At 35.5% G+C, this 144179-nt stretch overlaps 14 protein-coding genes across 18 annotated transcripts in view; 7 read left to right on the plus strand and 7 right to left on the minus strand.

The window, feature by feature from the left end:
• Positions 1 to 453: 453 nt before the first annotated feature.
• On the minus strand, positions 454 to 22857 carry LOC115453440 (cytochrome P450 4d2). Its single transcript, XM_037441363.1, has 11 exons — positions 22566 to 22857; positions 14306 to 14412; positions 11923 to 12013; positions 9602 to 9787; positions 8646 to 8715; positions 7892 to 8088; positions 7406 to 7515; positions 6912 to 7042; positions 4690 to 4790; positions 3256 to 3435; positions 454 to 1932 (listed from the first exon to the last, which is right to left on the minus strand). Exons 1-11 carry the CDS (start codon positions 22717 to 22719, stop codon positions 1772 to 1774), a joined length of 1488 nt encoding a protein of 495 aa, XP_037297260.1. The 5' UTR covers positions 22720 to 22857; the 3' UTR covers positions 454 to 1771.
• A 15779-nt stretch (positions 22858 to 38636) lies between these two features.
• LOC115454016 (probable DNA-directed RNA polymerases I and III subunit RPAC2) lies at positions 38637 to 40035 on the plus strand. The gene is made up of 3 exons (XM_030182758.2): positions 38637 to 38841; positions 39157 to 39257; positions 39402 to 40035. Exons 1-3 carry the CDS (start codon positions 38827 to 38829, stop codon positions 39586 to 39588), a joined length of 303 nt encoding a protein of 100 aa, XP_030038618.1. The 5' UTR covers positions 38637 to 38826; the 3' UTR covers positions 39589 to 40035.
• A 1054-nt stretch (positions 40036 to 41089) lies between these two features.
• LOC115455355 (40S ribosomal protein S2) lies at positions 41090 to 42655 on the minus strand. The gene is made up of 3 exons (XM_037441408.1): positions 42444 to 42655; positions 41589 to 42108; positions 41090 to 41398 (listed from the first exon to the last, which is right to left on the minus strand). Exons 2-3 carry the CDS (start codon positions 42105 to 42107, stop codon positions 41132 to 41134), a joined length of 786 nt encoding a protein of 261 aa, XP_037297305.1. The 5' UTR covers position 42108; positions 42444 to 42655; the 3' UTR covers positions 41090 to 41131.
• A 1269-nt stretch (positions 42656 to 43924) lies between these two features.
• LOC115453114 (N(4)-(Beta-N-acetylglucosaminyl)-L-asparaginase) lies at positions 43925 to 47677 on the minus strand. Its single transcript, XM_037441404.1, has 6 exons — positions 47403 to 47677; positions 47043 to 47196; positions 45318 to 45546; positions 44753 to 44943; positions 44256 to 44363; positions 43925 to 44183 (listed from the first exon to the last, which is right to left on the minus strand). The coding sequence occupies exons 1-6, from the start codon at positions 47521 to 47523 to the stop codon at positions 43955 to 43957; spliced, it is 1032 nt and encodes a 343-aa protein (XP_037297301.1). The 5' UTR covers positions 47524 to 47677; the 3' UTR covers positions 43925 to 43954.
• Positions 47678 to 47912: 235 nt separating this feature from the next.
• Positions 47913 to 51003, plus strand: LOC115453112 (adenosine deaminase-like protein). Its single transcript, XM_030181755.2, has 7 exons — positions 47913 to 48081; positions 48158 to 48306; positions 48785 to 48973; positions 49181 to 49400; positions 49690 to 49846; positions 50307 to 50407; positions 50791 to 51003. The coding sequence occupies exons 1-7, from the start codon at positions 48043 to 48045 to the stop codon at positions 50977 to 50979; spliced, it is 1044 nt and encodes a 347-aa protein (XP_030037615.2). The 5' UTR covers positions 47913 to 48042; the 3' UTR covers positions 50980 to 51003.
• Positions 51004 to 51395: 392 nt separating this feature from the next.
• On the plus strand, positions 51396 to 52705 carry LOC115453117 (mitochondrial import inner membrane translocase subunit Tim8). The gene is made up of 2 exons (XM_030181762.2): positions 51396 to 51811; positions 51905 to 52705. Exons 1-2 carry the CDS (start codon positions 51713 to 51715, stop codon positions 52076 to 52078), a joined length of 273 nt encoding a protein of 90 aa, XP_030037622.1. The 5' UTR covers positions 51396 to 51712; the 3' UTR covers positions 52079 to 52705.
• LOC115453115 (RNA transcription, translation and transport factor protein) lies at positions 52702 to 55399 on the minus strand. Its single transcript, XM_030181761.2, has 4 exons — positions 55198 to 55399; positions 54897 to 55121; positions 53987 to 54073; positions 52702 to 53475 (listed from the first exon to the last, which is right to left on the minus strand). Exons 1-4 carry the CDS (start codon positions 55265 to 55267, stop codon positions 53177 to 53179), a joined length of 681 nt encoding a protein of 226 aa, XP_030037621.1. The 5' UTR covers positions 55268 to 55399; the 3' UTR covers positions 52702 to 53176.
• A 933-nt stretch (positions 55400 to 56332) lies between these two features.
• Positions 56333 to 60079, plus strand: LOC115453111 (dehydrodolichyl diphosphate synthase complex subunit DHDDS). Of its 2 annotated transcripts, none has more exons than XM_037441406.1 (5): positions 56333 to 57075; positions 57797 to 57930; positions 58930 to 59117; positions 59194 to 59369; positions 59643 to 60079. In XM_037441406.1, exons 1-5 carry the CDS (start codon positions 56884 to 56886, stop codon positions 59838 to 59840), a joined length of 888 nt encoding a protein of 295 aa, XP_037297303.1. In that variant the 5' UTR covers positions 56333 to 56883; the 3' UTR covers positions 59841 to 60079. The 2 variants fall into 2 exon arrangements, with proteins under 2 accessions (XP_037297303.1, XP_037297304.1); XM_037441407.1 differs by having other exon boundaries at positions 56335 to 57075; positions 58969 to 59117.
• On the minus strand, positions 59978 to 63167 carry LOC115453113 (protein FAM50 homolog). The gene is made up of 6 exons (XM_037441405.1): positions 62537 to 63167; positions 62219 to 62323; positions 61350 to 61554; positions 61121 to 61275; positions 60561 to 60673; positions 59978 to 60192 (listed from the first exon to the last, which is right to left on the minus strand). The coding sequence occupies exons 1-6, from the start codon at positions 62879 to 62881 to the stop codon at positions 60093 to 60095; spliced, it is 1023 nt and encodes a 340-aa protein (XP_037297302.1). The 5' UTR covers positions 62882 to 63167; the 3' UTR covers positions 59978 to 60092.
• Positions 63168 to 63762: 595 nt separating this feature from the next.
• On the plus strand, positions 63763 to 78026 carry LOC115453108 (gem-associated protein 5). 2 transcript variants are annotated; one of them, XM_037441579.1, is made up of 18 exons: positions 63763 to 64064; positions 64485 to 64644; positions 65671 to 65887; positions 66202 to 66829; positions 69057 to 69242; positions 69704 to 69940; positions 70342 to 70528; positions 70897 to 71059; positions 71326 to 71485; positions 72299 to 72438; positions 72569 to 72693; positions 73118 to 73292; positions 73479 to 73820; positions 74406 to 74553; positions 75086 to 75165; positions 75383 to 75515; positions 75895 to 75981; positions 76698 to 78026. In XM_037441579.1, the coding sequence occupies exons 1-18, from the start codon at positions 63868 to 63870 to the stop codon at positions 76996 to 76998; spliced, it is 3666 nt and encodes a 1221-aa protein (XP_037297476.1). In that variant the 5' UTR covers positions 63763 to 63867; the 3' UTR covers positions 76999 to 78026. The 2 variants fall into 2 exon arrangements, with proteins under 2 accessions (XP_037297476.1, XP_037297477.1); XM_037441580.1 differs by having other exon boundaries at positions 72572 to 72693.
• LOC115453106 (kinesin-related protein 4) lies at positions 78017 to 109934 on the minus strand. The gene is made up of 27 exons (XM_037441578.1): positions 109630 to 109934; positions 109278 to 109512; positions 105755 to 105911; positions 97233 to 97307; positions 96286 to 96494; positions 95096 to 95221; positions 94639 to 94804; positions 93749 to 93951; positions 91278 to 91423; positions 90943 to 91002; positions 90757 to 90869; positions 90460 to 90627; positions 90184 to 90331; positions 84720 to 89964; positions 84461 to 84635; positions 83946 to 84078; positions 83749 to 83860; positions 83629 to 83659; positions 82934 to 83051; positions 82570 to 82784; positions 81978 to 82074; positions 81209 to 81383; positions 80793 to 80958; positions 80309 to 80447; positions 79985 to 80073; positions 79760 to 79873; positions 78017 to 79559 (listed from the first exon to the last, which is right to left on the minus strand). Exons 1-27 carry the CDS (start codon positions 109778 to 109780, stop codon positions 79428 to 79430), a joined length of 8898 nt encoding a protein of 2965 aa, XP_037297475.1. The 5' UTR covers positions 109781 to 109934; the 3' UTR covers positions 78017 to 79427.
• A 701-nt stretch (positions 109935 to 110635) lies between these two features.
• On the plus strand, positions 110636 to 114322 carry LOC115454244 (protein MAK16 homolog A). Its single transcript, XM_030182988.2, has 8 exons — positions 110636 to 110786; positions 110858 to 110904; positions 110988 to 111131; positions 111387 to 111569; positions 112127 to 112256; positions 112904 to 113113; positions 113472 to 113543; positions 114205 to 114322. The coding sequence occupies exons 1-8, from the start codon at positions 110772 to 110774 to the stop codon at positions 114304 to 114306; spliced, it is 903 nt and encodes a 300-aa protein (XP_030038848.1). The 5' UTR covers positions 110636 to 110771; the 3' UTR covers positions 114307 to 114322.
• A 6366-nt stretch (positions 114323 to 120688) lies between these two features.
• LOC119190227 lies at positions 120689 to 123739 on the plus strand. The gene is made up of 2 exons (XM_037441596.1): positions 120689 to 120857; positions 123472 to 123739. Exons 1-2 carry the CDS (start codon positions 120752 to 120754, stop codon positions 123630 to 123632), a joined length of 267 nt encoding a protein of 88 aa, XP_037297493.1. The 5' UTR covers positions 120689 to 120751; the 3' UTR covers positions 123633 to 123739.
• Positions 123740 to 142047: 18308 nt separating this feature from the next.
• Positions 142048 to 144179, minus strand: part of LOC115451968 — a 4403-nt gene continuing 2271 nt past the window's right edge. The window contains exons 3-6 of one of the 3 annotated variants that reach the window (XM_030180395.2): positions 144157 to 144179; positions 143307 to 143417; positions 142794 to 142955; positions 142048 to 142257 (exon numbers count right to left, since the gene is read on the minus strand). The exon at positions 144157 to 144179 is cut by the window's right edge and continues 112 nt beyond it. In XM_030180395.2, coding sequence (XP_030036255.1) covers positions 142133 to 142257; positions 142794 to 142955; positions 143307 to 143417; positions 144157 to 144179 — 421 coding nt within the window. In that variant the 3' untranslated portion in view covers positions 142048 to 142132. Of the gene's footprint in view, positions 142258 to 142793; positions 142956 to 143306; positions 143442 to 144156 lie in introns of all 3 variants that reach the window. The other 2 variants (XM_030180394.2, XM_030180396.2) reach the window with 2 other exon arrangements.

Here is a 144179-nt window from a genome sequence, read left to right on the forward strand (position 1 = left end):
CAAACGAATCCAATCAACAGGGGTATTTGTTAGCCAAATGTTTGCCGAATTCTCTCGGCTCTAATGTAACAGGGCACTACTTAAGTGCCTGTTACTGCCCTGAGAAATGGCCGACATGACCGATCTCAAGAGGACAATAAATTACTTAGAGCCTACCGCGTGGTGGGTATTTTGAATTAAACAATGCTGTATTCTCCGAGCCGGAGGACAGAGATTGTGGGCCTACGCTGAGGTGAATAGAGGTGCATCGAATGATAATAGTAATAAATCTTGATAATAATACATATTATATACAAAGTTTATATTATAGTTATTTTATCAGTCGAAGCGTTGAATATCCGTTATAAATTATGTGAATAAAGTCATTTCATTTTGGAGGGCCACCAAAAACCCTGCCTTAGATATATTCGTTCTTACATTCTTAATCTATAAAAAATGAAATAATAGGACAGATTAAACAAAAAATACTTTTATTATACACATTTCATTGAATTACGTATATCGCCTAAATCTACTACCAATTAACATATTTCTGTACCAATAAAATTATAATTAAAATATATCGTTAATTTTAATTTTGCATAAACATAAATATGACATCACACTATAAAATAAAGTATGTTCGTAAACTATGGTACCTACGAGTTGCAAATGTCGCCGTGCCTACACAATAATAAAATGCATTCCATATATTTTATTACCTGCAATATAGGTAATTATTGAACCTGCTTAATATTTATTATAAAAGCACTGTACTCGCAGTATATATTTGACGACCAAAAGATTATTTGTCATGATCGTCAGCATCTAATTCCATGTGACGAACCGGTTGATGCAATTTAGAAGCATGGGCGCCGGCAGAGGGTGCAAGTAGGTGCACGAGCACCCACCTGCCCAGAAATAAATCACAAAAAATATAAGTCATTCAATAAATCTGTACTATCGATCATAGAGGTTTTTTACGATAAAGCATTTTCAATAACCCGCGCGATTTGAATTTGTAAAAAAAAACTTTATGTTATAATGTAACCTACGTACTATATATGTTATAATATAGTACGTAGGTGCAGAAAAAAAATGTTTAGAATATAAGTTTAAGTCATTAAGGTCAAGGGGCCATATTCTGTCTACAGAGGCATATCCGTGTTTTGGCAATGACGAGCGTTGTAATCGAAGGACAGCTTTGATGGCCGCATAACATTAATTAATAAAAAAAACTACGTTATTCTCCTGTTGGCAAAATTATGGACTTCCTTATTTGTTAACCAACGATTGATTAGAAAGTCGCAATGCCACTCACCGGAAAATGCCAGTTAGCCAAGTTTTTACCGCTTTAGTGTTAGTAGGTATCATTGCAAAAGCATGCAACGAAATTAAACAGTTTTGATTCTAGAAATTAGATTTATATTGTATTATAAATAATTATGTGTTATAGTTCAATTTTGATACTTTATTACCTAATTATTTACCTTAACTAATATTCTATGAAAGGTTATATTCTGTGGCCTGTTTTTGAACATTTTAATCACCTGACATAGTATGGAAATGCGAAAGACAATTTAGACCCATATTTTGATAAATAAAACAGTATTTCCTTTTATTTGAAAATTCTTCCGTTTATAGTACCTCACTTAATTAGTAGTGAATTGAAGAATACAAAACCTTTAAACCTAAGTATATACAGTGCTTTTTTCTTCTTATATGTGGCTAATAGCAAAGATTTTTAACTCTGGATATGCAAAATGAACTCCTCTCGTTTTTATGGCTGTAATTAGTTTTCAGCTCTGGGCAAAATACGAATGCACACTCCGTTCTTGGAGCGCAGTATGAGGTCTGCGGTCAACATCGGTTCATGATCTACTGGCAGCAACTTGTATTTTCTGACTATCGCCGATATGGTCACCTTCATTTCCATCATGGCAAATTTTTGACCTGCAACAGAAGAATCATTTAAAATATTATAAAAAACAAAACATATACTACCATTTGCTTGTGATAGGATATTTATATCTGCCCGGATGACCACAGGTTGTAAAATCCGCCATAGTAGCCTAAGGTCGAGTTCCAGCATCAGCCTGGGCCCTTATTCTGGGCCCTTATTCTGTATGATAGTGTAAACGCGTAACGCGGCCGTGTCATGTTATCTTCGAGAAATGTGTGTGGAATGGTATTCTGTAAGCCAAATTTCTATAGTCCTAAACATGATGCGTTGTGTTACGTGCTTGTTACGCACTGTTAAAATAACGTGCGGGATAGAGAATAAGGCCCCTGTATGTACAGTTTCAATTGTATCGACCGGCGAGGGAAAACCATCTCGTCATTCAAGTATATACGAACCCACTTCGCTTACGTTCAGGACTAGTGAGGTCAATTAACCGTGACCGAGAAATATATAACTAAATGTGAAGAGATCGACCTGAATCACTACTTATAACTAGGCCACCTGGTAACCTATCGGGTGTTTTATAGATAAAAAAATATATCATTATTTTTCTTAAGTCTTCATTTAGTCAAGATAATAAACCATTCCAATCCCATAGACTGATTACCCTAAAAAAACTTTAAGCCCTGTTTCACAACTTCTAAGTAATTGCTACTCGTCATATAAATGTATAAGCCGATCAAATACAAAATCTATACTCTAATCTATGTTCCTAAATAAATTCTAACAAAAGGAGTACTATCTACATTAGCTTTAATACTATGACTGTTAAATAAAACTTAAATTAAAGTCATGAAACAGGCTCTTAATAAATAAATTACATTGAACACTACTAATTATATTCTTTAAATCACAAAAAATACTTATTCAAATTTATTCCTTATGTAATATGATTTATTTAATGATAAACGTTACCTACGTCGGAATTTAAAGCAATTAATAAGCAAACTGCATTAATTGTATTTGTTATCTTTTTCATTTATTATGATTTAACAACTTCCGAGCTGTTTTTTCAATTGCCAAATAATCCTAAAATAAAACTCAATATAAATAATTAAAAACTTGGAGTTATATCGATATAAAATAGATTAATATTTTGACTTCTCTATTCAGCCAGGTTACAATTATTTCACTATACAATTTTATTAGACAGTATAAAAACTAAGTCCTTATTCAAACCATACATTCAGAACAATATTATGAGACATGTTTGGTTTCTTATACTACTATAATATACCACCAGATTATTTGCATAGATATTAGGTATTAAGATAGCTTAAAAGATATCTTAACCCGGTCATAATAAGACTCACCGATGCAGTTTCTAGGGCCTGCGCTGAACGGGATCCAACTGAAAGGGCTGCCGGTGGAATTAGTACTGAAACGCTCCGGTCTGAACTCCAGAGGATCTTCAAACAATTCAGGATTCCGGTGCATGTGGAATATGCTTACCATCGGCGAATCTCCCTTACATAGATTTATACCTGCTATACCTAGAATATATAAGGTATTATATGTATTATACGAATAAAAATGTTCTTGTGAGGGTATTTGCGACGTATCTTATACTTTTTGCTATAAAAGCAACGAGCGTTTAACAGATCGTTTGCTACTTTATTTTCAATATAAATTGTCTTTTTTTTATATAAGCTAATTTAATTAAGTAATAATTAAATATTCTCATGTACCTTGACTTATCATAAGTGGAACTATGTTCGCCTACGTGATGAATAAAGCATTTTTATTTTATTTTTTTTATTTTTACTCATTTACTCTCATACCGGTCGGTTGTTTGGTAATATCTTTGTGAAAGTCTTATAGTAGATTTTTTATTTAAATCAAAACCTCTTCTATTCCTTGCAGTATTCTAAACAAAGTATTCCATAATTTCAATCAGATTGTTTTAAACTTTTACGAGAGGTTAGTATGTGTGGGTTTTTCTAACATCAAATTTTCTAACACAACTGTCGAATCTCGACACTATAGAGGTTGAGGTCAAACGGCCAGTAATAACTAAACCAAATACAATCTGAAACCGGCTTGAAATAATGTTGACCCTGTATTAAAGGCAGGCCAGCATAATTCTGGCGACTGTTAAACCTAACATAGATCTTATGACGTAATATGTTAATACCGAATTGAACAAAAAAAATTGTTAAAACAGTAATATTGCTTTGAAACCCGCTTACGGATAATTATGATTTAGAAGTCGACCACGTCTAAATGTCAGTCAGTATACAAGTAGATATATATTTGAATAAAGTTACGTAATTAATATTATTTATTTATTTATTTATAACCTTGATAGAGTTTTTCTCTTTGGTATAATATTGATTATACCAAAGATAAAAACTCTATCAAGGTGTTCGGCACTAATTAGCGAACCTGCATTTGTTAATTAGTTACAACACACTACATCTTCTATTTTATACGTAACAGAACAACTAACACATTGAAATAAAATTATTTTTCGGACCCCGCGACCCTGAAGGCTGCAAAGTCTTCGAAACGTCGAAGAAAATTATAATATAAAAAAACCGCGATAATTTCATAAAAATAGTTTAATTTCAATGTCTAAGATTCGCGTAAGCACAAGAAATCATTGTTTGATTAATTCAAATATAAAAAAAAAATTTAAGCTTTTCTTCTTATAATTTACTACCGTGGGGCACGGCTGGTATGGTAAAGGAAAGTATTCAGCGAAATTTAAAATATCAAGAATTTTTATTTAAAAAGACTGTACTTACTTACGTCCCTCGTCATTCTTCTTTCAATTAATGGCACTGGCGGATAAAGCCTCATTGACTCCTTAAGTACCAAATCTAAATATTTCATTTGGTGTAGATTTCTGAAAATATATTAAAAATTATTATGCTACAATCGGAAATGCAGGCCGTTTTCGACATGTCCGTCTGGAAATCTTTGGGGGAGGCCTATTCAGCAGTAAACTTTATGTGGCTGATGATGATTTATTGTCATATGCTACAGAGCAGATTATGCACTTGTCCTACCGCCGACGATGAACAAGGAGCAAGTAGGGGTAGAAACTAGAAACAAACAAGCATTGAAAAGCGCGTATATAGTTGGATAATTTTGTTACTGAGCTATAGTGAGTGTAGTGAACAATGGGATGCATCGCTACATATGAGTTTCTAGGTAAGTGATCTGATCGCCAAGTCAGCAAAACTCAGCAAGTATCATCTTTGACAGCTCTTGTCGCTGTGACAAACTAGTGTATATATCTCTTTTATTCACACGAGATCTGCATCTATTTTACGTGTCTTTAGCTAGAAAACAGTCGACAGAGGGCCTACCATCATCTTTTATCGAGCGACTCAGTATTGATTCAGTTCAATATAGGTTCCTAAACTGAATCGGGTTATTTCGTACCATCATGTCATTAACTCACTATCGCATTTGAGTCGGAACTCGGTGGATGAGTGAATGAAATTTGTCGCTGGTCTGTTCGCTACACAACAAATTAAAAAGGGATAGCCCTATACGCACTGTATAAGTGTGTTTCCCTTGTTCAATACTTCGAGTTCTGCGTTCCGAAACCTTAGTTAGTTATTTCCCGAAAAGTTACTGTTTATTTTGTTAAAAGCAAATAAATTAAAAATGACTAATATATACGAACTGTTAATAAATTAATTGAAAGGCGGGTATTAACTCGTTAAAAACTTAATTTAATACCTTGATTTAGGTGAAAATATTTTATCGTTTGTATTATTATAAAACTAAATTTACATTTCTGTTTCGAGTTAAAAACGCACCTCTCGCTTTTGACAAAAGTGTCGAGTTGCGCGGTTATTGTTTATGTTTTAAATTCTTGTAGTGTTAAACTGTGTTGTGATTAAAGTTTTTTACATTTGTGTTGTGTAATAAATAATGGCGTAAGTATGCGTGCAAGTTCCAATGCATTTTTGACTAATTATTAAACTGTGGAACAATAAACAATTCTAAAGATATATAACTTTAAGAAATAAAGTGATTTAAGTGCACTTTGTTTTGTAATTTACAGTGAGTTGTCCCGTCGAAAAGTTAATTATACTCAATATGAGAAATTATGGGAAATTTTATTTCAAAATAAATCATTGGTAACGGGATACAACAAAACTTCCCAAGCTAGAGAATTTTCGAGTGTTTTTGTCCGAACGCAAGTCACAAGTGGCCACTTATACATTCTAGGAGCACACACGCTGCAACACTATTACATTTTAAAATCGATATTGCTAATTTTTTGTGTTTGATAACAAATAAGACCAATCCAGGCACAAAAATATTAACTTGTTTTGAATCGCTTATTTTGACAGATAGCCGACTCAGTTTAGGTTCAATTGTACATAATGGTACGACACAGAACGAATGATAGTAGATTCCGATTCAATATTGAACTTGATTAGGCGGTGACGTACATCGGTCGTGTTTGACGACATCATGGTACGAAATAGCGAACCAGTTCAGTTTAGGTCCTGAACTGAGTCGGAATAAGAGATGATGGTAGGCCCACAGTACGTCGCTTCCTCGCCGGCGGTAAAACAAGTTGATTTAAGCTCTAATGTTTAGATAGACGTACGCAGTGTTTTGTGTTTGGTGGAGTAGCGGTCACGTCGTTTACTATATAAAGGCAAGGGGACTTACTCATCTTAAATTATTTTATCGTGTCAGTCAACAATTAATACATGGTAATTAATAAAAAAAATAGAGTTATCAGAACGTTCTTTCGCATTGTCTATGAAATAATGTAATATGAAATAACAGCGGACTGAAACTGACCTTGGGAACATCATTATTTATGCGCTAAGTTTATTCCGTTCGTCCGTTTTCCAGCCACACTTCCATGAATATTAAATCATGAATACACGTTGTAAAGTTAAACAGAATATGCTTTTATATGTATTTTAGAAATTTAACGCGAAGAAAAATGACCTTTTCGTAAAAATATTGTTAGCAAAACGAAAAATCTCACTGGTAAGTAGGGTCCACGTCCGCATCGCCTAAGATGTCCATTTGTTCTTCGTAAACCTTCTCTTGAACTTCTTCATGTTTTGCAATACAAAACAGACTGTACACTATTCCTGATGTCGTAGTATCATGACCCTGAAAACATATCTTATCCTTACTAATTATTAAAAGTCCCCCGCCACGTTTGTCTATCTATCTGAACGCGATAAACTCAAATCTACCGAACGGTTTTCGCTGAAAAATCTATTAAAGATGATTTGAAGGGCTGGAACCCTTCCCGGGGTCGCAATTATGATATAAACCTATCATACACTAATTTTATCACGAGACAATATATAAGGAAATTTTTATCCTAGAGAAACTCTTTACGCGGGCAAAGCCGTGAACAAAAGCTAGTTCATAAATTAAATTTGTTTCGCTTGCCACCATAATTAACATCACGAGCAATTGAAAAGCTTTGACCGGTCTCACTTTTAATCACCATTTTGATATTCATACCTCGAACATGAATGTGTCGACTTCTTCCCTAATTTTCTTATTATCAATCCTTTGACCATCAATTTCGGCTAGTAACAATAAATCCAAAAAGGCATATCTGTTTTTAATTCCTAAAAATACATTACAATGAATTAATTTACAGTTGATAAAATAAATTTAAACTAAATCAGATTATTGTTTAAATAATTAAAAAACAGTATTTTTAGTATTCTTATTCTTATTCTATCATGCTTTTTATTAATATTATAAATGCGAAAGATTGTAAAAATATTTGTGTTTTTGATAGAAGTAGATGCAGTACACACTAAAAGAATTTCAATTAAATTTGGCAGACGTACAATATGATTCTGTGAGAAATATATAATTTTTTCATATGATTCTTTAACTAGATGGCGCTGGCGTCGTCGTACAGACAAAAGTAAAGGTTCGAGCAACACCTAGTAAGGAATGAATTGCTAATATTGATCTTTGAAATAAATAACTAACCGAGTTCGCTGCTGTCCTTCAGGCTTGTCATATTCATCTTCTCCAACTCCTGCCGCCTGGCTTCAATCACTTTTTCTGATTGGCCGTGCACTATTTTCAATGCCTTATCCATCTTACTTTTGTACGGCGACAAATTGAATATAAAGTCTGTTCCGAATATCGGAACTTGCATTCTTAGCGCTACGATTTGTGATAAACTAAAAAAAATAAAACAGATGTATTCTTGTAACCAGTTTTAAAATGTCAATTATATAATTTTTGTTTCTTGATAAGCTATGACATAATATAACTGGTTTAAATAGTATAAATTATGCAGATCGGAAGTCAAAAACATATATTATAAAGCCAATGAGTCTGTATAAATTTATATAAATGTAGAATTTCAACTTATTTATAGTATAAGTACGTGACGGTAAACTGCTTGATCGCACCTTTCAAGAAGAAGATACGTACAAAACCTACACACAAAGAAGTTAATTTCCTTTATATTTGAAATGATGATATAGATGATATAGATTGATGAGGTGTTAAAACGCGCCATAGTGGCCCACGTAAGTGTGTAGCGTTCCTAGATCAGCCTGTACTCGTATATAACCGGTTGCATCAGGCCGGCACAATTGTGTCGACTGTCTAGGGGTAATCATTTCTTGTCAGTCGACATTCTATTGGATCCCACTCCACTTACCATCAGGTGCAGTGACGTCACTGTGCCGTGCACATACAAAAGAAATGAGGTAATTATTTAGTTACATACATTTCAATCGATTTAACATACGCAGACTCGCTGTTTTTCTGCGCGTCGACCGATACACCCATGATGGATTCTGTAAAACAAAACAATGCTTATATCGAATAGGAATCGTTTAATACAAGATTTTTATTTAATATTAATTTCCTCGCACACACAAAAATTAAAAACAAATATCGTGCTGCAATTATTGATGACTACAAAATTAATTGACATGCTTGCAATAATACTGCAGTTTATTTTAAACTAAATGTAAAATATATTTAGCTCTATTTTCGTATCTCAACAAATTCGTCTAAAACTGAATACATAAGATACTTGAAATTTGTAAAGAATTTCAAAGTTATTCGTGAACTTGGCCTGCGTTACGAAAGATATTGATTAACCATTCAGTGAAAGTTATAAAGCAACTGCACAAATACAGCGACCTATTGCATTCGAAACAGTGGAATGCGGTTTAATGTATTTTGAACTTATTTGACTAAATAACGTAGGTATTTGTAATAAATTCCCAGTTCAAACAGTTATATTTGTATAACAAAAGTGCTGTTGTATCTCATTGTTTATATAATAATAATATCAGCCCTATATTAAATACTACTGTCCCACTGCTGGGCACGGGCCTCCTCGACTACTGAGAGGGATTAGGCCATAGTCCACCACGCTGACCTAGTGCGGATTGACAGATTTCACACACCCTCTAAACTCCCATAGAGAACTTCTCAGATATGCAGGTTTCCTCACGATGTTTTCCTTCAACGTTAAAGAAAGCGATAATTCACAAAGAATACATACATAATTTAAGAAAAGTCAGAGATGTGTGTCCTTGGCATTTGGACCTGCGGACATTTGCCTCGACAATCCGTTCCACATCCAATGAGGCTATCGCCGCATTTTTTGCCACAGTTCAAAAAATATATTGTTATACATCTTATTCCTGCTATCGTTATCATTTTGCTTACCAGTAACGTTGTCTAATGCAGCCAAAGCCACAATTGGGAAAATATTAACCGAGTTGCCGTCTGCGATTTCACGAAGTTTGTGTTTGAATATCTGCGCGTTTTTGCAGAATACTGGTAAGAAATGCTGCAGTATATTGAAGTGAAAAGCAGGCGTCAAGAATTTGCGGTGAATTCGCCATCTTTCCCCTAAAACAAAAGACAATATAATTACATTTAATAGTTAAAATAAATCCAACAAATCTTATGTCCTATATTTAAATAATTTAAATATATAATAATAACAGCCCTGTATTGCATACTTGCCCACTGCTGAGCACGGGCCTCCTCTACTACTGAGAGGGATTAGGCCTTAGTCCACCACGCTGGCCTAATGCGGATTGGTAGACTTCACACACCTTCGAAATTCCTATAAAGAACTTATCAGATGTGCAGGTTTCCTCACGATGTTTTCCTTCACCGTTAAAGCGAACGATAGATTCACAAAGAATACACACATGATTTTTTTAGAAAAGTCATAGGTGTGTGCCCTTGGGATTTGAACCTGCGAACATTCGTCTCGGCAGTCCGTTCCACACCCAACTAGGCTATCGCCGCTTAATAATTTAAATATAATAAATAAAATACTGGTTACACAGTAAAGTATATAAAAACTTATAAATAATATAATCGTTTATAAAACTCGTGACATTATTTTTTTATTACACCCCACAACGGCACTAGCCGTTCTAAGATTATATACAGCAGACATTGGGAAGATTCTCACAAAAAAAATTGCGTTTACGCGATGTTTAATCTACCGTTATAAAGCAAAACATCAATGTAAAATACTTCATATCTTTTTCATATCGTAATTTGCACGTTTTTAATGCACATATTAGCATATTATTTGTGAATGTGTTACTTTTATATTAATTTCTAAGGACGCTGTGTCACTTTTTGCACACTGACATTTCAGATAAAACGACTTATTACCAATGAGTAATAATTTTGGTGCACAAATTTGGTCCTAATGTACGATCTATAACTAACTATACTGTTTAACGTCTTTGGTTAGGGATTAAAACAACATAGGCTCATAATATTTGCACATCACGATCATCGCGTTTAATGTCCACATCCTCATGTCTATTATAAAAACTAAGCGCGTCCGTAGCTGTCTCTTGATATCTGTCGTGCATTATCTATGGCCGTAACCTTCATATTTAATATAAAACTCGCAACTTAAGCTCATGCCTAAGTCGTGAGTCATTAGAACAGGTATAACAAAGTATAAAGGCCGCCAAACCACAGTCCATAATCACAGTGGACATTAAAATATATTTTATGAGCAGACAATTATTTTTAATAATCAACTGTTTCGTGTATGCAGTTCAGGTATTATTTTTAAAAACAATGTTGAAGTCTTCATAAGTCATATTGAATGCTATATATCGATCTCCTATAGTAGATGTTTTCAGAAGTGTTCACGGCACAGACAAGGACCCGAATTCTAAATTAGAGCAGCAAACTAACGCCGCTGTACATGATAGGTGGAGTCTAGTAGAAATAGAGTGTCAACTGACGAGGATGATGAAACCTCGCCAGTCGACAAAATTATGCCGTCTTATTTGAAAACGGTTATATACAAGCTGATCGCGGATCACGACACACTTACGTGGGCCACTATGGCGAGTTTTGCACATTGTGTACAATCAACGGTGCTCGCAATGTGGGATCTAAATATATTTCTCGCTTAGCGAGTTGAAATACAGGGCTGTATGAATCAATGAATCTCATCTTTGAGAGGGATCTCAAGTAGATATTTAATGTATTGAACTATTAAAAAACAAAACTCAGCTCTCAAAATTCGTCATATGCTGTGACTTGAGCTCATTTCAAATGTTGTTGATTACTGTTCATTAAAAAGCAACCTTAAGATGCTGACTTTAATTTGACAAAGTCTCAGCTGATATTCCAGAGCGAAACTGCTGCATCAATTAATACGGGTGAAAGGCAATTTATTTCCTACGCCCTTACTCCCGTCCAAAAAGACTGATATGCTGGATGAGACATATTGCTGATTCAGAATTACACGGTCCTATGTTAATGCTTGCTAATGTTGGAAAAATTAGATAACTAAATTTCATATTGGTAAAAATTACAAAGGACATTCATTCATGGCTCCTCCTTTATTTATATTTCGGAATCATTGAATATTTTTTTTGAAAAAGGTATAAAATCATGTGATTTATAATTCAATTTGTGCTAAAAATATACATATAAAACCTAGTAACAGTGAACCAATGATATCTCTATAAAAAATAAAGTAAGAATATGATTACCGGTCGCCGTGAGAAGTCCTTCGCCTAGCCAATCTAGTAAGTAGATGTAGGATCTGCCTTTCGTTATTAATTCTGAGCTTGACACTAGTGGCTGAAAAGTAGAAAAAAATTAAAAGATCAGTCATATTAAATGGAATTATCTATTGATACTATTTTCATAATGACTAGATAAAATTGATTCGTTAAACAAATAATAACTTGTTTGAATATAAAAGTGAAAAAAATTACTATGTTTGACTGCCTCGATACAACTGCTGAGGTCTCAGATTCGATCCCCGGTCGGCTAAAGTTATATTGGATTTTATTAATATTATATTTTGTCTGGAATCTGGATTTTGTGCCCGATATGGCGATAGGCTCGCCCCTATCACGTCATAGGACGCAATACACACGGCGTATTGTGTGCACTAGTTTCGTCTTTGCTTAGGTACCCTTCGGGGATATAAAGCATGAGTGTGTATGTATATAAATTAAACTACCTTATCGTACGACTGATACTCAATGTTTGTTGTTTATTTTTTTTAATCGTGATGAACTTTAACCTTTGGACCATCAAATATTTTAGATACGTGTAAAAACAAAACAACTAAATATTTATGCCGAAAAATATATGTACTTATTATACTTGGCATGTATAAGGTTTTAGGATAAAACGTCCACTGCCTGAAATCTTGATATAAAATATACTTCGTAAACGAAATACCAAATTAAAAAAATATATAAAGATGTAAATAAAGAAAATGGTCACGATGAATATGATATCCGAAAATAATATTACAAATTCATAATAATGAAACGAAGAAAGTCAATCAACTAGTAACTGAGATAAAACTACATATTCCAAAGTACAACTTCTATTCTAACAAATGTATACTTAGATGATAACATTCATTATAAACAACTTAATCTATACCTACTAGAAGTTATAAATATATATTACATATTATGTAATATTTATTTCTGGTAATATAGCTTGTTTTTATAATTATATGTTTAAATAAATATATGTATATAACGTAGTACGTAATTACCATAACAATAGATTTTTTGTAAATATAATGTATATTAAGCATCAATGACGTAACAATAATCAGGTTTTAAAACGGATACGACAAAGACATTACACTTGTTGCTATTTTAGTTACTATACTACATTCGCTGTTGCGAAATGTCCGTATAACCCGCTTGCTGCCGGCTTTCTTTTATGTAGAATTTATGTAAAATATAATAATCAATAAAACTGCGACAGCCTAGTTGGGTGTGGAACGGACTGCCAAGACGAATGTCCGCAGGTTCAAATCCCAAGGGCACATACCTCTGACTTTTCTAAGAAAAAACATGTTTGTATTCTTTGTGAATTTATCGTTCGCTTTAACGGTGAAGCAAAACATCGTGAAACTCTCAGCAGAAGAAGAGGCCCGTGCTCAGCAGTGGGCAAGTATATAATACAGGGCTGATATTATTATTATTCTTATATTATAATTATCAATAGAACAATATCAAGACCATGGTCATGTATAGTACCTGTGTGTTGGTTCATCTTCAAAAAATTTAACCCTTCAAAACTGTAGTATAATCGAACTAGAATATCAACAAACGGGTAGCAAGAGGAGGACCCTACCTCAATGTTTATCTTAACCTCTCTCTTTTGAAGTCGTTTAAAAAAATCTTTACGTCCCACTAATAATATGTCTGAACTTGAAAGCGAGTCAAAATGAAACATTATAGCTGACACTTATTTTTTACCTTTAAAATATAACTGACAGTGAGTTTTTCATTATGTATAGGATAATTTATACTGTGAATACAATTATCGACCGTAATTAGTTTAAATACTTTATAAACTAAATACAATCAAACATTTATTTTGAAAATTCTAAGTAGATCCATGATAGTCCGAAATATAGATTGGACTATTTCTATTTAATTTCTACTTATTGGACTAGTTCAATGCTTTATAAATCTATAGCACTAAAATGTTACCGACCGTTATATAGCAAAATGTATATAAAACTCGAGCCTAGCGTCTAATTAGCCGTATAAAGAACCTAAATTAGCAAAACAGTTTTACAATTTTGGAATATTTAAGCAGTAAAATATAGACTAATATTAATCATCTTATGTATCGTAGTTGTAAGTAATGATCATTTCTGAAGAAGACATATGTATATGGCTTTATAATAGGATTTAGAAAAATCCTAACTCCTCTGTAGGGTAGAATGTTTAGTCTAGAAAAAAAATCCATGGTGGTGAAAAAATTACCAATATTTCAATAGGAATTTCAATCATGACGTAACATTAATTATAATACGGCAAGAAATTAAAATTAACAAATATGGATTGGATAATTTTATCCACAATGCACTAAAACCAAAAATCATACCTCGACATATTTTGGATGGCTCAGAATGACATGAGCATGCATTAAAAAATGAACTCTAAACGCATCTCCGTATTTTTCCCACAAACGTGTCAGAAGAATCAGAAAATCTGAAACAAAAACATATCGTTAATCATGGCATATCAGAAAAGTTAAAAAACTATCCGAAATAGAAACCAGTGGCAATTTGCTCAAAGGAAACCCGACATAACATAAGTAATGCTCATAAGCAATAATGCAGTCTGTAAATTAATAATGAGGTTTTATATAAATTACGAAAGGGAAGCTGACAAGAATCCAGTTACATAGACCCTCCGACTGATAGAAACATTCATCCACATTTGTTACCCTAAAAGGTTTTTGTAGAAACAATAATCCAGATCTGTTACCCTTAAAGGTTTTTGTGCTGCCGGCATACACATGTTGGCCATTTAAATATTGAATGACCATTGATCAACTATACAAAACTGTACTGCACGCCCATAATATAAAATTTCACTTGAATTTTGAAGCCATTTGCTTATACAAAATGTCATGACTAACAAACGTGTACTGGTACTTGGTTTAATAAAGAGGAAAACCTTAAATGTTTTTACCTATTTATAATATTTGTAGATATTTCAAGTTGTGTAGAACTGCATTATACTGCAACATAAAATGTTGCCCCAATACGAAAAAAATAATATTTGCCATCTACATTATTATTATTCTTTTTATTTAAAAAGTTATTTTTACATTTTTACACATCTACATCAATGCATATAAATATATCTTAAGCCCTGCGATGCCGAGGCCCAAGACCTAAGCCACAGGTTAGGGATTCAATGTGCGGAGTCTCCTCACAATGTGTGATAGGTCCAGCATCTTCTGCATCTAGCTCTCGACTCAAGGACCAATTGAGAACTTCTGGATTAGATGATCAAGATCTCCATATTGATCATCTAACTTTTATTAAACAAGCTTAAATAACACAACTTTTTATCGAATAAGAATGCGACCGCCCTCATCTGACAAGATGGCGCCAAAGAAAAAATCTTTATTCAATTAATTATGAATTATTCTCGTAACAAAGAAGTAACTTTCTTTAACTGAATTGATTATTTTAACAATTCAACTATATCTATTATATCTATACATGTATAAGCTATTGTGAAATAATCAACTATAGATTAATTTAACAAATTTTAACAATCGTTACTTTGAATGTATTTTTATTATGATAGAAAAATTAAATTTGAACAGCAATTTGTCGTGATTATGTATAATCGTGTGCAATTTGATAACGTCTGCGCAACGATTAAATGCAGCATAACATTATCAAACATAATATAATTATATTGACATAATCATAACACAAAGTTCATATAAGTATTACTAAATGGAACATTGACTTCTTTATTTAAATTCTAAGGGCCTTACTAATTAACGCTATTTACGTCTTTTATAGTTACATAATTTTTTGTCTCGCTTCTTTTAACGGTAAATCTCATTCAACATGAAAAGACAAAACACTGGATAACTCTTACAAATGTTAACGTATACTAATAAATGTTGCGATATGTATTATGTTTGGTGAATTGCAAGATGGAGCCTCACTTTGGCGTGTTCAAATAAATAATTGTAGTTCAGTTATACTAACACGCACACACACGCCTTTTATCTCTAGAAGGGTAGGCAGAGGCGCAGCTCGTACTTACACTTTCTGCCGTATATATTCCATTCGATTACGTAATAGGCGGCGAGCCCATCCCTATATCGGGCACTAATTCCAGACTCCAGGCTTATATTGTAGAAAAATCCTATATGACTTTACCCGACCAGGAGATCGAACCCGCGACCTCAGCACTACCGTCGTCGTACCGCATACAACTATACCACCGAGACAGTCAATTCTACTAAATGATATGAGTTTACTCAGGTGTTCATTAATCGTTCCACCATTCTTATATTATGTAGCGATTAGCGACGGATGATGAAATCGTAGAAAAAAAGAACCATCATTATGTCTTGCAAGTTGACAGTTATGGTTGTAGCGCCGCAACCAGCGATGGTTGCGGCGCCTCTAAATAGTCTAGTAAATTGAACGAGAGACTTGTACCATATAAAACCCAATATACCATACACTTAACCATTTTCCAAGGCTATGATTGAAACTATCTCACAGATTTAATGACCAGATTATTAAAATTATCGAATTTTACCCTTTTAAAACGAATTAATATATTTTTGAACATTTATTAACTAATAGGGAGCTATATAACTCCTGCTATACACCAATCCGCACTAGGCCAGCACGGTGGACTAAGGCCTAATCCCTCTCAGTGGTAGAGGAGGCCCATACCCAGCAATGGAACAGTATATAATACAGGGCTGATATAATTAAGTATATTATTATATTAATCCTGACTGCTTGAGGGTACTTATTATTTCGGGAATAGGAGTTAAGGAAGATGGCGTCGCTGGAAAAAGTGAGTTTTCAATACAACTTAAATGCCATAAAGAATTTTGAATTACAAAGCAGTGCATAACGTTCCACTGAGTTCGTCACCTATCCTGCCACCCATGGCCCTTGAAACCAAAATACAACACTTATGAATACAATTACGAATCATGTATTTACATGACACTATCAGAAATAATAGATGAGGTACGCTGCACACGGAAATCGCTTGTTTAATCTAATAGACTTAAACACTAGTTATGGTAGATACTAAATTTATTCCTCAGATATTAATAAAAAGTCTACAACCGGACCTCCGACACATGGTCAAAAAAAGGTCAAAGGATAATAATACGTTAGGCATTGGCCGTCATTTTATTTTTACAAGACAAAATTGTTTATCAATTTAAACTATAAAGCTTGCAAGAACACCGTACTATCCTCATTACTCCCACAAAATTGCTTAGGTTGATCGTAATATGTATTATACCATAATTTTTCAGCTCGATTAGTGTTAATTAATCATATTTTGTTAGCGTTAAGCTTGCAACAATAATTTAATTTATTTATCGTGCAGAATGTAAAGACTAGATTGCTTTTTTATAATAAAAATATTTTAAACACACGTCGTTATTACATTGAAAACAAGTTTTAGCAGTTAACAACATCATAAATGCAAGTTTGTAAAGATGTTTAGTGGTTTGAATATTTAGCAGAAGATAACGCAAAAACCGTTGAACGGATTTGGATATAATTTGACTACATTTTATTCCAGTAAGGAACAGACTGGGAAACGTCTTACACACGAGAGGAGCCGCGTGCATAACCTTGTATAGATATTATAATTATTTTACTGTTCCTTTAGAAAATAATTCGAGTATGTGAGGCTATCATACCTACTCCTATGAAACAAACTCAAGATGCTCGCTCCATCAAAATGGCGCGCTAACCGTATTTTTAGAAATTCTGTACTCGAAATTTACATACTATAAGTAGATATAAATTACATATCACATTTCTACAATATGATTTTTTTTATAATGTGTTTTTTTTATTTATTTATTTACTTATCGGAAGGCTTACAGACTAATAACTATGTAATAACTATAAAAAATAACTTAATTTGCTACAAGTCTCCACCTATAAATTTATAACATATTGTGTTAATTTCACTTTAAAAATGTCACTAAAATCCTTGATTCCGTGCATCTCCTAAAATACACATCATTTCAATTTGCAACCAACCTTATTTAATAGGCAATTTAATAAGGCATATTTTGGTAGTATAATAATTTTAAAGATCCATATAAGTATATTTTTTATAAATTATTCGTGTATCTGTATATTTCTGCCATATATGCGCCGAAAATGTATGGAACGAATTCTCAAGGTCGTTTGCTTGGAAAGGATCTTAATAATAAAAAATATAATACTTATAATTTTACATTGATTGCTTTTTATTGTTATGACTACAACTGACGACAGATATTAAATATCACGTAATTATCTCGGCAGTGTGAATGCATCATTATCTGACACTATTTAACAGCATCCGTATCGCAGTATCTGAGCAATTTGTTATGAATCCAGCGGACAAAAATCAATCGCTTGGATCATTGTGATTCGCAATTATTTTATTTTCATTGTTTTTAATGACGCGACGAGCTTGCCGTTCACCTGATGGTAAGCGGTACGACAACCCATAAACAGGAGAAACACCATCCAACACCTTGAATCACAAAGTATTGTTTGGTATACTTACCACTACGTTCGCTATCCTGAGACATGAGATGTTAAGTCTTATTATGTCCCGTAGTTACACTGACTACAATGTCCTTCAAACCGGTACAACAGTGACTACACACTGCTGCTTGGCGGCAGAAATAGACATTACGGTGGTACCTACCCAGGCGGACTCTCACATATGAGAGACCTACCAACAGTAAAAGTCTAGTACTTCCTGGAATCACACAGATAATTTATAATATACTAGTTGACCCGACAGACGTAGTCCCGTCTTAACTATGAATTTGCAGCGCGCATTCTGTCAATCGCTGACAGTTATTTCAAACAATTGACAGTTATATAAAATTAATATTTTCGTTAAGTTTTCATAAATTTTCTAATATTCCACGCAATTTTTTTTATTTTTTCTTTCATACGAACCTTCGCCTGACAATAATAAAAACAACAAAAAAAAATAGTGAAATCGGTCCAGCCGTTCACGCGTGATTGCGTGACCAAGGGAAATAGGGCTTCATTTTTATATAAATAGATTACTGGGGGTCAGAACCATGTGTTTAAATATTAAATATATTTTATTGGACACCATCAATAGTTGTTTAATAGATGTCACTAATTATATAGAACTGATGTAGGTGGTAGACTGCCTTGGAGGGCTAGTTGAACTGCGTGCGCGGTACCTAAGTAATTATGCTATTAAGTGCACATTAAGACTGTTATCAGGAATGAGACAATAAGACCCTCAGACTTGATTCACAACTTCTGAGTAAAGGCCACTATCACACAAATGTATAAATAAAAACTACTTTTTTATTTGCTCTTTACTTACGTAAATGATTATAAAATGTACCTAGTACGTATCTACTATCATCATCATAAGCTGTTTAATACGATAGCATGAAATAAAATTTACTTCTGACATTAAAACAGGTCATAACTGATTTATTAGTATTAATATGTTTGTTATTTACTCCAAAAAATACATAAATAATAACTTCTAATAAAATCATAATATAAATTTAAAACATCTAACCATTTTCAATAAACGATCCCAATCGGTTTTTTCGATCCATCTCCAAAAATTGACCACTTAGAACAAAGATTTTTTACATGATTCATCATCATCAGCCGCAGGATGTCCACTGCTGAACATGGGCCTCCCCCAAAGATTTCCAGATGGACCTATTGTAAGCGGCCCGCATCCAGCGGCATGCTGTGAGTTTTATGAGGTCACCTGTCCACCTCGTAGGTGGACGTCCGACGCTGCGTTTGCCAGTTCGTGGCCTCCACTCTAGAACCTTCTTGCCCCATCGGCCATCAGTTCTACGAGCTATGTGCCCTGCCCACTGCCAATTCAGCTTGCTAATCCGATGGGCTATGTCGGTGACTTTCGTTCTCCTATGGATCTCCTATATCTCCTGTTTACATGCTTACAAATTAGTTATTTTGATTAGCTTAATCTCGGAATCGGATTTAAGATTGAAATTGAGATTATATAATTAAAACGGCGGTAAATCAAATAAAAAATATGACTACCATATCTAAAATTTCATCCGTGTTTTGAAATAAACAGTCCAAAAGTTATGAAACATTCTATTCCACGCCTTATTAACTCTATTAATTCACTAAAGTAGTACAGCATTTTGCTTAACGTGTTGTGTATTGTGGTTATAGGTTTACCTAAGCTAAAACATGCGGACAACTTAGACGGCTTTCGTCCTTCATATCACAGTTACGTAATGTAAAGTAATATTTAAGTCAAGAACTGCTCATGTGCGGTTAATACAACAACGATACGTGATTTAAAAATAATAGCGTTAATCAGCACTGTAGTAAGTACTGGTTAAGGTGTATTGCAGTAAGAAACTTAATGAGGGTTCCCATTGTTGGCAAAATAAGTAAGTATATTTAAGTTGTTGTTGTAGGTAAATGTTACCTTTATGTTATACTAGCTTTTGCCTGCGCCTGCGCACGTGTGAAAAGATTATCCGGGATAAAAATTAGCCTACAGTAAATACTCAGGAGTAATGTATCCTATTAGTGAAAAAAATCTAGTAAATCGGTTTACTATTATTTTATATTGCACGAACAATAAATAAATCGTCATTTCTTCTTTCCAGACAAAAAAAAACAAAGAAAAGAATTAAAACAAATAACGTGCCGAAAACTATACCTAGTTATGGGTAACATTTTGGCAGTTGCAAAAATGCTAAAAATATGAGCACTTTACAAAAAACACTACCCATCTTATCTTACATTTCCAATAAGTATCGTAACTAAAACTCATTTATGAAAAGGTTTTACAGCATTTTTATATCATTAAGACAACAATTATAATTCTATAAATAAAAAATATAGTTTGATCCACAACAACCGAGCAACATTTTATTTATAGCAGCTATCAAAATAATAACATCTTTTACATAAAACCACTAAACTACACTATTGGCAAAACTGTTTGTAACTGTTACTAATTCAAATCAAATCAAATTTATTTTACATAATACATGGTATTAATTATGATGTTAAATATCTTACATGTGCAACATGTTTCACCGTTTCAACGGTATGCAAAAAAAAAATATACGTACTTATAATTAGAGAACGTAGTTACGCAATTTACCTATTATTCGTAGTTTATCGCGTTCTTTAATGGTGAAGAAAAACATCGTATGGAGACCTGTATGCCTGTATTATCTTTACCTCTACTAGCGTGCCAAAAATCATCCATTAATAACGAATATCTTCCCCAAAATCTAGGTTTTACTTTCAGATTTTTTTAATCACTTTCTATCGTGCGAGTACGGCCTGAGCCTATGGTAATTGAAGAGAATACATACATACATACATAACATCACGCATTTATCCCCGAAGGGGTATGCAGAGGCGCAACTAGGGCACCCACTTTTCGCCAGCTATGTTCCGTCCCATGATGTGATAGGGGGCGAGCCTATCGCCATATCGGGCACAAATTCCAGACTCCGGGCTGATACTGAGCAGAAAAACCCAAATATCACTTTGCCCGACCCGGGATTCGAACCCAGGACCTCAGAGCGCTATTGTACCGGACATGCAATACAACTACGCCACCGAGGCATTGAAGAGAATTCAATTAATAATTAACTTCCAACTAATTTCCACCTGGATTAATACATTTTTATACGTAAGTGCTTCCAAGGAATTATTGTAAACGGCTTTTCCCGTATAGGGGAGTTAATTATGAACAGGCTTTTTATTTGATGAAGGGGACTCGTATCACGCTATTATCCTGGAAGGAGTAGGCAGAGGTGCTACCACGCACCCTCTTTTCACCTCTTTTCAATAATAGAAAAAAATATGTTTGTTTTCTACAGTTATTATTAGTTATATGTATAAATGGTCTATCATGCTATTTATATCTATTTTCTTTTAGGTATAGTTTACTCATACAAATCACATTAATTTCTATACATAATATTATTATATTATATCTAATAGGTTTTCGGTATTTTATTATATATTTGAATGGTCATACAACCGGTATTTCTTTTATACAGAGTGGTTGACATTGAATTTAGTTTTAGTTTAGTTGGATCTCTGATAGTGTATTTATTATTTTGACACACTTTTTCAAACAACTCAGAATGTTTTTTGACAAATATACCAATTTCTAATATATATATATATTGAAGTTAGAGTGAGCAGTTTTAATTTTCTGAACAGTGGTTTGCATGAATCTAGTGGTGCGACCCCGCATTTAATAATCTAATTGTCGTCACAATTAAAGTTTACTTTTACAACATGTGCATAAATAATTTATAGTACTGTTTATATTCAAATAGATAACCTTGGGTAGCTAGCTACATTTATGAAATGCCTAACGCACATTTTGATAATTCTTCATAAATGGTAGACTACTTTTCTGGCCTATCAGCGCCAGTTTTTCATTCATCTTCCTAATAAAATAATCAATCGAATTATTTAAAATTTTATCGAAACTTAATACAAACGATCTACATAAGTCATACATCTGTCGTATTTTATTTATTTATATTATTGATATTTATTTGCGAGTGATAAATCAAATTATTTATATCATACCTGAAGATTGCTCCATAAACATAAGAGCATTTCCTAATATTGGCAATGGTGTCGGTCCTGGAACATTGAATCTCTTACACTGGCCCAACAACTTGATCCACGATATTATAAATATCACAACCACTAGAATACAAAGCAAAGCTACGAAAATCATTTTGAACACATTCAAGTCACAAACGACCACGTGCGACGATGATTATAATCAAAATGACGCCTTGTAATCTCTTTGACTCTTATACGCGAAATGGAATGACGTGGGAATAAAAATAATCTGTAAACCCCTAATAAATTACATTGGTAGGTATAAATAAATCATTAAAATAAAATTGCTATCAGATTGATTTGCTATAATTTACTTAATCCATGCGTTTATAGTCGCGAAAAAATTTAGTGCTTTTATTTTAATGTCAAACATTCGAATAAATTCTAATAAAGATCACAACCCTATTATAGAAACGATCTAAATTATATACATTTAAAATCGTAGATTTGTTTTTCACATAAGATAGAAATCTTTATAAATAAATTGTATTTTGTGCAACAAGTCTTTGATATTCAACTAAATTGTTGTTAATGAGTCTGTTTTATGAACTATTGGCCCGTTGCTTAACAACTTATGTTCATAATTATACCTTTTATTTAATGCTAAATGGAATTCTTTTATTATGAATAAAAATGGAATTGATTAATAATTAAGGATGTAATAAAAATATAGACCGGTTCCGTGAAGACAGTCTCCCCCGAACAACGGCGCGATAGTCGTATTTTCAAAAGCTATCTATGAGAAATTTATTATTTACTAACTTTTGCTCACGATCTGTCCATTTCAACCCGAAAAGTTCTTTCGGGATGAAATGGAGTCTATGCTTTAAGATAAACTTCTAGCAATATGACGATAAAAATGCATTAACTTCCATGTAGTAGTTTTTGCGTGATACGTGTATAAACATACAGACAAATAAAAAATATAAAATATGTTGTTTTGGTTCTGGTGTTCCAATAAAAACCATATTAGTTTTCCTTCAATATCTATAATATAAGGGCAATGTACGGTGTGTTTCAAATTCATGACATGCATAGATATTTAAAAAAAATATTCATTATATTTCTATATCTTTTCTTTGGTTGTATAATATTTTTAATGTGATTTTCATAATGAATATGCCTCTAAAATTTTTGATTCTGTGCATCTCCTAAAGTGTATATAATTTTTATTCCAAGAGTAGCTCAAGGCCGTTTGCTCGAGGAAAGGCCTTAAGCCGAACAAGAAAAACTGGTTTTTCAAACAGCGTATCTGTTATTCGTTGTTAGGATTTATTATACTTCCAATTACGAATCAATACTTAAATATTGCAACAATACTTACATCTTACACATCGGAAGTACCATTGTTGTTAGTTCTCTTTTTTTTTCATATTAAATTTCATAAGAATTTGACAATTATAATCTTCTTTACAAACCATACTTTTTAGTAAAAATAATAATTATATTATAATCATTCATACGAAAAAGGAATTAACGTTCTTTTCAAACGCATGAAAATGCTTATAAACATTTTTTTAAATAACAATCGTGTATCTGAACTTTATTGAGATAAAAACCAGCCTCTGTAATAATCTAAACCTGGGCTACCGGTATGCCATATTTTATCTAAAAGCGTTCAGCAGTTTCTGGTTCTAACAAACGTTTAAATATCTTCACCAACTTTCGCGTTTATCTTATTAGTAAGTACGTATTATTACATTATATCCGTTTAAATAACTGCAGAATGATTGCCGCTAATTTATTAATCACTGTACTGCCGTCATAAAACCGAAACAACTGACAAATAGATGCTAAAGTGGGAAGTAATGCATAATTTATCCAATGAGTATTTCGTTTAAAATCGAAACAATTGGAATTTATAATTTCCATCATTTACAATTTCAATATTCAATACTTACCTACCCTGTAGAATTCCGATTTCAGAAATCTTTTACAGCAATGTAGCTAGGTAACCAACTGGAAAGGCTTCGGTGTGTTCGATTCGAGGTCCCGAAGTCATTTTAAAATGCTGATGGAAACAATCATGGAGTTTTTGTCAGTCAAATTCCGACTTACCCCGTCTACCTTATTAAACGCGACGAGGATTCAAGAGAATATTCCCTATGCAAAAAAAAAGGTAACCTACTGCCCAGGTGCAAAAAATGCAAGTGTGTGTAACCCGAGCAGTATCGGACGACTTGACCTGTCAGGGTCCGCTGGACTGCACCGTCAAGTACTACGCCAGCTACGCCACTGATCATTTATAGATTTTTTAAAACTACATATCTAATAATATAATATAATATCAGCGCTGTATAATATACTGTCCCACTGATGAGCACGGGCTTTCTCTACTATTGGGAAGGATTAGGTCTTAGTCCACCACAATGGTCTGATGAGGTTTGGCCAACGTAACATCTTCAAAAAATTTCACAGAACTTCTGAGGTATGCAGGTTTCCTCACGATGTTTTCCTTCACGTTAAAGCAAGCGATAATTGACAAATAATACATATCACTTTAGAAAAGTCAGAGGTATGCCTTGGGATTTGAACTACACATCTATATTCATTAAATGTATACTTTAAGTTGTGGGTAACAATATTTAAATTTCTATTATGCATTCTTAATAAATCAGTCAGTCGTTTTGAATACTGTAATTATTACTCATAATAAACACAACCAAAACACAAATAGGGATTTACATAAAGATGTTTTGCGTTAATAACTTATCTTATTAACGCAAAATTATCTTATTTAAATCTCATAAATGCTAGTATCGACAGCGAAACTCTACATCGAAGTTGATAGGAATAACAGCAAGCACAAACAAATATATCTTGCCATCGTACAGAAGTATGTTTGAAAACTACTACATATTATATTGTAAACAAATTTTCTTAAGGTCAATGTCATTTTACTATAATAAATAACTAATACTGATGGTAGGTCTCTCGTATGTTAGAGTCCGCCTGGTTAAGTACCACCGCAATGTCTATTTCTACTACCATGCAGCAGTATGAAGTAACTGTTGTGTTCCGATTTTTTGTTTTGTGTTTGGTTGGATGGTGTTTATACTGTTTATGGGCGGTCGTATTGCTACCACCATCAGGCGAATAGCAAGCTTGTCTCGTCATTCAAAGCAATTAAAAAAAAGGACCATAGATTGTTTTAAATGGGATTTCGCAACCAAATTCGTCATAAAAAACTAATAATCAATACAGACTTATATGAAACACTTCTTGTGACAAGTCGTCTCGGTGTGGTTCAATTTTGTAAATAAAATCTATAAAAAAATATTTATGAAGAAAAGATGCCAATTTGTCTATTACGAATTACGATATTTTGACGAATTAAAAGATATTAAACGATGTTGGATGATATTTAAACATTATTTTTGACAGAAATTTTCCTTATTACACATTATTAAAAATAAAATAAATATTTTACTATGTATTTACCTATACGAATGCAATCATTCTCGTGTCAATGTTTAGATAACAATGATTTACAAGTCAATCTTTGTGACCTTCAAGATATCAAAATATCGATAGTAGCAAATTGTCGATATCTTAAATACTTTTTATTCAGCGCCAACTACTGATCAATTGCTAAATGCCAATATTTGCCGTTTATTTTTCTGATGTGTAATGTGTAAAACAGTAATAGCAAACAGTGACGTCACCGAGTGTCATCGGCCACAAAGCTGCGAGAGTATAAAGGGGATAGCGTGATAACCCCACAACCCTACACTTTACCTCACAACAATATATAACTTAAATATAAATAACTGTTTTATTTTTCAACCAATTTTAATGCCGATTTCACAAAAGAATTTCTTTTTCATATTGTTTTCTGTTCATATAAAATAATGTAGGTACAAAATCAAACATAGGAAACTATTATGACTTATACGATAATTTTCATCCCGCATTTTATCCTACACAGGTACGCCTTCATATTCCTATTGTCGTATAATTTATATTTTCGCGCCGCTGCTCATAAATCATGACACCCACGACAACCACGTGACAACCACGACAGTCAATTATAATCACATAAAACGCAAAGCAATCTTACAATAGGGTTATAAACAAGTTTGTTTTACAGATAACCCAGCCAGACCATTTTGACATTCAAACGACTTTTGCGTTTTTACGTGATCAACAAAAACAAAATTTAGCTTCGACTAAAAATAGAAATCATTAAAACGTATATGCCATATAAATGTATTTCATTGTTCATAAAATGTTAATTTAGAATAAATCTTAGAACTGCGTTACACAACCTCATACATATTGTACTAAGCGTTTCGCGTGACTCCACTCACGTGGACGAACTTTCTTGAAATATACGTTACATACATCATGTACTTTTTTTAAAACAGCGGTGATCGCTTAGTTTGGAGTGGAATGGACTGCCGAGACGCATCTCTGCAGGTTTAAAACCCAATAACACACTTTTCTGACTGTTCTAAATTTATGTGTGTATTCTTTGTGAATTATCGCTTGCTTTAATGTTTAAGGAAAACATCATGAGGAAACCTGAAACCAGAGAAGTTCTCAGGATTTTGAGGATATATGAAGTCTGGAAACCCGCACTAGGCCAGCTTGATGGATTAAGACTAATCCCTCTCGAAAGTAGATGATGCATTAGGCAATCTCATAATAATATACCAAATTTCTTATACTCACTTTGTTAAAGTAACGTTAGTATGAACCCCTCAGGAGTTGAAGAAATTGCAAGTCTTAGTATTTACTAACATCTTGACATCACGTGTAGGCATTTTTGGTTTGGCAATTTTTGCACGTTTCCCCGTATTTTTTAATAGTTTTTAATGGAAGGGTGTTGTTTTATAATCTGATTAACTACTTAATTATATTAAGGACCAATTTATATGGTCGCGATTTATTTTATATGTAAGTTAATTATTATATTTCCACTCGACTGAAGTTAACAATTCAACTAAGTGGTCGCTAACAGGTGAAACGACCCTACATAGGCAAAATATTAGGCCGTTGAAACAAAATGTTAAAAGTATGCGAAGCTATTAAAAACGTTTAAGAAATATTCTTGTCTACAGCGACTAAACTGTATTATTACTACTAACAAACCCACAGACACTTAATTTTCAAAGTTATATTTTGTATGTAGCCAAAAAAGCAAGCTTTAAAATAACTGCGAACGCCTCAAGATCATCTCGTCTACAGTATTTAGGATCATTGCCATTTGGGGATAGTTAAGTGAAACCCATACTGCGAAGCGCTCTTAATAAAGCTGCCTACCTCCCATTACCGCGTTTATGCGTCAACCATTCAAGTTTACGACGCACCATCTACTAAATTGAATCCAGTGACACGTAGATTAAGTCTAAATTTAAATAAACAGGCAAACGTCCATTAACGAAACGAAGGTGGCATAACGATGTACATAAATATAGTTGTGCTGCTTTTACGTTTTATTGCATGTAAAATAGTGCAACCATCTATGTTAAACAAGCTTGACCAGTCTATGTTAAAGTGGTTGCTAAATGGCATGTGGTTGTTTTTTTTTATAAGTGCTCGGCAGTGTCCGCACTGTATTATGTCCACAGATTACTTAGAGAATTATGTCAGACCGTTTGCCTACCAACATCATAAATTATCACTTCGAAGTGATTCCATTTTTAAATTCGTGTAATTATTCATTTGGTTTTTAAAACAATTTCACTTGTTTTTATTTGTAAGGTATCCAGATTACCTACCATGCGTCGTCTAGCGATACTCAAGCAATTGCTCAATTGCTCTCTTGCTTCAATGAATCTTCATTGAATGCTCCTGCCATTTGTGTTTTATTGATTTGTGCCCACCTGTAAACCGCTCCACTGCATCGAGTATACGTCGAGTTCAACAATGAACATGATTTTGGGTTCTTCTACCTCTTCTACATAATTAGTTGATAGTTAACAGTGCCGGATGTGTGAAAAAGCCGTGTAAGTTGCAGCCTAGGAGACGCCGCAGTCGCTCCCGGAAAATAGCCAACTGCATACAAGACATGCGGGGCGGCACAAACTGAGTGGGCTAAAATTCGGTACTCATAGCTACTAATCGCAAGCTGCCCGCTGCATGGCACCGACTCACTTCCACTACGCTACCAGCAATCAACACAACGCTAAGTAAATTTTTGGCCAATTCCTTTTTTAATAACCAAAATACATTTCTTTTTTTGTTCTCTAAAAAATAATGTAATTTAAAATGACGCAAAACTCAGTACCTTGTGCTTTATATAAATGAGCGATACATACCCGGCTAAGTATAATTAGCCAAATGTATGAGGGGCGCGGGTGACGGATATATTCCTTTACAATTATTAGTCTAGGACAATTTGTCGCAGTGTTTACTGTGATTGGCCGATATTTAAAAATGCGAATATTGTAAGCTGAGCTAATATTTAGTGGAATTAAGTAAAAAATGGGCCACCAAATGTTAAATCTTGATAGAATTGTCAAAAACCGGGGTTTTGCATGAGATACTACGCTAACTTGAATTAAGCAGTTAAGACTATATTTTCTAAAAGATGCAAGTTTGTTATATACACTACCAACTCACTCTAAATTGTAAAGTGTTGGAGATTGTAACCTTGGTCGTGACTTATTATTTTTTATATGTTCTATTTTTAGAACTAATTGTATTTTGTTTGCCATAGTTACTTCTCTTTAGTCCGAAATAAACACTCATGTCAATAACATCTTTTTACTAACTTTATTTAATTACTAAGAACATATACCATATTTACAACACGTTATCAGCACGAACGCTTAGTTCTTAGATTTTTTCGTTTTTTAGTAAAAATAAAGTTGAATATATTTTTGTGTGACTAGGAAATAGTAATAGTCTGAAAATGTCACATGAATCTGGAGATGTTTCGAGTGTGAAAAATTCCCTGCGTCGATCACATCTTTTCCATTTCCTTGTTTGAGGATAAAAGATGGATATCCGACTTGGAAGTTCAAGATGCGAAATTACCTTATCCATGAGGATTTATGGGAAACAATTAGTGGATACCGAGATGGAGACACAACCCCTGCCTCTACAAAGGTACGCAAAGACGCAAAGGCATTAGCAAAGATATGCTTATCAGTAGAAGGTGCAGCGATAACCCATATAAGATGTGCGAAAACTGCATCTGAGGCATGGACTTGTTTGCAAAAAGCCTTTGAAGATAAGGGAATAGGACGAAGATTATTTTTGGAGCGTAGACTGTACAGGTTGAGTCTATCAGAGTTCAAAAATATTGAACTATATATTAACGCAGTTATGTCAACCGCACAGGATCTTGCGGATATTGATGTAGTCATAGAGGACAAGTCTATTGCTGCAATACTTTTGGGAGGTCTAACTCCAAGGTATGAACCTCTCATTATGGCTTTAGAAAATTGCAATGTAGACGTGACTACAGAGTTGGTGAAAACAAAACTGCTTAATGAAATGTCCAAAGATGTGGCTACATCATTAGACTCTGTCTTTCATGCGAAGAAGAAGCCTAAGTCAATGAAGAAGAATATAGTTTGTTATGAGTGCAAGACACCTGGACATAAGAGACCAGACTGTCCACAGAGAAACAAGAAGGAGAAAGGCAATGCGGTAAATACCAATGATACGATATTTACAAGTCTTAATACTTCTGGAAACCCAAGAAAGGACATAATTTATGTAGATTCAGGTTGTACTAGACACATGACTTCTAGACGGGACTGGTTTCAGAATATCTCGATACAGAATCAAGGTACTGTTACTGTCGCAAATGGAGAACAGATTAAGTGCTGCGGAATTGGAAATATTTCAATAAACACGCCCGAGAACGTGGTCAACAATATTAGTGATGTTGCTTATATACCAGATTTGAAAGCTAGTTTGTTATCTGTATATAAAACTGTTGAAAAGGGTTTTATTTGTGTTTTTGATAAAATGGATGTAACTTTTATAAATCTGATACTTTTAATTTTACAGGTGAATCTGTTGCTCATGCCTCGCCCTGTGGTGGACTGTACGTTTTAGATGGTACTGTAAATGTTTCCGAGACTGTGGCGGATAATTTTTTGACACAAGATGTGCACTCTGGCTGTCAGGATAGTTATCAAATATGGCATAAGAGGTTAGGACATTTGTGTCGTATAGGCATGAACCAACTGAAAAATCACAAGGTAGGTATAAAGTATACAGGAGTAGATAAAACTAGTTGTATCGCTTGCGTGGAAGGTAAACAAGCAAGAAAACCTTTCAAAAGGTTAGCGTTTAATAGGGCTACTTCCCTTTGGAACTGATCCATATGGATTTGATGGGACCGGTGTCTACAACTTCTTTTCAAGGAAATAGATATATGTTGACAATAGTAGACGATTATACGCGAAAAGTGTTTGCTTATTTTATTTCTTCTAAAACAGAAGTCAAAGATATATTTTGTGTGTTTCAATGTTTTGTTGAAAATCAGTTAGATAAAACAATTCAAGCAATTAGGACTGATGGAGGTAAGGAGTTCGTGAATAAAGAGTTTGTTGATTATCTTGCTTCAAAAGGTATTGAACATCAAACAACGACGCCTTATAGTCCTCAGCAAGTTGGAGTAGCGGAACGCACCCATCGTTCGGTTACAGAAAAGGCAAGAACGTTGCTAGCTGAAAGTTCACTACCGAAAGCATTCTGGGAAGATGCATTCCAAGTTGCCATTTACCTTAAGAATAGGTCTCCTCATCGAGCCTTAGGTGGACAAATTCCTTATGACAAATGGTATGGACGAAAAGGTGATCTTAGCCATCTAAAAGTATTTGGTTGTAGAGCTCTAGTCCATATACCTTCGTGTCACAGGAAGAAATTAGATGTCAAGGCACAGGAAGCAATTTTCGTCGGTTATTCTAAAAAATCCAGGCACTTATATTTTTAGGGATCCTGCTAACCCACGAAAAGTTATTATATCCAGAGATGCAACCTTTTTGAAAATTGCTTTACAGCGCTAAAGCAGAAGCAATCTGAGTCTGTCGCACAGTCAGAATCTATATTGTTATTTGATGAGCAAAAGAGATTGAGTCTGAGTTTGATCATGACTGTCAATTCTATGACTGTGATGAGAGTATCAGCCCGGCGGCTGAAGCAACTTTACCAGTAAATCTAGAAAGTGCAAAAGAGTCAGTGACTCTGGAAGAGCGAGAGTCTCTCATTGACTTAAGGCTGCCTAGTGTGGAAGAAGAGACAGCGAATTTGGAACAGGAATCGCACCCTGAGCGCAGATACCCTTCCAGAGACAGAAAACCAACAAATTTTTATAAAGCTTACAATACGTCAATGGTAGATTCTAATGAACCTACGACATATTACGAAGCTACTCATGCCGATGATGCTGATAAGTGGCACCATAATATGGCTGGTGAGTATAGTTCTTTAATGAAACTCCATACATGGAATTTAGTAGATAAGCCTAAAAAAAGGTTATGCCATGTAAATGGATTTACAAAATTAAACTACCAAACTCTATGGTAAAGAACTTATGATATTGGGAATTTTGTTGATGACATAATAGTCTTCTTTAAATCTAATTTGACATTTGACACTGTCAAGAATTTGAATTTTTGAGAAGATTTGTCGAGATATTTTTCATTAAAAGATCTCTGATATATTATATATATATTCTTTCTATATTAGAAAAGTTTAATATGAAGGAGTGTAAGACCGTGGATACTCCATTAGTTTAAAATAATATGGCAAGAAGAACGGATGGTCAAGTCATAAGAATGAAGAACCATTTAAAGGTTTTTGTGACGCAGACTGGGCAAACTGTCCAATCGACAGAAGGTCATACACCGGTTATGTTTACAAGTTAAGTGGAGGTCCAGTATCATGGGAATCCAAGAAGCAACCTACTGTTGCGTTAAGTTCGGCCGAGTCAGAATATATGGCATTAGCGTCTGCCACGAAGGAAGCGTGTTACTTACGTCGGTTTATATACGAGATAACAGGTATACTTTGTTCAGTTAACTTAGCTTCTGACAGCCAAAGTGCCATTAATCTTGTTCGAAATCCTGTACACCACAGCAGGACGAAGCATATAGATACTAGGTTTCACTTTATTAGGAAAAGGTATCTAATAATATTGTTAAGTTAGAATATATAAAAAGTAACGATATGCCTGCTGATGTACTAACGAAGGCCCTCGGACCTCTAGCACACAAACGATGTGTAGTTAACTTAGGTTTAGAAACTTAATTATTTTATTTGTTTTGTTTCTGTCACAACTGCGATTAAGGGCGGCTGTTGGAGATTGTAACCTTGGTCGTGACTTATTATTTTTTATATGTTCTATTTTTAGAACTAATTGTATTTTGTTTGCCATAGTTACTTCTCTTTAGTCCGAAATAAACACTCATGTCAAAAACATCTTTTTACTAACTTTATTTAATTACTAAGAACATATACCATATTTACAACATAAAGTAACAATAAATATGAAAATTTAATGTCATACTAAGCAATACCAAATAAACTACTTACTACATAAAATCATTATGAAAACTACTAACATAAATTTGATATTTTTATCATTGAACGTATACACTACTTACCTACGACAAAAAAACATTATGAAAACTACTTATATAAAAATTACGTTAATTTTATCTTTAAACGCCTCTACTGTAAAGTTGACATTTTCAAGTTGGGTTGGTACTAATTACTGGTTTCGACTAATTGCGAAAAAAGGTAATCATAATACTTGACTACTAGAGCTTCACATCTCGTCCTTCCTCGGATTTACAGCTCTTGGAATTTAATTCGCGATACCTGCATAATGGTTCCATTTGAAAAGTGGCTCGTCTGAAATCCAACAGAACTCAAAGCAAGTGAAACACGTTTAGATGTTTCAAATCCTCCAGTCTGGCGTGCTAATTAGCTCTCTATAGCGCTGCAGCGAAACTCTTTTACGTTTTTTATTGCTTTTTTTCATTAATGGTAAATTACTAGTTTTTATGTATGGATTCTACAACGTTCCACGTTTATTTTTTCTGAAACGAACATATTAGGTAAGTGCTTTAAATTCCATATCTTTAAAGAGCAATAGGTATAAGATCCGTCAGGTCATAGAAAACTGACGTAAAGTAATATATTACTTAACGTCAGTTTTCTGTGAGATAAAATTAAATCTAAACCCTAAAGATCAGTTGCCAGACTTCAAAACACTGTGAGTTCATTCTGCGTAGATCCGACCTTGAACAGCTAAAAAATTTAAATAATATATTGTATAATTGAAAATATAGATAGATGTTGTAACTTTAACTTTCGGATGAACAACACCTCAGTCCGGTCCGTAACCACTAAGGCTGCAAAATCTTCGACACAACGGTGGAAAATTATAATATAAAAAGCCACGATAAAATTCGTAAATTTGATTTATTTCAATGTCCAACATTCGAGTTAACATAAAATATCATTACATAAGTATATTGTTTTGTATATTTTGGATATAAGTACAATAAAATTAAATAATAACTTACAATTAATGTAAAGTAGGTAATTACTAATTTTATTATAACGTGGCGCAAACACAGACTACGTAATCCAAGTTGAGACGGTTACCAAGGGAAATTAAGTAATAACATTTAATTGTTGTTTAAAAATAACAAATACAAACTCAAAAACTTTAATCGTTAAAATTTTTTAAAGTAACAATTTGACTCGTATCTAGCATTATTCGCGAAACCGCAATATAATCAATATGTATGCATTGTTATGTTGGAGTTATGCATTGTTATATTAAAGTTTAAAAATCCATTATAGCTATTACCTAGTACGCATTATGTGATTTAAAATATATCTAAGTTGCGCAAGCTCATTTAATATATGTAACACTATGGAGTACAATGGGGTACTTGAAAATTCAAAAAGACATTTTATCTCAATATCTCTTAGGGGACGTTTCTTAAATTATTAAGTACCTATTTGACAGAGAAGTTCCGCTGCCTCTTGGCAGCACACATCTAATTATGCTATTTATCTTGTATTTAAATTAGAATCATGTTTCGTTTGTTTACGAATTCAAAATTAAGTTGTTCGCCTGCTTTACATAATCAAACGCACAAACACGACGCAGGCCAAATTATATTATTGTCATTAACTAATCTATGTCGTTTACAAAGTTATAAACACACCGAATTAGTAACATCCCTTTAAAAATAATAATATCAGCCCTGTATTATATACAGTCCCACTACTGCACGGGTCTCTTCTACTACTGAGAGGGTTTAGGCATTAGTCTACCACACTGTCCTAATGCAGATTGGTAGACTTCACATACCCTTAAAATTCCCATGGAGAACTTCTCAAGTATGGAGGCTTCCTTACGATATTTTCCTTAACTGTTAATGCAAGCGATAATTCATAAAGAATATACAAATAATTGTATAGAACTAAGAGATGCGTGCCCTCGGGATTTGAATCTGCGGCCATTCCTCTCGGCAGTCCGTTCCACACCCACTATCGCCGCACTTCCCTTCCCTGTCCCGTTAACTCAATTAATAAAGCATAATCATTCTAATTCTTATTTTAAATCCTAAACATTTCTTTGCTTATCAGTCGAAGCCCTTCTATTACATTTCTTATCTGCTCCAATCCATCCAAAGGTTGTCTGTAAGAAATCGAATGTGATAAGGCCGCTAATTGTATTATCTTAATTTTATCTCATGTTTATACATTCATCTTACTTTGATGCACAATAAAGTGTTGATAAATAAATACATTCCTAAACAATTTTAAGAAGTCTACGAAGACGAGTGTACAAGTACCAACATAATTGAGTATTATTGCGAATAATAAGATAAGCATTCAAGCTAAATATAGTTTTCGACGTAATGGGGTAAAATGACGCGCAGAAAGGTTCCGGGAAGCCTTCAACAAAACTCGTTAGTTCACATTCTGTTTCTGCAATTTACCTAGCTAATGACGCATGTATTCTTGCTCTAAAACTTACAAGTAATGCTTACTCTGCAATACACTCCATTATCCCTATCACAAATAGAATGAAAAAATGTGAAAATATGACGCAAACATAGCCTAGCATTCCGCAGATATAGTCTACTACAAAAAATAATATATATTTAAGAGCTACGTTTATTGTTTTTTTAGTATATGTTTAACGGACTACGTACATAAGAGACTATTTATTTTACATAAGTTTGTGACTTTGTTTAATGCAACAAAACTTTTTAATAGAGATTATAAACCATGATTTAGGATATAATAAGTAAACGCTGTCAACTAATAAGTAGTTATTATTTTAATCTGATCTCTACCTCCCATAAACTCGTGGTTCCAAAAAAAACATTTAGACATACTATCGGATTCAAAGGACAAAAATGAGGATTAGGACCGCCGTAATTTTTGGTGTCCGAAAATCGCGCTCATCGTAATAATGCAACGACAAGCTAGTTTTCTGTGCAACAGTGCCAAATGATTATAATACATCTAGTGAACGTATTCTTGCTGTAGGCAACATAATATAGTCTGCCTATAATTTAACTATATCACTTCAAAATAAATTTCACTCTTGAGTAAGTATCTCATTAAATGTCTACAGCATATAATATTTAAAACAAATTCGAGTTTTAAAATTAAGACGCTGCACACCTATGAATTTATTTTCACGAAATACTAGAAATAAAATACCCAATCCCCTTCGTGCTAATTGGAAACGATTCTCTAGAAATCAAAACGATAAGTTCAAAAGAGAAACAAAACCAAATTTTCAGTTTCATGAAAGATTAATCTTTTGCTTAATATACGAAAAAGTAAAATTAATGTGAGTTTAAATATTATATTTTACTTTATCACATTTATAATTACTTACAGGACTTATTATTTTAACTTTATAATAAGTAGGTACTTAATATTCACAATTACATTCTGGCATTACATTATTATTATGGGATTATTACAATATCATGTCGTTTATCCGCAAGTATGATCGGCAAATTGGAAAACACACCAGTAATGGACTATGAATGTAACCACTGGATACAGACAGGCCTACCTACATTTTGGGGCCTTCATATGAAAACATATCTTAAATAATGTACCTATTCAATTACATATTTTTTATCACAGTAATCTAGTTATACCTAAAAACATCTGTTTGCAAGTTTGATACTGAAGCCTGAATGTAATCTCTTAATTAAGTGCGGCCAGGGGGCCTGAATAAATGAAACAACACGCCTGCCGTATATTACTTATATTGCAAACACGAGGTGACGTTCTCCGACATAATGGGCCCCGCAACCCGCAAAGTTTAATTTACGTTAAGAAAGATCACTCGTGGAGCGCCCTCGTCGAGCAATGATGAGATAAATTCTGCTATATTCGTGAGACACAGGTTATAAAGGGAAATTACTTCGCATGTTATAAGCACTTCATTAAATGTGGAGGTGCAGCGCCGTTGACAACTGTGCTTCATAAACTTTATAGCGATACTACATTCCATTTCGCGTTAATATTTTCTCTTGGGCTTGAATAGGAGTAAAATGTTTACAACGCTTTGTAAAATAAAAACTTTCCTATTGTTTGACAAATAAAAGAAAGTCTTTTCAGTGCATTAAAATAAATCACACTAATTATAAAGCCAATCTCAAGTACAGCTCTGGACAATATCGGTATGACAATAAAAAAAATACACCTATATGTTATAACCTTTACTGATAAGACAGCGCCGGTTATGTGTATAGATTTTATTACCATTAATTGAATTTAAAAGCGTAAAATTCGCATTTATCTGTCCGTAGCAGACCTATTAATTTTACTCTTTGGTACAAATTAGCCAGTACGCAAATAGTCACTGAAGCCCCCCCGAGGCAATTCTTCGGGTAGTCATCGCTTAGGTAGTTAGTAAAAGGCTAGTAGGTTAGCTGGGTTAGAGCTTTTATTGTCCTCACCGGTGAGGATCGCGACGCGTTTCTCCCTTATTGCTTATTCAAAAATACATATATACATCATTTTATTTCTTCTTCCCTGCCAGCCCGAGCTGGCTTCTTTGTTTACTAAGTATATTTTTCATTAATTTTATTTTCAATATAAATTGTCTTTGTTTATATAAGTTAATTTAATTAAGTAATAATTAAATATTCTCATATCTCATCCTTGACTTATCATAAGTGCAACTGTGTTCGCCTACGTGATGAATAAAGCATTTTATTTTATTTATTTATTTATTTTATTTTGTGCGCTCAGTCTTCACACCGGATGCACGCCCATGCAAGGGGGAACATTATTCCGCTTAGGTAAGTACCTCTTGGTTGCCAAATACACATTGAGACCTATAAGGGTTCGCGTACATCTCCCCTCTCTCTCCCTTCCCACCATCCTAAGAAAGCTCCTCCTCCTTCCTCTTCTCTTCCTTCCCCCTACCCCCTCCCTTTTTCCTCCCGGGTCCCGTGACCGAACAGCTGCGGGTTGCGAGCGTACCGTCCGCTGGCACCCTCAGTGATAGCGGTAGGGCCCAGCAAATCTTCATTGGCACTGCCGTGGTTGCTAAGCCGGGGGATTGATTGTACACCGTTAGCAGGGTACGCCCGGTGACAACGGCGGCAGGTCCTAAAAAAAAAATACTGTCACTAAAGCCTAAGGTCAAAGAGAATATAACCACCAGAGATAACCACTACGTTAATCTAAGATGAAGCGCCTTCCCAAGATAGATTATACAATTGCCGCCAGTGCCGCTAACTTAGTCGATTTACATAAAACTTGCGGTTTATTTCCCACTTTTAACGGTATTAGTGATCGGTAGTTTTGTTAGTGCATTAGGTTTCAACGGTTAGTGGTAAGGAACACATCAGCCTCCCAAAACATAATACACATTTTGTCACATAATATAGCTATTGTGAGGTTACTGATAGATGGAAAAAAATATACTACTGCGACTTATAAAAAAAAGAAAGGCAAAAGCCGATTTTTACATAAGCGCACTCAATACAAAGCTAGCCGAAAACAGTTTGTGAGGGTTCGCTAAAAAAGCTGGCAACACTGCATGAAGCAAATGTCAAATGTAAAACTAAATATGTCAAATGAATGATTCTAATGTCAAATGTCAATAAGACAACCTTTTCCATCGCCTTTTGTTTACCTAACTTGTTAATCCAAACAATATTATCCACATTTTACAAGAAAAGTATCTTTTACCAAACATTTAATGCACTTAAAATCGACTTATATATAAAAATATTAAAATAAAATGCTGATATCTGAGGTGCGTATATTTGTAATTATTGATTAATATCTGCTAATAAAATGTTCATATTTACTTTAAGACATAAAAAAGCTATTGGTTTACTTATAAAACCCTACGACGGAATATCATTCACTATTTACACAACGTAATAACTCTTCAATTCAATTCAATTTGTAAATTGTGTCTCCAAAACCTCTAAATTTCGTTTTTGCTGATAATAACCTCAAAATACATGCCAAATATTTACTTCTCAGATTATTTAAATTTCATATATCTAGACCAATCTTTATATATTCAAGGTATATCATGTGCACAACATTAAATTCATTCCAGCTTCCAGGTGATGAAGATTCCGGACCCACTTGTCGAACATATGTTTTTCAAAATGAAAGCCACACGCTAGGAAACGCTTTAAAATGCATCATTAATAGATAGTGAGTATCAAACATAATATAATATGTTTTAATGATAGAGATACAAAAGCATGCAGATACTTTTATTTTGCTGATATAAAGCTAAATTAATTATATGAAACATAATTTTTTATAAACTTATTTGGTAATTTTATATTTTTACAGTGAGGATGTTGATTTCTGTGGTTACACCGTCCCACATCCAGCAGAAGCTAAAATGCACTTTAGGATACAGTCAAGAGAGACTCCAGCACTAGAAATATTAAAAAGAGGCCTTAAAGACTTGGAAAAAGTGTGCGATCACACAATGGAATTATTTGAAAAAGAAGTAAAAGATTTTTGTAAAACATAAAAACACATTATATTGTTTAACTTTATATACCAACTTAGTCATTTTGACATTGCATTAATTAATGAAACCACATATTTATCTTCTTAAAAATAACACTACAATAAGTTACTCAAACTATAGAATTAAAATAAAAAGTGTAAGTTTCAAACAAAATAAATATCAATAAAAAATATTTTTTATTTTATACCTCCCCAATATAATTTCTACATTAAGAGAAACCAGTACAGTGGCAAAATCACACTTCAGTCAAAAATATACTCACACACATTACATTCACCCTGAACTACAAAATAGTAAAAAAAGTTAACTGGGGTAAAGGCAATATATGGTTTCATTGAACGAAATGCCAAGATGACCCTGTTTAGTCATATGATAATATGTACTATAATGATGTATCTAAATTAGTTGTCTAGACCTAGTACTATAAATCCTAAAATTAGTAGCATATTCAGAAGTTTCAGTTAAATCTCACTATGTCTAATAATCAAAGATAGGTACTTAGGTATAGAATATTTTCATTTAGAATATTCTATCTTAGAACTTTTCTTATTATACCTTAATTCCAACACTTTAATCCAACAGTAAAAGACAGTGGGAGGATATCCATAGGTCAATTATTTGCTTCAGCTTAATTGATGTAATGTTCCAGTGTTCATTTAAAGGCATTATCTTTGCACAATCTCCAAATATATTTTTTTCAAAGAAAATTAGGATACATATGTACCTGCATGTTTAGAAACCAATAATCTATTAAGGCGATACCTCAAGGTCCATTTTCATACATTTTGTTTCGGCTTTAATCTGGGTAACTAAACATTTAATATGACGAAATTTTAAAGGCAGAAATATCCATGATTATTAATTATTTTTACATTTTTCTTTCAACTGCGAGAACTAATCACTAACTAGACGTGAATTTAAATTCTTTACTTGCCAATACTTGTTTAGTTACCCAGATTAAAGGCGAAACAAAATGTATGAAAATGGACCTTGAGGTATCGCCTTAATCTACTAAGAGTATCAGACATGCAGGCATAAGAAGAAATTTTTAAGTATAAAAAACTAAAACACAGACATTAATCAGTTGTACATAGTTAAAAAACATTGTGAAAAATTGTTAGGATATCTAACAAAGTATAAGATGGGGGTAGATAAAGTCTGGATAATATGCTCTTCAAGAGTGTGTGCATCTGCAATGATTCATACTCATGAATCAATTTTCACTTTTTTGATTATCACACTTTGTTACACACTCATGTAACAAAGTGATAATCAAAAAAGTGAAAACTAGAGCAATAAGTTGTATAAGGAATAGTTTGATAAAAAATATGAATACCATACCTATCAGTAACACTGATTAATATGCAATTTAAAATAAGTATTTTTTGTTACACACATCAGAACGTAACTTATAGATTATGCAAATAGGATTAGGTTGGTGTTGATTCTAAAACAGTTCTCAGCCAATGTTTAGTTATAATACAAATTAATAAATAAAACATTTTTACTCTGAAATGCATTTAATTACCAACATCAAATTGTTTTAAACTTTGAATTCAGAGTAGGGTGACTTTGTGAGTGGAATGTCCCTCCACAAGTCAGGGGTCAAATAGGCATAGGTCTTTGCAATGGCAGCATAAGTAGCCTTGGCGAAGTTTCCAAGTGTGCCAGTGGAGCCACGGGCAGATGTGTAGCAGTCCTGGACACCAGCCATCTGCAACAGCTTCTTAGGGACAGGAGCAGACACAATACCAGTACCACGAGGAGCTGGAATCAACCTCACCGTGACTGAACCACACTTGCCAGTGACCTGCAATAAGACAAATAAATGACCTTAATACAAAATTCGTAAATATTCAATAAGGGTGTAATTTTTAGAACAATTCAGACGCGTTAAAAGCTTCACGGGATATCAGGGGATACCACGAATGAAATGATTATCAGTTTTCATCATAATGAGTTCAACTGTAGGTGTTTTGTAACAAGTAAAACATGGTTACCTTGCAAGGGACGGTGTGAGGCCTGCCGATCTTGTTACCCCAGTAACCTCTACGCACAGGCAGCACAGACAACTTGGCTAGGATTATGGCGCCACGGATGGCGGTCGCCACTTCCTTGCTGCACTTCACGCCGAGACCGATGTGTCCGTTGTTATCACCGATGGCGACGAAAGCCTTGAAACGAGTACGTTGACCGGCACGGGTCTGTTTCTGCACGGGCATGATCTTGAGCACCTCATCGTTAAGAGAGGGACCGAGGAAGAAGTCGATGATCTCGAACTCTTTAATCGGCAACGAGAACAGGTAGATGCTCTCGAGTTTGTCGATTTTCCCCTCACGAACAAGGCGCCCGAGCTTGGTCACTGGAACCCACTCTTTCTGGTCTTCCTTGCCGCGACCGCGACCGCGGCCACGACCGCGTCCACGACCACGTGGGCCGCCGCGTCCCCTGTCGCCGCCACGCGATCCAAAGCCGCCGCGAAAACCGCCACGTCCACCGGCAGGAGCAGCGTCCGCCATTCTGTTACACAAAGATAAGGTTTTTATAAATACAGAAATTAAATGGAATAGAAATGCGAAACATTTAGATTAATCAGACGCGTTAAAGGCCATCACTGTGTACACACTATGGTAGATACCACGAATGAAATGATTGTAAAGTCTCATCATAAAAAAAACCACGTGGTTCGAAATATAATTTTAGGAAAATATTGAATTTAGTGAAATCACCACGTACGTTTCATTATTGAAGACATTCTACTAAATAAACTACTTCTACAATACTTCTACAATAATTTTGAAAAAACACGAGTTATTCAAAGCATCATTTATAAAATTAAATAGAACAGTACTCACGTTGAACGCAGTGAAACAGTCAATTACAAAATGGCCGAAGAAGAGTCGTGAATTGGGTCGATTTCCTTAGCATCCCCTCCAACTAATACAATATTACAATAGAGAAAGAACAGCAATAATAGAATCTCCCTAAGTGTAACCAAGATAAATATATTTCAAATGTTAAAAATGGTGATTTGTAGGTATGGAACGGAATTTTAATAGGACTGCTACACGATACTCGGTAGACAAACTTTTAAAAAAATTGTCTATGGTTGCAACTAATGGGCGTAACAGAAATTTATTTATTATAGATATACAAATATATTGTTCTTTTAATTTGATGTCTTTTTAATATTATTCTGTAACCTTATTTTGAATATCAAGAGGCGTCTACGGTTGTTCAAATTCCTATACAATACAACATCTCATATGTTCACTCAGCCACAAAAGTTGCTGAACTAATAAAAAAATTTGGATTGTTTTTAAACTTTTATGTTCTTATCAAACAATCTTTTTTTTATTAATTAAAAGATTTAAATAAGGAAAGAAAATATTTCGATTGAAGTCAATGTATAGAAGGTCAGTTTGATCAAGTTATAAGTTCAAACTTATCCAAACTTTACGTCTACAAAAATTATGGGTCGATACGTTCTGTTTGAACAAACTTTTGTTTGCGTAAGCTGAAGTTGGTGCCGTATGGATCGGTTTTTAATGTTTTTGGAAAAAAATAACTGCGAGCGCGAGAAATACTTAAATATTGAAAATGTAAAACATCCATTTTTGACATTATTGTCTTTATGCTTAGGTTAATGGGCATTTCACGCTTAAACTAGCCATTGAATTCAAAAAGTTATTAATGAAAAATAATACACTCACTCGCTTTTTGTACCCGAAGGCATAAGCAGAGGCACAACAGAGCGTGCACTTTGCCGTGCGTATTCCAGGCTATAATGTGAATGGGAGAGAGCCTATCGCTATATCGGGCACTAACTCCACACTCCGGATCAATATTGAGTGAAGAAACCCTATATCACTTTGCTTAACCCGCGGATCGAACCTGAAACCTCAACAGTGAAGTTGTACCATAATACAACTACTCCACCGAGGCAGTAAGGACAAAGATGAAAAGAAAATAACCTTTTTTATATGTAAGTATAACATATGGAGTAAGTCGGGGACAAATGGCCACACGGAGGAGACGGGACACACGTGTCTAGCCTTTCCTTTGCTACAGGGAAGTTTATCGGAGGGACTATAAGATAGACTGAGACAGGTTTAAAACCATGTTGACGAAGTTGTGGGCAATGAAAAATAACAAGTCTTTAATAAAATTTAAATATAGCACTGTGGCCTGCGACATAAGCTGCGATTATATCAAATTCAAAACCTTAGCGCGTGTAAAGTTAATACTATTTATTACGTATGTTAAAATATTATATAAAAACATTATATTTCTGTTACCATCGTGCAAAACAGCAAATATGAGAATAAAACGACAATTAAAATAATATATTCAATTTTATTCTAAACTACTTCAAACATTGAACTGTTTCTACTCTAAATGACTCTTTCGTATTATCTTGCACCACAAAGGGGAATGTATCCATGCCATGGCACGCGGCACCATACTGTCCGTCGTTCTTTAGAGCCACCACGGCGCCCATGAAGTCCTCATAATGCGCTGCTATTCTCAGAACTGCTGTACGGGCGGCATCGGTTGGCGTTGCTCCACGTCTCATCTCTTCTACGGCTAGGAAACTGTAAATTAATTGTAATTATTTACTTTAATCACTGTTGATTACTATTACTTGAGGGGCATTTCTGCCTTACCTTGGTAGAAACCGTAACATGACGTCACCGTCGCCCGTTGCCGCAGCACCACCTACCGAATTATCGGCATATGCTCCCGAACCAGGTATGGGAGAATCACCGATTCGCCTATAAGACCAAATAATTCATTGATAGCAGAAGTACACAATTAATTCCAGTGAATTTTATTACGGCCAGCAGTGGCGGATTTAGGTATTTGTGTATCATATAAAATATTGAGGCTTATTTGCATGAGTGTTTGCTCATAATAATATCTTGCACCTTGTGTCCCTTTCAACTTTCTCCTGAATCGATCTATATGATTACAATTACAAAATATATTTAAACTAATCCTTGAGTATCGCGCAAGCATCAGGCAAGTAAAATTGGGAAGATCAAAAAATAAAAAGACGTCAGTATATCCTCCCATAGGGATCTATCCTGTATCCGCATTTGAGCAACAAAGCTTGTTTTGCACTAAAGCTAACATGAGACATTTATGAATGTTAGATAAATACCCAGGTATTTTGAATCGTGCGCCATTAGTGGAAGTGCCTGCCGCGACATCACCGTTACCATCTATCGCCACCATTCCTATCGTGTCATGGTTATATCGATCCACCTTGACATTACTCGCAGGAGACTCACGTCGGAAATTATCCAGAGTACTGTAAGGCCCGCAGTACTTAGACGGATCCGGCTTGACATTCTGGATAAGATAAAACACTCGAGTTTAATCATAAGCACACCTTTGATCTCAATTTAGACACAATATTTGAACACATTAAAAATATTCGCTATCTTTTCATCATATAGTCAAATTATTTTTATTATGTTGTCTAATAAAACTTGGAAAAACATTACTATGCTACAATAAATATTTTTATCAATAAATAGGATACTTAATCAGGTTATCGTATTAATCCCCACGAGATGGCTTCATTGTTTCTTAATTAATTTGAAACTTTATGCATAATATAAAACGTAAACTGATTATATTTAATAGCCCGTTTATATCTATAACCAGATTCTATAATAATGTGACGCCAAAAATCAAATAAAATTTATAATAACAGCATTTACCATCCAAAAGTTTGGCTGGCAGTTATCTTCGTTGTGCCATTTCATCCACATTTGTTTGGACTGCTGTGTGGTAAGTGGTTCTTCTTTGAATCCCATTTGTACAGCGAATTGTGTTGCTAACTCTCCAACAAGAAAAGAATGCTTTGTTCGCTCCATGACATGACGGGCCACAGAAATTGCACTCTTTATTCTACGTAAAGCTCCTACGGCACCTACGTTCATTGTTTTCCTGAAAACATAATATATATATACATATATAAGTACTAAAATAATGTTATTTCCGATGTTTGAAAATGTGTTACATTTTTCAGATAATTAAGTAGGTTGTCGTAATAATAATTTTTACATTCTTGCACAGTGTGTAGAGGCATAAAAGTGGGTAGATAATAGATATATGTAACTATTAAAACTTAATCTGAATTCTATTTTCTACCCTTTCTATTTCCATATTAAAGAATAAGCAAAAGCGATTTGTTAATCCGAGATGAAGAAGAGGGGTGGTTACGTATGTTTCTTTTTTGTTTCAAAGCTGCTGGGATCGAAATAGTCTATATATATAAAAATGAATTGCTGTTCGTTAGTCTCGCTAAAACTCGAGATCGGCTGAACGGATTTATCTTATCTTGGTCTTGAATTATTCGTGGAGGTCTAGGGAAGGTTTAAAAGGTGAGAAAAATTCGAATAATTGCCGGGAAAATCCTCAAAACAGCATTTTTCTATTTCCCATACAAACGTTTTCTAAATAAAATGGAGAGTCAATTTGTAATTTATTACCGCTGCATAAAGTTCAAATTCGCGTGCGCGTTGGAGGATCTAATATCGCGTTCTGAAACTCAACAAAAGTGATATCGCGGACCCGACTAAATTGAACAGTCACAAAATTTAATATATCATTAGTTATTTGGTTGGCTTCACGATATTATTTCTTTTGTTTTACTTTGAAATGCATGTTTTCGTTATGGACAATTTTTGAGCTACTTTTGCATATCTATACTTATAATAAATCTGTAGAGAGGTCAATTCTGTACATGAAATATATTTCCAAAAATAACTGGGGGTGATTAGGGATCGATACTGATGCCAAAAATGCAATTAGTAAAATTTTTGTCTGTCTGTCTGTATAACCGTTATAGAAACAAAAACTACTCGACGGATTTTAACTTAACTTGGTACAATTATTTTTCATACTCCTGAGCTGGTTATAGTATACTTTTCATCACGCTACAATTAATAGGAGCATAGCAGTGATGGAAAATGTTGGGAAAACGGGAGAAGTTACTCCATTTTTTAAGCTTCCGTCATTTCGTGTGCAACCTTAATGGTTAAAAGTTCCTTCGATTTCACCAGGATCCCATCATCAGACCCTGACTGGACAATCGGACCACCTGCATACCACCATAAATTAAAAAAACATCCCGACAAATTGAGCACCTTCTCCATTTTTGAAACCCGAAATCCACGCGGGCGAAGCTGCGGGCGGAAGCTAGTTCTTAAATATAATTAATGACAATTTGTTCAGATGTTTAAAGAGCATCAGCTAATTTCCTATTTTTACAGGTACATACAACCCGACTGAACTGTGATCGGAGACGAAAGCTTTTGAATCAGCTTTTGTTTATTTATTTCCTTTTTAAAAGTTTTTTTGTGTCGGGGGTAATTTCATGTCGTTTTTAATTGCCGCAAGCATATAAAAATATTTTTCTGAACAAGCTGTGTATTTATTACCCATCCATAATGAGTGCATCCAGAGTTGTTTCTCCGTCTTCATCAGGACTTCCACCATAACCGACTGTGCCGTCACACTGCTGTACCTCACAGACAGTCGCACCCTGCTCTATAGCGTCCAAAGCTGTACCACCCTCTTTCAAGACATCCCAGGCTAAAAAAAATAAAAATGCGTCCGTTAGAAAAAAAATAATAAACTACTTACTACATAAATACTTACCTACTTATTATTTATTAATATGTAAACATTAAATGGCTAACTGTATATTTTGACGTGTTGTTACTTAGTCCAAAAATAAAATAAAAAACGATGTATAATTTAAATTTGCTTTTATTCAAAGATGAAGTTTAGATTCTTACCTTTAATAGTAGCATTGTAGAACCACCAAGTTGTAATGGCTATTGGTATGTTTTTATCGTCACATATTGCTTGACCGATTAGAAAAATATTTAACAAACCGATAAAGAATATGTATTTCATTTTAATTTTTAATACCCTACTAAAACCTAAAACACCAAAATAAAACAGTGTCGCGTACGAATGACTATTGTGAAAATAACACTCCCATATTATTATTTACGATAACGAAGTAACTAACTTCATGTCTATGAATACGAATCACATCTTTCGCCCATTGTACGATGCACACTTATGAATGAAGATGGATTGATCTTGAATTGAAGTTTGCAAAAATAAATACAAACTCGTCTCTCTTGTATTTCATATAATATGAATGACTTATTCATGAACCCGTATAAAATGAATTAGGAATTTTGCGTAAAAAATACAAATGAAGTTCCTTTCTTATTGGTGGTTTAAAATAACCAATCCCCTATTTGTTTGATAAATCTTTGTCCTGTGATTTGTCAGTGTAGGTTAATTTAAATATGGCGGTTTTGATTTGACTTATTTTGATGAAAACATTTGTGCGAATTTATTGTGTCCATTATTTGTTGTAGTGTGAGCAAAAATATTTTTGGGAATATTCCATTAACAAATATGGATCTGGAAACTTTTTGCCGTGAACTTCCAAAAGTTGTTAGTGTTCAAAAATTTGAGAATTTTAAAGTCTTGTTTATTTATGCAAATGTGCATAATATGTTGTTGATTCTAGGAATTGCATGCGCATCTCAATGGATCCCTAAGTCGTTCTACAATGCTGCAACTGAAAAGATATCACGCCGACAGCGGACTAGCAGATAAAACGAATGCTTTCTTTGACGAATTTCAAATTGGATCGGGAGATACGAGAAATTTGTCAGAGTATGTAAATGATTTTATTAAGGAATTAAAATTGGGTGTGGTCTAATTATCTATTAATTTACATTCCGTAGCAAGTTCCGACACTTTTATACGTATTAAATATAATTATGAAGTTAGTTTTAAACTTTTATAAACTTTCGGAAATGCATAATCTTTATATGCAAATCCTTTGTTGCACTTGATGTTTTAGGTAACAAAGAAATTACAGTTGTTTACCTTTACATCACTGCTAACCAAAAAATAAACTATTTATGTAACTGTAGTTATAAATATACAAATTAATAATTATTTTATATAAAAATAGTCTAAAAATGTTGCACTATAAGTAAAATAGTATCAGGGGTATACACTAATCATAAGTAGAAACAAAACTGCTGTACAATAGCATAAGATGACAAACTGACCACAATAAATGTAAGCTCATATTCTAAATTCAAAAGTTGATAAGTACAATGTACACATCACTTATTTTTTTTAGTTGTTTCCAAGTATTTGGCATTGCACACAGTCTGACTAGTACTCCAGAGACATTAGCTCTTGCTACTAAGCTGACTCTTCAAGAATTCCAAGATGATGGCTGTTGCTACATAGAACTGCGCAGCACTCCACGCGACACACAGTTTATGGACAAAAGACAATATATTGACACTATTGTAAAGGCTATACAGTGAGTAACAAATTACTATTTTATTTATTGTTTGTCTGTTTGAAATATTGTCATAAATTATTAGACATTTATGGAGCTTTGTATTTCCAAGTTCATGTCTTTCAATTAATAATAAAGATTTTTTTATAGGTATATTGTATTGAGACTTTTTTCTATTAGAACAAAATACATTTTACCACAATAAATATTTATCCTCCCATGTTTTAGAAAATCTTCTATTCACCTGACAATGATTACTAGACTCATAGTCTCCATAAACAGAAATTCTTCACTGAAAGACGCCGAAGATATTTCAACCATTGCAATAGAGTTCCATAAAAAGTACCCAGATATAGTAGTGGGTATTGAATTAAGCGGGGACCCAACTGTTGGGAATTTTAAAGATTTTATTCCTGCACTCTCAAAGGCAAAGAATACTGGCTTGAAGGTATGTAATTATTTGTAATTTTAAGTCTTTTTTTAATTGACTTGTATTTTATGGGTATCTACTCTTATGAAGTTCAAACTAGAAAACTTTAATAAATTTATAGTCACTAAATAATTCTGTTGAAAGCATAAGGCTTAGACGCAGTACATCACTAAATCCATTTCAAACTCCAGCGTTTGAACTGCTGGTTTCTTTACCTGCCTAATAATAAAACATTGCTATTGTAAAGAAATTTGATATTGAAGTCTTTTTAATTAGAATTATAAATAGAACCTTATTCATGTTATAGATAACTCTACACTGCGGTGAAGTGTGTAATCCAAAAGAAGTCCTGGAAATGATTATGTACAAACCAGACCGGATTGGTCATGGTACTTGTATACATCCAAAGTACGGTGGTACAGATGAAGCATGGAAGAAACTTTGTGAATTAAAAATACCTGTAGGTGCGTAATAATAGACAATAACTTATTTTTACACCCATAAATTTAATTATCATTACATCTGAGTGTTTTTAATTGGAGGTTTTAAAACACAAGCACATCACGCATTTATCCCCTTAGAGGTATGCAGAGGCGCAACCAGGGCATCCACTTTTCGCCAAGTATGTTGATGTCGCCCCATGACGATGATGCCCCATGATGGGGGCGAGCCTATCGCCATATCAGGCGCAAATTCCAGAGTCCGAGCTGATACTGAGCAGAAAAACCTAAATATCACTTTTCCCGACCCAGATTCGAACCCAGGATCTTATGGCGCTGACGTACCGCGCATTCAGTATAACTACGCCACTGAGGCAGTCGGAATTTTTAAATCTCAATTTATTAAATTATAATAACTCAAGTCAAGTAACTAGTGTAAGTAATTATTGTTTAGGAAAGCTAAAAAAAATAGTGTATTTTTCAGAGGTGTGCCTGACCAGTAATGTTAACACAAAATCTACTTCAGATTATGAGTCTCATCATTTTAAGGATTTATATGATGCTGATATTCCACTTATTATATGCGTAAGAAGATTTTAATAATATTTTTTAGTTTTTTTTTTATTATGGTGATCTATGTTTATATTTTTATGATAGGCATAGAAAAAAAATATTATATATCTCCTGTCATTGGAGAGGGATATTTGCCAATACTCGCCATGTCCGGCAGATGGGTTGCCGAGCACATTCTTTTGAAGGCCCGTCAGGAAATCTTGAGAGGTCGTAAACTTCATATTACGGCTGATGATAATGATTATAAATATGTATTATACATTTAAATTTATTATCATCTGTCGTATGTCTGTCATCTATAGTACTTATAAGTTAATCGTAGCACATAACCTATAAGAACATACTACAATAGTCATAAAGACTGAATTATTAATCTAAACATTTCTTAATTGCAGACTGACGATAAAGGTGTCTTTGCGACATCATTATCTCAAGAGTATAGACTCTGTGCCGAAACTTTCAAGCTAACTCGATCGCAGCTTTCCAGATTAGCTCTGAATGCCTGCCAATATGTTTTTGCCGATGATTCCAGGAAAAAGCTTAACGATAAATTGCTCAATTTCATTGATAAAAACGAACTTTAGTTATTAAATATTCCTTAAAACGTATTCTTTCTATTAAGTATTTTAAAAAATCCTGCCACCCTTATTTAAAAAAACCATAAACGTCGATTTTCGCCAAACATTGCACCTCTCAAATAATTTAAAAGCTTACATTTGAAGTGCAATCATGGATCGATGAGCTTCCGCCTTCCAGTTTACTTTCAAGGTTAAAGAGGGTAATACGGAGTATTAAATCCCGCCGGGGGTCTAGATCAGACCTTAACTAATCCCTTGGACCTATGACTCAGACCTTCTCTCCGGAAAGGACAATTCAATTAACGTAATAGTTATATTCTCATTGGGACAATAATTTTGTAGGAGGCACATACTACGTATGTATGAACGCCCAAGGTCAGCTATCTGAGGTCAACTATCAGTGTAAACTTTAGTCTTCGATTGAATTGAATTGAAACAGAGTGTTCCATATATCCTTTATGAATTCCATCAATATTCTAGGGTAAACGAACTATTGGCAACAGTACACGTTCGTTTTTTTACACACATATTATAGTAACGAATATAGTAAATTAGAATTAAAAGTATAGTCTGCAGCTCAATCCAAAAAATAAATAAAAAAGTGTGGATGAAATGTATTATGCTAGAAATCGCATGCTGCCTAAAGTTGTGTATATGGAACGTAATAATATTATAACCTTAAAATTTTATTAATTTAATTTGAAAATTTTGTTGCAAGATCTAACGAAAACTTTATAAAATGAGCGATCTTCCAGACTTTTCGAGCCCAAAGGGTGCTGATTCGGAACTCCAAGATTTTCTTTTAGCAGAGAAACAAAAGGCTCAGTTTCATGCACAGGTATTACTTATTCATATAAATGTTACATCAGTTCAATTTGTATTTCTTCATTTATATCGAAAATCGATAAATTTATTTCTATTTATTTTTTAGATCCACGAATTCAATGAATTATGTTGGGACAAGTGCGTGGACAAACCTGGCGCCAAGATAGACTCCCGCACCGAGACTTGTATCACAAACTGCGTTGAGCGGTTTATAGACGTTTCACTTCTCATCACCAATAGATTTGCTCAGATGTTGCAAAAAGGCGGCGAAATGCATTAAACTTGCAGAGAACTATTGCAGAATTAACTAAGGATCTTGAGCGCAAGGTCAAATTTAGTTAGGTTTGTCATTGCTTCTTACCGATATGGTTGCATTTGATATTTGTTAACCCAATATTGTTACGTATTTAAAAAAGAGTTAAATTTGTTTTTCAATGCATTTTAATTTGCTAGCATTTATTCTAATTTAATGTCTGCGATTGATATTTGTGTTAGAAGTGTAGCCTGTCTCAAAATTAAAGCAATTCAGATGGCAAACCCTTGTGTAGATATTAATATTATTTCAAATTATAGGCCACCATAATTGTGGCAACTGCTGAGGGGTAATCATCTCTTATCAGTCAACATTCTATTGGGCCCCACTACATATACCATCAGGGGCAGTGGGATTACTATGCTATACCTGTATAAAAAATACAGGACTCATGAACAGTTGTTAGATACTTTATTGATTGATACATTTAAGACTTTGTTCATAGGTTCTCATAATATCCAAGATTAAAAATATATTAATTAGCTTAGAGTATTACTTTATGTCCAATAAAGTAATAAATGTTGTTGAAAATATGATGTCCACTGGAAATGGAATGTGTGGAAAGTCATGTGAAAATAAAACAAAGTAAATAAATTTTGAGTTTTAATTTTAAATATTATAAATACACTGCAGATCAGTTAATTTAGTACATTGTTGTTAATCACACACTGCATCAAAGATAATGGTAAATATATCTTAACATTCCATGGAATGTTATTAATTAACTTAATCTTATGTTAACACAAGATAGCATATTCTACTGAATACAATAATTGTTCACCCTTAATAAACAGTTTTATATATTGGAAGACAATTATTTGACATGTATAGTTTACATTGTTATTCTTATTTCATTATTGATACACATGGCCTGATTTTTGCACTTTAAAAATGTAGTTTATTTTATATTTGAAGCTTTATTGTCAGGTTAAAATACAGTGTATGATTAACATATAATTATTTTATTTGTTGGGCATCAGTATATTGCCCTCCAAATTAAAATGGCATTTGTTATTTTTAATCAGACTAGGTTAATAAGGATGCCCAACAATAAAGTATGTCATTTTATCTTCCCACGCGGCCGAGTTTGGTGTCTGTGCGAGGATCAGCAGTGACAGTCTGTACTGCTACCAATGCTTCATTGATTTTTGTTTGTAAATTCCTAAGGTCTTGAACAAACAATAGTTTCAACACATCAGAAGGTTGCTGAACAACATTCACTTCTGCTTTGGGAGGGTCAGGATGTGGTGTAGTCTTCAGGATTTTTGACAGAGCTGCAAGTCTCATCTTCGGGTCCAAATGTGGACCTATACCGGCCACTGTACAAACCCGTTCAACTCCTGATTTAAATGCTGGACTTGAAACTGCAAGATCAAGAATAAGTATTTAAGAACTAGTTTAAAAATAAATACTTTTTGTTATGGAAGGAAGTGAATTATAGCAATTAATATTATTGTTGTTTAACATGCTTTACATGATATATATTTTGTTAACTTATGTTTATGTTAACATGGATATTCTTAATCTAGGATATTTTGGTACATCTGATAATTATTGTATGCCATTCATTTATCAATTCTTAAAAAAACTATCAGTAAGATAACTGATAAATAGGTATATTTTTATCATTCATTAATACAGGACTCTTGTGGGTTGCTCATGATTATTTATTTATTACCTTTATCTCATGACTCCACCTGTGTATACGTTCATATCCAATGCCCAATCAAAGAATATGTAAACCAGTGAACCAGTTATTACAAACTGATCAAAGTTACTAACTTCCATGTTCAAAGAATCAAAAATTTCAGCATTATAATAATTGGCTTGTTTAGAACTAGAAAATGTTTCACCATATCGAATTAATGTACTCACAATCAAGGTTGTCCAAGGGATTTGAAGAGACTATGTTGGGGGCAGCTTGTTTCTTCTGCTCTGCCTTGGCATTCTTGTACTTATCAACTGGAATCATGGAAAATCATAAAACCTGTATTATTAATATCAACTAACTCCTGCTCATTGCTTTGTCTATACACAATATAAAGACTTGATATATTATAACTTTCTAATAATAAAAGGACTTTTCACGATATTAGTGTGTTGAAACAAAAAATATTCTTAACTTGATATGCATATAAATTAAAGAGGTTAATTTTAGTGTTATTAGTTTTGTATAGAAGAATCCAATCTAAGTCATATGTTATCTTACTTCTTACTAATATTATATAATATGCAAAAGTTTATAAAATTATTTGTATATTTGTTAAAAGTAAACATAATACAGCTGAACTGATTTGGTAGACATTTCATATATGAATAGACCATATTCTGGAAATACACAGGCTATTTTTTATCCTGCTAATTTTCTCCTATGGAAAAATACTTTTTTAAGTCTGATTTACAAACAGATAGCACTAGGGTCTTTTATAAAGTAAAAAGCTTTGCATGCTCAGCTGCAAGCAAAACCTAGTGTTAATTAATAATCAAAATAACTTATGGTTGCATCATTATTCATTTCAATTATGATAAATTAAGTAAAAAAATAGATCAGTGTTTCCAAAAAAATACTGGTTTTTGTAATGGATATTGTTTATATTTCAATTCAATTTTATTAAATGTGCTTTAAAACATGTTATTTAACACTAGTAGTGCAACAGTAAGATACAATTTTTTTTTCAGTAATTTTAAACATAGTATAAAACTATATCTTTTTTTTAATTTAAGTAAGAGTTGGTCATTTAAATATGTTCCTTTATAATTACTGTAATTTTAATAATTCTCTTACCATTGTCAGCATACTCCAATCTGACGGCGTAGGATAGTAACCAATTAAGCTGTTCGTTCGGAGACCCTTCTGAAGCCGGACTTACGAGATCTCGCTGGTACGTGTCATAAGCTTCCTTCCAACTGTCCGCATCAATGTTCCTTAAACCCTCACGCTCCTCGATCTTGTAATGTCTGATTTTTTGGTCTTCCAGCCACAAAACAACGCTTCTGTACTCTTTTTCATCTATCAAACAGAGCGGAAAAACTATTAAAATTTATGATCATTAAGTAGATAAATTAGGTCAGTAAGTATTTTTTACCTTCACAGTTAAAACTATCCGGGTTGGGATGGCCCAGAGCACTTAATTTCAGCTTAAATATGTTACTCATTGCACAAGTTTTATCGTAAATCCGGCGATTCTAAGATTTCGTCAGTGGTAAATAACCTTAAATGTCCATAGACAAACTACAGCTGACATCTACATCCGAACTGACATAAATTCAATCAAAAATTGTATTTCACAGATTACAAAACTCGAGTTTTTCGACGAAGTAATTTGACTCAAATGCAAGCTTTTGTGGATTTTGTAATTTCTTAGTTTTAGATCCCCTAAATATTATTATTCGACATTGGTGAAATCACCACCAAATCAAATCATGATAAACGGTGGAATCCGTAACATAAAAGAAAAGTATTTTTTCAGATGAAGTGTTGGCACTCGACAGAGGGACGAACTTTTAATAGTTATGAGACAAATATCGATATCTTAAATAACGACATTTACCAGCTTATTGAGTATTTAATAATTATACATTAATATCGGCAATATCACTATCGGTCAATAATAACGCGCATTGGAATAAACTAAAGAAATTTATAGTTTGAAGTTAATATACATAGATACAAAGAATTTCGGCGGTATTCATGCATTTTTAGATCTTTTTTTTTTCAGTAATATAATATTATTATAAATAAAAAAAAATCGTAAATCCGTTCAGGATTCTCAACTCTGTACCAAGTATTAAACCGTTTCCGTATCGTATGAACCCACATATACTTAGTTGTGGGTATGTATAACGACAGGCTGACGCTACACATATTTTTTCATGTAGTAAGTAGTTAATAGTAAAACCTTTGTTCGGCAACTTTTTATCTAACAAAATTCGTGTATTTATAGTTTTAAAATTGTACGTATATAGTAATTTGTGACTTAAAACTGTAGTACATATCATTACGTATACTCGAGTTTTTACGATGTAATAAACTCTTATTGACTAATATCAATATAGATCTCATAATAAAGACTTTACCCGTCATAACTATCACACAGACCACCTTGGGTCTCACATTATTACTGTTATAAATATATAAATATCGATAATTATTAAACACCCCCAGTGACAGCACACTGTAATGCATAAAATCGGCAATCGCTCGCTTGACATAATATTTTGACTCAAGTTTTGACTTTTGACACAAGCTTATGGATCCGGTTTCCTTTTATATTATTATGTTATTCCAAATGTTATTCTCTTTGGAATGCGAAATTAAATTTTGTAATTGAAAATAAAAATAAAAAAAATTGTTTAGAATGATTTTCTTATAAACTTTATATTTATCGTAGTGAATATTGATATGATTACTAAAATAAAAACTTTCTGTTCATGAAACAATTCTTTACTGATTTAATTACATTGTGACGTGTATTTTGCTGATAAAGTGTTAGATCTTGTAGTTTTTATAGAAACTATCTTACTTCAATTTTTATAAATTAAATACATTAATCTTAAGTCTATGGATAAATAAAAGTGGTCAAGGTTAATAACTGTAAACGCACCTACCTAACATACACTTAAGATAAGTGCGGTCATTATGCTGTAATGTATTTATTCAATTACCTAGTTTTCCACTTTTGGTTATGCTAAGTGTAGTGGGTTGTGAACAACTCAGTACTTTAAAATAATTAAGTGTGTTGAGTATTCAGTTAAGAAAAAAATAAAATAAAATGTCTTCTTGGGTAAATGAAAATTCGGTATCATTCTTCCAATTGTTTTGTATAAAAGTTATTAAAACTGGTCGGATACCGCAACATATTGCATTTATAATGGATGGGAACAGGCGGTATGCGAAGAAAGCAAGTGTTGATAAAAAAACTGGTCATTACAGAGGGTTTGATAAACTTTCAGAGACACTTAAGGTCAGTATAAATATATAATTTAATTTGTATGTATTTTTAGAAATAAAGTTACTTTATTATGTTAATTTCATATTTTTTAAATATATTTTCCAATTCATAACTTAAAAGGTGCAATTGCAATGTGTTTTCTTCAGAATCATATGGTTGACAAATTGCTGACTAACTACTACAAGGTCTTGTGTTCATGTTTATTTATATTAGAATAATGAGATTTTTTTTATGTTGATAAAAATTAGAAAAGATAACTATTCATTGTTGTCCCTTTATTTCTCTTTGTTTTTTTGGAACCTTGTAACAGTGAAATGTGACAAATTATTGGAAAAATGTTCAATAGATTTTTATAAGTTTTTACCATAACTTTTGTTAAACAATTTTTAAAAGTGCATGTTGACATTTTGGGATTTGAATGAACTGTTGAAATAATGGTCCACAGGTTCGAAACCCAAGCTACACACATCTGGTCTTTTGTACTCACATCTGTATTGTTTATCAATTATTGTTTACTTTAATAGAGTAGGAAAAATCATGAATCAAACTACATACCTAAGAATTTTCAATAGGATTTTGGAAGGTATGCGAAGTCTGGATCAGGGCTGCATGGCGGAATAAGCCCTAAAAACCTCCACTATGGTAGAGGAGGCCCATGTCCAGCAGTGGGCAGTAATACAAGCCTGGTTATATTATATTAATATAAGTATTTACAAACCATTATATTTCACAGTGGTGTCTTGATCTGGGCATTCCAGAAGTAACCGTATATGCATTTAGCATTGAAAACTTCAAGAGAGGTGAAGATGAAGTTGAAGCCCTCATGGATCTAGCCAGAGACAAATTCCAAAGACTTTTAGAGGAAATGTATGTATGCAGATGATTATTCATGCTTTGGAATGGATGAAGTGTTTTCAGACTACATTTATTCTGTAACTTTGCTACATAATAGATTTTTTTAACATTGCACAACTAAATTAATAAAGAGGCCATACTACTGTATAGTTAAAATGAATACTCAAATTAAGATTTCTGTTACATAAAAGACAGGCCAATTCAGAAAAGTTGAGTTTTGGGAGTGTGAGATTAATTTGTATTATCACCAACAGAGTCAGTGTACAAATACTTACATAAGCAATATCATTTTCTGAACTGCAGCTAGGTACATCTATTGTAGCCTGAAATCACTTAAACAAGCTTGCTTTACGCTTTTGAGTTTTTAAAATTATATTAATAATTATTGAAGCTTTATTATATACCTTTGCATTGCTTTCATTTTTATACATGCACAAATGGTGAGATTAGCAAGTGTGAAATTTTTTCACTTGTATGATTTTAATTTGTTACCAGATTTCACAGGGTCTACATTATCACACTACACTTGGTATGGAATTACAATTGGTACCAGGTAGCACTTGATTAAAATACTATAGCACTAGCATTTAACTGTATATGGATTTAATGCTGTATTGAAAAAGATATTTATAGGCTCACCTCTTATTAAATGCGAGCTAACATAGCTGATGAAATATGGGTATGTTACAACTCTGCTTACCTCTTAAAAAGGAAAAGGCATGATTTTATCATGAAAAAGGTCGACATGTCTTTAAATGTGAAATATTACCATTTATTAAGACAAGGTTGCCTTTCTACAATTTTTGTAAATAACATTTCCAATGATATTTGAAATTGTTTTTTATAAAAAATCCACTATAGATCTTAGTTCCTAGTATGGAATAGATTGAGAAATCATTTATCACAATTATAAAATTGTATATCCACTACACCATGTTTATATTTTTATGCTCTATCTGTATGTCTTGTTTGTGAACTGTTTTGCTGATGCTTCATTTCAATTTTCTGTAGGTTTGAGAGGATCCAACAATTTTTCTACTTATTTAACAGTGATCAAATAAGGGACTGGGGAGTAAGGGTACATGTTGCCGGGCGACTGTCGCTGCTGCCATCGGATCTAAGATCGCTTGTCTCAGAAGTCATGCTGGCTACGAAAAATAACAACAAGTTAAGACTTAATATTGCGTATGCCTACACAGGTAATATAGTTAATAAATACAACTTATATTCATTAACAATTAAATGATTTTATTTGTTAATTATTATTTATCGTAGGTCGAGATGAAATCAGCAGAGCCGCGTCGCATATAATTGATGGCGTGAAGAACAATGAAATAACAGCAGATGACATTGATGATGAACTCATCTCCCAGTCTATGGAACTTGGCGAAGCTGAACTGCTTGTAAGAACTTCAGGGGAAGTCCGATTGTCCGACTTCATGCTTTGGCAGGTGAGATGGAGCTGTTCAATGATCTAATCACAGTTGATGCAGATATGTAGTGATTGTCACAAATATATTTTGTTTTGGCACTTTGACACATCTGCGGTCATTACACTCATAATGCCAAGTTCACCAATTTTAAAAGTTTTTAAAAAATATTTTTACTCTGGCTCTAAAACGACATTCCTTAGCCATTTAAACATGGACGTACCTAATTATTTGTGCAAGGACAAATTGGAATCTTTATCAACATAAATAAAATATATAACATTTCTTTTTCAGTTGTCAGACACAGTTCTATATTTCACTGATGTTCTTTGGCCGGAATTCAGCATTTGGAACTTATTGGCAGCAATAATACACTTCCAAAGGCATGCGCCACCCATCAAACCAGATAAGGAATTGGATTCCAGGAAAGAAACATTTTTGGAACACTTAGAAAACAAGAGATGGCAAGAGCTTGCTAAAAATGTTAGTTGATGCCCAAGTTTTTTTTTAAATGTAAATTATAGTTTCCATTATTTCATTTATTATAATTTATACTGTAGATAGTTATCAACTGTTTCAATTACACAAAAAGGCAACAAAGGGTATTATACTTTATAAATAATAACAAGTTATTTAAATTTGTATATTTAACTTAATGGTATGTAACATTTATTGCATAGTTTACTAAATTAGTCTATTTCCATTGCTTAATAAATTAATTATATTCTCAATATTGTTTTTTATTTACTTTCCCTTAATGGTATATTTGGAATAAGTCTTAGTTGGGTCATATGGTTCCCATCTAGACGCTGGGAAGATATGCTTGTTTCTTTCATACCAAGATCTGAAAACAGTAAGAAGTTTATACTAAGTATTTATAAAAATAATGCTGGCATACTTAAGCACTTGTCTCACCGCCGGCGAGGAAGCGACTTATGACTATTTTCTTGCTCAAGAAACAAAATAGATCTAGATCTCGTGTGAACAAAAGATAGTTATAAATAGTGGATTGTTGAACGTTTAAAATGCTGGTGAGAACTCTGTTGTTGGTTTGGCGATCAGAACATTCGCCGACAACTCCCACAGAGTTAAAACACGTACACATTACACAATATACACGCGCTCTTAGATACTGGTAAGTCTTTTCTTTCTAGCTCTACTCGCGTTCATCGTCAGCGATGGGACAGATGTGTTAACTAGAGTATAACGTACCTTAATAAAACTTTGCCTGCATGTGAATCTTGTTTCTCTTGTGTTGCATCATTGACTAGCCTAACATCATCAGATGCGTCGAATTGAAATAATGGACCACTTTTGCCCCTGGCCTGGAAATTAAAAGCTTTTACTAAAGGCAATATAAAATATATTAAAAGGAATTAACAAGGTGTTTATTTATTATTAACAGGAACACAGTTTTTAAGATAATGAAAAATGGCCTGTATCTTGTAGGGCGTTTTGATGATCGAAAATATTTATAATTGAATTTTTGAAGAAAAGCTTATCTTTTACATATAAATTATTATTAACAAGACAATGCTCGTGGCTACACCCGCGTTTATGATCATTCGTAGGAAAAAATTTGCCTTTAGAACTCAGGGGTAATATAGCTTACTGTTAAGAATGAATTTTCAAAATAGGTTAAGTAGTTTTCGAATTTCATGCAATGTGCCTGAGGTTATCAATCTGGATAATTGTGATAATATGTATGAATGTGGTCCATATAATCAAGTCTCCATTGTGCTTATAAGTTGGATGTATTATAAATGACTTACCTTAGTAACAATAAAATCATAAAATGTGTAATGGTGTGGCAGTATTAAATCTTCTTTCACATACATTAACTGATCTGCAGATACCGTCTTTAACTCACTGAATTCGGGCCTGAGAGTGTCTAGACATCTTTGCAGGAATTGGTATATTGAGTTTCCTGAAAGCAATGTTATGTAATAATTTGCCAGTAAACCAAGAAGGTACCATTTTATCAATTGTCTTGTATCATACCTTTCTTCAAGGTGACATTCCTCCTATGGCCAGAGCCATCCCAGTAACTGAAAGTGACAGTGATAGGTTCGTCCTTCAGGCTGGCTTGTGTCATCACCCACTCCAATCTTAGTTCCTCACGTAGCTTTAGATCTGCCTCCTCCCTCTCTCTATCTGGCAGGAAAGATGTGTCTACATCAGGATTTTTCCTAATCTTTTTTAAGACCTGTAATTTCCAATGAACGGTTAAGGTGCATTCAGATAAGTGATAAGATCGTATAACAGAAAAATACCACAAAACAAAGGCAATTTTTTTTAAGTTACATAAAGGTTGACACCATTTCTTTTTGCCTCACCCATATACTGCAGCTGATGCTACGACCAAGAACATATAACATATGTGCAGTGAAACAAATAAAGTGAATTTTGCTCATTTTGACACTGAACAGGACTCCTACTTATTTTGTAGACTTTATCACACAAATTTTAGAAGCACTATAAGAAAGAAGTCCAAACTCATCTTGTGAATATCCATCTTTTCTAAGGGTTTTAATTTCTGTGAAGATATTGTCACCTAATTTTAAGATAGCACAGATGGAATCTAAAGATTATAAATTATCACTTATAGTAGCTTTAATAATAACTAGTTTGAAGAATAAAATGTAGGTATTACTTGAATATTTCATGTGAAAAAAATATTTTCAAACCCTCTCTCAACTCATTGAGCAACCAACAGAGCCTAGCCAAATGCATCCTCATCCTCCTTAAAAAAAATTTGATTGAAGTATTTTTTAACAAGTTTCAAATTTTCAAAATCTATTGATGCATATTAAAATGCAGAAATTAATTATGGAAATCATTCACATATGAAATAAATCATCAACACTTACAGGTTCTTCTTTATCTCTCCAATTTGACATCTCTGGTTTTTCATCACTAGATTCAGCATCTTCATCTTCTTCATCGTCATTTAAGTCAAATGAAAGGGCCTGAATCTGAAATTATCCAGGGTTATTTTATTGGTTTTAATTTATATTGTTGTGTGATATGTTAATATTTGAAAAATATCTTGTTGATTTTAATTCAATTTAATTTGTATGGAATATATGCATATAACATAATAGGTAAAATTTCAGCCATTTTCATAAATGAAATTTCCAATGATAAACCCAATAAACCCTACATTAAATAAAATAATAAGTTTGTACCTGCCGTTTCTGTTTATTTTTCTGTGCTTGTTTTGCCTCAATTTCTTTCTGTCTCTCTTTTTCTTTCTCTGCTTTTTTCTGTGCTAATTTTTTTTCCCTCTCACGAACTATATGCTCCTGTTTGGCTTTCATTTCATCCAGTGTTACTAAACCGATGGTGGAGCTCTTTAATTGTTGTTCCACTGCATCGTAATGTGTGGCGAATTTATTTTCAATGTTGTGAATCTTGAGATCTTCTTCTATTTTCTTTTTTCGAAGTTCTATTTCCTGTTGAGCCTTTTCTCTCTTTTTCATAAGATGCATGGCTCTGCCAGCCTCTGATGCAGCTCCTTTGTAGTGAGCCATGGCTAGGGTCTTGATTTACCAGAGAAATAAGTTCCGACTACTTTAGAGGGACCAAGGTACAATCTATGTAACAAGATCCTTTGTATCTATTTTATTAGTTCTTCCAGATACTTGTCAAGGATAGGCTGTTGCACTTTACCTGCACTCTATTTTTTTTAAATCTCAGCAGCTAAATAGCAGAACTAGACTAAATAGTACTGAGCACTACATAACTTTCCAGAAATTGGCAGAATAATATCAACAAATTTCAAAACCACAGATAACACAGTTATGACAGTCTTTGTTTTATTCAATATGTCAATACTCGAAAAGTTGGCGATGAACCTTTTGGTTTATTTACTGTTGCCATGTATTTTTATTTAGAGTTGTACGGACTTTATTTCCTTTGCTTTCCTTTCATCCAATTCTTTGGACTTGTTAAAAAAAATCAGTGTATAATGACAGGCGAGGATACTGACTGAATAATGATTATTTGCATCGTTGCAAATTTGTAGGGATTTCTACAAATTCATTGGGTCTTGATATTTTGGCGGGGATCTGGATATTTCATTGATTGACATAATGTCATAAGTCTGGATGGATCAAAACCACCCTTAACCTATCCCGGTTCGGTCAACTGTCGTGACGTCATTCGTGTCATGTCCTTAGATCTTATGCATTCATAAAAACGCGCGATTCTCAATATCTTATTTATGAAATAGTCCAAATCTGGGGCCTTTGCGTTTGATAAGCTGACTTTGTATTTTGTCGTGAAGTAACGAAAAACTTGTAGCCCGCAGATTTTTGTACCCAAATTCCCCAAATTTGACTTTGATTATTAGGGAATTTGATAAAACGGTATTGGCATCCCTGATAATTTCATTGCGCGCGGTTGTTTCCAGAGCCGGAATAAATAAAAAAAAAAAACATTGCGCGGACGGGTTGAGTGCTATTCTCCCGTTGCCGGTATTTTAATTTTTAACTTCGGGTGTTGTGATTTGGAAATCATGGAAACTATATTGTTACCATCACCGAACTGGTTTCACGTTGCAATACTAGCGGTTAGTAAGGATGGGTGGGTCGTATATGGAGGACCAAATAAAAGTCTTTGTGTTTTGGAACCTCTACAAAAGAATAAGGATTTAACAATAGATGATGACCAATGTTACAAAGCTCACGTTGTCCTCAAAGCGCATCCAGAGAAGTAAGAACATTTGTATAGTTTTGAGTACATATTTCATTCTATGCTGCAAATGAAATTTTCAGCCATAGTTTTCGTTCGATAATTATTTTTTTTATAATGCTCCGTTTGCACCTGGGTAGTTGCTTGCACCGCGCATGGCAGATGAGAACTTAACAAATATATTTTTTGTTTTCGAAGGTGTGCAATGGATTTTAATTTATATAATAATGTTTTATTCTGTGATGAGTTAAACCAAGTGGAACCGAAAATCGAATAATACGGCCACAGAAACAAGTAGTTTTCGGTGAAATTCACGCCTCTGTCATTCAAGTAACTCTCCCTGTGTAAAGCAGTCATACATTTTCACCTTGCATATATTATATGCAAGTTACCCTTCAGTTATCTGTTTTCAGTGCCTAACTATAGTTATTTTATATGCAGGATTGTCAGTGTAGATATATCTCCTGACTGGGCCCGGAAAAGATGTTTTATTGCTGGCAGTACAGATGGAAGTGTCAAACAATGGGCTCTAGAAGGTTCAGGCAAGGATATCAAAGTCAAGCCTGTACAGAGCCATGATTTTCACTATCTTGAGAAGGAGGTACTACATATTTAATCAGACAGTCTCAGTGCCTGGCTGATATGTAATTTGTGCACCATTTTAGTTATATAGTATAAATAAATAAGATTTTCAACACAATTATTTAAAAAGATATAAATCTAAATAATATTATAATTAGTCAAAAATGGTTTCGGGGATGTTGCGGAAGCAGAATTTTTGTCATTCCCTACACAAACATTTTTTTATGATGTATTTAAAAATCCCATTTTGAAGTCAGTTGAAAAAGCACAGTAACATGATTCATACTACCAGAGCGACTATGGAAAAAGTGAGAAGCATTTTTGCTGGCAAAGTGTAATATTTTGTATAATTATATTTCCAATCTAGTGATATACTTCAACCCACATGATCACCAGGCTCTTTTTGGGATTTTTTTTCAAAGGTTTCCTAAATTTTCGCACATAAAAATACTACTTAAAAGGAAAACTATTCTAGAATTGAAATTTGAGGATTCTCCCCAGTGCTTCGCAAAGTAAATTTAGTTAATAAGCCATTCATATTGCAGTAGTGTTATATTGTTATACGGATAAATTTATTGAATACAGGCCTTTTCATATCATAAGATCATAATTAAACTATTTACCACAATATTCATAATAAAAAAATAGTGCATTTAATAAATATAATGTATTTTCAGGGCCTAGTCTTATATGCAGTGATTTATACTGCATAAATAAAAAAAAATATGTCTACATCTGCAAAAGTCTGCATTCATTAATGCAGATTCAAATACGAATGTCGCAATTAGTTCGAAAGTTCCGCAATTCCTGTAAATATCCGCAACATCCCTAGTTTGTACAGAAGTCTGGGTGTTTGTTAGAAATAAACAAAGTATTCAAATTAAATCTGAATGGATTTGGAGGAAATTGCCCACACAGACCAAATTCTGGCGTAACAATATTTTTTTAAATTAGGAAATACACAAGCGTTTAAGAATTCTCTTTAACACTCAGCATGTTGGATATTATTAAATAATACTAATGACATTTAAAACCTGATTAACAGGATGTTGCGGGAGTTGGCTACAGCTTGGGATCATTTGCAATAACCGTTGGTAGCTATGGTAATATTGTTAAATGGGATCTGCAATCCAATGTGGTGAAGTCAAACGCCCACTTTCTGAAAAACTTTAGGCCAGTCTGCATGGCGTGTTCCCCACATGTGCCTTTATGTGCGGCCGTGGGGACAAAACAGGGCGTCATATTTGTGCTAGACTTCAGCGGTAAGTGGTTGTTGTGATTATTTTTTAGATTTATACAAGCTATGAGTTTAATTTGACAATTTTGTGTATAAAAATGAAAAACCAAGTATATATTTTTTTAATTTGATTTTAAATATTTTTTGGTCAACAAGTTAGTTGCTCTCATACAGATGGCATTTTATGAAATGAAGTGATCAATATACAATGTCTTATGGTGTGGTCGAAATGAATTGTTCTGTGGTAGAGTTACTTATATTGTTTCCGCTTTTGGATTGCATTGTTTCTAATAGTAGAACGAATTGTGTTAGTTATATATTAAAAGTATGTATTAACAGGTCCTGGTAAAGTAATGTATAAGGTACGTGGCCAAGATGAAGAAATAGTCAACATTAGTTGGTGTCCAATGCTCAAGGTTACTATTAAGAAAACATATAAAGAATCTCCAGGTGAAGATACATTGAGCTTCACAAGTGATTTTGACACAACTGATATTGAAGTTGCTGATAAAGTAGATAATGTTGAAAACAAAGGCGCACAATCAGTAGCAGCTGCAAATCCTCTAGAAGCATCTGGAGTAATAAAGAACCTTCCAGATGATAGCTTTGATGATGCTGTTGTGGTGGAAGAGGACTTGTTTGATAAGTACAAGGATCATGAGGCAGATGAGTTTGGACACAAGAAATACGAACCAGAAGAAATTGTAGTTAAAATAAAAGAGAAAGCTCCAGAAGGAGACTACTTATCTGAATGTTTGAAGCTGAAAGAAGATATATTGCAGAAAAAGAAACAAGAAGAACAAACAATACATTCTTTGGTTGAGGCTATGGATAAAACGCATGTAGATAGTGAGAAGGAACCTGGCACATCCAAGAGTAAAGTGACACAAGTTCGTAAATCTCAGACAGTGTGGAAAACAACCACTTTTGGGCACAAACATATGCTGGCTTCAGTTGGTAAATTTGGGTAAGTATACTAAAAGCTTGGGGTTGAGGGCATATATTACTGATAGATGATAGTGATAGATGGCGGGCATCTTATTAAACAATCTCAATAGGTACTACTTGATTGTACTCCCAGCACGCAGATATTTAAAAAAAGACTATTGTAGTTGACTTTGAAAAATATTAATTTAGTCTGTATATTTACCGAGAATTATTAAGAGTTCATTTGTAGTGTCTCAAGATGATTGCATTCTTACACAGTGTCTTATAATTAAATTGCTCAGTTGTGTTGTATTTCATGAATCGTTCGCGAATGCGAATATACGTTACCGATAGTTTTGTAATATGCAAGTGCGAATAACTAGAATTTCAGAATATGTTGTATAAACATATTTCTTTAATAGTTTACGTTTATGCTGTGATTACTAAACATTTAAAAAATATTAGTCATGATTTAGTTCCCACATGGTTGGGTTTTACTGAGTGAAATTTTAGACAGAATTTTAGGATCTTATTGCAAATGCAAAAACATTTTTGCAATCCATTAGTGGTCATTAGTGCATATGCGAATGCTAAGAAAGAAGTTATAAGTGAATGCGAATATTCATTAATTATCTAATTTAATTTACTTTTTTATATGATCATGGCAGTGATCTCACTATATTTGGTGGTAAGTGGAGTGGGGTCCAAAACGAATGTCAACTGCTGAGAGATGATAATCTCTCACATGTCAATATACTTATACCGGCCTGCAGTGGCGAAGCGTCCATACAAGCCGATTCCCACCGGCTTCCCTTTTAGGTTTTCGGTGTTATTAAACAATATATTTAATAGGTAAATTTAAATTTACAACATATCAGACTGGACATTAATTATAATACCTTAACTTATTAATAATGATCAATTAATAATGACATCTATCGGCCAGTAGCCCGACGTTTGTTAATTTAATCGCTATCGATTACTTATTTTAAATAACGTTAGATGGCGCATCTTGTATTTAGTTCCTCAGAAATTCCGTTACCTAAGCGAAATTGTGACGCCACAGGAGCAAGGTAACCCGCTGTCAAGCGGCTTAATGTCGTAGTATATTTTTTAATATAGATGGCAGCACTTTCTATGACTTTCTGCGCCAGTGTTTGTCGAAATCGCGCGGAAGATATGGGCAAAGGTAACCCGAGCTAGCTCGGCTTCACGTTAACCGACTTTGTATAGTTGTCACTTTTTACGTCCATCAAACGTCATAATTTATTATGCTACTAAGTTGCGGTGTTTGTAAATTGTCATATTCATTTTATTTTTTGATAGTTATGTGATATTTAGTTACCAGCGCTTTGTTTATTTATAAATTACAAAAATAAATGTGTATTATAATGGAAATAAGTACCTGTGATCAGTTTAATGTCTACCTTTACGTAAGTATATTATTAGTCGGTGATTTCACATATTAGTATTTAGATGGTAAAATATTGGAAGTAGATCTGAAAGTTTTTGATTTTAGACACAAAATGTTTGTTAGAAGAAAATAAATATTATATTTTACTGAATTTGAAATAGCACCACGATACAAGCAAAGTTAACGAATAACCTTTCTTGATTATAATTTAAATTAGTAATTATATAAGTTTATCATGTAGGTAGACTTAAAATGTTGGTCTGTTTGGCGATCGTGATACTTATTTCTATTACATTTACAGTTTTATTTTGCCAATAAACAGTTACTTTTAGGTAGGTAGTGTGGTTATTATTTTAATACTTACTTTTGTTGCTGTTATAACAAATTAATAGGTAATTACTTATATTTGTGATTAATGGAAGAAGAATTAACTACGTTTACTGTTCGATTTTATGAATGTTTCAATTATTTACGCATAATAGGTAATTTAGTATGTATGTCAACGTTTGTTGATTTCGAATCAAGACTAATTCGTTGTCTTAGTTTTTTTTTTCCGATAAATTGCCCCCGATATCTTAACTTACGACCAATTTTTTTTACACCGGGTTACCTTTTGAAAAATTTCACCCTTCGCCACTGCCGGCCTGATTATACATATACACAGGCTGATCACGGAATGCGACACAGGGGCCACTATGGCGGGTTTTAACACTTTGTGTACGGTGATCGCTATCTGGGCGTATACAAGATGTATCCCATCACTAGCAAACTAGTATTTAAATAAAATTGATATAAAAATAAATATATAACACCATAGAAATACATTTTATTGATAGTCATATTTACCTTACAGGGGAGTACGGATTTGGTCAAGGACTGGTAAATTAGTAGCAAATTGTGCGGTGCCAGTGAACTCTAGCAAGGCTCACAGGAGCAAGGCGCCGAACTGGCCCACGCTGCTGTGGTACAAACCTAACTGCCTTCTAGTAGCTGACGGGAAAAGCGATCTGTTGGAAATCAATCCTCTTGTTATTGATGCGTAAGTGTTTGCATTCATATGAATGTATTTTATTAATGAAGTTATAACAGTCGCAAAGTTAAAAAGTTTATGTTGTAGAAGCGAAACAATAATAAATTTTGATTATAAAAAAGATGATATAATTATTTGCACCCATTGAAGCTAAAAAATAAGATAATATTCGGAATTATATATTCTTGGTGATATAGCATTAAAATTTCAAATATATATTTGATATTCCCTCCTAAAATGATTTACACAATGTTTGAACTGCACTGTTGATTTATTCTTAATTTAACTAGTACTAGGTACCTTTTTATATATTATATTCTCTAATATGTATAATTAAAGGCCAAAGGATAGTTGTAAAAAAAACTTAAATAACTAAGTCATTATAATTTTTTATTGAATACACAGAAGATACTTGTGTATTATTTTTTTTACAATTGTCATCCATTATTCAAAAACTTATTTTTTTTTAGTAAAAACAAGTTAGAATGGAAACATGTGCATTCCTTGCACAAACGTGGGCTGTATTGCATAGCATCGCAGGCGCCTCGAATCCAGGGGCCGACGGAAGCCCACTGGCCAGTGTGGACCGTGTCCCAGGACAGGAATCTTATAAAGTTCGACATGAAAACTAAAAATCCGATTGCTACGTACGGATCTTGTGGCGGGTACATCTATAAGATAGAGGCGTGCCCGTATGACGCTGGCAAGTGAGTTATTATTGTAACATTATTGTCTTTGCAAGTTTTTAGTCCGAATAAAGATTTTTAAATGCATTACTCATGAAACTAATCTATTGGTTGACTCTTTGTTGTGTATGGTAATGTCATTGGTGTCAATATTTTTGTTCTTGTTATTAATACAGAATATCATTATTGCAACTTAAAATCTTTTTGACTCCCTATGAAAAAGTTAAAGGTGTCTGTATGTCTGTCTGTGGCATTGTAGTTCCTAAACGAATGGACCGATTTTTATAGGTTTTTTTCCAAGCTTCTTCGAGATGTTTCTTAGCTATAATTTAGGTAGATCTATTCAGGTGTTTAAAGATGCTGATTTGAAATTTGGTATACTATCATTTCACTAGTACTTGCAACTACTGCGTTTGTGACAGAATTGCGGTGAGCGTCGGCGACGGTGCGGTGCGAGTGTGGCAGACGGACACGCTGGAGAACGACGACTCCAAGCTCGGCCCCGGCAAGCTCACCACACACTGGCAGAACGTGCAGGGCAAGGTGCTCAAACTCGCCTGGCATCCAATCAGGGAGAACATGCTGGCGTTCTCCACTGCTGAAGCTAGGGTATGTATGAATGTGGACTAACTCGGAATATAAATATCTCGCCAAGTTGTGGTAGGATATAGAACAAATTTCTTCTAAGTGACAACATTAATATTAAATCGGAAAAGTAAAAGTGATGCTTCCTAAAGTGGGTGTTTATTTTCCAGCTCAGGCTTTGTCAATGTTATTAGTACCGTCAGCAGTAAATTTGTTATTATTTTAACTGATACTGAATACAAAAAAAAATCATTATGTCCGATCCGAAATTCGAACCCAGAACCTCAGAGCGGTGACGCATCGCGCATGCAATATAACTACGCCATTCAGACATTCGACAGTAATATAACTATTCAATATTATATGGGTTTATGGCTTAATTGACCGTGCAGGTGGGTATCATCGACACGAGCGGTAAGAACGAGAAGCCGGCGAAGGCGCTGCTGCCCGCGCTGCGCGGCGGCGTCTACTCGCTGTGCTGGGGCGACGGCTTCAACCTCTACGCCTGCGGGGGCGGCGAGCTCGTCATCTACCAGGCCGACAAGAAGGACCAGTGTTAGTCACGTGATCAACATATTGTCTTCTGATTTTATTATGTCTTCTAATTGTCTCCTTGAATGCTTAAAAATATTTGGATTCATGAACTTCCTTACCTTGTATAGGTTAAATAAAAAATATATATACAGTCGAAAATAGAACCACCTCCGTTTCTTAAGTGGGTTAATATGTGGACATATTCACTCATGAAAGATATGCCTCAATTAATTAAAGCTATTCGAGCTGTAATCACGATAAAGGAGTTGATGATTTACATTTACCAGTCCCGACGCACGTGAACGTGGTGGTGGAGGGCCAGCGGTGGGACCTGAGCGAGGTGCAGTGGCGCGCGCGCGGGCTGGTGGTGGGCAGCGGCACGGGCGCCGTGGCCGTGCTGTCCGCCGCCACGCCGCACACACTGCTCGCCGTCGCCTTCCCCTTCACGTAATCACACCATCTATCACCTACTTATAAGTGCTGTTGGTACCCAATTAAATGGTGATAAATGACCGTGACAAAGCGCAGTACAATAGGGTACCGGACTCATTTTTGTTCTTAACAATTATCAAATATTTACATAATATAAATTATAACACCAAAGAAATTATTAAAATCCAGTGAAAAATCAACAAGTTATAAGCATTTGAATTTCGGTGGAAGGGGTAATTAACAAGAAACAGATAAGAGAGAAAATATCCACATGTGACGTCATCGGGAATTACGACGCGTGCGAAAGAAAGAGATGAAGCGATATCCCCACATCGCGCCCACTTCTGCACATTACAATAATTTAAATATGAATTACTCGCTCATTTTTTAAACAATTTTTATGCTGTTTTCGCAGAAGTGCTTCTTTTTCGTATTTGAAGCCATTACACATAGAATAATGTACAAAATCAAGCATAGGCCGGTCCCCTATTTTAATCGTCCTCTGATTTGTTGTTATTATTTCTGCGCACATTGGGACATGGAATTCCTGGTGCTGCAGTTTGGCTTTGTGATAGCCTCATTGCAAATAGTTTTGTAAAATGTGGATTTATAATTTTTATTTAATATAATTGTATGTATTTTTTTTCATTGCGATATATATAGCATGTCTTTGCACCGGAGACATCAAAATATATCATAAGAAAATGATCCGAATAAATTTAATTAGTAAAATATACAGAAATTTGTTTCGACACTGAGTTTTGCATTCATGAATTATAAGTTTGTTGATTCGATGAAAAGGAATTATTATAAGTTTTATCTTTATAGTAAAATGATCTACACGATCGACTGGCACCCGCAGCAAATATCCACTTCTAACGAGGAGTCGCCGTTCAAGAATCTCATCGCTGTGTGTTCCCTAGACAAGCAGGGGGATATTGTCATTTTGGAATTTTGTGACAATGAAGGTGAATTTGGAAAATTATTTATATTTGAAGATAAATAATATTTCGTTTGTTATTTTTCCATACAGAGTAAAAAACATTTCAAATTGAATAGCAAAGTTCCCCACTAAAAGAATTCCACTTGTGTTGATAGCAGATACGAAAGAGTTGAAGAAGTTGAAGACGCTGTCGGCCCACAAGGCGCCCGTGCACGACATCACCTGGAGCCCACACCGCGACGCGCAGCTGCTGTCCTCGTCGGCTGACGGCACTTATAAGGTATTTATTATGATTATCATAAGGTTTATATCGTAAATATCCTGCTTTGGTAATAAAACACACATAGAATGTTGACGTAGTAATTGTAATGTAATGACTGAGTCGATATTACGTTATCGATATCGGTACGGGCAGTTCTGAGATGAATTCGATGTAAAACAATATATTTTACAAAGTTTTAGCGCTGGCATGCGAATGGAAATTTATTAATTAATTTCCTTACCTTCAGTAACAACAACAAAAAATAATTGATTAAGAAGGAATTAACTACGAGTTATGCCGGGTCCGAAAAAATTAAGTTCGAAATAAAAATTAGTAATACGACATGGACATTAGTATATTTTTGCGCGTAGTCAAACACTCGTACCTGGTCGCGTGCGATTGCTCGGAGCTATAGTTGAGTGATGTTTAATTTGTGGCGCAGGTGTGGGATGTGGCCGAGGGCGTGGTGTCGCACGTGCTGGTGGGTCCGTGCGCGTCGGCGCTGTGCGCCACGTGGAGTTCGTTCCCGGCGCAGGCGCACGCCGTGCTCACCGGCGGCAGCGACTACTCGCTGCGGCTCTGGGACATTCGCAACTACCCCGCTGAGGCATTCGACGGTACGCTATACGGATCACTAATGCCCATAGAACAGTAGTAGATATTTGACTATCTATTAGGTTTACGTGTTGATGATAATTAATAATTTATATATTTTATAATTAGGGTAACAGTTGATGGTATCAAATTGTTTTGCTTCACCCCTTGCATATAAAAATATATAATTTCTTAATCTATTTTCGCAGATTCCCAATACCCTCAACTGCTTCTAAAGAAAGACAAAAAGAAGCTGAAAGATAAGCGAGAAATGAGGAAGAAAGAAGAGTACATAGTAGAGCCAGAGGAGCAGATCGCCGCCACGCTAGACACGAAAGTGAAGTCTTCCAGGAAATATTTGCTTCCAACCATTTCCAGGCAAATGAACAATGGAAAGATTGACGGGGCGCGGCGGGTGTTCAAGAACTACATGGCCAAGCAAGAGGGACGCGTGTACGTGCCAGGGGCCCACGATAAACAAGAATACGACTTGGAATATTTAAAAATATTTGGCAGTATGAAAGACGTCAACGATGTGTTGGATAATGAGAGTGAGTTACTTTTATAGAACTAATTAACTTAATTTGACGTTCAGTTTCGATATTAACAATTCACGAATTGTGTAACTGAAAATTAAATTAAAACAGTGCGCTAACCTTATTTGTAGCAGCTATTTATTCCAAATTTATAATACATATAGAAAAAAATATATAATATTTATAAAATAAGTTATCTTTATGTTGTTTAATTAATTCTTAAATGTAAATGCCACTAAAACTTGATTCCATGCAACTTCTAAACCACACCTCATATTGATTTGCAATCAACACTGTATAGACAAGGTATTATGAAACAATTTGGAAGTTTTAAAAAATTCAAAAAGATCTTTATTTTATTTTTTTAATTTTAAAATTTTTTAATTTTAATTCGTAAATCTTTGCATATTTTACGGAATTCGGGCGACGTAAATGTATGGAACAAATGCTCAAGGCTATTTGTTCGGGGGTGGGCCTTAAGGTCTGAGTGCATATATATTTTTTTTAAATTAATATTTTTTTGATCATTATTTCGTTGCGCCATTATGATTTTATGTAATTATTTGTGTACAATATACTACGTCATATTTTTTTTTGCAGTGGAACGTCACTTGGAGACAGGCAACCTCGAGCCGTGGATCATCCTTTCTATATTCCGCGGCCACATCGAGGACATGATCCAGTTCGCGAGCCAGCGCGACATGCTGTGCCCTTATCTGCTCAGCATAGCGCCCTGTGTCTCATTCAAGTGAGTTATTTTTATTGCATATTTCTCTTCTTAATGAAGGTAATATACCTTATAATACTGTTCATTGGTATAATCTTCTTTCAAGCCCCCCCGAGACTATGCTTGTGCGCTCGGTCTCCACACCGAACACACGGGGGATATTTGTCGCGGCTCTAGGCACACAATTAAGTGTGCATACCTCATGGTTGCCAATTTACATTGAGGTCTGTAATGTCTCGCGAACAGTTCTTAGCCTTCTCCCCTCCAATCCTAAGAGGATTCCTTATCCTTGCCCACATTTTCTTCCCATCTATCCCCTCCCGACTTTCCTCCAGGACCCTACAGTCGCCAAGCGGGAGGATTCCAGTAACCTATTCCGGGGTTTCCCCCCATGTTGACTGCGGAGTTTAATACACAAAAATAAAAAAAAAATCATTCAATAGTCTTGTAATTACTATGGCATTTTTTGCTAATAATTTCTTATGAGCAATCTTATATTATATAATTTTTGGTTATCTAAATATTCAATGATGTTTTTTTTTTTAATTTTTAGGTATTGGAAGGACGCCACACAGCTATATCTGACTCAAATAGACCGTCTGGTAGCCAGAGGCGAAGAAGAGAGGCTTAGTGGTATGCTTTTGTTCCTTATTTCTCTCATCAGATCATTGAAGGTCTTTTGATTGGCGATGTCCATGATGTAATTATTTTACTGTGACATTTCAGGCCATTTTGTTTTAAATATTTTCTATAACATATTTTAATTTTCGTAGTCTATTTAAAACTTACTGAATAAAATAGCGTGGTACTTTTGTTTTATTTGAATGTAACTAAAACTGGTAAATTGCAGAGAACCGTACGTACGGCGGTCCTGTGTTCCGCAAGGTGGCGACGCTGCTGAGCGTGCACGACGTGCGCGGCGCGGTGGCCGCGCTCATGGACGCGCGCCTCTACCGCGAGGCCTATCTGCTCTGCAGGATCAGGTACCAACCACTCACCATCATTCCTGCCACCTCCATACCACCAACGTAGCGGTCATGTAATTAAACTCTTACTGGGCCAGTATTGCAATGTTGTCACTTGTACTTTTCCATCCCGTTCTACTGTGGAGTTTCGATATGTTGCACAAATTGTGTGGCATTTAATTTTTAGGACCAACTTGCCTGCTTTATGTCAATCTCATCTGGGAAATGGTATCCCGCGGAAATGGAAACCACATAAGTATGGTAGGTACCAGGTACTAACCTGGACTGGAAATCCAACCAAGACCTTTTAGTTTTATGTGATGGAAGCTACTCCTCCTTATAATAGACCGTAATGTACAGGAAATGACTTGTCACGGTTATTATTGTTAATTTTCAGATTCATGGACAGTATCGCTGAAGAGACGCTACAGCAGTGGGCAGAAGCAGTTGACTATGCAGGAAATACCATTCAGGCAGCTGTTTGGTGAGTACACTAGAAAAAGTTATGGTTTTACCTGGTAGATGTATAATGATTTAATGGTAAACCATTAATTACTTTGCTTTTTGTATTACCTTTATTCTATATATTTCTTTGTGTATAAGAATAAACGGACAAGTGAAGATTTTAACAAAGTAAATTCTCTCTTTACTAAAAGAGAAAAGTTTCGCTTTATTTTAACCAGGGAACATATGAATTATTATTATATAAATTATAGGGCTTTTTGATGAATAACTTTTGTCAGTTATTAGCATGGTTAAAAATATTATGTTCCTCCAAATTAGTTCTTATAAATGAAATCCTACACGAATTTCGGGCACGGCGACCAATCTTAATGGAGATCAGCGAGGTATGCATGATATTATAGTGCACAAGTGTGTGCACTATACACAGGTGCACTCTCTGTTCCTTCACTCTCGACTCCAGTGAGACGACAATCCGACATGACCGGAGATCAGGCGTAGGACCAACCACGTTACATGCTTTCTAACGGCACGGTGGTATCCGAGCTGCGGCTGAGTAATTTTTAAGACTGAAAAATCCTGTCGTAATTATTGTTGGCCGATCGGGGATTCGCGCCCAGAGACTCAGCGCAGTAATCGTACTCGTGCCGCGTACGCATTACCACTACGCCTCCGAGGTAGTCGATAGCTTGTATAGTATAAGTGCCAAGTATACATATATTTTTCTCTTTCTTCCAGTTACCTGGTGCTTGGAAATTTAAAACAGGCGGTAATAACTCTCAGCAAGACAAACATCCCAGATTGTTTAGCCCTAGCAGCCGACTTAGCTAAAGTGACCGGCCAGACCCTGTTTGCAGACCACATTGAGAAGAAAGTGCAAATTGAGAAACTTCAAATAAGTGCAAATTCAGGAACCGATGATACCACTGAGGACACACTGCAAGAGTTGCCATTAAGGGTTGAACTATTCTTGGTTGCTGGCAATAATGAGGGTGACAGTGAATCTGTCACTAATGAGGACTCCGGTCTTGATGAATAGGCGACATCCACTCTAACAATGTTTCGCCTGTTATAATTAAACATTTTAATGTAATCCCACCACTGTATTACATAAAAATGCATTTACTATATGTTAGATATGTTTTCAAAGATAATTCTACTATTAGTACTATAAATCAGTATTGGATGTGTAGTTTACTACTGTTGCATCACATCTTCGTGTATTGTTGGGTTTATTTTCCTGAAACTCGCAATAATTATTTTGCAACTGGAATATTGCTTTTGCCTTATTGGATGAAGTGGTAATTGTGGGTGTAATCGTAAGTCTAGATAAAAATGAATGAAAGACTGTTTTTATTTTTTATATCTTTGGAAGATCGTAAAGATCGAAGGGCATATTTTGGCCCGAACTTTTTAAGTATAACTGAAGTTACCTTTGATTGTTTTTGATCTGTATTGAGCTTACTATTAAGTTGTAGTTTCTTCGAAAGTTTAAAGTATATCCATTATATTGTAGTAGAAGGAAACTTTGTAATATTATATCTGTATGTGGTTATAACATTTTTGAAATTAGTATTCTCCATTTCATATGTGTCTATATTAATGGCTAAAGGCCACATAACAATAATTACAGTAACAGGTATTTTCTTATACTATATTATTGTACCTCTCTTGTATGTTGCATGAACATTTGTCGATATCCGTCTTTGTAGTAATAAATATAAGACAGTGTAATTATCTCCCAGTTCCATTCGAATTACGTAGGAATTCTTTCAATATAATGGCTGTAATAGGCTTTACTTAGGTACTATTATGCTTTTAAAGTGATTTGTATAAGTTGGAACGTCAGTGGTATAAGTTGATATTGTTAATTTCTTTTTTAAGTGTCACTGGTAATTGTTGGTTGTGTTTATTATGTGGCGCCAAAACAGTGAATATCAATTAAAAATTGTGTTCATGTTATGTTCCTCATTTACTCAATTAAGTTATTTACTGTTTAAATATTGATGTTATTATCGTCAATCTAGATGTGTCTGGGACATAATAAAACAATTATGAAAAATCAAACATTTATTTTAATATAGGTACCATCAACATTAGGAAAAAACAAAATGACTAAACTTTGCAATGGAAACAATGTGTAATTGAAATATGTTATTTTAAAATTAATTTGTGCATAAATTGAACATGGCATATGCAACTGAAGTGTGCAGTATTAAAAAAGCTAACATTTTATAGACATTGAATATCAGCAATATCCACATACAAAACTTTACACAAACATTGAAATATTAAGTACTAATAATACTATGTATTGTACCGCATGGAAAACATATATCTATGAGAACATTCATTGCAACATTACTTCTAACCATGCAACATCAGATCGCCCGACTGCCCATGCGCATGAAGGGAAATCGTACGATGAGCAAAATACGATAATTGGATCTTTATGCCAGCTTAACGGTAGGCCTATGCTGACAATTAAACTAAGTCGCAGATTTTAAGTCGCTCTCAAAAGGCTGCCACCACTTATCAATTGAAAGTCTAGTGATCCGTATAGTATAACAAGATACCAATATCATGTATCAAATTAACCATGACACTATGGCGAAGAGTTCTGTGGCGTTTAAGTTTCGGCATACGTTTAGCCTTTATCAAGTGACGATATATTGGGCGTTAGCAAGTCAGGCCGATCGTTCCGCTGCAGGCAACAATGGCACCAATACCTCACAATATTTGTAAAATCATTCGATTCCGTCTAATCATTCCTAGTAAATGCTTTTGGAATGTCAATAGCATTCAGTCTTTTATTTGAGACGAAAAAAAGTGCATAAGGCCCAAGTTTGTTGAAAGAAAAAAAAAACATTTTTCCCCCATTTGGTCCATCAATTCTCTACGTTTAATATTTGCTCGTTTTTTGAGATAGTTAATGTGACCTTTCACTGTGTTATATGAATAATATTCTATAACTTACAAGATAAGAAAATATATACTTCCTTTTATCTTGATAGAGAGAGAGATGATCTCACACGCCTACAAAGAATAAAATTAAGATAATCTAACCTTTCAAATAGTAAAGCACTTTAATGACAAAATAAATAAATTTAATTCACATTGAGAACAAAGGACAAATGGGACACGCTTTGCAGCCGCCCACACAGCCATAATAATATTATAATTAATAAAATCTGAAAAATATACAAATTTTACAGATGGACATCACACAACACTCAACCATTTTCTCGATGCTTGCGTTACAAGCTTATCAACAAAAAGCGAGTGTACAAAAATTAACATTTTACATTCACCGCAATTATGTAAATTGTTTTCATAATATAATTTAATAATCATTGAGTATTTCATTGTTAATTATACGTAAATCAACAAGTCCAGCTTTCGATTCAACTTCGTTTTCCGCATCCTTGTACTTGTACAATTTACCTCAAGGAAGAAGGTTGAGACTCATCATTGGTTGGATGGATCTTCATTTTCTCTATTGGCCTCTGACTTGCCTCGTTTCTTACAAATGTTGATCAGTTTGGCGTTGATGTTTTTCAATTTTTGATTCTCTTTCATCACGTCGGTCAATTGCTGATTCTATACAAAAAAAAAAATAAAAATAAAATTGCGGTGATTTGTACAGCGGTATTGCCTGTTAGGAAAAAAAAAATGTGTAAAGCTAATAAATGTTTTTTTAAGCTACAAAGTGACCTCAGTCACTTGTTATAGCAGTATGATGTACAAAAAAACACGTTTTAGAATCGGCTATTTATTTTATTATGCAGATGTTTAGATACCTGTACAATGGCGCTGCCAGTAGCTACGTACACAGTTGGATGCGCGGGCGTGTGCGAGTTTGACAGCAACTGTTTTTCTAGAGCGGCCTTTTGTTGAGATAATTTCTCCACTGCCTGCGATAAACGAATTTTGAATAATTATGCCGCACTTTAAATCGATTGTACCGTAAAGAAATTTCTCTGTATAATATAGGGCATTGATAGATGTTTCTTGTATATACTCACAATTTTAAGACGCTTAATTTCTCGTGAATGTGGATCATTTGTCGCTTCTCTGCAACTGTCGTCACGTTCCACTTGTGAACTTAGAAAATCTGTGAAATAACAAAAACACAAATAGTGTACATACTGCAAGCGTTAAAATACTAATTACATTATACCGCTAGTTAGAAAAAGGAGTTTTCACTAGTTAAGGGGTCTTAGAACAGATTTATCGCTAGGATTTATCATTCCCATATTTTTTTTGTTTTCCATTAGCGTTGGGAATTTTAAAAGGCGTCTTGTTTTCTAAAGCAAACGAATAGACAAGAAATTGTATAGGCGTAGTACCTTCTGTAGTCTCTGTGGCGGCATCGGAGAGGTTGACGGCGGACGAGCGGTTGAGGTCATGCATTGTCTGCCGTTTGCGTCGCGCCGACTTCGACCTGGCCAGCGTTCCCGAACTCTCCTGGTACTCCTGCAGTTTAGCCTGTGCAATGCATCATGGCGTTGTATCAATTGGATGACGAAGTCGTGTGTGTGTATGTGTGAGATAGAAATTATGAAATAGCATTGTGCGTGTATATGCAGCATGTATCTGTCTAAGTATAGCAACCATCTTTGCTCACCAGCAACAATATGAAATTATAACATACATTTTGTATTTCCTAGATATCCTATTTTGTATAGTGTCAGATTATTGAGCTTTAGGAAATCGTTTGTCGCATGTTCTGTTCTGTTTGTCGCACGGGAATAAACCTAATCCCGTGAAATAAGAAGTCTATAACAAGTTACACAGTACCCAGATCCGATGATCGTAATAGTGTCGATATACCTCTAACGCCGCCTTGGCTTCCTTGAGACGTCGGTTCTGCTCGTCCCTCTCTCGCAGGTACTCCGCGCAGGTCTCGCACTCCTCGTCTAACTCTTTGTTCCTTTGTCGAAGCTCCGCTAGTTCATCCTTAAGATCTTTCAACTCTTCCTTCATAGCTTCCAATTCCCTGTCCGAGAAATGTCTAACTTTTCAACAGCCGACTTAAGTAAACAAATCAAATCGCTATGTTTAGATCGATCACAAAAATGGACCAATCAGAATACAGCTTTTTACAATGTTTATGGATGACTTACTTTGATTAGTTTATTCTTAGGACCAATCTACAGATTTGGGATTTAAGTATCTTATCAATTTCGGGCTATCGTCTAAGATATCATCTGTCAGCTAAGATGTATGTTCTTACAATAATTATTTACCTGTTATCTTTTCCTGAATGTTTCTCCAAAGCCTTCTGCATTTTCGCCAAGGTCATTTTGAGATCTTGATTTTTGTAGCGCAGCTCTTCAATAGTCTTGGATAACTTCTTGTTCTTTTCTACTTCTGCGTCATAAGACATGCGGTCTACCACCAACGAGTGTAGCTTTGTCCAGTCTAAACAATTTTATTATTATAATAACAATAGTGCATGTATAAACAGTTGTTTAAAGGCATACAACAAATTTACATTGGGTAGTTAACATTTTTATTTAATACATTCACCAAAAATGTAAACCAAACTCTAGAAGAAAAATATTTTTTTCAATATCTAAATTTTGGTAAATTTTTGGAAGTGGTAGTTGCCAATTAAGACATATACAGTCGTTTTCAATAAACCATCCCAATCTCAATTTTAAGCAGATTTCGAGAATTATCCTATCAAAATAACTCATCTGTAAGCATGTAAAATCACTTTGTTCTGCTTGGTTAATTTTTGAGATAAATCGAAAAAAACTATTAGGCTTATTTATTGAAAACGGTCAATTGCAAACTGTGACGTCATTGGATATAAAGCTGCGTGCATGAGAAAGAAATAGTGCGACGGCCCCACAACGCCGATGCTTGCTGTCAGCAATATTACAAAACTGCCTTATTTTCCAACAATTTTTATGGTGATTTCATAGAAGATTTTTTTTTTGTATTATTTCTTATTTCATATAAAATAATGTCCAGAACCAAACGCACGAAAGTACCCCTATTATAACTTACCTTCGTCGGTATTGACGCCAACTTCTACCAGACTGCTTGGTGTGTTTTCATTACGTTGGGCCGAAATGGTTAGTTTCTTTAGTTCATTTACTTGTTTCTGTAATATAACCATATATTATTTTGTTAATTCATTTGTTTATGTTACTGTATTGACTGGACAAGTCAGACAACTTATAAACAGGACTCTGGATAAGTGCTAACCCTGGTTCTTCTAATGCAAATAACTCTGAACATAGAAGAGGGTGAGCCTTTTGACCAGCTATAATATTTTAGCCTTTTTTTATAGTAACCAATCAAAATACACGTGAGACATCTGATACCTATAATCATCGATTTATAATTATTTTTTTAGTATGACAAACTGTCCCCTGTGCACCTGATAATAAGTATAGTTGGTAGTTAGGTTGAGATAGTGTCGATTGACGAGAGATGATTACCCTCGTAAGTCGAAACAATTATGCCAGCCTATTTTAAACTGTATTGGCTGATCCCAGAAGGTGACACACTTTCGTGGGCCGCTGTGGTGGGTTTTATACCCAGTGTATGGAGAAATTTATTCGCCTTAATGCAAACAATTAGTGTTTGACGGTACCTCGAGAGCCAATTTCTCTCTCTTGAGCCGCGCGCACTGATCGTCCCTCTCACGAAGGTATTCCGCACACGTCTCACACTCCTCGTCTAAGTCCTTGTACCTCTCCCGCAACTCCTCCAGTTCTTGTTGGCACACAGACAGTTGCTGCCTCAACTGTACTACTTCGCTGTCCCCACTGTCGAATTGTTTTAACGCGTCGTCTATTCTCGAATGGTCTGCAAGGTACGGTATGAATATAGCAGTCATGTTGGATAAATCAATTTAAATTTGGTTATTGAAATAATTCAAGAATAGATTGATATTTGTTATTGCGAAGTCACATCATTAATTTTTGATTGCAACAAATAAGCAATGAGTATAATACCGTGTGGCGAAGGCGAGTACCGCGTCACGCTGCGATGCAAGTCGTGCGAGCTCTGTCTTCGCTTGCGAGTCTCCAGGACGCTGCTCGGCCTGGAAGAATGCTCTTCATCTTTTTCACTCTGTAACAGATTTTTTTTTTTATAGAAGCAATGTAGCAAAGGTCTCATCACCTAATAGCAAGTAATCTAATTGGAGAAATGTTGAACGGATTACAATTGCTTCACAACAATTTGAGAAATTATTTTATAAAAATAGTTATTTTATCTGACCAAGAGAACAAAAGGAACCTGCTTTCAGGGTGCCACTTTTTTTCAATTTAACATGTGAGTAAAAAAAAATTGTGCTTTATTATTTTATCGCAACATAGCGAGGTTTATAATTTTTTTGGTCAGGCTATAAATTTCTTGACTGTATGATAAAGGTCAAGTTTAGTAATGCACATCTTTTGTTCCTGCAGGGGTTCAGGAACAAAAGATGTGCATCTACATCGCTGATACTGAGCAGAAAAACCCAATATCACTTTGTCCGACCCGGGATTCAAACTTGAACCTTCGGGTATGGCCGTTGGACAGCCTCGGAGAGGTAATTGTATTGCGGTATCACAGTACAGTAATTAATTACTATTTATCCTTAGAATCCGAATATATGAGCAATGTTGATTAGGGACAGAAAGAGACAACAATAGAATATATTTACCTGGTCAGTTCGAGAGATTAAGCTGTCGCGCCTGTAAGTGAAAACAAATATTGATTGTTAGTAGTTTTCATTTACTATTTCAGAGATACATAAGCTAAACATTGTTTAAAAAAGTGTTACCCTCTGCTTTGCCTGTTTGGTGTGCTACGATTGGAGTTATCTTCTTCGGGGTCCATGAAGAGATCGTCGGGCCTGTGTCTGGACTCGAACATGGTTTCAACGGTTTTACCATCTGTAGAAAACAAGTTTTTTCATACTATAGCTATATTAAAATTGTTATCGTTACTCCAGAACATATTTATTGACCAAAAACATACCGTCAAATTCATGTTTATCTTCACTGAATAATCGTTTGGAATCGTGCAAACTTTGCCGTCGTCGTCGCGATTCGAGAGACCGGCGTGGCTTATGGCCGGCCTCTACTTCGGTTAGTAACTCCGATATGCGGGCCTGTTATATAAAATAAAATACTTTATAATATTACTACACTGTCATTTTGAAATCGTTTTGGATAATTTTAAAATCACAACAAAATCTCACGTACTACTACGAAAACTACGATAGGTGCCATTCATAACTACGTATTATATATTATATATTATCGAGCACTATTTTTTTTTAATTATCAACAGTACAATTAATTCACTTTTTTTAGTCCTACAAATTGTTCTAAGGAACCACGTTTTGGTCTAAAAACGACTATAAATCACGGTGTTTATTGCAGCAAAGAACTTTTACACCTTGTGTGCAGCGCGACACACCAGCTATGCATCTGGTATGTTTTCATTCGATACACTAAGCAGTTGCATGCTTGTAAGAAAATAATAATGACCTCTAATGATTCCTTGGTATGTTTCAATTCTTCAATTTCACGTTTTGCAGCTTGCGCCTGGTTTTGTATACTGTCGTATTCTTTTTGTAAAGCTGCATATTTAACTGTCATCTCTTCAAGCTGTTTATTTTTTTCATTTATCGCTTTGTCGTCATCCTCTTTCTGCTTCTGTAGTCTGAAAATATTGAAGATGCAATAACATTATAGATAGCAAGTAATTTACTAATATCACGAAAATACGACAAATGAAATTAGATACCTTATAATCATCCTGCTTTGAATCTCAGCAGTTTTCTCGTGCGTTTTCATATTCGTCTCGAGTCTTGAGCAATCTCGACATTTCTGATCGATTTGCTGCTTTAATTCTGAGTTTTGTTTAAGCAGTGATTTTGCTTCATTTTTAAGAGTGTCGATGGCTAAAGAACTCTCCTTTACTGTTTCTCTTAGAATTAAAATTTCTGAAGTCATTTTATCAAGTTCATTATTGTTTTGCTTGATAGTCTCACCAGACTTTTTAAGCTCTGAAGCATATGTTTCTTTTTCTTTGGTAATCATTTCACTAACATATTTTAAGTTGGTATTCTCATTTTGTAAATCTTTTATGTTTTCGATGTATTCCTTAAGCTTACCGTCTTGTTTTGACAAAGACAAAATATTAGCCTCTTTTTGTGCAACAGTTTCTTTTAATATTCGTACTTCTTCAGCCAACTTTTCGGCTAGAGCTAGATTTGTATTATTTTCTTCGACCTTCTTATTGTAAACTGAACACAAGTCCTCATATATAGTCCTTAATTCTTCTAGTTGTTTATTCTTCTCATTAAGATCGAGATTTGTATTTTTCGTAAGTTCTTGTAGTTTATTATGAAGTGATTTTAGTTCTGTCAGTTGTGTATCTTTTGTTTCTATTACAGTTTTTGCGTTCTTTATGTCCAACACAAGATGCTCGTTTACTTCTTCTAGTCTCTTTTTATCTTTTACAATCTCTTCATTGCTTACTTGACTTTTGTATTGGTTAATGAGACATCCAAACAAAATGTCCAAATTTACATTTAACGGTTGTGACAAATCAATTTCACCCTGTTTAACAATACTAAATTCTAAAAGTCGCTTATAATAAGTATTTACAATCTCCTGAAGTAGTTGTTCTCGTCTTATAATATCCAAAGTCACTGCATTATTGATTTCATGAATTTTATCTTTTTGAGCTTTCAGCAAGTTGTATTCTTTTTCTTTTTCAGATAATCTTTCTCTCATATCAGCTAAATTGCCGTTAACAGATGTTAATTCACTTGTCAATGTTTCTGCTTTTTCTTGCAGTTTTGTGTACTTTCCTAGAATTTCACTTAGATCATTTTGTTGTTTGGTTACAAGTTTATGAATAAAAATATGAATAAGATTCAAGCTAGAAAAACCAAATTCGTTGTCGAGAACCGACAGCAGATTATCTTTAATAATATTTATGGATTTCTTTATATCGTCACCTTCTGATGGTTTTGACATTTCAATTTCTGCAGATTTAATATTATTTTTTATAAGTGATGTAATATCTGCGAGCTTTTTCATTTTATGATTTTTTTCTTCTAATTCTTTGGTTATTTTTCTATATTCTGAATTTATATGTAGTATTTGTGACTGGAGTTGAACTTTAGACTCATCATAATCTTTCAACTTGTTAACTAAATTCTCCACTTCGTTTCCATGTTTCGTTACTAAATTATTGTAGAACATTTTCATGATGTCAATGATTTTGATGTCACTATTTAAGTTTTCCCTTTCAATACCCATTTTCTCGATATAATAATTTAAGCAATCTTTCTTTTCATTCATATAGATGTTAAGCGGACGCTCCTCTGGAATGTCTGGCATTGAGCATGTATTGAGTTGAGGACTACCAGGAACAGAATCTTTAGGAAATGAATAAATGTGTGTGTCTCCCATGCTTTCGTCCAGATCCATCGAGATATTACTTCTTTCTAAATGATGTTTAATAGTTGTCACATCTTCTGTCAACACTCGACAGTCTTCGCGTCCGGCATGCAATTCACTTTGCAGTGTGCATATTTTATTGTATCTGGACGACGTTTCAGAGTCGCTCAAACTTTTATTAAGCTTTGAATGTGATTCTTTAATCTCATGCCGCTGTATGGATTGGATAAATTTGTCTTTTAATACACATTCAGGACAAGCAGTCAAAGCTCTCATACTGCCGATGGGTTCTTTAATATTTTTTTCTAATTCAGCACATTGATTAGATAATTCCAAGTTTGTTTGTCTTAGCTGATCTAATTCTTTATTGAGGTCATCCATTTCTGAAATGTTATCAAAAACTTGTGTGGATAAAGAGTCATTTTCATCTTGTAAAACTTTTGCTTCTTGAGCTTTATTTTTTAATGCTTCTGTTAATTTGACAATTTCACTTCTTTTGCAATTGTAGTCCTTTTCTAAGGCAGACATTTTCCTTACTAAGGCCTCTGTTGATGGAACTTCAAGAGTGAGAGTTATATACTTTTGTTCTATTTCTTTTTTCTCTGTTTTCAATTGTAGTAGTGTGTTAGATAATTCTTGGAAATCTCTTTCGAAATTTTCTTTCGCTTCTTTTAATTCTTTTGTATTTTTACACATGCTACACTCAGTAACATCTTTTTCATCCTTATGAGTTTCTACTTGAGATTCTTTGGTTGCAGAGTACTTGTTTAGCTGTGCGCGTAATTTACGGTTTTCTTCTTTCAAAGTTTCTAGACTTTCAAACATGTTTCGGCTATCAGTGTTTAACAATTCTAATTGGGAACAAAGAGAGTTTGATTCATTTAACTTGTTCATTTCAATAGTCTGACAAGAAACTTCATTATAGAGTACTTGAGTTAAATCTAAACATGTTTGATCGCAACCGACCAATGTGTTGTCTGCCGTTGTCAGTGTAACATTAGTATCCAACATTAGGAGATCTCCATCTAACGTGGATTCATTCTTTAAATTAGACACAGAAGTGTTGTTGTCCAATACATCTGGTAAGGAATATCTCTTAAAGCTAACATTATGGGCATCAGAAAGTATTGCGTTCCCTTTTATTATGGTCAACAGCTCCCAGAGCTGTTTTTTTAAAGCTGGTATATCTCTTTGACAAACATTATGGAATCGGTTATGATGATGTTGTAAGCTTTTGACTTGAGATTTTAAAGATTTATTTTCGGCATAAGTAGTTGCAGTTAAGATTGATAAATTTGTTTTATGGTTAACTACTTTCTTTTGCAGTTCCTGTACGGGTTCCAAAAGAAGGTCGATTTCTTTACGAACTTCTTCACGATCATCGACTAACTGTTGGTTGATGAATTTTAACTGTTCTACAATTTCAATCAGATTCGTATTTTCATTTTGCGTTGATAACAAATCCGATTTAAGTTCGTCACACTTGCACATGTTCACTTGGCTTTCAGCATTTTGAACTTCAATGTCCGTTTTGGAACTAGAAGGAGTAATACTTTTCGTATTATCTTTTGGATGTATATTGTCTATTATTTGACTGCAACATATTGTTACTAGACTCTTCGGCGAGTATCTCATTTCTTTAAGGTCTTTAGATGAAGTTTTTGAAATACTGTTTTCATTATCATAAGTTGAATGGCCCAAATCTAAATCCGTATATTCATCCTCATGATATCCATTATCGCTACTATTTCCATAGCGTGATTTTAGTAAGTCGTTATCCAAACAGAATTCATACGTTTGTTCTTTGGTTACATTATCCATTTCTTGAAGTTTAGTAGTCAGTGAAATTATGTCATTATTTTTTTCTTCTAGAGAACGATTCATTACTTCTATAGTTTTTGTTAAATTATCTATTTCATTTTCTTTATCTAATAAGATTTGATCGAAGGTGTTCTGTTTGATTTTAAGTGAATCATTTATATTGTTGATGCTTTCCGTCAAGCCAGATATTTGTAACATTAGCTCTTGTTTTTCAGCGCTTAATTTATAATCATTCTCTGTCAGTAAAGACACAAGTTCTTCTTTACATGAGAGGTCACTTCGTAAACTAGTGCAATTACTTTGGCAATCATTCAAAGCATTCTCGATATTCGTCTTTTCCTCAATGGTTGTTGTTAATTTACACTTAATCTCGGCAATTTCTGTTGTTAATTTTCTTTCAGATTCTTTTAAAGTATTTAGTTGCACCACAATACTTTCAATATCTAATACACTATTATTTCTAATCTCATCAAGTTCTTTATTTAACGCGGCAATTTTTTCTATATCAGCTATTCGTTTGGATACAGTGTCTGCGGCAACAGACTCCAAAACATTCAAACTACTGCTTAGCGCGCTGAATATATTTACAAAGTTATCGATAACTTCAGGTACATCCTGAACGTTACCTGTCAATGTGGCAAGGATATTTCGTATTTTTTCTATAACTAACTGTGCTTTCACGATATGCTCTTGTGTAACTTGTTCTTGTTTTTGCAATGATGCGACAAACTCGTCTTTATTGTGAACATCTTCTTCAAGCTGTTTTATTTTTTCCCTTAATTCGTCTGTTTCTTTGACTAAATCTTGGTTAGTTTTTAAAATAGATTGTTCTTTTACACTTGTGTTTTTCAGCTCCATAGTCAACTGATTATTCTGTTCTTCTAATTTTTTCACGATGTCCAAACTTTTTTGATTTGAAATTTCTAACTGTGTATTTTGCTCTTCAATAGTAGAAATTTTTGTGGCAAGTTCTTGTTCAATAGCAGCAAAATTATTTTTCTCTCTGACTAATTTATTTATTGTAGCTATATTATCCTTTATTTGATCTTGTAACTTTTCTACTTCTTCGCTTAAAGCATTCATTTGTTTGGTTTTCGCTTCAAGATCTTTCATGCATTTCTTATCACAATCTTTTTGCATATTGCTTTCTATGGAGGTCTTCAGCTGGTTTATCTCCTTATCTCGATTTTCAAGCGCAAGTTTAAAGGAATGTATGACATTTTTAATATTTTCATTATTCGCAATAAACTTTTCTTCATTCGCAACCATATCTACTAATAAGCTATTATTAATATTGACATTCGATAGATTATCTTCCTTGATTAGTTGTGATTGTAATTCTTGTATTAAACTATCATAGGACTTCTGGTCATTAAAAGCAGTTTCTAAATTGGCTTTTTGGCTTTTTATAGTAGAATTCAAAGTATCTACTGTAGACTTTAACAAAGAGTTTTCATCTTCTACCATCGCAAGGTTTTTCCTTATATTTATTAACAATCCTTCTAATTCTTGGCTAGAATTTTCTAAAAATTCGATTCTTTGTTTTTGTGCACATAGATTGGCTTCTAATTCTATAATAGTTTGATTTCTTAGTGACAATTCTTCTTGTAAGCTGGTAACTAACGTGTTTAGGTTAGCGGATGACGTGTCTGTGTTGGAATCTGTGGAGTTACTTTCGGTGTCACTTGCTACTTGTGTAATATTTTCATGTTTACTACTGCTTAGTTCGTTTAGTGTTGTTTTTGAACATGTTTTGCCTAAAAGTGCATTTAAAAAGTTTAGTATTTTTACAATTATCAGATTAAATATCCGAGATGTTTGTTCTTTTTGCAAAATTTGCGAGAAAGAAAAGCGGAAACGTAATAACCTATTTTATATACCAACTTTATAAATAGTTTATTAATATAATTAATAATGTTTTAATTTTAGCACTGTCAGCATCAGTATACATGTAGAATTCAGTTGTGAGTACTTACATTTATCTGACTTTGGCACTCGCTGTTCATCCAATAACGACAATAGTTCCTGCTCCCTTAGTTTATATTTTTTCTTTAGACTTTCATAACTAACTTCCCAATCTGTGACTTTGATAACGAAATCGTTACATTTATCTTCCAAATCAGACTGTTGACAATGAAACAACATGATACTATTTTATTTAGTAGTTCATGAATGACTGAGACTTTTTATATTATATTATATTACATTACATATTTTTATTTTAAAAAGCAGTGTTGAAAAATATAATTTACCTTTTCAGATGTTACATTCTTAATATTTTCCTCGGTTTTCTTGATCTTGTTCTTTAGTTGATCCATTTCAAAATCTTTGTCTTTGCTGTGCTTATTAAGCATTTCAATCTCATCTTGCAGTCTAGATATCACAGCACTATTTTGTTCTAACTTCTCAATTAATTCTACCTGTAATAGGATATTATTTCTAAGTCAAAGCTAAATGTCAGATCTTATCCATGATTATATATACGTATTGCCAGTCAAGTAAATTATCAATTTATGGTGAAATAAAAAATAAATAAATAAATAACTTACAACGCTCGGCGTATAGATTTTCTCTCGCTCAGTAAACTGTATTATATCTTTAAGATTTTTTTCAGCCAACTTTGCGTTTTTTCTAAGGATGCAAGGGGGTGTTTTTGATTTATCTGAAATATATTTTTACCTGATAATAAAAAAACGTTGTGTTAAGATTCAAAATCAGAAGAACAAATAATTTACCGTGGCAGTCGTGGTGCGGCGAGCAGACTTGAGCGTTTGAACAGTCGTCGTCATCACTGTCTGAAATAATAAAAAAAAGCAAGTTTAACCATAACATTGAACCAAAAATTAATAAATATTCGGATTAATAGAAAATAAATCGTTTTTAAATCTGTTAAATCTGACTTTCTTAAGAAATAGAAAGTATTTATGCTAAAGGTAAAAGTTAGAGAGTTACAAAGCTACGCAATTAGAAATAATCAATTGACGTTGCCGATACGAAGCTTATGTATGTGTTTTATCTACATGGTAGTACCATACCAATGTCTGCACGTCAAATTTACAAGTCAGCTTACCAAGCTCGATAACTTCGCCCTCGAAGCTGACTTTTTTCCCCGGCGGCGGCGGCGTCACAAGTCTGGGCGGCTCCTCGGGTAAACTCGACAGCGTGTTGCTACTCTGGATTGGAACGAATTCTGATGCGCCGGGCATTGTCATTGGGCTAAAAATACATAGCAAAATTACTAATATAAATTGGGTAACATTTATAATGGACAATTAGGTTGATCATTTTTATTAATCAAATATATTATCGTAAATTAATAGTGGAACTGCTGAGCGACTTGTATACGGTACTTGGCAAATTGACAGTTATTGATATTTTTTATTCTATCTTTAGATCTTGTATTTAATTTTTTAGGCGTTGCTGGCGGCATTGTCCGCTTGAAAAGGCGTTTTTCCGCCATAAAAGTTTGTAAATCAATGCAGCGATCCATGACGCTATCTGGACACCAATGTCGCCTACTTGCATAATACTAGTAAGATACTAATAATTATAGTAGATTAGAGAAATTTTGTTAACAGTAACGAAATTTAGTAATCAGTTTTAACAATTAGGCTGTACTTTACTGAGAAAAAATATTTACTAACATGTGTAACTTTGTTTTTGTTTAACGATATAGGTCAAAAAAGAGATTCATGCTTTTGATTCTCATACATTTTGAGTTTATTATTACATGACTACGTTATTTACTAATCGTAGTTTACACGCGCCCAATGTTAATGTTGTCGTATTATTCCAAATACACTCACGGGGCGTTGTTCAAATTGATTTACTCAACAAAAAATTAATTACAACAAAATTATAATGTTAATATACAGGGTCATTTTGACATTGCGTTACTAAATGAAACCACATACTTATAAGTTACTTGTGCCGTAGACGTAAAATAAAAAACTAACTTGCAAACAAAATAAATATAAATAAAAAGTAATTTTAATTTTACGCGCTCTAATGACACTGTTACTACTAAGAGAATTCGTGGCTGCGGCAACATCATACTCTTAGTCAGAAATACACTCACGCAGACGCCATATTCGCATTAAACTAACATAATGATCAAATAATCAGAAAAGTAAAACCAGGATTTTTGGTGAAAATATTTGTTATTCATGGATAATTTTTGGCACAATGTCAGCAAAGGTAAAGAAGAGTATATGGTTTCATTTAGTAACGCAATGTCAAAATGAGCCTTTATAATCTATACTATTATATAAAGCTGAAGAGTTTGTTTGTTTGAACGCGCTAATCTCAGGAACTACCGGTCCAAACTGAAAAAATCTTTTTGCGTTGGATAGCCCTTTGTTCGTGGAGTGCTATAGGCTATATATCATCACGCTATACCCAATAGGAGCGGGGCAGTAATGGCTAATCTCAGGAACTACCGGTCCAAACGGAAAAATTCTTTTTGCGTTGGATAGCCCTTTATTCGTGAAGTGCTATAGGCTATATATCATCACGCTATACCCAATAGGAGCGGAGCAGTAATGGCTAATGTCAGGAACTACCGGTTTCAACTGAAAAATTCGTTTTGTGTTGGATAGCCCTTTATTTGTGGACCGCTATAAGCTATATATCATCACGCTATGACCAATAGGAGCGGAGCAGTAATGGCTAATCTCAGGAACTACCGGTCCAAACTGAAAAATTCTTTTTGCGTTGTATAGCCCTTTGTTCGTGGAGAGCTATAGGCTATATATCATCACGCTATATTCAATAGGAGCGGAGCAGTAATGGCTAATCTCAGGAACTACCGATTCGAACTGAAAAATATTTTTGTGTTGAATAGTCCTTTGTTTGTGGAGTGCTCAAAGTTATATATCATCACGCTATGACCAATAGGAGCGGAGCAGTAATGGCTAATCTCAGGAACTACCGGTTTCAACTGAAAAATTCGTTTTGTGTTGGATAGCCCTTTATTTGTGGACCGCTATAAGCTATATATCATCACGCTATGACCAATAGGAGCGGAGCAGTAATGGCTAATCTCAGGAACTACTGGTTTGAACTGAAAAAATCTTTTTGTGTTGGATAGCCCTTTGTTCCTGGAGTGCTATAGGCTATATATCATCATGCTATGACCAATAGAAGCGGAGCAGTAATGAAACATGTTGCAAAAACGGGGAAAATTATGAGTTTTGAGAGCTTCCGTTGCCTGCGCTGCGTAAACGGTTAAAGTTATGCAACAATGATGTATGACGGGATTGTTTCACTTAAAACGTTCTAAATAATATAACAAAAGTCCCCCGCTGCATCTGTCTGCCTTAACGTGTTAAACTCAAAAACTACCTAACGTATTAAGATGAAATTTGGTATGGAGACAGTTTGAGACCCTGGGAAGAATATAGGCTCCCGGGAAACTACTATTTTTATAACGGAAAACTTTAGCCTGAAAAACTTTATAACGCGGGCGGAGCCGCGAGCAAAAGCTAGTGTAAATATATAATAACGCCTATTATGTCGGTGCTAGGAGCGTGCGCGACTCACTTGTACTTCAGGGCGGGCGTGCAGAAGCGCGGCGCGGCGGGCGGCGCGTCCTCCTGGATGGCGTGCAGCGTGGAGATGGTGATGCGGCGGTTGGGCTGCTTGCGGCGCTGCGCCATCATCTCGGCGCTGCTGCGTTGTCCGAACGAGTTCAATATCAACTTTTGCAGCGCCGCTATCTGCTTTTGTAGATTGTAGTTGTCTTGCTGCAACAAACAGGATTTTCTCAGATCTTATATTCATACGGGCACGGAATTAGAAAGCGGAGTGAAGTCCAGAATGTCGACTAGACGAGAAATCATTACTTCTCCTCAGTCGATACAATTAATCCAGCCTGTTTGTTTCACACATGGAATAAAATTATTTTAAAAAGTATACAAATCGATATTCTTTTCATCCTCAGAGTTATTTACGACATTGATTTTATTATTGCAGTATAAATATAAACAGTTATGGCTGTTAAGATTGTGTACCCAACCACGTAAGTAGCAATTTTTTGTTACTAAAATATCGTATTTTTTAAATATTAATTTGATAATAATTGTTATAGTAAAAGTTCATCTTACATGAAAGGGCTTATCATTAAATGCAACAATGCTATTTGTAACTTGTATGTATATATCTACTTAACTACTTGTCAATCTTTAGAATTGTAATATCTACGGATTTTCTCTTATTCTGGAGATCAGCTTGCGTGAGTAAAAAACAAAGGTCGACGAATTCAACGAAAGTCCTGCACCTCGCAAGGTTCATGGTAAGCGCAAGCGTAAGCTCTTTTCTAAGGTGCGCCATAAGTTTCTATTGCGGGCGGCAACCCTCTTGCCTCCTTTAGCTACGTCAGTGCCTTCTAACTAGAACATTCGCAATCAAGTCCAGTATACACACAAACATACCTCAACGTGTTTCTTCTTCTCCAATATGACCTCGAGCCTTTTCTTGTTCTCCAACTGCGCTTGCAGTTTTGACAGTTGCTTGGTCAGGGTCTGTATCATAGTCGCGTCAGTTGCGACTGCGTTCACTTCCGGTTTATTCTTTATTGCTTTGGCACGATTTGCGAATCTGAATTAGATGGAGGGTATCCTTTATTTTTTATAGTATTGAATCGATAAATGAGCTAATTGATGATTAATGACTGATGATTACTACATTCAATCAACACAGCTAGGAATTGTAGGTGGATTAGTAGCATTTAAGGATACAGGAAAGTCTCTGAACATATCCTATACATATCTCTGAACATATGCTGTTTTATATAGTTTTTCATGGAACATCAGTATCTATCTGCGTCCACCTACCTCAAACATGCTGAAAACTGCCTACAGCCTGCGCGACCACATCAATAATACTTACTGCAACGTCGATATAGTCTCCTCTATAGCTGCCGGAGTCACTGCGCATATAATGCTGGTCTTAGCATTCCCGCCCAGTGAGTTCTGAAGTATTCGAGTCAGTTTGCTGTCGCGGTAATTTGCATATCTGCAATGCAATTACAAGGTGATAAACTCACGCGACCTTCGTAAATTGGGTGACGGAGATAATAATATACAGTAAAATAATCTATGTAATTACGTTATTTAATTTGCGATTTTGTAAAGGTGATTGAAATTACAAATGTAAATATAAACAGTAGATATTTTTAGTTTGTTATTTCGGAAAATTGCACACATTGCCGTTAATGTAATTGATTTAAGCTCCAACAAATGAGACGTTACACATATTTTATACTATTGTCAGTGGACTTGTAGTTTTAATTAAATATATTGGATTGCAGTGATTGTTTTTTTGAAATTTAAAATCTTTAATAATTACGGTGTTTTTTACTTGTCATAGTTGTTTATATCATAATATTTAGGCTATTACGTCTAAACATTAAAGAATTAGATAGGGTGCAATGAACTATGAATGCCCACTGATTACCATAGTCATTATTGGAATCTAAATGATATCAATTTCGATTTTTATATTTCGTCGTTAAAATGATAGTGTCATACCGATCTTTGTGCTTTAAATTCGTTATAAAAGTATAATCAAATAAAAGCAGTTCTAGACACAGTCTTGACTCAACAATACATTATGTACAGTGGTTATCATGTCAAGATACTTTTGGTGGACAGACAAATAATGGGTCGTATATTTGCTCTCATATAACGATCAAAATGTGCAAGTAGTTGTATTACGCTACAAGTGTAATATTGAGGTCTCAGGTTTGACCCCCGCGTCGGGCAATGATGTTGGGACATTTTACACAGTATCAGCCCGGAATGTGGAATTTGTGCCCAATATGGCATCACGATCGCTCTTTATCACACCATGTGACGGAATACACACGGAGAAAAGTGGCTACACTAGTTGCGCTTCTGCAACGTTCAACAACTTCTTCTTCAACGTTTGATAAGAAGCGGGAGAGTGTTTATGACGACCAAATCTAAAATTGTTAGATCATATAAGTGCTATGATTTGTTAATAAATAAATTAAAAAAAAATTATATCTGCTTATTCCGGAACCACTATCTATACCTTGATACGTTATCAACACATACTTGTTAGGGTCCTCGGACAGCTGTTTGATGACGAGCGCGAGGGCCGAGAGAGACTTGTTGATGTGCGTGCCCTCCTTGAACCGCAGCCCCGTGGCGCCGGTCTGGCCCGCGCGCTCCGACCCCGCCAGGTCCACGAGGTTCAGCTGCGACACGTTCACGCACCCCACCTCCGAGTCTGAGCCTTCCATGTGTTCGCGTGACTCTATCGTCTGGACAGAGGATATTTACTAAGACGAAATTGATTTTTTTTTCACTTATTATAAATGTGAAACTTGTGAAAATGTTTGGATATTTGGATGTTAGGTAAATTTGTTCTTAGTAAACGTAGAAACACACGGATAGACTATGCCTTGACTTAACAAATAGGGTATTTTAATTTCGGTAATTCCAATTTCCAATACCAATTTTTTTTTTTCATCTGATGTTTTAATCAGTAGCACTGGCCTTGTTCACGTGGCACTACAAATCGTCGCAGTATTTTAGTGAATTTTGCAGCGGGATTGGCCTTTCACGCAAGCAACACCTGCTTGTATAATAAATAGATTTTTGTAATGTGGAATTCCATTAAATCGCTGGAGTTTGGGCCTTATATATGTATCACTATACAGCGCTGGAGAAAGTGACCGTAAATTTGCTACAGCTTTCTTAAAACAATATCAGAGTAACAAGATTTACAATGGGTCAGCAACACTAGAGACTAAAAAGTATTCAAAATAATATGTTATTACATCGATGTATATTTTTAATGCGAAAATCGTGAATTGACAGTGGAAATTTAATAAAAAACTGTTTATATAATTTTTAATAAATCACTTACATTCAAATTCTATTGTGTTCAATAATAAAAGACATCTTGCATAATTGAATTCAGTTCAAATTTCAAATTCGTTATTCAAATTACTTTTGGTCAGTGAAGTGCAAAGGTGTTGCATAATATACATACTTACAATTTGAAATATTGAATGTGATCTGCTACTTTTCTCGTTCATATTTGTGGCTCCCGTTTGTCTGTTGGCTTCACCCTGTATCAATATTTTTTAAGTTATATATTTTTATATTTTTCGCAGAATAATGTCATGGTACGACATGGTATATTTATTTTTCCTCTTTGCCTTAGATGTACAATATTTAATGTTTTCAAATTAAAACAAAATAAACCTAGTTGTGTCAAATCAGTAAATCCAAGTTGCAGTATCCTTGTTGAAATGGCATTTTGCATTAGTGTGGGGCGTAGGATCGGCACAGGACGCCTTTCCGTCCCCACAATGAGTGCTGGATTGCGTGAGGGGAAGTGGCAATGCCAATTAATAAGGCCCGGGAGGTTTTTATAACGTATATTCACTATTCACACACGTTAAATAATACAATGATCCGGCGGACACACAGTAGCGGCGTATGTTTCGCAGTGCGGCGTGAGCGGTGCAGCATGCACGTCGCTCTCTCCTTTCTTGCACTGTTTTTCCTGGCTGGAACACTTCAGGGCTTCTTGTTTTCTTCCTTTTCTTAACTCGAACTGAACTTGCTGGAACTCGAACTGCCGAATGCCAAAATTGCATTCGCTTATATATAACCCGGCTATCCCGTAGGGAGAGCCGCCAAAAATAGAGCCTTTTTGCAGCCTCATTTTCACTTCCTCGCTATCACTATTTTATAAATAAAAGTTGGACCTCTGGAGTCCCCTATGTGAAATTTACACGGTTTTATAGATAAATCAATTACCTATAACTATACATAAAAATAATACGCCTATGTGCGATACGAAAAAGTTACAATAACAAAACACAAGAAATTTGTCTACAGACGACGCACAAAGGCCTTAAAAACGCTATTTACTTTGATATGAACTTATATACAATACCCATGTTTACGGCATGGGGTAGGCAAAGGCAAAAACTATATCTACGTAAAGTTTCTACACTGTCACTTCAATATCTCGGTCGTGAGATCGCTTTATAACGCACTACTAAAAAACAGTCACACACACGTGCGCGGGCGCATTGTCCGTCCCTCTCTGGGTGTGTCGTTTCGCTCGACACACCTACTGCGCATGCGTGAATGCGCTGTCTCGCTCTTTTTTTCGTGTGTGCGTCCTGCACATTCTCCCGCCGTGTATCGCCCAGCGTCCAGGGGGCGATACATTATGTAGACGTGCAGGACGTGCTCGCCGCCGATTGCGGCGCCGCCTCTTCGTTGCCGCTGCCTCGTCGCTCGGGTGCCGCAGGGTGCAGGAGGACGATTTTCTTCACGGGGCGTCGTAGCACGCCTCCCCGCGTGGCTACGTCCACTGTGCGCGTCACGCCGTCAGGTCCCGGATGCGTAGCACAGATGCGGCCACGCACCCAAGTGTTTCGTGGGAGCGTCCCGTCCACGATGCGCACGACGTCGCCGATGTGTAGCTCTGGTCCCTTGCTGCGGGGCTCCCGCCGGTTGCGGAGCTCGGGAAGGTACTCTCGTAACCAGCGGGTCCAGAAAGCGTCGGCCAGCTGCTGCGACGCTCGAAGGTCGGCATGTGTGCCGTAGCCGTGTTCGGCTGGAAAATTAGGTGTGAGCGAGTGGGCCCTGACAGCCCAACAGAAAGTGGTTAGGCGTCAGGGCCTCCGGATCTTCGGGGTTCACCGACACATGAGTCAGTGGGCGGCTGTTGACTGTGAACTCCACCTCGGCGAGTAGCGTCGACAGCGTCTCTTCGTGTGGCCTCTGCTCGTGAAGCACCGTCGTCAGCGCGGTCTTGACCGACCGCACGAGCCGTTCCCAGGCGCCACCCATGAATGGTGCGCCCGGAGGGATGAAACGCCATCTAATCGCCCTCCGCGACGCCTCTTGTTCGGCGCCAGCGAGGAGGGTGTTGCGCAGTTCCTTTCTGCGCCGTGGAAGTTTGTCCCGTTGTCGGACCAGATCTCGGCAGGGCTCCCCGCGGCGCGCTGTCATGCGCCGCAGAGCCATGATCGCTCCTTGTGTACTCAGGGAGTGCACCACTTCGAGATGCACCGCCCGCACTGTTAGGCATGTGAAGAGAGCGACATACCTTTTTTGACTACTCCGGCCCACGGTGACTGTGAGCGGGCCGAAATAGTCCAAACCGGTGTATGTAAACGGCCGGTGATGATGCGCCAGTCGGCAGGGAGGCAAGTCTCCCGTTATCGGTTGCGGTGGAGTGGCCGCCCTCTGGCGGCACTTGACGCAGCTCCTGACCACCGCCTTGACCGTCGGGCGCAGTCGAATGACCCATTTGTACTGCCGACAGTAATTGACGACGCTCTCCACGCCTGCATGGTGGAGTTGTGTGTGGACATGTTCCACCCACAGTTTCGTTGCCCGATGTTCGCCATCGACGATCGGAGGGTTCTTTGTTGCGGCGCTTACTCCCGCGGCGGCTGAAATTCTGCTGTCGAGGCAAATGAGTTCGTTAATAAATGTTATACTCAAAGCGTACAACCTGCTTTCTTTTGACACGGGTTTTCCTTTTCGAGTGAGCGTAGTTCTTCCTCGAAGGCGGCCTCCTGACTCGCCTTTATGATTATGCGCTCGGCCTCTTCTTGCAACTCGGCTGGGAGCGTCACAAATCGCTCCTCCGGTGCTTGTACGACTCGTTTCGCCGCATTTTTCGCGGCTTCGTTGCGCCTCCAATCCGGATTCTCGCTTGCGGCCGCCTTGGTCCTCTTGTAATGGACCGTGTTGACGCGTCGTTTGAAGTGTTGTACTGCTTGTAGTACGCGGGCGGCAGCTCTAACGTAGCGATTCCAATTTGAGAATCGATTCACGTCGGGCAGGACTTCCTTGTACTGTTTCTCCCGACGCTCTGTAATAGTGTTCACTCTTTCCTCACCCGTGTCGGTGCTCAGCTGTGTTTCCTCCGCAGGCCATAGTTCGGGCGGGTCGCGGAGGAACTCTGGTCCGTTGAACCACCTGTGTTCCCGCGTGAAGTTGTCGGGAACGTCGCGCGTAGCGTCGTCGGCAACGTTGTAGCGTGTAGGCACCCATCTCCATTGATTCGCCTGTGTGTGTTCTTCTATCGCGGCGATTCGATGCGCTACGTAGGGCTTGTACGACCTGGCTCCCGTTCTGATCCAGCACAGTGTTGTCTTGCTGTCGGTCCAGTAGGTCGTGGATTCTGGCTGCCTGGAGTGCTCCTGTGTCACACTCGCAGCCATCCGTGCGCCGAGTACAGCTGCCTGTAGTTCAAGCCGTGGTATGGAGGTTAATTTGAGTGGAGCTACCTTTGCCTTGGCCGCCAGTAACGTGACTGTGACTCGTCCGTCGTCGTCCTCGGCGCGCCAGTAGAGCGCGGTCGCGTAGGCTGACTCGCTGGCGTCGGTGAACACGTGGAGTTGGAGTTTTCTCGCTCGGGAGTAGCCGGGATAGCAGCGCGGCACTGTTACGCCGCTGAGTTGCTTCAAATGGGTGAGCCAGTTCACCCAGGCGGCGGACAGTTCGTCGTCGATCGGTCGTCCCAATCGGTGCCGCGTCGCCACACCTCCTGTAATAGCTGTTTAGCCCGCACAGTTATCGGCGACACCAACCCTAGAGGATCAAACAACGACATTACTATTTTCAATGCTTCTCTCTTCGTGGGTGCTTCTCGCCTCAGTAGGTTCGACGGTATGCGGGCCAAGTCTAGGTTGAACGCCAACCTGTCTTCTTGCGGCCTCCAAATAAGGCCTAGGACTCGTTCAGTCCTTTCTATTTCCACCGCTTCGGTTGCATTGGGCGATTCGCCGAGCGCCTTCAACACCGCGGGCGAGTTACTCGTCCACTTCCTTAATTCAAAGTGAGCTTCTCTGTGTATGTTACGCACCTGAGTAGCGATTGTTATCGCCCTGTGTTCATCTTCATAGCTGTCGAGGTAGTCGTCCATGTAGTGTTTCTTCTTGATCGCCTCGACAGCCTCAGGATGCGTGTGTCGGTGTCTCTCCGCGTTGCGATTCATGACGTATATCGCCGTCGCAGGAGAGCACGATGCGCCAAAGATTAATACCTTCATTCGGTACACCTCTGGCGGCCGGCTATCTCGGCGGTTTCCCCGCCAGAGGTAGCGCAGTGCGTCGCGATCTTCCTCGCGTAGTCCCACCTGCATGAACATCTCCGTGATGTCCGCTGTTACAGCGACGGGATGTTCCCGGAATCTTAATAACACTGCGGGAAGAGGCTGTAACAAATCCGGCCCTGTTAATAGATTCTCATTCAAAGTCGTACCTTTTGTTTTGGCTGCTGCGTCGTGTACAACTCGCAATTTGTCGGGCTTTAGAGCGTTTACGACTGCGAAATGCGGCAAGTACCACGTCCTTGTGGTGTGGGACGCGCGTGGCGCTATTTCCGCGTAGCCCTTCTTGACTAGGGCCTCCATGTGCTCTTCATACCTTTCTTTAAGGTCGGGATTCTTGTCCAACTTGTTTTCTATGTTGTGCAGCCTTTTCAGCGTGTTTTCATAGTTATTCGGCAATTCCACGCTGTCCGATTTCCACAACAGGGCCGTCTGATATCTTCCCTCCGGCGATCTCTCCGTATGTTCGTTCAGTATCTTGAGCGCCTTCTCGCCGGGGTCGTTCTTGGGCCTGCGGGGTTCTATAAACAGGTTGTCGGATGTTATAAAATCTCGCAAAAGTTCTCTGTGCGTTCGTCGGTCGTGGTTTGACCGACGAAATTCACTCTGTGTCCCAGAGTCCGAGTCCGGCTTCCATGTATCACCCAACCGAGCGGCGTGAGTGATGCGACCGGTTGATGTCTCCTACCTGACCGTGTTTTCGTGGCGAGGAGGAGATGCCAGTTATCCTGGCCTATGAGGATTCGGGGTTTCGCCTCTTCCGCTCGTTTAGCGGACAGTAGGCCCTTCAGGTGTCCGCAATCCCGTATCGCCTCGTCCGGGATGCGCTGCGCCGCCAACTGGAGATTGTCGACGGTGCGTGCTTCGATGCGAAGTCGTCCCCGGCTTCCTTCAATATTAAACTTGACGCGCCGAGAATTGTTGCGTGTCTTCCTCTCCCCGTCGTACGTTGCTATGTGGAGTGGTTCGTCCGGTCCTTCCGCGCCGATATCTCGAGCGAGTTCGTCGTCGATGAGGCTCACCGTCGATCCGTCGTCGAGTAAGGCGAAAGTGCGAGCCACTCCCGCCGGTCCTGAAATGCACACTGGGGCTATTTTTAAAAAGGACATCTGTGGCATCCATGTTGAGTTCACTGCCTCGTTCACTGCTTCGCCGGGTGCGTCGGTGATCTTATTTTTTCGCTCCGAGTGCAGCAAGCGGTGATGTAGATACTCGCACCCGTTGATGTCGCATTTCTTCGGCTTGCATGTGTGTTGTTTGTTCCTGAATCTCAAACATCTGAAACATAGTCTGTGCTTCTTTGCGATGTCCCACCGCGCGTCTATGGCGGCGTCGCGGAAGCGAACGCAGTCACTCATCGAGTGCGTTTCTTTGTTACACACACTGCATGTCGACCGTTTATCTGCCACAGTCGTGTGTACCCGCTGCCGGCGTGGCTGTTCGCCACCGCCGAATCTTGCCGGCGAAGCCTTGTCCGAAATGACTTCAGGCGTCGCGAACGGGCTGCAGAAATCGGCTTCTCTTCTTATGAAGCGACAAAACTTTAATAAATCGGGCTCACCTCTATGCTGTGCGGCGGCGAACTCGTACCACTGTCTTTTCAACGTCGGAGTTAGCTTCTCCATAACTGCCTTAGTTACCTCCGGGTTGTAGAGGTAGAAGGCACAGTCGAGCGCTTGTAGTGTGCCCACGATGTTTTCTATCTTCGTGGCGAATGTGCATATGTCTCTCGGCGTATCTGTAAGACGGGGTAGCGCGCGTAGGCGCTCTATTTCGGCTAAGGCGATTGAGTCCGGGCGCCCAAAGCGCGTTTCCAGACTCTTTAACACGGTGTTCGGGTCGGCGTTGGTTATAAGCAGTCCTTGTACTGCTTCCTTGGCGATGCCCCGGAGGCTACGGCGTAGCCGGGACATGTTTTCCAACGTCGTGAAGTGGCTCATGGACTCTATGTAGGCCGCTCTATATGTGAGCCAATCGTGATGATCACCGTTGAACGTAGGCAACTCTGTGTACCTTAAAGGTTGCCTATGCTGTGCGGCTTGCACAGCTTGTGTTATGGCGGACGCGAGTTCTTGATACTCCGTCCTCGGTCGCGATGCGACCAACGCGCCGTCTTGCACTTGTTGCGGGTTCGGCGTTGATTGCGGTTGCTGCGAAGCTGAGTTGTCTCGTAGCCAGGCTGCTACGACGGGCGGCGGTTGCTTCGTAGCGCGGTGTTCGTCGCTCCGTGCGGCGATTACAGGCGGCGGCTGCGTAGCTTGTTGAGTTCGTTGCCACGATGCGGCTTCAATCGTTGGCACTTCAGGCTGCGCAGTCGGGTTCACTGAAAATGGCATAAAACGGACGGATTATTTGTTTCGGGCGTTGTGACGGGATGCGTCGGCGGGTGCACGGCACTGGCTCCCGCCGGTACAGTCGCCGGGTTGTCCCATGATACGGCAGCGATCACTGGGTCCGATGACTGTATAGGGGCTTGCTTTCCCGTCGCAACATCGGTCGGTCGGCTCTCGATCGCGAGTAATTGGCTAGTTTGAACCCAGCTATGTACTCGGCAATCTTGTCCGGCCTCCGTTATGACGGATTCGAGGTCGTCCTCGCTATCCTCCGCCTCGATTTCAGCTAGCTTGGCGGCCGCTAGCTCTATTTTCAGTGCGGTGAGTTCAGCCCTGGCCTGTGCCAGGCGGCGTGCCCTTGAAGCGTGTTTAGTTGACGACGCTGCTTTGCTTCGGGCTCGCTCTTGCGTCGATTGTTCCGTTGCGGCGGCAGGTCGCTCCTCCGCAGCGGTGCAAGGCGCGGTTTCCCGAAGCGTAGCGGTGTGTGTCGCTGTGCTCTCGGCGATTGTTTCTTCGGTTGCTTCAGTTGTTCCGGTGACGGTCGCCGACGTCGCTGTAGCGGACGTCGCTGTCGCCGAAGTCGCTGTCGCCGAAGTCGCTGTCGCCGAGGTTGCTGTAACAGACGCTGATTCCGCCCGCCTCCCGGTGGACCTTGTAACTGGCATCCTTCCCGCTCACGTTAATCCGGCTCACGAAGGACCAAAATGTGGGGCGTAGGATCGGCACAGGACGCCTTTCCGTCCCCACAATGAGTGCTGGATTGCGTGAGGGGAAGTGGCAATGCCAATTAATAAGGCCCGGGAGGTTTTTATAACGTATATTCACTATTCACACACGTTAAATAATACAATGATCCGGCGGACACACAGTAGCGGCGTATGTTTCGCAGTGCGGCGTGAGCGGTGCAGCATGCACGTCGCTCTCTCCTTTTCTTGCACTGTTTTTCCTGGCTGGAACACTTCAGGGCTTCTTGTTTTCTTCCTTTTCTTAACTCGAACTGAACTTGCTGGAACTCGAACTGCCGAATGCCAAAATTGCATTCGCTTATATATAACCCGGCTATCCCGTAGGGAGCCGCCAAAAATAGAGCCTTTTTGCAGCCTCATTTTCACTTCCTCGCTATCACTATTTTATAAATAAAAGTTGGACCTCTGGAGTCCCCTATGTGAAATTTACACGGTTTTATAGATAAATCAATTACCTATAACTATACATAAAAATAATACGCCTATGTGCGATACGAAAAAAGTTACAATAACAAAACACAAGAAATTTGTCTACAGACGACGCACAAAAGGCCTTAAAAACGCTATTTACTTTGATATGAACTTATATACAATACCCATGTTTACGGCATGGGGTAGGCAAAGGCAAAAACTATATCTACGTAAAGTTTCTACACTGTCACTTCAATATCTCGGTCGTGAGATCGCTTTATAACGCACTACTAAAAACAGTCACACACACGTGCGCGGGCGCATTGTCCGTCCCTCTCTGGGTGTGTCGTTTCGCTCGACACACCTACTGCGCATGCGTGAATGCGCTGTCTCGCTCTTTTCGTGTGTGCGTCCTGCACAATTAGTTTTGAATTATGACCTTGAGTGAATACTTATGTATTCAGTAACAAAGTAATGCCCGTAAATACTGATACTTATTGAATATGCATACACGAGTGCCTTTGTGTTGTATTGCATGTGCAGTATTACACTGCTCTGAGGTCATGGGTATGAATCCCGGTTCGGGTCGGATCAGTAATATTTTTGTCTTTCGGCTCAGTATCAGTCGAGTCTAGATTTTGTGCTGATATGACGTTAGGCTCGCCCCTTATCACATCATGGGACGGAACACACATGGCGAAAAGTGGGCACCCTGGTTGTACCTGTGGCTACCCCTTTGGGGATAAAGGCGTGATGGTTTGTTTGCTTATGAATATATTTATTTCCGGACAAAATCCATTTCGTATAGATATTTTTAAATAAATAAATGTATAGTTACTGGTTACTTTGCTTATACCTTCTTTTCGTAGAATTCTAAAAAGCAAAAATATTCGTTTGTAGTAAATAAGTACCCACGGGAATCAATACTGAAAACATACCTGTCTCATAGCGTCTAGGACTTCCTCAGGCGAGGACGCGACCTTTTCACTAGCGTCCACCTTGATCCCCTGAAGGCCTTCGTGTATCTTTATATTTTCCTTCTCAACATTGAGCAGGTCCTTTAGTGTTTCATTGTAGATCTCAATGTATGACACTCTGTTAAAAATAAAATACAAATTGCACATTCAAATTTACCTACTGTTTATTATTTTTATTATGGCCGTAAAGCGGCGTTATCGCTCCTGTCAATTTAACAGGTATGACTGTCTACCTTAAAGTAATTTGCGACTCTTCATTATTCATTTGAAAATACTATAAAAATTAGAGGTAAATTGAATGTAGTTACGCAATGTTAAAAAATATTTTAGCCATTGATATAACATGGCATTCGTATAATTAAGTAGCAGATGTCCTGTCGATATCAGAACGACGGGTTTCAATCTCCGAAATATGTTTGTATGATGCGGAACCCTTGTATCTTAGTGTGAGATCACTTTATGTGAATTTATATGTATTGTTATTACACATTTCTAAAGGTCTAAAGCTACCTCGCCAACTTACTCCATGTCACGTTTTAGTTTCTAAAAGCGACGCATTTCAGCTATAAAGATTATAATCGATAATAGTGCATTTCCCTCCCACGCAGACATTCCGCAAGAGAGTATGATGACAGTTTTCACACATTATTGTCACGATTTTTACGTAATGAACAAATAAACGCACCATACTATGACACATTTACATCACCGCAGGTGCTAATCACTTTCATAATTTTCAATAAGCGACGATAAATAGAATTTCGAGATGATGTAAATAAAACAAACTGGTAAGATTTATAATACTTTTGATACTCGCTTGAGAAGAACTGACAAAATTACCAATCACATAGCACATAATACTCTCTGATAATACAGATCTCATTTGATTTTACTCTGTTAGGTACCCTGCCGAGGAACATTCCATATAAAATCTCTAATTGGTTTCAGAAGGACTACTGACAGACAAACATTAACAAGAACTTAAACGTTCGGTTTCCAACTCCGAGAACACTTCACAAAGTGCCTTTCTTCATATGCTGTAATTGATTCCCTTAGAGCTGGTCGAGGTCATGTTCGATGGGGAATAAATAAAAAACACATTTGTGGGTTAATCCCTTGTTGAGCGAACTGTAATGGGAGTAAGAAAATAATATAAATAATATTATGTTCATTATGATTTGGTTTCTTTCAATGGACCAATCGCCCGAGTCCTGTCACATCGTGTTCCTCGTTCCTAAAAGTTATTTATCATGGAATACTGGCTTAACATTGTGAACTACTCTAGTATTATGGGCCGAATCATCGTGTGGTAGTTGAGTTTACTGCTCGGGCACGAAGAGCGGGCAGCGGCGGCGGGTAGCGCGAATGTGTGTAGGCAAGAATGAGATTTTCCTCATTGGTACTTTCGCAGTAGTAAGCCTTTGAAGTCGTTTTTTAGCTACAAATTAAAACTGTAGTTCATTATACAAACAAAAACAAACATCAATTTGCTAAACATTGACGACTGGATGGTAACTTCCGTCAATACTCAGTTTCCCGCTATTCGTCTCCGCTCGTCGTGGGAGAGAGGTTAGCGAAAGGACGGCTGGCTCAGGCCTGCAGGTGACCCCATAAATATTACAACTTAATTTGTTTGTATGGTGTTTTGGTCTCAAATAAATGGAGCGAATGTATGAACATATAGAGGGAATTAAAAGCACTTTATCTGTAAGGCACTCGCAGTTCGCTCATTGCAATTTGCAATATAAAACGCGCATCAATACATTGAATTGGTGCGACTTTTCTAGCAGGTGGACCTATTTTTATTTGGGTACAACAAAGTGCCCCTACTGCACCTGATGTTTAGTGAAGAAGGGTATAGATAGGGTTGATCGAGAGATTGCTCCTCACTAGTCGATAACTTCTCCGGCAAAAGCTTAACGGGCCGTAGGTTGAGTATAGCAGATCCATAATATTACATAAAGCTGTGGTTTGTTTTTTATTGCAACTTGTTAAGCTTTAGATCTGCTGTACCAATTCTATACATTTTTGAACAAATAGAAAACATACGATAAAGGAAGGAGGCGGCCGGGCGACGGCCTGGACGGTAGGTCCTAAGGACGACGCCGAAGGCTTAATGGGGCGCTGTAGGTTCTGGTTTGAACGCCATCATCGACATAATGCAATATTTTTTCTGCCCAGATCGCTTGGATATCTGGTTATAATCCTGATGTTTGCAGTCCCTATTCTTTATGCTAAATACTCCCTTTATTTTTCAGATCAACTTGATTTAAATAAAGATTCTTTGTTATAATCAACATAACACCATCAATTCTTCATATGCAACATTGTTCCAATGTACATATAAGTTTCTGTTTCACAGTAGGAGTTAAATTTCATTGATTGCTTATTAAAAATAAATATAAATATCCTACCAGTATACAATGAAACATTTTATTGCAAGTATTACAAAGGTGTTTTGTTTCATGAAGTAATCAGAGGGGTAATCAGAGGCCGTAGGCATCTTGCCTTTCAATAGCCTTTCCAGAATAGTTAATGCCAATAGAAAACAAAAATATGTAATAGAATGACACCGAGTTGCTATTCTTATACATTTTTATGTTTTCTATTGGCTTTAATAATTATAGAAAGGCATTTTGGCTACAGCCCCAATTGAAGTAAAACATAATAGCATTTTGACATCACAAATTTTTAGATCAAAGTGAGACGTAATTTTGCTATATATCCTTTCATATTATGAAGCAAAGTCCCCTGCCTTGTCCGTGTCCGAACATGATAAACTCAAAAACCACCAAATTCGGTAATGAGATAGATAAGACCGTGGGAAGGACAGTGGTTAACGTTATTGATTATAGAAAGATACAGGTATCTTAGCTATCAGTAGCTACAACCTCAGGTTTGCCGCTTTGCCATGCCATGATGAGGCGACAGAGGGTCACTGGACATTTGGCTTTATAAATTATTAGCTTTTGCCTGTGGTATCACTCACATCAGATCCAGTGGGAGACTTTGTTTTATAATATATATTTTTGAACTTTTGAAGAGGAACAATTCAGTGATATATTATTGTTGTGTAACTTAAATGTTTACACAACACACATAATGATATATCTCTAAAGGAATCATTTTTCCCATGGTTACAACATTTTTCATTGGTGCTGTGTTCCAATTCCTGTTATACAGTATTTAGCCTTCTTCAATAACTTTTAATTTGAAGCCACTATTTCTGAGATTAGCATGTTCAAAGATACAAATAAACTCCTCTGATTTATATAGTAGTATAAATTAGCCCGTAATTGTATTTTATACACATAATTATATTACTAATAAAACCAGGAATGCAAAAAAAAAATATTTTTATCACAGGTACTACTCAATATTTAATTATTCATTGTATTAGGCCTTTATAGCATCATAACATATAAGGCATATCTAATGAGTATGTGGGTAGATACTCCATGCAAAGATTATGGTAATTGCTTACCGCACAAGGAAGTCACGATCAGGTACATTCTTGATAATCTCAAACAGATTGAGAACCGCCAGTGGTATGATGCCGGGGGACTCTTCCGTGCCTGTCATGGTATATGTTTTGCCCGACGATGTCTGTCCATACGCGAATATGGTGCCGTTGAAGCCCGCCGCTGCGGCCTCCACGATAGGCTTCGCAATATCATCGTACACATCTGAGGTTTTGGTGTCTTTATCGTACACCTTGTCTGCGAAATCGAAAGTCACGATTAATATTCGCAGCCTTCAGTCATGACGTATAAAGGTACTGTTTAGGCCAGGTACCCACTGCACCGGAGGTGAGCTACCAAAGTGATTTCACTCACCGAAAGTGAACGCTGTTCCGAAATCCTTTCCATTCTGATCGAGCTGGTAGAGAGTGTTATTCTTCACACGCCACTGGTAAGATAGCTTCTCTTCGATTTCGCGAGAAATCAAAGGCCTAACTTTTACAACTACTTTTATGTTGTCACTCATTTTGTACCATTATAATTTGCTTACGAATACGAAATATTCATGTTTTGGTACAAATTGAGCATATTCATCATTCGAACGATGTAACTTCACGTATTTTAAAACCGCTCAATGTGACAAGAAACAAATGAACACTGACAGACGCAAAAATAACCGACGTAAGATTTCAAACCGAAAAAATAGAATTGGACTTAGGGATGTGCTCGTTTTACATTTTCGATAGAATATGAGTAATAAAATTATTTTATGTAGGTAATTTCCATAATTATCATTTATTACATACAAAATATTATAAATGTGAAAATTTCTAAGAAGTTTGAATGTACAGAAACCACTGAAAGGATTAAGACAAATTTGGAATCCTTCTAAACGATGTCCTGGATAAATTTATAATATTTTTTTGATACCCAAAAACAATTTAATTGGAATTTTATTCTAGAAAAGGTATTTTACGCGGGCGGATCCGCACCCAAAACCTAGTAAATTATTAACTACAGCACAATTTTGGGTGAAAACCACCGAGACTAATTTTCGTTTCGAAAAAATATGGGGATCCAGATAAACATATTCAAGCAGGTCAAGTTGAAAGCAAAAGTTAGTTTGCTTCACACACATATCGACACATTAAATATCGATCTTCTTCAACTCTAAAAATTTACAGACTATAAATATTTTCTTGGAAATAATTTTATATAACTTAAAGTAAAGAATAATTAGAGTGATTCATATAAATATGTTTTTAAATTTTATTATAAAGGAAAGTATTGTATATTATGAATGTGAAAAATAGACAGGTGAACATAATCTATGATTCCGGTGACATTTTAGGTGACATTAATAGGACAGAAGCCAGATAGGAAAAAAAAAAAAAAAAAAGACAACATCAAGTTCATGTGAATTCTGATGTCTGAATTCTTTTAGGTTATTTATCCATGTGATTTATTTGAGAATACGTAGTGATTTTGTTGATAAAAAATAAATAAAACACATTAAAATGCAACACGACGATGTAAGTTCTTTTTTAAATATGTCCTAAGTTAGTTATTTCCGTGATAAGTTTTAATTTCATTTTGTTTATAGGTTGTTTGGGCGATTATCAACAAAACTCACTGTTCCCATAAAGTAACGTACGTATTATACGACTATTTTATACTTTAGCACCGATTTCATGTGTAGTCACCATATAAAATGTATACAACAATTTTTTCAGGACAAAAACGCAGCAGTTCTGTCGGAATGAGTACAATTTAACAGGTCTGTGTACTAGGTCATCATGTCCCCTAGCGAACAGCAAGTATGCGACCATCAGAGAGGAGAACGGTATTATATATTTGTATATGAAGACAGCCGAGAGGTGAGCATTATCATTCTGTGTTAAGGTTACTGTGGAATTGATTGCAGGCCAGAAATTGGTACCCTAATCGTAATATTTTGTCTAATAACTTATCAACTAACTGGCTTTAACATAGCATATGTTGTTTGGTGTTTTTTTTGTACTTCTCCCAACAACACAATACTATACACAATGTACCACAAGTCAACTCAGATGTAATCTTCTTGTGTCTTGGTTCTTTTTTGGCTGTTTCAAAACTGTTTTTACATGTTCCAGGGTAATGTTTCCGGCCAAACAATGGGAAAAAGTGAAACTTTCAAGAAATTTTGAGAAAGCTATTTACCAGATAAATGAAAATTTACTCTATTGGCCCGCATTTATTAAAGCAAAATGTAAACAAAGATTTGTTAAAATTACACAGTACCTTATACGGATGAGAAAGCTGAAACTAAGGAGAGTGTGAGTATTTCTGATGTATATCATTCATTTATTGTAAATTGTCATATAGAGAATTTAAGACCTAGCCTAGATCTGGAGCTTTATGGGATCTCAAATGCAAATTCTATTATTCCATTTACTGATTACCAACATTAAGATAAAAATGAAACATGCCTGTAATATGGCATATATATCAGATTTGTTTTAAAAAAAATACTGTCTAGTTATATAACCTGACAGCAGTTTCAGTCTTAAAATCTTATTATACTGTTTTATCACTTTCTTTAGTAAACCAGCCTTCTGCAGCAATGATCATTGAAAAGTTTTTAATTGGTATAATTAAGAAGTAATAGGAATTATTAAAATAAAACATTTAAACAAACAAATTAAAAGTAACAAGTCTTCTTACATTACCTACTTAACTTTTTAGCAGGTATAGTGGAATCACAATGCCATGCCTAGGGCTTTTTTTAAGGGGGCAAGACTTACAACTGTCGGGAATTAGTATGCCCCAAAAAAAGGCCTGGTTAAATTTGTATAAAAAATGTTAATGCATGTAAAAAAAATTGAATTCACAGGAAAGAATTAGTACCAATTCAAAGGAAGATCGAACGGCGCGAAAGAAGAAGAGAAGAAAAGGCATTGGTTGCTGCGAGAATAGATAATGCTATAGAGAAACAGTTGCTTGACAGACTGAAGAAGGGCACTGTGAGTATTTATTGAACACTTACAACTCTGAATCTGGATTTGCTGCTATATAAAAATGTATATATTTCGACAGTAAATATGCAAATTTTTTATAATTTCACATGATTACCTAATCCCTCCACCTGGACAGAAGTACAAACCCACTTTTATTTTATTAATATAATTTAGTGAAATCAATTAATCATCAATTATTTTTTTTTAGTATAATTGATTGTTGTGTGATTTGTCATGTTAATGTAAGGTATAACCTGCTTCTATATACATATTTTAAATAAACTTAAGAAATTTAAATATATACATTTAGATACATTCCAACAGTTAAAACTTTACATATTTTTCCTGCAATGGGAGTGGAGTCATCGTCTCAATAAGTTCTGAAATTATATTATGAATCAAAGTCACTGTTGCAACTGTCTGCCTGTCTGAAGGCTATAAACAAAAAAATATTCAACTGATTTCCATTTTATTTGTTATGGTGATAGTTTGTGGCCATAGGTAGGACATAGGCTACCTTCTATTCCATGAAAAAGTTTCCAGGAAAATATTTATCCCGACAAACTTTTTCACGTGGACGGAGCAGGGAGTAAAAGCTAATTAAAAATATACTGTTTCCCGTCTAGGCATGTAATATTACCTGTAATTTTCAGTACAATGACATATACAACTTCCCGCAAATGGCGTTCGACGCGGCGCTCAAAGAAGAAGAGATATCCGGCGAGAGTGAGAGTGAGAAGGAAGATGAGGAAGAAATGGAAACAGAGAGAGAGATGGAGCCAGAGTTAGAGAGAGAGTTGGAGAAAGCTGTGGAACAGACTGATGAGTTTGTGGAAGCCGATAGTGATATGGACAGTGATGTGGTAAGGGTTTTTTTTAATAGTTAAGATCGTAAGAATGTCTTGTGATGGTAGATATTAATATTTAAAAGTATCTTCCATAACAAAGTGCAATTTTAAATATTTCCTATGAAAGGTTTGCGTTTTTAGATTTTTTAAGTAGTGAAGTGGTTCATACTGTTGTCAAAGACATTAAATTGTATCAGAGTAAATTTTGTAAACTCTATTTAGAAAATAATCATGAAAGAAAAGGAACTTCATATTTTGTATAAGTTATTAATACAATATGATTTATATAGTGAACCTACAATATATGTGTACATACTGTATGAATTTTGATAAAATATACAATTACTTTACAATAGAATTTCTGGATTTACAGGATAGCGACTCTGGCAAGAAAGAAGGTGCGGATGTTGATAGTAATTTCGAATCTGAGACATCTGACATAGAGGTGAGATATTTTGTAATATGATTGAATACTATACCGGGTAAGTCTCATGCCTCATGGTAAGCATCCTGATTGACTCTAATAGAGTCAATACCATCTACATCTTTGGGGAAACTGGATTCAACTGCACATTGCATCAGGAAGGGGCCAACCAGGCAACCGCCCGGAGCCTAGCTCCATACAAGGGGCATCATGCCGTGCCTTAGCCGAGGACATGCTATCCACCACTACTCTTATCCTGGAAAAACTTAAGCAGGCAGAGCTTCTTGCAAAAGCTAGTATTTACTTAGTTATATCATTTATGCGCACGGCACGACACCGCTCTGAGATACTGGGTTCGAATTCCGGGTTGGCCAAAGTGATATTGGGTTTTTCTACTCAGGATAAGTTTGGAATCTGGGAGATAGGCTCACTCCCTATTACAGCATGGGAAGGAACACACTTAAAGAAACGTGGGTACCTTGGTTGTACCTCTGCCTACCCTTTCAGGGATATAGGCGAGATGTGTGTAATTCCTGTCGTAGTTTGGTAATTATTGCGGCTCTTAAAAGAGTTAAGGAGAACTTCACCACTTTAATAGGCTACTTGTCTAAATAATGAATAAAATCCCTTACTTTAGGTTCGATATCTAGATCGTATTAGAATGTGCTTTTGCATATTACAGGACATCGCACAATCCATGGCGAGCAGAAAGAAACCTCGCGTCGAGATAGAGTACGAAACAGAACCAGTTGCAAGCGTTTCCAAGAAGAAAATAAAACATTGACATTTTATCCCATGAATTGACTTTTATTTTTTTAAACATACCTAATTTGTATGTTACCATAAACATTATTAGGTTCATATTATAATACGCTATCAGATCTGGGTTTTTAAGTTAAGTAAGGTTGACAGATATACAATTAGTGCACTAATTCTATTACCAGATTTCAAATGAACAATGATCTTTACATAATATAATAAACTGTAACAGGCCGACGTCTGTACATTATAGATATTGAATAAGAACTTGTATGGGGTATGTTTATTAGAGCAACAGAAGCCAAAACCACAGTTAATAGATTTTTTTTCTCTTCTCTATGTTTATAAGGCGCATCACGAAAAACATTGCATGTAACAATGCAGTTTTCACCGATGTTTTGCTAGAGGTCTACTTTACAATATAGGCCCCATTTTATCCCAAGAAAATATAAACCGGTAATTTAATTTAATTTCAAATGTTAGTTTCATATCAGAAGTGTGAATTAAAAGTAACCTAAAGTTATTGTGAAGTTAAATTCGTGCAATTTCCGAAGACAAGTGAGGCGAACACGACGCGACATTTCTACAGACAAGGCACGTAGAGAATGTGCGGTCGCGAACGCTACAAACATCGTTATTGCGCCCATAACTTACGTTATGACGCAGTTTTGTTTGCTCCCTAACAATATTGTTTACTGTTAGATATGCGCCGTAAAAATATCACTATTTGTAGATGTACAGCCTTGACTTTATTAGGTAAATATTTTTGCGGGATTCTTAGGGACTTTGTCATGGGGCGGATTCGACGAAATGTTTCGGATTTCAGACTTATTACCTTTATAGCAAAAAGGGTTTATTAAGATTTTATATGGGCATCACGACTTCTGCTACTTGTCTCCTATGATAAATAGCAGGATAACTTTGGTAAATGAATTTATAGGTTTTCCATGTAGGTATGCATCGGTAACGTATCTAATTATTGTTTCGCAAATAGATTTTTTTATTACACTAAAAGTTAATTAAGTTAGTTTTATTTATTACGGGGTTTTGCCTGCGGGAAAAATATTGTTCCGGGATAAAAGTCCCGCTTTGTCATTTTCCCGGGATAAAAAGCTTATAGCATCAAGATTAATGTAGCTTATTAGGGAAAGAATTTTCAAAATCGATTCAGTACTTCCATAGATTAGATCCTACAAACAAACTTACAAATTTTTCCACTTAATAATATTAGTATAGATTTTGTTTTTTAATTTACTTTTTGTCTAAAATTTGCCTTGTATTTTTAGCCGAGATGTACCGCACAGAAGTAAGTTACTTCAGCTCCAGAGGAGTGCTCCTAGTTCTCTGACACGCCCTTTTATCTACCACTACTGTGTAAAGCTATAATTGATATTCACATGTTTTAGCCATATTAATTTTGTCCCAGCGTAATGCCGCGACAATGTTGAAATCGTCCGAATTTTTTTCCAGTACGTGTACATACCTGATCAATTATATGAAATACTAGCTTTTGCTCGCGGCTCCGCCCGCGTTATAAAGTTGTTCAAGCTAAAGTTTTCCGTTATAAAAATAGTAGTTTCCCGGGAGCCTATGTTCTTCCCAGGGTCTCAAACTGTCTCCATACCAAATTACATCTTAATACGTTGGGTAGTTTTTGAGTTTAACACGTAACAGACAGATGCAGCGGGGGACTTTTGTTATATTATTTAGAACTTTTTAAGTGAAACAATCCCGTCATACATCATTGTTGCATAACTTTAACCGTTTACGCAGCGCAGGCAACGGAAGCTCTCAAAACTCATAATTTTCCCCGTTTTTGCAACATGTTTCATTACTGCTCCGCTCCTATTGGTCATAGCGTGATGATATATAGCCTATAGCACTCCAGGAACAAAGGGCTATCCAACGCAAAAAGAATTTTTCAGTTTGGACTGGTAGTTCCTGAGATTAGCCATTACTGGCCCGCTCCTATTGGGTATAGCGTGATGATATATAGCCTATAGCACTCCACGAACAAAGGGCTATCCAACGCAAAAAGAATTTTTCAGTTTGGACCGGTAGTTCCTGAGATTAGCCATTACTGCTCCGCTCCTATTGGTATAGCGTGATGATATATAGCTTATAGCGGTCCACAAATAAAGGGCTATCCAACACAAAACGATTTTTTTGGTTGAAACCGGTAGTTCCTAAGATTAGCCATTACTGCTCCGCTCCTATTGATCATAGCGTGATGATATATAACTTTGAGCACTCCACAAATAAAGGACTATTCAACACAAAAATATGTTTTCAGTTCGAATCGGTAGTTCCTGAGATTAGCCATTACTGCTCCGCTCCTATTGGGTATAGCGTGATGATATATAGCCTATAGCACTCCACGAACAAAGGGCTATCCAACGCAAAAAGAATTTTTCAGTTTGGACTGGTAGTTCCTGAGATTAGCCATTACTGGCCCGCTCCTATTGGGTATAGCGTGATGATATATAGCCTATAGCACTCCACGAACAAAGGGCTATCCAACGCAAAAAGATTTTTTCAGTTTTGACCGGTAGTTCCTGAGATTAGCCATTACTGCCCCGCTCCTATTGGGTATAGCGTGATGATATATAGCCTATAGCACTCCACGAACAAAGGGCTATCCAACGCAAAAAGAATTTTTCAGTTTGGACCGGTAGTTCCTGAGATTAGCCATTACTGCCCCGCTCCTATTGGGTATAGCGTGATGATATATAGCCTATAGCACTCCACGAACAAAGGGCTATCCAACGCAAAAAGAATTTTTCAGTTTGGACCGGTAGTTCCTGAGATTAGCCATTACTGCCCCGCTCCTATTGGGTATAGCGTGATGATATATAGCCTATAGCACTCCACGAACAAAGGGCTATCCAACGTAAAAAGAATTTTTCGGTTTGGACCGGTAGTTCCTGAGATTAGCGCGTTCAAACAAACAAACAAACAAACAAACAAACAAACTCTTCAACTTTATATAATAGTATAGAAGTATAGATTATAACGAATACCACGATTATGAAAATACTAGCTTTTGCCCGCGGCTCCGCCCGCGTTATAAAGTTTTTCAGGCTAAAGTTTTCCGTTATAAAAGTAGTAGTTTCCCGGGAGCCTATGTTCTTCCCATTGTCTCAAACTGTCTCCATACCAAATTTCATCTTAATACGTTGGGTAGTTTTTGAGTTTAATACGTTCAGGCAGACAGATGCAGCGGGGGACTTTGTTTTATAATATATTTTTTAGAACTTTTTAAGTGAAACATTCCCGTCATACATCATTGTTGCATAACTTTAATCGTTTACGCAGCGCAGGCAACGGAAGCTCTCAAAACTCATAATTTTCCCCGGTTTTGCAACATGTTTCATTACTGCTCCGCTCCTATTGGTCATAGCGTGATGATATATAACTTTGAGCACTCCACAAACAAAGTACTATTCAACACAAAAATATTTTTCAGTTTGAATCGGTAGTTCCTGAGATTAGACATTACTGCTCCGCTTCTATTGAATATAGCGTGATGATATATAGCCTATAGCACTCCACGAACAAAGGGCTATCCAACGTAAAAAGAATTTTTCAGTTTGGACCGGTAGTTCCTGAGATTAGCCATTACTGCCTCGCTCCTATTGGGTATAGCGTGATGATATATAGCCTATAGCACTCCACGAACAAAGGGCTATCCAACGCAAAAAGAATTTTTCAGTTTGGACCGGTAGTTCCTGAGATTAGCCATTACTGCCCCGCTCCTATTGGGTATAGCGTGATGATATATAGCCTATAGCACTCCACGAACAAAGGGCTATCCAACGCAAAAAGAATTTTTCAGTTTGGACCGGTAGTTCCTGAGATTAGCGCGTTCAAACAAACAAACAAACAAACAAACAAACAAACAAACAAACAAACAAACAAACAAACAAACAAACTCTTCAGCTTTATATAATAGTATAGAAGTATAGAAGTATAGATAATCCACCGTTCTATTATAAAAGTTAATTAAAAGATTTGGAATGAATTTTGATTAATAATTGTCTTTTAATTCCACCAATGTACCCTAATTAATATTGTCGGTGAGGCAATAATTAAGTGGAATTGGACATTGGAGGGACAATGGATGTGCTCGGAATATATTTTAAACACAACAATATTGAGACTCAGTCTGGATGTTTAAATTGTCTGAGAGTCATTTGTATTCTCTGAGCGGCTCTGAGCACTGGTAGTCTAACGTATACTGCTCCGTCAGGTATTATTTCGGAATATTAAAAATATACTATGTTCTAAGTTTAAAACAATTAACATAGAAGCAAGACCCATCTTGGAATAGCAGGAATTTGTAGCTTTCGTGATGTGATAGGGGGCGAGCCTATCGTCATATCAGGTACAAATTCCAGCTGATATCGAAAAACTTAACATAATTGCTTGACTTAGGATTCGAACCTGAGACCTTAGAGGGGAAGTAGTTCCGCACGTAATTATGGAATACGTAGCATTAAAATTGTAATGGAAATCGTGATCTAAAATCTGAAATAAGTACATTTAATTCATGTCGCAAATTACATTATGTAGATTGTGACGTATTAAAAATTCAGCGAGAAAGTTTGTTTGGGGTTTTTAATTGAGTTTCGCACCACAGACTGTTTGCTGAGTGAAAATGTTTTTCGCTATTAATATTTGATTGGGTATTCGTTAACTTCGCTTTGTTACATCTCCACGAAGCTACCATCGGCATAATCTTAAATTTCCTTTGTGGCCACGTTTATTATAAGATATCTAAACTTTATTTGATTAAAACTTTATGGATGAAACGATGTTTTAAGTTGTACAAGATGCGAGGCTTTTCGATTGACAGTAATTACTTTATTGTTTCGTTAGTGTCTGTACATTTTTTCAATTAAAGAAGTTGTTTAAAACCAAAAACTTAATCCACCCACATAATCTTGTAATGTGTCTGTGCATTATGACATGACGAGAGCCCACATTAATTGTTACAAATTAATTTGTCTTAGGGGTCTCCAAAGTTCAAGCTGTTCAGTTTTAAAGTATTTTATGTCACTGTTGACTTCGTATTCATTACGAACTTAATTAATTTTAATAGGAGGTAATACAAAATTTTATGTGGATCATGATTACATTCTTCCACTTACTTTATTTCCATTGCAGTGTGGTTAGCGTCATGCTATATCATTTTAGCTCCCCATGTCCATACCTAATATATTATGTTTTTAGATCACTTTTTATTAGAGATACCATTAGATAATACATCATCATCATCATCAGCCACATAAAGTCCACTGCAGAACATAGACCTCCCCCAAAGATTTCCAGACGGACCTGTCGAAAGCGGCCTGCAACCAACGTGTTCCTGCGACCTTTATCAAGTCGTCGGTCCACCTCGCAGGTGGATGTCCAACGCAGCGCTTGCCGGTACGTGGTCTCCACTCGAGAATTTTCTTACCTCATCTGCCGTCAGTTCTGCGAGCTATGTGCCCTGCCCACTGCCACTTTAGTTTGCTAATGCGCTGGGCTATGTCGGTGACTTTCGTTCTTCTACGGATCTCTTCATTTCTGATTTGATCGCGTTGAGAAACACCGAGCATGGCCCTCTCCATAGCTCGCTGACTGACCGTTTAGATAATACATACAGTACATTTTTTAATACAAAGGTATTCAGTATAAGAGCGTATGATTACCATTTGAAGGTATCTACAGCTTACATAAAGTTATAGGTCGACATAAAATCATTGTTATGAATCAATACACGTTACATTTGACGTATACGCTAACTATGGTAGAAGCCACAACTTAACTTAACTTACATTTGTCTTAAAATGTGATAGAGTGTATGTATGTATCCAGAAAGTATTTTGAAGTCATTCTCGGTTTTAGATACTCTTAAGTTAAATTATCATCATATATCATGCAGTAGTCCCGTGCGACACTCCGCTACATTTTAATTTTCTCTTCCTGTGAAGAGGGTCAGATATGACGTTTATCTTGGCAGAAAGGGCCTGCGAATCTGCCTTTTTTGTTTATTAATGTTTTTTTGCTTCAAGTTTAGCCGTTATAGGGGTCGATGCAACACGTTCTAATTTCGAGGAAAAAGAAATCTTATTACCTTCAATGTCTCAAAAAAAAACAGCAGACGTATATTGATGAAAAATAGCGTAAGTAGCATCTAAATATAATTTCATCATCTAGTTTAACTTAATAAAACAATTTGATTCTTAATATTGCGCCCTGTATAAGGTACCTAGAATTTATATTGAATTTAGGCTATAAATAAACAACGAGAGAGTTACAGAGCTTTTAACTTTATTATAATACCTTACGACACAGTTCTGTTTGCTATTATCAAGACTGTAATGATTAAAGTTATGATTCACTGGGTTTGTATGCACGACATTCAAAACTCATTGCTAAGTTTTTATTTGTGCCTGTTGGACGTCTCCTTTTTGTAAACAAAAATGAATACTAAATTGATAATATTTTTGGCAACACTTGTAATTTTGACTGATGCCTATGTCGTCAAATCACCGAAGGATCTCAGTTCGGCAGACTCTAATGCTCTAGGTAATTTTTATATTTTTTTCATCGGATTGTTTTTTAATCGCCTATTATTATCTATAACATAGTCTAACGTAATATAACTATACAACTAAGTATTATTATATGGTATTTTTAATTTCTTTATATTAAAAAATATTGTATTTATATTCTGGATAATTTTTGTTTGATAATTAAACAATTTACCTTGAAAGAAGAATGTTAATTTAGTCTTATTTTTAATTGATTTACTTATCTTGTACAGTACATTGTGAAAAAACATTTCTTCTATTTATATACCTTGTGACGTATAATTAGACGTAAGTATAAGTTCAAAGTTAAGACGCTACAGTCTTATTTGTTTAATTTTGTGAAATCTTATTTATTTTTACATTTAGTGAATTAGTAGTAGGCACGTCTTTATTGACACCATGATTTATAGATTTTTTAATTTATACTTACAGGGTCGTTTTGTCATTGCGTTACTAAATGAAACCACATACTTATCTACTTGGAAATAACACTTTGCAATAAGTTACTTGAGCCGTAGATGAAAAATAGATTTTTTTTTAATAATAAGTAATTTTACTTGCACGCCCCTTAATGCCACTACTACAACTCTATGAGAATTTGTCGCAACGGTAATGTCATATTTTCATAAACTAAATGATTAAAATGTCAGAAAACTAAAATTTCTATTGGATTTTTGTTATTAATGGATGATTTTTGGCAAAACGTCAGCAAAGGTGTAGGCGAGTATGTGGTTTCATTTAGTAACCCAATGTCAAAATGATCCTGTAAGTATATACTTAGTTATATACTTACAGGATCATTTTGACATTACATACCAGAATTATAAAGAATAGAGAGTTTATTACACAACTTTCGCCTAATAGTTGCTTGGAATTTATCGATATTTAAGTACTTGCTCTCAGTGGGAACTTTGTTATAAAAGTGTACAGTAGCTTTGAAAGATTTGCGGATCTTCTGGTGCCTCGTTTTGAGTAACTATAGGTAGATTATTTTTATTTCAAGTATTTAATCATGGATATCGTTACTTTTTGGATGATTTTCCATATTTTTATGGATGTACTAAATTAGTGGAAATGAACTGTGCTACTCTCTAATGACAGTAACAAACAAATAATGAAAATAATTATTTGTTTCTTTGAATTTTTTAGGGAACTTCTAGAACAGCATGTAAATAGATTGATTATAGCTCGTTTATAAAAAAAAAAATGATAATAATGTTAGCAGGACAACTTCATAAAAAAGTAAGCAAAAGAAACCAATTTAGCTGTCTCAATGTCAGTCAATTGGCGTATCCTGCTGACTGCAAAAACTGCGGCGCTCAGCTTTATAGCTCGTAAATATATCGACGGTTGAGGGCTAATTAACTTAAGCGAAAAAAAAAAACGAAAAATTTTAACTAGCTTAATAAAACCATAGGAAAAAGTGCTGATTTTAAATATGTATGAAACGTGTGGCAAAAATGTCGCTTAAGTCAATCAGACTGTCAACCGTCGATATGAAGTTTAGAGTCCAATGTAATACCAAAAAAAATTATTGTATCCACAAGATAACTCGTCACTATTCATAAAATGATAAAATTTTATTAAATTAGGTGTGACTATTTTATACATTAGTATTTTAACTATTTAATTATAAATTGTTTATCAATGATCTTTTATTAAGAGAGCGTGGTTAAACATCGTTTAGAATTAATTGATGTCGTTTTGTTTTAAATCATAAGGAAGTGTCCTTTGCAAACAACACTGTATAGTGTATCATAACTGTCCCGTATGAAAGAAGTTGTCATTTATATAAATTAGAAAAAGGCAAGGTCCAAGAATTGAGTCCTGTGGAACTTCCATTGTAACAATAGAATCAGGAGATCGTATTCCATTACTATGAACACTTTGTACCCTATTATTTAAATATGATTTAAATAAATCAAGGGCAATTAACCCCATAGCGGCTCAATTTCCTGTTAAGAATATCATGCTGAACTAACGAATAAAAAATAGTTTTCTATAGGTCACAGAACACTCCTAAAGTATCTTGAAAATCCTCCAAAGCAGCAAATATGCATAAGCTCCACGCCAGCATCTGTCGAGTTGGTATTTCGTAAAGTTTGTTTGGGTGTCGTAGTTGTATTGCGTACGTAATAATTGCTGTGTTTAGGTTTTGGCTTCCATCTCCTGGTAGGGGAAAGTGATATGACTGTAGATGTGCGCGAATTATAATATCGAATAACGAAATACGTTACATCCCCAAGAGTAGTGCCGGCTTGTCTGTATTTGTGTATATAGTTTAATTATTAGTGTCAAGTTGTAGTTTTATTGTAATATAACTCTAATCAGAACTATCTATAAATCATTCCGCACGTGATGTTCATAATTTAAAATATAGTACTTTCCAACGCTCAGTAAAATACATATTAAATATCCACAGCACCTAAGTCAGATAGAACTCCCACATCGTCATTCGTCATTATTATCCAGCAGCTAAATTACAACGATGCGTCAACATAGGATTGTAATATAGAATAAAACCCAATATACATGTATCTTAGAATATATTGATTGTAATCTGTAATGTTGTACAAATAAATAAATAATTAAACTCTTATTGTTAACAGACCAGAACTCTCAATCTTTATTGCACGCGACGTACGATGAGAGTCTTTACATCCCGATGCGCGTGTCCAGCTGCAGTGATGGTATCTGTGACCTCGGCTGCAAGATACTTGGCTATCCTCACGGAAGGTGCATCTCAGCGAATACTTGCCAGTGTTACTAGTAGATAATCTACTCGAGCAAGAATATCGTTATATTGTTTATTGAAGGCGACATTAGACCTATATTAGATTCCGTGTCAAACATTTAAGAAATAAATCTTTTTTCATACTTTGGTGTTTATTTTTAATCGTCACGTAAATTTTTGTTCAAAATATTATAGAATACTTAATGATTGATATCTTAATAAATCTAATTAATTTAATTCAATCACGAACACAACACAAATTATGTAAATGTTAATAACTATTATAATATAAATATTTATAGCGTTCAGATTTCCAAAAACAGTTCCCGAAGCTTATACGTCAGAACGTAACATCGAGGAAGTGGTCAGAGAGCCATCGGAAATTACATTTTTAATCTCCTCACCCGACGGCGGGCGTCCGTTCGCCATTTCCAGTTTCGTGAAACTTTTTATAGTAATTAAACTTCAATGCAAACCTTCGTGTAATGGTGCATGCTGGCCGCACACTAAATATTTCATACGTCTGGAATTATCTATAAAGTTCTATTTTTAAATATTTGGTAGGTATCTTAGAATAAGTGATGGCAGCCTATGTTCGACTTGGTTGATGGGTTTACGACATCCAAATCCAAACATCCAGTTTTACTCAATAATAATCTTGTATTATAAAGGATTTTCTTTTTTTTATTAGTAAATGATACATACATGCCATTTGCCATGTGCGGGGACTTCCCCAATGTTCTCGAGTTTATATATCCGAACTTAATGATATCATTGTTATTGTTTTGCTTATGTATGATATAAACCAACATGGGTAGCTCGTAATCACTATATTGTATCAGAAAGTTCCACGAATTTGACTTGTTACGGAATTTTTAAACTTGTTTATTTGATAACAACATACATAGTATTATTTAGTAAATTTTTTTTATCTCATTATCCTATTAATACATAATTTTTCGTCATACTATTCCATTAAGGGCAATACAAATTAAGTACGTATATCATTTGTCGGGTAGTGGCAGGTAGATTACAGGCGGCGACGTCATAGGTTTGGATCCTAGGAAAGTAGGTATAATCTAACTCGAATTTACCAAGAGTTATTTTTGTTTGTATGAGTGAAGGTTTAGGTTAAGCGGGCAGGTTGTGGAAATTAAACTGAATCCATCCACTGTTATCTGATATGTATAAAGATAGATACCGACTGGCATGAGTAAGTATATAGTCTAAATATAATGTCGACTAACGAGAGAACGTGCATCCAGTGACGATTGCTAGCCTTCTACCAGTCTTACTATATGTACACCAACTGACCCAGGACGAAGTTACTATCACGGCTCATCACTTATACGGTGATCTGTCAACAAATTATATCCTATCTTCACTTGCATAAATTATACATGTGTTGTACATAATGTGACTTTAAGGTTTATATGCATAGAAATTGGATCACATCGTATGTGCTCATTACAAATTCATCTCAGTCCACGCGGCGGCGCGCCACGTGAGGATACGTCTTGGCTGCACGGCTCAGAACACCGAGTAACGCCAGCCGGCGGAAATTGAAAATATTGAGTCGCGTCGCCTCTTTTATTATCGACGCCAATAAAAATCTTGCGTAACTGCTCTGAAGTATGAACATTCTTTCAATTATTACTCCTTGATTATGATGATAGGAACTACTAATTGCAAAACGCCTTTGTCGACTTGAAGTTACTCAATAGAGTATTACAGAATTTGAACATGTTGGACAACCGCTATTTATTTAACTTGATGTCCATTTTACTTCACCTATGTATATTTCAATCTACACTCTGGAATGAGCTCATTACCTACGTATTGAATAACCATATAGTTTCAGGAGTGTCATGATGATGGAGTGAGTGAGTGAATAGGAGTAGTAGTAATAAGAAGTGGTATTTCAGTTTTATAGATTGATATACATTACAATTTAAAACAGCCAACCCAAGAGCGTTTAGAGGACCCTCATATTCTGTAAACTTCCTCGAAAAAAGTTGACAAACTACCTAATGCAGAGGTGGAAAAATTATTGCTAATATATTACGTTGGTTTCCGAGGCTGCGGGATACCTGCCTGTGACATTGTCATTAATCTGCGGGGAACTGTTGATATAGCTATGTATATTTAGATCATGAATATCGTACATACACGATTTTTTAGATGTGGATTATGTTTCTGTAATGAAGAACGAACAGTAAATTATTTAAATTCTCATGTCTGTACTAAAATACTTTTCAGTATTTACATAAAAAAATAATAATATCTAAGTGAATAAGAATAAGTGCGTATAGGCCTTGATTCTCAAAAATACGTTTATTATTGGAAATATAGCTCCTAGTTAGACAGACGAATTATACTTAGCACTGTGTAGTTATAGAACAGGAACGTGTTTAAATGCATAACAAAGAACTTTGAGCTGTAAACATTGTAAAGTTAAGGAGAATAAACACTGATAAAAGTATTACCGTGACTGCATCGTATCTGGTTACGGGCTAGCGGGTCTGCAGTATTCGATGTCACGAACCAGGATGTGCCAAAGACGCGAGCTAAACATATTTTATGAAACAACAGGGATTTCTAAGAAAGCCTCTAGGATTACCTACAAATCATTCTGACTGTTGAAGTAGGTAACAGTGGTCAAATCACAAGTTCTTAATGATTAACTGATAACTTTGCTTGTTTTTCATTTTTTTAAGTATAAAAATAACTAAATATTTTTAATGAATCCCCGCAGATCTCCGATACGATTGAATCGAATTTCGATCGATTTTTTCTCATGTATATTCGCAAAACGATTAAAATCCTTAGACAAAGGTATTTTGTTCTACAACAGTGAAATAATCTAACTGACATGATTTTTAATGGAAATGGAACAAATCATTGCATGCCTTGTTAATCATCACATTTATGCCAGCCTACCTAATTACGTTTTCACGTTCCGATGAACGGAGCCAATATAATAGGAATGTGTCACCTTATAATTCGACGGAATCGTCGCTTGTAAGGCCTGTCTTAAACATAATAAAGCAACTATGACGTCACAGTGGCCGTAAGTTAGCGCGATGACAAGGTGGAGACAGCAGCGGAGTTGGTACTCCACAAGATAAATGGCGAGGCGCATTAGTGAAATTTATCGTCATTCTGCTTCTGAAATGAGTTTTCGAATGTCGTCAACGACCTTTGATGTTAAATGTATACGCCTCTCTAATGTAAAATAGTGGGGCCTTGAATATAACAGTAAAGTATTCAAGTCCTAACAGTTTTCAAAATATGTGAAGTCTGCCTGAATGAGCTTTAGGCTAGCGGGCTGACTAAGTGCTTATATTTCTCCAGTAGTAAAGAAGATAAACATGGCTGATACCCATTATATTTAAGTATTCTACAAACTCCACCTCTCTTAAATAATTCAATAATAGTACAGGCATCTAAGGAATTTAATATCTGTAAGGTAAAACATTGTAGGCGTGAAAGTAGTGAGGCATCAACAAGTCAGTTTAGTTTACAATATCAACCATTTTTAAAGGTAATTTAAAGGTAGCCATTAAGTTTTAAGGTCATTTAAAGGTAGCCGTTGTCTGATAGAAAACTGTTGTGAAGCTTTGTCTTATCTTTTTATGCAAGAATCTAGTTTGTCCTGGGCATTATTCGATTGCCTTTTGCACATGCCTTATAGATAAGAAGCTTCACAGTAACATACCTTTATTCACTATAGGGTAATTCGACCGAGCTATTCATAATTTTAAACAACATTGGATTGTTATTTGTTGCAGCGAGATTTTTCTTTATAAAAAGGAAATGGAATGGTTTGGTTCACACATACTTTTTTGTCAGATATAAATAAATCTTGGCGTGTTTTACTGAACAGTAAAGTATCACATTTAGATTAATTGCGTGTTAAATATGAATAAATTATTTTCGGATAAAGTGTAGGTTGGTACATTTTGGCTAATTCCACTTGGCTAATTAAAATAATTAACTTTCTCTACTCATAAAGCCATTACAAACGAGCTGGATGAAATGTTAGCGAACCATTACCGGCTTGATGTTCGAGGACATGACAATATGGTTCATATTTTTGATTTTTGATAATATTAAAGTTTGTGATACTATACATCATTTTTAAATCGCATCGATTTAAAAAAAGTAGAGACATCTATACGTTCGAACATTGTTATTGGTTACAAAATACCGTAATAAATATGTTCGTCTTACAATTTCCTTATTTACTCAGTTATGACTGTAGAATAATGTATTTGTGGTTACGTTTTGTTGTTTTTCTTTTAGATTAATAAACGTTTCGTCATTGGTAGGCTATAATTAAAACACTTCGTGATAATATTATATTATACATTTAACAAGTAGGAGTCACGTATTGTTCATAAAGCATACAATATTATTACGCCTTATTCCCTTTTCAGTGATAGGCAGGGGTATAAACTATATTTCACTAGTAAAGATGATATAAGCTAAACTGTGAGACATATCTGATAGCGATCGAGTACCTTAATTTCAAGTGATTTTTACCGGTTACATGGGTGAAGGTGTGTTATATATCTACCTACCCCTGAAAAGGAAAAAAGGCGAGGGGCTGTGTTCTTCCGACCATAAACAGCCGCAATTTACGTTATAAATGAACGATCAATAAGTTACATTCAAAATGAACTAGATAGATAAAATTATCGTCGGAACTAGTTCACGCGGTGTTACACGTGGGGCTTACAGAGCGAGTTAAAAGAACTTATTGCCTATTAGTTGCCGGCTACACACCAGCTTAGCGCTCACACGTTCATCCACTTTGTTCGAGCGGGAAATAGTTATTTACGTTCGCAATGTAAAAACTCGAATTAACCTCTGACTTATTTTTCATAGGAAACAAAGTACCGTTTGTAAATTGCAAAGAGAGAGAAATGTTATCTATTTAGAGTGCTTTTGTTATTTCTTCGTGGGATATGTACGAATAAAAAAAAAGTGTTCATAGGTTGACGCCCCAACAGTATCAGAAAAGTACATGTCACTGTGTAGAGTTGAGGAAATCAAAGTTCTGAGAGATTTTCGCTCTTGTTTATGAGAGTAATCAACAAAAAATGATTTTGTTTGTTTTATATCAAAAGTAAGAGCCCGAACAATTATTCTGTAATAAAAACTGAAGACAAATTGCGTACAACGTTGCTTTAGCACTTACAACATAATATCTTCTAAGAAGTTTTCCTACAACTTCTTTTGGCAACTCAAAAAATGTCTATAAATATCACAATACAATGATCGGTTTTGTATCACAGGTCATTAATATCTATTACACGGATCTGACAGAAACGGGCATCATCAAGGGCCGCGTGTACCCTAATAAATAAAGTAGGAGAAAAATCGCTGGCGAGACACGAACCCTTCCCTCGGGAATGCATCGCCGGCCGGGCCTTCAGGAATACGTATTTACATACATAATAATGTCCCTCGCAAAGATTCGGGAGACATCATCAACGTCCATTTGCCGGACGATATAATTCTCTTTTTGTCTTTTTTAAATTGCTTTTCATGGAATAGATTGTTAACTTATTGGTGTGTGAAATATAATATAGTAAATTACGTGTTTTGCATAGTTTAGGATTGAGATGTGGCCATTTAAGTGAAATATCAGTATGAAACATTCTGGTTTTATGCGACATTTAAAAAGAAATCTTCTGGACTGTTTTGTCTTTCTCTATCTCAAAGGGCAATAATCCAGATTATTATCATCAAAATATGATCTCATGATGAATTTGAAATTTAAATTCACAAAAATAATTGGTTGACTACGCAACTAAGCCTAGACCATTCTATAACATGATACGTTACATAAACTAAATCGACAGGCCTCTACAGCCGATGTCCAGCCCAAAAAATATGTTAAAAAATAGATCGGCTACAAGCATAAGTTTATCGGGGCGGCCGCGTCGAACCGTTTTGCGTGTACCAACATAATCCCTATTTACTGGGCCTCGGGAAATTTACTGGCCCACTGGTGGTTATTTATGGGCAACGTTCGCTGCAAATGGTTTTGATGTGTTTGACCAGAAATTGCTTGTGCGAAGCTTAATCTTGCAGGCATTGTGCTGGGTTGGAATGGTGTTGCGTTGAACATTTGTTTGGTTATAATGTGGACTGTCTTATAGGATTAGTTTTACCTTCCTCCATGTTAATAACCATAAGGTGCAAGGCTTTCCTTTTATATCACTTTACAAATGTTTAGTGAACGTTTTTGGAATGTGACGTGTTATATTTGCAGTCAGCCATTTTAGTAGATGAAGAAATTCAAAACTTCTATACTTGTTAAAAAGTAAATCTATATTATTTTATTTTAGTGATGATAAAACATTTTGGTAAGTACAAAAAGAGTACCTACCAAACTAAATTCCTACTTACCATTTCCTACCAAAGTCCTTGAACATATGCTGGTGGTAGGAGATACTTTATATCTACTTAACCCGATAGTGAACAGCGTATACAAGGTGGAAAACCCCGCTATAGTGCCTTACGTAAATATGTCGCGTTCCGGGATCAGCTTTGTATATCCATCACTAACAGACTCGCATTATAATCGGTACTAGACCTGGAATTCACTCCGCTCACTGTCAGGTCCAGTGGGATCAAATGTAGGGCATAATATACGAAATCGACATTCTTATATAATAATTAGAATTACAAGTCAAGTGTATATTGTATATAGCATTAATGATAATAATTTATGTAAGAAAGTAGGTATTTTATACGTCGAATGCACAACGAAACAAAGAAAATACGCCGTAGTGACGCGCCAGTCATCCAGAATATTCGATATCACTTGACGATCACCGATATAGGATCGCAATATCGAAATACCTACGCGGAGGCATCCCTTAGTTCTGTATTAATATCCTCCTTAATTACTACTATAATCGTATTAAATACACAGCAGGACGAACTTTCATTGTTTGTGTTTGATTGAAATTTAATTCACTGTAGATATAGTGAAATCAATTATATCGATATTGGTATTTTCCGCTCGTAGTCGTTTAACACAATCAGCTTGTAAGTTTAATTATATTACTTTTAGGTTGGATTTTAGTATACGAAATGATTTTCGGATAATTAGTGAACAGAGTTGGACGAAATACATTATTGTAATAGACAATATTGGATACTTATTACATTGTAGGATACATCATATTATGAAGTAAGATATTCTAAATAAATGTGTAAGTATCTCACCACAAACTATTTTTATATTCCAAGTGTATAAAGCATTTTTTTCCCAAATGATCGTAATTGTATATTTAACTATCAACTGGGTGTAGAATTTGTGTCTCACATAGGTTGAAGGGGGTTCCGCTTTTTAATACGTAAATGATTTCCCTAAAGTTAAACCGGCTATACACAGGCTGATCCCGGAACGCGACACACTTACATAGGCCACTATGGTGGGTTAAAGTATCTAGACAAATGAGATAGATTAAAAAACTGTGCCTCATCAAAGTAAATCAACGCAAATTCAATATCATCTTATCCTTTAATCAGTTTCGATGAAGGAGCCCGACAACACCGCGTTGAGTGGTGCTCGGCTTTATTTATCTTAGCAAAGGTTTAAAGCCTACGGTAAACTGACTCCGGCCCAAATAAAATCGGTTTAAATGAATTCCACTCCATCAATCGTCGGGGATTAATTAATGTAGCTAATGGCGAACAAATATCCGGCGGAGAAGGCGTATCGGCCCCGGTTTGTAACGTTTTAGGGACGTAATTGATAATCTGCGGGTTCTCCCCCGTTCGACTAGGATCGTATTGAATACTTCTGTTAAAAATATTAAATATTACGTTATAGTTCAGATTATTAATAAATTAATTATTATACTTATCATATCACAAGAATGGGATGCACGTTGCTAAAACGCTTTGACTTAACTTACTAGCTTAACATAACCTCTCTGGGCGATGGGTTGTCCTTGTCTATACTGATATGCATTAATGTAAAAACCATCTATCTGATCTAGATCCTTAAATATAAAAAAAAATGCATTGGAAAGTATAGAAATATAGAGCCATTAATTCTATAAGTAAATACCTAATTAACAGCACTCCTATCTCCAACATCAACCTAACTCACTTATCATTTATGTAAAATATTACATACACAGATTATAGCTCATTAAATAAAATTTCCAAGCTAATATTTGCATAACGGTTGAAATTTTAAAACCATCCCACGTCTTCTTTCGACTCGGCAAAACACTGACTTTGAAGTTAACTGAGTGTAATTAAAATTTCGCCGGTGTTCTGCAAACATATCGCTTGAAACATTAATTTGTTTCCAAAGTTCCAAACCCCGCCTCTCCTTTCAATCAATCGGTATTTAGGTGTCAAATTATCTGGATAATAAATGCTTCCTCTTTAAACAGCGTGAAAATTAGTCTCTTCATATATTAAAAACTAATATGTATTCATATTGTGTTGTATTTATGACAATGGTCTATGTATGTAATATACCAGTTTAATACCGGTCTTTTATTTCATATTCGTAAAATCATTCGTATTTATAAAAACGGAATGCATTATTTGAGTTCTGAAAAAAGTTACCTACTTCAATTTAACAAGTGCTTTTGCAAATATTTGAACCGATTCGGCGCTTAACATTGCTTCGTTTAGGGTTCACAACAGCAAAATTTCGAAGCACTGTTTCGTTTCTTTTCATACTATTACCACAGTAGGATAGTTGTGATGCAGGTACAAGATGACCTCTATTTTATTTAGCACCGAATACCATTGCGATTTAAAAATAATAATATTATAATATCACCCCTGTGTTATGTACTATCCCACTGCTGGGCACGGGCCTTCTCTACTACTGTGAGGGTTTATGCCTTAGTTCACATTGATCTAGGAGGCATTGGCAGACTTCAAACATCCTCAAAATTCTTGTAGAGAATTTAGGCATGCAAATTTACACACGATGTTTTCCTTCACCGTTAAAGCAAGCGATAATTCACAAAGAATATACACAATTATTAATAATACTAGCTGTCATAATATAATGTTTGTTTTTTTATATTTTTCTTCGCCATTTAGATCTATGTTGTTAGATGGCATGCTTATAATAGTAACAGTAAAGTACAGTACAAAATGTTTTTTGTTATTAGATAGAGTGGTCATGTTTTACTGAGGAGATGAATATTTCCTCTGGATCCCTCGCTACATCTCTCTATTAGAGGTTATTCTGGTAAGATACAACCTCATCGGTCCAACATATGGGTGTACTTACCCACGGACGAGTATCCACCTTCAACCTTGTCCTTGAAGGATGGGCCTACCTATGGACTGGTCGCCTGGAATAAAAACGTGCCCGAAGAGAGCGAGTATGTGTGACTATACTAAGACGGGTCGAGGCTACGACGAAAAATTACATTAGATATACTAAATTGTTAAAGGTCTATTTCTCTTTAAATATTGCAAACGACCTCTTTAGAATTAAACACGCAAGTAGTATACGGTTAAGGATAAACGTGACAAGTTTCCTTCCTTTATTATCCTTGTCACGAAGTTTTCAATTATTTCTCACCAAAATATTTAATTTCTCCTAAATGTGTACATATCTTGAGAACAAACGAAACTTTTTAATCGATGTTTAAAACAAATTAACCACGCAATATGAAATAAACACCAAGTTTAATGGTCCAAATTAGGTGAATTCATGGTTAAATTGACTAAGTGAAGTTCTGTGCTTAACAAGTTAAGTATTGTGATTTCAGATTGAGTTTTATTTAATAGAAAAATCCTGAGGACTATAACAGAGCTGTGGATTGTGGATATGTAATGTAATAAAATATTATTGGCTATTCTTTTGGTTATTATACATCGCTAATAGTGTTTTAATAATGTGGGTAATTCAGGTCTCTGGGTTAATGATGATCTCGTCATGAGAGGAAGGTAACCGACTCACCTCGGGGCCTTGGTGTACAGGCTTGACATTTGGGCTATTTTATAGATAGCATTTGCAAATAGTAATAGTCTAATTGTGACTAAAAATTAAAACTCGCCAGAATTTCCAGTTGCGATGGGCCCTATAAATTTCCCAAGGAATTCCACGAGTGTATTTACGCCATTGTTCTTCTGCATCGTTAACAAATTACGTACCTATTTATTATCGCTTTAGCAATTTTATAATTATAACTAGCGGCCTCAACAAACGTTGTTCTGCCTTAAAATGGAGATTTTAGAACCCGAGTACAGTGTAAGTGGGTGTAATAGCGAACCTAAATCATCCAGGGACCCACTAGAAAACACAAAATAATCAAAAACACCTGTCCAACAGTTTAGGAGGAGTTCAATGAAATACGCGTGTATGAAGTGTTCAGCGACATAAAGAATTAAATATACATATTTTTATTTATTCATAAATAATAAACGTGCAATAACATGCGCGATTTGTAAAAAGGGCGAAAATAGTCGTTGAATTTTCTAATGTTCCGCTCAACTTCCTTACTTTTTTCTTCAATAAAAACCTTCTCCTGACAATAATGAACACAACAAAAAAAGAATTAGCGAAATTGTTCCATCCGTTCACGCGTGATGCGATGACCAAGGGAAACAGAGATTCATTTTTATATATTATATAGATAATCTGAGCTGTTAACCCTTCTACAACACATTACAACTGTCTGTGCATTTGTGTGTGTGTGTAAAAAATAAATGATTTAAATTATGTCTGATAAATATTTACCAAGTTTTACTATTAGGAATAAAGTTTTCTCCCAACAAATCAAATAAGTCAAATTTGATAGGCTTCCGTCCCTTAGATTATATTTGATAAAGATGTAAAAGTGAAAAGTTGCAAGGTAATTTACGGGCCGATTTAAATAAACCCATTTTCTGCCATTGAAACATTCGATCATTAGAAACTTCGCTATCGAGACAAGTGTCAAAGTGTCCAACTCTCAAAGGAATGAGTTAGAAAATAACTTGTCAAAATTAATTAGAATGGCGTCTCGATCGGACATTATAAGAGCCTACATTAACCAATTAACCACGATTATATTATATTTGATAAGATCCTGAATTCTTTAATGTTAGTTTTTTGAATTGGCTAGTTATATTAATTAGAAGTGTAATTGGTTTAATAATTAAGGCGCTTCGTAGATGCTGAGGAACTCAGAACGAATGCACTTTCTGAAGTTGTTAAAGAAACTGTCAATTATTTCATAGCAGTGTATTGTTACTCTACAAGTCGACAGCGCCGGCGTGACGCCTTGAGCGCCTTTCTAAGGAATAATTTTGGATTGAAAGTCTGCTTAACTTTGATGACTCAAAAGCTAATAAAATATAAAATCGGCATAGAAACCATGTACATACATACATAGTATCATGCTCTATGCTATAGAGGTAGGCAGGGACTATGGATTGGCACTTTGCACGCATACTTCTATTGCTTCCTCTACTTTCATGCGTTCTGCCGGTTCAGGGTACTTTTGACCTGGCCTTTACTAAGAATGTAAGATACCTAACATTCAAAGGTTCAGTGCGGTCGATCCCTACCGGCTCTTGCATCCTTTTCGCCTTATATATCCTCTTTGTTAATCTCCTATCGGCTATCATCCATCCTCTCCAAATGCCCAAACCACCTTAGCTTACATTTTATAGGAACAATCTTGAACATATAACTGAAAAAGAACATGTAGTTACCAAATGTCAAAAGGGGGTTGTTACAACGGCACAGAACAAAGGCAATACGCGGGACATCAATATGCTCATTGCAGGATAGAAATTCAGTTCGATTTACATTTCATGCTTTTTAGTATGTTATAAACGTCAGCGTACGGGGATTTTATCTTTAAAAATATTCTTTCTATAAAAATAATTATCTTAGAAACTCCGCTATAGGTATTATATTTAGGGCCTCTCACAACTTCGGATTAAATACTACTACTACTCATAAATGTATAAGCCGACCAAATACAAAAATCCGATTGTAATCAATGCACTCGAATAAATGGTAATAAAATGAGCATTATCTACATTAGTTGTTTAATATGAAGTGTCAATATATTTATTATTAAATTACTGTTCAAAAACTTAATCAACATACTGTTCTATTGATACTATTTCTCATACATTTATCGGTTTCCTTCGCAATTTATTGAGTGTAGTTTAGTTTCAATTAATTTCTGTTTGCTCCGCGGAAGATAGTTCTGCAACCCCTTAAATTTTCTTGTAATTGCTTTTCCTCCACATAGAAGTTGTTAATACGAAGTTCACATTGGGTTTTTTTTTTGTTAAATGTGACAGTACTTACTACTGTATGCTCTGGAAAAATAAGATTCCTTACATAACATTACATTAAATCAAAGTCACATTATCGTTTTTTTGTTATTTCAGTCTAATTAAATTGAGAATAAATAAAACAGCATAATTTAATTTTTCTCATCACTATTTGTAATCTAAAACTAATCATTATGCAAAATTACTGCTAAAATTTAGTAGTGTTAATAATATCATCAAAAACTTGCAGAAATAAAATTATTATAGTTTTCTTCGGCTTGAAAGTTAAAAAAATGTTAATGATCTCCTTGATATTATCATTGAACTGTTATAGAAAAATAATTATTTTCACAATTACATATATATCATACATTACGAACACATTATCATTTATTTAGAAGAAGCTGGAACAAACGTACCTACAGAATGTTGAACAAAAAGTAAAACACAAAGACATCATGTTGGTGTCGGGATTGGTCTGCGCTCGAATGAAATTGAAATATTTGCGCTGAGATTGCTATTTGCCTTTGAGGATAGAGACACGAATCGTAAGCATATCTATGCCACTACGCGTAGTCAGCAGATGGCAGTAATATTGCACAATACCTATGTATTTTCCTTACGTCCTGTTCTGAGACTGACGCTGAGACTAGGCTTAGAAATTAGGTTATGTACAGAGTGTATTTCTGCCAAAGATGGCCGAGACACGCCAAATTATCGTTTTAGCAAGTCAGATATGTGTTTGAATATTCAATAAAATCTAGTAGGAACATGGTTGTTTCTAGAAACTAAAAAAACGCAAATTAATGACGCTAGTACTAGTACTCTAGTTAAAGATAATATAGAATGCTAATTTTCTTGAGTCTTAATGTAGGTAAATTTGTTTACTAGAAACACGACATCAATAATATACAAAACTGACTCTACGGCTATACCATATTTATTGCGTTTGAAGATAATTATTGTATGGACACATATACAGTTTGTTTTTCATTTACTGTTAAACATATAATACATCGCTAAAGTACTTACTACTAACGCCATTATATTTGCCACCACACAAACGTCACAATGTTGACAAAAGGGCTACAAGTAATAGTAACTTTCTTACGGGACACGAAACAAACCGTCCATATAAGAAATTTTATAAGCAGAGGCTATATACATGCTATATAATACGCCAACGCCCATGTTGGAAAATATAATGCGTGAAAACTGCGGCAAATGAAAATCAAACCTCAAATAACACGGGAATTTTATTTCAAGGTACGAGTGAATATGGATTCATTTGTATTGATGAGGAATAGTGTCATAATTTAAGTATTGAATGCAATGACGTACAAAGATGCTGTGCGCGTCTCTATCCAAGGAAGTGTTATTAGGATCACTTGTTACATTGATACGAGTAGAATTTCTGGTCACAGCATTTGAGTAAAAATATAGAATATTAGCCAAAAAAATTAAAATTAAAATTTCTTTTGGACTTTATTCTTTAATTAGCTTTAAGGTCGCAATTTCGACCCGGTTAAATAAACCTAAATTACTTTGACAATTGAGTTATTTTTTCTACCAAAACAGGTCTCATTTATTTTTGAATATACTGAACTTAGCTACGAATTTCTCAAAATGGCTAGATCAGTTTAATGCAATGTAGAGGTTTGTTTTACCGATTACCGAGTTACTACTGCTAACAATTTGTGGCGTTGAAGTTTGTATATAGGGCCTCCTGACGATTACCTTCATGCAGATTCGCCGGCTTGCCATTGCGTTGTATAAAAACAATGGACAGCGTTGAGGTGAATATTGTGGTTTTAAACTAATTTATGGTAACTACGCCTATTGTGTTGAAATAAGTTAAAAAAAGTCTAGACAAATAATGTTATATTACCTTTATAATTTACGAAAACAGTATTTTACTTACAAGTTCCGTTTGAGTATTTAACAGAGCACATGAAAAACGTAAAGGTTAAAAATGTCATAGCACCGCTATGCTGTTCTAAAATATACTTTAAAACCGTGTGGTAAAAGTTATATCAAAACGAATTGACATTAGACAATACCATCAGATGCTTTTTATTATTTGTGGCTGCGTGAGGACTGTTAATAAAAAAGGGAAGGGAACCCTCAAGGGCAATGTCTGGTTACACAAACGCTAATCGCTGTATTGACCGTTATGTTTCCGAACTGTCTCGTGTATGGAATATGACTTAATGCAATAGTATTTTTCTCTTGGCTGTCCGGAAAATTTATCAAAAGGTTTCATTTCATGCCATTGACTTCACCTATTTCCATAATGCAATTAGTGTTCCTTCACACCTGTTGTGTCGTTATCATTTGTGACTACTTATAGTGCTTTGCAGTTATACCAATTTACTAACTGTAGTATATAGGAATACTTCTTACAGCATGGCTGTGACACTAATGAAGCTCTTATCTTTTTGTTTGTCTAAGATATTAATAAACATCATATTTATTGTTATTAGCTAAGAATATTTCAGGTCAGTGTAATATCAATAATACCAACATTTTTTAATATTTCACTCCACCAAGAAGCGACTTTGATAAACAAAATATTTATTCAGATTATAGCGTGGGTGTACCAAGTTTATGGTTGAATAAAACATGGTGTGTTAGCATTTCTTATGCTCTTAGCATCAAAGTCAGAACATAATAATGGTGGCATTCATTTCATTTCATTCAAATGTAAAATGTGAAAACTTTTCAACATGAGCTATACTCATCAGCAAAGAGAGACGTTTGTCTTTGAGAGACATTCGAATTTTTAGCTCTGTAAACAAAAATATATTTCTAGTCATTCGTGTATCATGATCAAAGTATTTTGATCTATTTCATTGAAATCTCAGGGTGACTGTTTAGCTTCAGATCAAAAACTGTTCTACATAATAAATATATGAACAAATAGGCTTATGTTATCAATTGCAGAATAGGATAATGCAGGATGATGTAAATCACGACAAAAATAGTTTTAAAATTTACCACCATAGATAAAAAACTTTAATTAGTATTTGAACCGTTTATTTCTTACCAAAAATAGTTTGAGAGTCACTAGAAATAGATATTTAAGTAAATAATTGTATTAATAACTATATTGAGAAAGGAATATCAACTGTAATCAAAGAATAGCCACACAACGCCAATAGTCCACAGATATTTTCAACTTGTGCGATGAATTACTGCATTTTATTTATACACTCACGCCTTTTATCCCCGAAGATGTAGGTTAAGGTGCAACCGGTGCACCCACTTTTCACCTTGTGTATTCCACCCCTTGATGTGATATGGAACGTGCATATTGCCACATCGGGCACGAATTCTAAACTCGGGGCTAATATCGTGTAGAAAACCATTCACTATGCCCTGACCTGGCTATCGAACCCGTGACCCAAGCAGTGCAGGCGCACCGTACCACAACTACCGACCCTGTCTAAATTAGGGCTTGCTATTTATTTATGTTTAACCTTTGCCATTCTATAAATATTCATGAGCGACGTTCCTCTTTCCAGGGGTCATGCCCTTTCACCTGTCGTCTCATTTTACGACATGATATTTTTATTATTTAGTAAAAAATTAAAACTATGGTTTTTGTTTACTAAAAGTCCATTGACATTTTAAAGATTGGCGGGACGGTGGTCGGAAAAAATAGATTACTCATAGCTTTATGTAATATATATTTGCTAAATATAGTGAGTTATATGACTGATGCAGTTTTCATACTTGTTTTGAAACAATAGTAGTTGTCAAATTGTTTTTATGAATGATTTATTTAACAAGGCATATTAAAGTAATATTAAAATTCACAAATCATAGACCATAATACCACGATTAGCACAAATGGAATAATATTAGAGCAAATATCAATTTTCAGTTACCAAAAGTTCTGACGTAACACTGTGCCTCGAACGAAAATTGATAAGAAACTTCATACGTTTGAGCTGAGATGTTCACATTCGCCTGGAGTAATTATTCAGCAATTATAATTTGAGTACAGAGCCAGCCATTGTCTGTAAACACGCCTAGTTCTTAGGAACAAAGTTAATTAAATCATTTCTCGAATTTAGGTCCTCTCATTAAAATTTAAATTAATATACGTCACGTGCGGTTGTTTTGAGGCTTATGAACTGGGATTTTGATTTCTTATGATTTGTCGGTTTGATATTTATGTGTTTATTTATTATTATTTAAGTAGATTGATGTTATATGTTATAAACTAAAAATGTTGAAGAAATATTAAGGAATTTCCATATTGTGAAGACTGATATCATTATTTCCGTCACAGATACCTATGTCTATACCTTTAAGTGCTATCGGATATTTCAAATAACGTTCTAATAGTGAAATATTAGTAGTTATATATTAATTTGTTTTTGATAGTTAATGGAAAAAATATTTCCTCTTCTTCGTTTATTGATACCTAAATTTAGATAGAATAGTTCTAACAGAGCAATGCAAACTCATCGCTGTTATAAAAATATAATAATAATAATATCAGCCCTGTATTATATAGTTGCCCACTGCTGAGCACGGGCCTCCTCTACTACTGAGAGGGATTAGGCCTTAGTCCACCACGCTGGCCTAGTGCGGATTGGTAGACTTCACACACCTTCGAAATTCCTATAGAGAACTTCTCAGATGTGCAGGTTTCCTCACGATGTTTTCCTTCACCGTTAAAGCGAACGATAAATTCACAAAGAATACACACATGATTTTTTAGAAAAGGCAGAGGTGTGTGCCCTTGGGATTTGAACCTGCGGACATTCGTCTCGGCAGTCCGTTCCACACCCAACTAGGCTATCGCCGCTTATTAACTTACAAAAATATCATTCATCATTCATCGCTGTTAACTTACAAAAATATTAGACCAACTGCTTATACGGATTGTCTAATTGTATTATTTCTTAATATTAATGAAACCTAATGTAAACGAACAATTCACTATTAATAAAATCAATAGTTCTAATATAAACAAAGACGAGGCATTCGTATATTCACGCAAGAGATTACTCGAGGGACGGCAACACCAAAGCTTTTCCAATAACAAGTGCCTAGAAATGAAAGCCTTTATGGATCGTAAATAGAAAATTATAGTGTCCGCCGGTCCCGGGACATTTTCACTGTACATTTACTGTTAATATTGAACGTTTAGAGCCGGCCCGTTGTCCTAAACTGAAAGTTTACACGTGCACCGGTAGCCGGCCAGTCTGAAAGGGATCCCGAGGTTTATGTATAAGGGTAATGTTTTGACAGCTCCGTCAAGGCGGCTGTGTCGTAAAACATTAAAATTTAGCTGTTGGAATGTTTGTAATAAAACTCTGGGTGTTTGTTTGGCGTGTTCATCAAATATGATTATGGTTTTGTTACGTATGTCCGATATGGTGATAGCTTAGCTTCCTATCTCATCATGGGACGAATTATATATCGGAAAGTAGGTGCCACAATTGCATCTCTGTCTACCGCGATAAACGACAATTTATTACTATTTAAACAGCTCAACTATACTTTCTCAGTAATATATAAATGTATGAATTTTGTATAAAGCAAAGACGACGCAGCATTGCGCTTTAACCCGGACACATTTTGTCGGCTACATATATTGATAGCTTTTAGAAAAAAGGAATCGTTACTTTAATGTATCATTTGATCTAGCATGACTAGATAGATTTAGGTAATAAGCAAGCTCAAGAAGTTGTAGGTTACATTGTCACTTCACACAATAGTAATAAGAAAAGTGTACGAATTGTTCGCAGCATCAAAGAATACCTACATTTTGTAAGCGATGAGTGTGCTCGGAGCCCTCGTCCTTTGAGAAGTACTTACAATTAACTTGAAGGACAGTGCCGACTTTCCCGATTGTTATCTAGCCGAGAGGTGGCAGAGATCAAAGATTATGGCCAAACGTGATCTCAGACGTATTTCATTCGACTCATCAACTTGAGATTGCGATTGTAGTTTCGTTACTTAGAGGTTTGTTTTATGTTTAGTTTTACTATTTTATTGTCTCCTCTTTTCTATCTTTGGTAACTGTATAGATCTATTGTTGTGTTTAATAAAAATGTTTTGATATATTTTATCCAAATGATATGAGTTATAAATATAAAGAGATGTTTTTGGTCTCAGGTGTAAGTACACTTGAGACCAAAGTAAGTAAGTATTTATCGAGTAAAAATTCTGTAATAAGCTCTTTTTGTATTAAATACTTTATTAACAGTCTAATTCAGACTCTTCCTTAATATTGGTTAGTAGCACTGGCAGTTTCCTCCTTCGCACATGCCTCCTGCGAAATTCAATCGATGGCACATTTCATCGCAGATAACCGTGTCGCAAGTGAACAGTTTGCGGATCCTATGATGGTCAGGGATACCTGAAAAATAAAAAATATATATATATTTGATTAAAAATAAAGAATACCTCAGTGGCAGGGTTCGATTGCTTAATGTCATGAACAGTGGCGACCTTAGAGGAGGGGGGCGAAGCGTGCAATCGTCCAGGGCCTAGCGCAGCTCAGAAGAGGAACTTCTCTTAGGTCTCTTCGATATTAATCAAAGCATCTTACATAGGACATGATGATTGGTTCATGAAGGTTATTTATGTTTCCGCACAGACGTCGGGCCGGCTAAGGCCACCGCTGGTCATGTCTCGGGTTTTATCCTCGGAGAAGGTAAAATCTCAATTTGTCACCTAAGTATCCGCCCGGTATCTAACAAGTATCAAAATCAAACAGTCTTACTGGGTAAGTCGGTCTGCTTACTAGATACTGCTTTAACTCTGATGACTATAAAAGCGCTGATTTTTCTCGTTGACTAATAGTAAGGCTAATTCCTTGTATCAGATTTAGTGGAAGTTGTCCCGTCAGGATAGAAAAAAATTAACAGCGCATAATAAATAAAATGTGGTTACTGTGTGGTTTGAAGTTATCACATTCACACTTGTCCCCGACGCAAGCGCCGCCGGGGAAGCCCAGTCTGCGGCACAGCTGATCACAGGCTTGGAAGTTGCAGTCTTTCACTGTAAGTGACATTTCATTGTCTTTGCTTGAGTGGGACACCTTATGGTTTTTGCCTGAAAATTAAAAATGTAAAATATAAGTCATAGCATACTACGGAAAGATCTCTGCTCGATGACGGAAGAGTCCTTTGTAAGATGGTTAGGCAATTCTGGCCCTTCGTAGAATGTTCATTCAGAATATCTTACTATTACTTGCTCCTAGGTTCAGCAGTACCTACTTTAATAATTTTCTTTATTACATAACATCTACACAAAATTGAGTAGCCTCTGACGTCGTCCTATTTTTGGTGACTAATTGAAACACGTTGTAGTTTTGATTCATAAAACCTTCTAGTATTTTCTTATTTTTTTTTTTTTTATAATTTGATGATATATAAGAGTTGTGCAAAAGTCAATGATATTTACTGTTCAATTGTAGGTAATCGTTGCAATTACAATGGTCGTCATCGCAGGTGCCACTAGGGTATCCCAGCCAGCGACACAACTGGTCACAGACTTGAGAATTGCACTCTTCAACTGGGATGGAAATATGATTAGAACCTAAGTAGCATTAAAGAATATGATTACTTTAATTGAAGTTCATAAGGAGATACTCAATAGGGTATTATAAAATCTGGAATGCTCATAGAATAAATTTTTCTCCACCAATAATTTAAAGCACGGTTAGCCTACATGTTTTCAAGAAACAAAAATGTTTCAATATCTAACTATTTCGTTAGGAGACAGTGCAGTATCATATAATAATTTGTATCTTAATTTTTTAACAGCGATACTGCAACAGGTATTATTTTCAAAGTCTGAAGCGTGACAAGAAATGTAAAGAGAAATTGATGTTACTCATTTCATGATAGTGAAACAGTTTGCAGTGAAGAAGCGGCAATATTCTATTTTTAAGTACAATGGACTGTCGAGATAAATGTTCGCAAGTTCAAACCCCAGTGGACGCATGTCTGACTTTTCTAAAGTTATGTGTATAATTTGTGAATTATCGCTTGTTTTAATGGTGAAGGAAAATATCATGAGGAAACCTATGCATCTGAGAAGTTTTCTGTATGAGTTTTGAGGGTATGTGAAGTCTGCCAATCCACTAGGCTAGCGTGGTGGATTAAGACCTAATCCCTTTCGATAGTAGAGGAGGCAATGGGACAGTATATAATGCAGGGCTGATATTATGAACAGTTTAAGTTTTGAATATATGATCAACGATAGCTTTTAATGAAAAGGAACGACAGTAGGTATAGAAATTAGTACTTACTTTGTGGTTTGAAGTTGTCGCAG

The sequence above is a fragment of the Manduca sexta genome, chromosome 22 (assembly GCF_014839805.1).
Source record: "Manduca sexta isolate Smith_Timp_Sample1 chromosome 22, JHU_Msex_v1.0, whole genome shotgun sequence".
Lineage (NCBI taxonomy): Eukaryota > Metazoa > Arthropoda > Insecta > Lepidoptera > Sphingidae > Manduca > Manduca sexta.

Coding starts and splice junctions, on each gene's coding strand:
- LOC115453115 (XM_030181761.2), bottom strand. CDS start 55,267: ATGAGTAACATATTTAAGCTGAAATTAAGTGCTCTGGGCCATCCCAAC. Junction 55,122..55,197: donor GGATAGTTTTAACTGTGAAG/GTAAAAAATACT, acceptor TCTGTTTGATAG/ATGAAAAAGAGTACAGAAGC. Junction 53,476..53,986: donor TCCCTTGGACAACCTTGATT/GTGAGTACATTA, acceptor TTGATCTTGCAG/TTTCAAGTCCAGCATTTAAA.
- LOC115453111 (XM_037441406.1), top strand. CDS start 56,884: ATGTCTTCTTGGGTAAATGAAAATTCGGTATCATTCTTCCAATTGTTT. Junction 57,931..58,929: donor CAAAGACTTTTAGAGGAAAT/GTATGTATGCAG, acceptor AATTTTCTGTAG/GTTTGAGAGGATCCAACAAT. Junction 59,370..59,642: donor CCGACTTCATGCTTTGGCAG/GTGAGATGGAGC, acceptor TTTCTTTTTCAG/TTGTCAGACACAGTTCTATA.
- LOC115454016 (XM_030182758.2), top strand. Junction 39,258..39,401: donor AAATGCATCATTAATAGATA/GTGAGTATCAAA, acceptor ATATTTTTACAG/TGAGGATGTTGATTTCTGTG.
- LOC115453117 (XM_030181762.2), top strand. CDS start 51,713: ATGAGCGATCTTCCAGACTTTTCGAGCCCAAAGGGTGCTGATTCGGAA. Junction 51,812..51,904: donor AGGCTCAGTTTCATGCACAG/GTATTACTTATT, acceptor TTTATTTTTTAG/ATCCACGAATTCAATGAATT.
- LOC115453113 (XM_037441405.1), bottom strand. CDS start 62,881: ATGGCTCACTACAAAGGAGCTGCATCAGAGGCTGGCAGAGCCATGCAT. Junction 60,674..61,120: donor ATGATTTTATTGTTACTAAG/GTAAGTCATTTA, acceptor TTTAATTTCCAG/GCCAGGGGCAAAAGTGGTCC. Junction 60,193..60,560: donor GCAGGCAAAGTTTTATTAAG/GTACGTTATACT, acceptor TACTGTTTTCAG/ATCTTGGTATGAAAGAAACA.
- LOC119190227 (XM_037441596.1), top strand. CDS start 120,752: ATGAATACTAAATTGATAATATTTTTGGCAACACTTGTAATTTTGACT. Junction 120,858..123,471: donor GGCAGACTCTAATGCTCTAG/GTAATTTTTATA, acceptor TATTGTTAACAG/ACCAGAACTCTCAATCTTTA.
- LOC115453106 (XM_037441578.1), bottom strand. CDS start 109,780: ATGAGTGACAACATAAAAGTAGTTGTAAAAGTTAGGCCTTTGATTTCT. Junction 90,870..90,942: donor GCCGCACCACGACTGCCACG/GTAAATTATTTG, acceptor AATATATTTCAG/ATAAATCAAAAACACCCCCT. Junction 82,785..82,933: donor GTACTCGCCTTCGCCACACG/GTATTATACTCA, acceptor CGTACCTTGCAG/ACCATTCGAGAATAGACGAC.
- LOC115455355 (XM_037441408.1), bottom strand. CDS start 42,107: ATGGCGGACGCTGCTCCTGCCGGTGGACGTGGCGGTTTTCGCGGCGGC. Junction 41,399..41,588: donor CTCACACCGTCCCTTGCAAG/GTAACCATGTTT, acceptor GTCTTATTGCAG/GTCACTGGCAAGTGTGGTTC.
- LOC115453440 (XM_037441363.1), bottom strand. CDS start 22,719: ATGATTTTCGTAGCTTTGCTTTGTATTCTAGTGGTTGTGATATTTATA. Junction 7,043..7,405: donor TCGACACATTCATGTTCGAG/GTATGAATATCA, acceptor ATATGTTTTCAG/GGTCATGATACTACGACATC. Junction 4,791..6,911: donor GACGTGGACCCTACTTACCA/GTGAGATTTTTC, acceptor ATATATTTTCAG/AAATCTACACCAAATGAAAT.
- LOC115453112 (XM_030181755.2), top strand. CDS start 48,043: ATGGATCTGGAAACTTTTTGCCGTGAACTTCCAAAAGTT. Junction 48,974..49,180: donor ACTATTGTAAAGGCTATACA/GTGAGTAACAAA, acceptor CCCATGTTTTAG/AAAATCTTCTATTCACCTGA. Junction 50,408..50,790: donor ATATTCCACTTATTATATGC/GTAAGAAGATTT, acceptor TCTTAATTGCAG/ACTGACGATAAAGGTGTCTT.
- LOC115454244 (XM_030182988.2), top strand. Junction 111,132..111,386: donor TATATGAAGACAGCCGAGAG/GTGAGCATTATC, acceptor TACATGTTCCAG/GGTAATGTTTCCGGCCAAAC. Junction 113,544..114,204: donor CTGAGACATCTGACATAGAG/GTGAGATATTTT, acceptor TGCATATTACAG/GACATCGCACAATCCATGGC.
- LOC115453108 (XM_037441579.1), top strand. CDS start 63,868: ATGGAAACTATATTGTTACCATCACCGAACTGGTTTCACGTTGCAATA. Junction 71,486..72,298: donor GCCGTCGCCTTCCCCTTCAC/GTAATCACACCA, acceptor TTATCTTTATAG/TAAAATGATCTACACGATCG. Junction 72,694..73,117: donor CGGCTGACGGCACTTATAAG/GTATTTATTATG, acceptor TTTGTGGCGCAG/GTGTGGGATGTGGCCGAGGG.
- LOC115453114 (XM_037441404.1), bottom strand. CDS start 47,523: ATGAAATACATATTCTTTATCGGTTTGTTAAATATTTTTCTAATCGGT. Junction 45,547..47,042: donor GATGCACTCATTATGGATGG/GTAATAAATACA, acceptor TTATGTTTTCAG/GAAAACAATGAACGTAGGTG. Junction 44,944..45,317: donor GCCAGCCAAACTTTTGGATG/GTAAATGCTGTT, acceptor TATCTTATCCAG/AATGTCAAGCCGGATCCGTC.